Raw genomic sequence first — 144,179 nt, 5'->3', positions numbered from 1 at the left:
CTAAACCACACTCCTGGATTTCTTTATCCATCAAAAGAAATGCAACATCAGCATCCTCATCACTGCTGGTAGTGCTATCATTGTCCTCATCTGTCACCGTGGAAGAGTCTTCATCACTAGAATCATCCTCATCTTCATAAAGCTCCTCTAATCGTTTCCTTGTGTCCATATTATAAAGCTTCTTGGTACCTATCTTTCCATAGAGGCTAATTGTACCATGTCGCCAATCTTGAGCAGCTCCCACTGCACGTAACCATGGTCTGCCCAGTATAATAGGATATGCTCCCAACCCTGCTGGCATCACATGAAAATCAACCACTGCCTTTGCATCATATGTCTCCACTTCTAAGCTCTTTACAACACCCAAGCATTTTACTTTTTGATGGTTTGCCAATCTGATCCGAAAACCTGACACCCCAGCCACTGTGAGACCCATCTTCTCAACGCATGAGTGTGTTATGACGCATATTTGGGCTCCGCCATCCACATAACCTTGTCCCAAATTTTTCCTTTTATGCCACACATCTACTATTGGACAAATGTCTGGTAGCTCGTCCATTGCCAACACCTTCACTGAACCTCTCTCTGGCTCTTTCTCCATTGGGTTAACCATCCTCTTCCACTGTCGCTTTAGCTTAGGCACCATCTCTATAAGCTGCCCAAAAGTAACATCTGCCTTCCTGCTCGTCAGATCCTCCCTCAAGTCATAGCTTAATTGCCCATCCCCTAGTGGAAAATCTGAAACATGAAACTTTCGACGAGCTCTCCTTTTCCTCTTGGCCTTGACATCCTCGTCTTCATGGCTCTGTCCTTTCTTCTTACTAGGACCTGGGGCACTTCTTCCTTCCTTATCCTCTGTGGTCCTCTTCCCAATAGGCATCACTAATGTATCCTCTAGCTTTGATGGCTTCTCCAAGGTGACTACACTTAGTACTTTTGTCTTTCCCTTTTCCTCCTGGGTCAGTCCACTGGTTCCTTCGTCTCCCTTAATTTCGATGCCATAATCATTTGACCTAGTTAGCACCTGTCTTGGCAATGGATACATGTCTCCCCCCATCCTTAGTGGCTTATCACATTGCGGGCTGATGTGACCCAACTCTCCACAATTATAACATGTGGGCGTCTGCCTCCAAAACCTACCATTGCTTTGTCCAACACCATTCCTAGGCCTTTCTTCACCTCCTTACTGATTTGCAAACCTCCCTCGACCTCGATTATTTCCCACTTGACCTAGCATGTTTAGGATGAGATTCTTCATCAAATCTACCATTTGCCTCATGTCTTGCCTTAGCCCATCATCTTGCACTGCTGTAGTGACCACTGCTGGCATAACCTGAGTAGTAACAGGAACTACTGGTTCATGATGAACCCCTGACATGCACCCTTGTAAAGACTCTATAGGCTGAAATTCAGACCTCATTGACAAAGACTCCACCCCTAACTGGCTCATTTTCCTCAGCTTCCACTCTTTGTTCCTTGCTACCTCTAGTGCATCCTCATATGTCCTAGGCTTCTTTAGCTCCACTCTCCAACGTATATTCTCCCAAAGACCAGCCAAGAACCTGTCCTTCTTCATCATGTCAGGCGGGGGTACCTGTGGTGCTAAAGCCTTGCACATTCGCTCCCATGCCAATGAAAACTTACGTATGTACGCATCTACTGGCTCACCTTCCTTTTGCACCAAAGCCTGTACTTCTTGCCACACCTTGTCAGGATCTTCTATCTTCACAAACTCCACTTCCAACCCATGTCGTAGATTGTCCCAACTCAACCTTACAGGTGGATCAGCCACACGCAACTCCTCTTCAAATGCTTTAGACCAAACTCGTGCATCACTCTTCAAACAAATTTGGAGAAGGCGTAACATTTGCGTAGGGTCATGAATCTGGTTGCTAATGCAGGCAACCTCCATCTTTTTCAAAAATTCTTCCACATCTTCATCACTTCTTCCATGAAACTCGGGATAAGAGAAAGCCATGGCTACCCAAATTATGATGCTTTGAGAACCCCTTCAAACACACATGCAAGAACCCAAAACTTTTCACTACCCAATCCCCAGAAACTTCAATGGAGCTCAACTTTAGATAAGGACAAACACATGCACATCAAATGAGTTTTCATAGTTAATCATCGGAATGACAACAGGCAAAGGAAATTCCAGGATCTCTCTCAATCTTCTTGGCCCAAATATAAAGACTATGCGCTGCTGGAAAAAGATCTTCCTGGACACATGAACATTAATCTGAATTCTTTGAGTTAAATGAAAAGGAGTGAACTGAGGGCCATTTTGATCATCCATTAAAGCCAACCATGAAGCTCCCAAGAAGGCACACCTGACTCAACCTCTGATTTTGCCAAAATTTCAGCAGCATAACAGCATAAATAGCTCAAAATACCAAAAAACCAGCCATCATAACTTGGGAAAATTTCGACAGAGTTTCCCCAGAAGTAGAGCAGTAGGAACCCAAAATATAGACTGTCTATGTATGCATAAACTATCAACAATAGAACCCGAGCATCAAGTAGGACTCACTAGTACATAGCCTATGGCGAGGTCACAAAAAGGGTGCTCCAGCTACCTGTATCACCGAAAGGATCTCCATATTTGAGAATCCCCCAGCTCAATAAAAACCTCACGCTATCGACCCTCACACGAAGGCTAATGCAAATCGCATATAGTCAAGTCTTAGAAATGACTATCTTCTAGACCAAGTCTCAGAAATGGCTGGGACTGCCAAATACAACCAAGTATGGCTCCACAAATGCGTACAATGGCAGTTTCCACAAGTAACGTACAATCCAGCAGACAATGCGCTCAAATAGGCGCCAAGTGATGCATTCCCACAATAGCTGCAAGTGACATCACTGCTAGTATATCACTGTACTCCAACTACCTGTACCTGTGTGAATCACCTGTACCTATACCTATCCCTGTAACCTGTAACCTGTAACCGGTAATCTGCAACCTGCAACCTGTAATCCCGAAGCTCGAAGCTGAAGGTACTCGAAGAAGATCCTCCGTGGGGGTGCCAAAAGAATGTGAGCGGGATGAAAACACACACAGCGCCTCTATAACTACCCGACACACACTCTTGGAATGATACACACACACACTATGGGGCACCACTCGGCTTACACAACACACCTGGCCGAGACAGGGAACACACCTATGGAGTGAGAGGAGAGAGACGATCCGTGTACCCACTCCACACAGAGAGATACACACACACACACACCCAAAAAACTCAGTTCCAAAGGGGAGAATTTCTGATGTTTAGATACAATTGAGCTTGGGCCAACACCAATGGGGCAAATAGCTCACACAGTATGGGTAAAATAAGCCAGATATAATCACAAACTGGAGCAAAAACTTCGCTCATAGGAGAAACTTACACAGAAAAACAGCAGAAAAAGAGTGAGAAATTTGGCAAAATGGACAGCGCCATCGCGTCCGGAACGGCCCAAAACCCCAGTCTACAATGTCAAAGTGCTCAAATCCGACCTCGGATGAGCAGTTTACGGCCAAAACAGGCTCCAAAAACCCAAAAAACACACCTGCGGCTGTTCCTCCTCTCTTCTCCACGTTTTTTCTGGTCTTCTCTCTGTTTTTTCAGTTCCCACACTTAGCTTTATTACTTGGGCACCCTTGGCCTTTTAGATGACCTCAAACAGACCCCGAACAGGCCAAAAACTGACCTCGCAGTGCATAGTTGTCACCTTTTTGCATCATCCGCACACCTGGCACTCAGCTTTTTTCCAATAATGCATCTCGCCACCACGTGAAGTGGCCCCAAAAAGTGGTCCTAATGATGAACTTTCTGCGTAACTCTCACAAGAAAACACCCACGTTGTGTCCGTCCTCATCTGCGTGCAAACATTGACCTCGTTCGCCCTCCTGACGCCACTAGATGCCATCTGACGCACCTGCTGACCTCATGTCGTCGGCCCGCGGATAGCTTCCTCGAGAAGTTTTACGCGCTACCAACTCCTCATTATTGTAGAAAAAACACACTAGTACTGGTAATAGTGAAAAATGATGCAGTAGATACACCTTGTCCTACCTGTAGACATGTGGGCCCCACGTAACCACCTGGCTCTGGAAAATGGGCAATCCTTTTTTTGATGCACCATGCATGTGTATGTACATATGCGCAATCCCTTGCTCCAAAAAACTCCTGACAACGTTTTCCCGCGGTTGGAGGAAAAAAATGCAAGAGTGCTTAATAAGAAAAAAGGGTTGGAGATTAGATGTCATAAACAAAAGGGAATATTTTGTTTCAGGAATGAACGAGGAGGAGGGGAAGCTTTTCTCACTAGTTCTGGAAGGAAGAAGGTCTCTCTCTCTCTCTCTCTTTGTCGCTCTCGGAACTAGGCAAGAGAGGCTCGGTCGGGCTCGAACAAAAGCAAGAGAGGCTCGAGCTCTTTCTCTCTCGAGCTTGAACACGAGCAAAGCAAAGAGTATTCTCTCTCTCTCTCTCTCTCTCTCTCTCTCTCTCTCTCTCTCTCTCTCGTCTTCGGTTAGCAAATCAAGAAGATAATCAAGGGAGAAGGACTTAAGGGTTGCATAAGCAAGGAAGAAGGGCTCGCGTGCATGAGCAAGAAGAAGTCATGCCATCTCTTTGGCTATCGATCTCGGCCATAAACTAGAGAAGAGGGGAGCAAAGTGCTTGAGAAGGAGGGACCTCGGAGCTGTTTCATGAAGGTTGCATGAGCTCAGAAGAGGAAAACACAAGGCAAGCCAAGCAAGGGATAAAGCTTCAGATAGAAATAACAGATCAGGAGGAAGTTAAAACTAGAGAGTAGAAACTATGCCAGTGCAAAGCATAAAGAGTGGGAAGTTGCAGCACAATTGGTAATAATTGAAGCATGATGATCGACAGAGTGAACTTACATGAGGTTTGTAGAATCTTGAAGGCAGATGAAGCAGGTAAAGTGGCAGGCGAAAAATCTTATTCACCAATATCAGTCCGAAGGTCGATTACTCATCATCTTAGGCCCCGGTGTCGTTAATGGCCCGGTTCATTTTGTAAAAAGGAAGATCAAACTCCTTAATTTTTAGCTGATCCGAGTCACGATGTTGCTAATAGGCCGCCTTGGCTACCAATTACATCGTACTCAGAGCTTAAATTGATTAATTGAAGGTTACAATGATTGACAGAGCCTTTTTCATCTGTTGTTCTTGTTCTCTTTCACACCTCCCACAACTAGAGGCGCGACGCCTGCCCAGCTCACATTTCGAGCACATATCCCCCAACAACATGAGGTTACTGAAGGGAGATTTCACAAAAGTGAAGAAGGGTGGAAGCGTTCAATTGTATGGGTTGATGTCCGATGATTGGCACAAGATGCTTCAGGTAATGTCCCTCTTGCAATTCTATCTATAATCTGTGTGTATGACTTTCTCTCACTTTCCCTTCCCCTATTGTACATTGTATTCAATCTGCCGGTGAGTTTGTGTATATGCTGGGACAAGAAAGTCAGGGATGCTATTTTCAAACTTGGAGAGCTAGTAAGGTACACCATAAGACTCCACGCACCTACACCTTTCTTATGTACACAATAATTTCAAATAGCACTTAGTGTATCTTTTTGTGTTTTCTTGCAAATTTGTGAGCTCCAAGGAAATTAAAATAGATGCTATCTCTGCTGCTCAAACACTTGCAACAAAAACTGTATGTTGCATTGAGGATGCATTTCCTCAATCGGTCCTTCTTAGTCAAATTCACCTCTTGTTTCATATGGTGGAGGAGATCGCTATATGTGGAGTAGTGTACACACAATGGATGTCCTTCTTAGAGAGGTTTTAAAGACTCTCAAAGATTTTGTGCGTCTACGATCTCAACCAGAGATATGTATGACCGAAGGGTGGATTGTGCAAGAGGCATTTGTTTACATATCAGAGTATTTGGCACAAGTTGATCCTTCAATGCCTCGCATGTGGTCAGACAAGGAATATGCAAGGATGACTTCACACTTGCCAAGTGGAAAGGTAAAACTACTTAACATGGATAGGAATCTATCATGAGTGGTCAATAACTTTTATATTCTCAATGCAAAGATTATGACCAAGTGGGTGGACTTGTGGGACAGTGGCAAAGGCAAGGCATTTGCAAGAGAGAGAAGCATGGAAACAAGCACGTGGAGGAAGGAGGGCACACCCAGTGCCTAGACACCTTGCATATTTCCCATATCTCATTATTGTAGAGTGGATTCATGAGAGAATGACCAGAGCAAAAGCGCACGGAGAAGACATCAGCAAAACAAAGAATGGGAGTATGCATGAGGTTGCGTACCAAAGGTAAAGTACTCATTACCCTAAACCATATTGTAATTTTTTTTGGCGTTATCTTCAATTTGTATTTGATAAAATATATTTTCCTATTTTGTAGTGCCTTTCCTTTAACTCTATGTGGTCAAAGGGTCATCACTTTTGTACGTGCCACATTGACGAGCATAGAACCACCATGGATTATGACATCATGGGCAACTTTGACATAGACAGTGATGAAGCCAGGTAATGTAGAACTATTGGAAGGATACTAAAGGTTAATTTTAGAACCTTTCATACCTTCATCTTCGAGTACAAATGGTTTGTAAATGTGTCTAGACAACATGAGAATGGCCTCTACATGGTGGACTCTAGTGTGCATCACACAGGGAGGTATGACAATTTAGTTTTACCACGCAGTTGTGAGCAGGTGAGTGACATGTATCTTTTTTATTCTTATTTTCTTATATCATTAATTATACCAATGTTACTCACTTTGAGCTTCTCTTTTATAGGTCATCTGTATCCCAGCAATCCATCAACCAAACTCTAGTTTCTAATTCCCGTAAAACATCAAGGGAGAACCATTTTTTCACTAATGAATTTGTTAGCAGCAAGCTAACTCGGATAACTCAAATATCATCTTTTAGAGCTTTTATTATAAAAACATTTATTATTTTGATGAATCGGCAATGTTGTACCTCCTACTTTCTAGACAAACATTGTAATGGATGAGCCGAGGCTACAAGCTTCCAGATTCTATCAACCTGTCTTTAGTTAGAACTCCCAGATTATTAGTTTTGACCAGAAAAACCTTGAATAAGGTATAAAAGCCAACTTTTGTAAGTTTTTTATAAGTTTTGGATAATAGAAACACAGCGTGATCTAACAACGCTCACTTCTCTCCTTCTAGCACTTCCTACCTCCTTCCCAATTGTCACATTGCAGCGAAATATGTTGCATTGCAACTGCAGGTAAGTGTTGGGGTATAAAGCCCAATGTGGTCGCCCAGGTAAGTGGACGGGCCACCAGGTATGTACACATATTCTTTTGTAAAAACCTAATAAGAACTCACTATGCTCTACACATTACAGTAGAGCGAGTTCACCATATCGTCGTGCTCTTCTTCTCGCACTCTCTCTCACGTCGCACTTTCGCTCGTACTCCTTCAACTGGTATCAGAGATCAGATCGAGGCTCGGGGCAGCACTGTAGGAGGCTAGAGTCACCAACTCAGATTGGAGTGAAATTCGACAGGCGACGACACGGCCCCAAATCTCGTGGGCAAGCCCGAAGGGCTTGGTGTTGTTAGAATTTCATTCTGAGGTCATCTCGGCCACCGTTCGGCTTCGACAAAGGTCTGCGTAGGCCATTTTCGACTACGTGGTCTCAGCGGGTGCAGATCCGACTCTGAAAATTTGGGGTTTTCAACCTACGACTGCAGGTGCTGAGGATATCGACACTCCTAGAGTGTTGATTTGTGGCTGTCTACACATCGAAGGACGGCTCACAGTTCTTGGAGGCGTGTCACATACAACACGGGCGTATCTACACACAGACTGTAGGCAACATCCACTAGTTCATCAGGTAGCTTGTGTTTTCTGCTTGATATTCGAGATTTCATACTGACATTGCAGGTTCTTCCACATGGGATGTATTGTCAGAGATGATGTATGTCTGTTGAGTGTTTGCTAGCTGTGAGTCACGCAGCAAAAAACCACTGCAGCGGTTACAGCATACAGTGGGAAATTTGTGGATGTATGACTTTGTGGGAAGTCTATGTACTGTCAGATTTACTGCAGCCTTTGTTGAGGGTCGAGTGAGGTTTTATTGAGCTGGGGGATTCTCGAATGTTGAGATCCTTTCGGTGATACAGGTCTTGGAGCGATCCCTCGAGCACCCTTAGATAGGCAGCTAGGATGTATTGACTGTGAGTTAGACAGTTGGGATTGCATATTTGCTTTATTGCCGTTGAGGCATTGGCACAGTCTATGCTTACAGGACAGTGACAGGACAGTCAGAGACAGTACAGGTGTAGGACAGGTTTACCCACAGCTTATAGTGTTAGAGAGAAAGTGTTTTTTGAGCTGGTTTTGGTCTGTTTTTGAGTACACCAGAGCCATTTTACAAAGGAGACTCTGCTGAAATTTATGCAGAATCTGAAGCTTTCTTGGTTCATTTGACAGGTTGATATTGGTTCAGAGGTCAGTTTACAAGGGAAACTCTGCCGAATTTTTCCCAGGAAAGTAAACTATTGTGAAGCGTAGCTATGGCTGGATCACAGGACACTACTCTTTACAATATCAAGAAGCTGGATGGAACCAATTTCCCATTGTGGAAGCAGCAGATTTGGCATGTGTTGGTACAAAATAAGCAGATAAAACCTATAAAGGTCAAGGGGATAAAACCAGAAGATATGGACGAAGATGAATGGAGTGAAATGGATGAATTGGCACTTCCTACCATTATGCTGACTTTGGCAGAAAGCGTTACTTCAATGTAGCAGACGAGATGTCGGCTTATCAAGCATGGTTAAAGCTGAGTGATCTTTATGAGAAGCAGAGTGCAGCTTCACATGTATATTGTCTTAAGAAGCTTGTTGACTTGAAGATGAAAGAAGGGACACCTATGTCCAATCATCTGAATGAATTCAACACAATCTATAGTCAGTTGTCAGCTCAAGGTGTCAAGTTTGGTGAACCTGTTAGAGCTATGTTCCTGTTGATCACATTGCCGGAAAGTTGGGACACTTTTCGCACAGCTTTGAGTAATTTTACACCTCCAGATGGTTTGAACATAGCAAGTGTAGAAGGAAGTCTGCTTACTGAAGAAACCAATAGAAAGACAATGGAAAAAGGCAAAGGAACAACCTTAGTTGTCAGGGGAAGGACCAAAGAAAAGTACAAAGGTGGAAAGAGGAATCAGTCTTGTAGCAAGTCCCGCAGTGCTAAAGGCAAGAGTGACATAGAATGCTACCATTGTGGCAAGAAGGGTCACATGAAAAGAGACTGCAGAGAATGGAAAGCAGAAAAAGGCAAAGAGAAAGCTGAAGACCATGGTGAGAAGAACAAGTCCTCAGTGAAGATTCAAGAAACAAATGTGACAAACACTGTTGCAGAGGATGACAGTCTAGTGTCAAGAGACATCTACTTCTTGAAGAATACAATGCACTCAGCTCTTCTTACAGCATCTGATGGAAATGCACTGAGTGACTGGATTATAGACTCAGGGGCATCACTTCATGTGTCTCCAAACAAGGAGTGGTTTACCTCTTATGTGACCACTAAAGATCATGTTCGGCTAGGCAATGGGCAGACATGTGAGATCTTAGGTGTTGGAGATGTTCAATTGAAGTTTCAGAATGGCTCTTCTTTCACGCTGAAGAATGTGAGACATGTTCCCGCAATTACAAAGAGCTTGATCAGCACAGGTTTACTTGATGATGCTGGCTACATCACCACTTTTGGACAGAACATGTGGAAGATATCCAAGGGTTCTATGATAGTAGCACATGGAGTAAAGTCTGGAGGACTTTACATGATTTATGTATCAAATGTCTCTAAAAATGTAATCAATGTAACCGAGCAGCCGAACGTTTCTTTGTGGCATTGCCGGTTAGGACATATGTCCAAGAAGGGAATGGAAATCTTGTCTCATTCTGGTTATTTTCCTGGCTTTTCATTTAATGATTTTGAATTCTGTGAACATTGTCTGTATGGTAAGCAAACATAGCAGGCACGTAAGCATAGAAGTAGTAGAAGAGAAACACAGTTGGCACTTGTTCATAGTGATTTGTGTGGACCTATGCCTAACCTATCTCTAGGGGGAGCTTCTTACTTTATGACATTTATAGATGATTTCTCGAGGAAAGTATGGGTTTACTTTCTCAAGCACAAGGATGAAGCGTTTAGTGTTTTCAAAACGTTTGTGACACTTGTGGAGAATCAGAGTGGCAAGAAGCTTACATGCTTATGCACTGACAATGGTGGAGAGTATGTTTCAAAGGCCTTTCATGACTTTTGTGAGTCAAAAGGTATAAAGCGTGAACTTACTGCTCCTTACAATCCTCCTCAAAATGGTGTTGCTGAGAGGATGATTAGGACCATACAAGAGAAGGTCAGAAGTATGTTGTCTAATGCACAACTGCCAAATGGGTTTTGGGCTGAAGCTGTATCAACAGTTGTTCATCTTGTAAATAGATCTCCTAGCAAGGTTTTGCAGAAGGATTCAATGCCAGAGATGGTATGGTCAGGCAAAATGCCCTCATACAAGCATCTCAGAGTCTTTGGCTGTGAGGCATATACTCACGTTCCAAAGGAATTTAGGAACAAACTTGAGCCAAAGAGTAGAAAGTGCATCTTTCTAGGCTATGGTAATTCTGGTGAGATGGGGTACAGACTTTGGGATCCCGAATCCAGAAAGGTTGTCCGCAGCAATGATGTTCACTTTAATGAATCCAAATATCATTCTAAACCAGAGAGGGTTGAGGAGATTAGAAGAGTTGTCTTCCAAGAAGATGGACCTGCACGTGCCAGACAAAATGTCAGGGCTCAAGAGGAGCAATGACAGGATAGAGTGGAACCACGGGTTGTGGCTGAGCCTGAGCCACCTATTGTGCGTAGATCTGGACGTGTCACGCGAGCTCCTGATAGGTTTGTTCCATCTATGAACTATTTCATGTTGACTGATTGCAATGAGCCTTCATGTTACAAGGAAGCAGTGCAAATGAAGGACTCCGGGAATTGGAAATTGGCCATGCAGTCAGAAATGAAAGCTCTGCATAAAAACAAGACATGGAATCTAGTTAAATTACCACGGGGCAAAAAGACTCTACCCTGTAAATGGGTTTACATGTATAAGATCACCGCTCATGATAGTCAGCCAAAGTACAAAGCAAGGCTTGTTGCCAAGGGCTTTAAGCAAGAACAAGGCATTGACTTTGAGGAAGTCTTCTCTTCGGTGGTCAAGATGACTACATTGAGATGATTTCTTGCATTGGTTTCCATATTAGATTTGGTGTTGCACCAAATGGATGTCAAGACAGCGTTCTTGCATGGTGATTTAGATGTGGAGATTTACATGCAGCAGCCAGAAGGGTTTGTTGAGAAAGGCAAGGAAGATTGGGTATGCCAGTTGTTAAAGAGTCTTTATGGCTTAAAACAATCACCGAGGGCATGGTACCATAAATTCCACAAGTTTATGCTTTCTCAAGGCTACAAACGTAGTGAGTTCGATCACTGCCTATATACAAAGAAGGCTGAGGATGGTAGTTGGCTGATCCTTATTTTGTATGTGGATGACATGTTGATTGCTGGCAAGCACTTGCAAGAAATTTCAGCTTTGAAGTCAAAGATGGAAAAATCGTTTGACATGAAAGACATGGGTGAGGCAAGTCATATACTTGGTATGCGCATTGAGAGAGACAGATCAAAGAAGTTGATTTGGTTATCTCAAACAGAGTATATTGACAAGGTTTTGCAACGTTTCAATATGGAGAAGGGAAAGGCACTGAGTGTTCCATTGCCACCATATGTGAAACTTAGCAAACAAGATTGTCCTGTGTCTGAGGAAGAACAGGCTGAAATGGATAAGATTCCATATGCGTCTGCAGTGGGTAGTTTGATGTATGCAATGATTGCTACTCACCCAGACATTGCATTTGCGGTGGGAGTAGTAAGTCAGATACATGTCAAACCCAGGCAAGAAACATTGGGAGGCAGTGAAAGGAATATTGAGATACCTGAAAGCTACAAAGAGTATGCGTATATGCCATATCGTCGTGCTCTTCTTCTCGCACTCTCTCGCGTCGCACTTCCGCTCGTACTCCTTCAGTAAGAGCTCTACGCATTGACATAAACATTTCATTCTAATCCGTAGCTTTTGGCATCACCGACTTGCAGCCTAATTTCATCCATAAAGTAGTAATTTAATATTCAAAATCATAAACTAATTATAGGCGGGGTATTGGGGCATCATTGCTAAGCATTTAAATGCATCGTGGGTCAAAAACGACTAGGTCAAAAACTCATTGCTATTAATAATCATGATTTTTGCACTTGACCTAAAGTGAGGTTTGAGACCATAATCATATGTGCTTAGGTCTTATTGACATGTCCTAGAAGTTTTGTAACGTTTGGATGTCGTTTGATGCTGTAATGGATGTGATTTGTTTACCGATGAGCGATTAGCTTTTGATGATTTTAGTCATTTGAGTGTAGCATGAGTTAGATGCGAGTTGTTTGTTGTTTTTCAAGAGATTGACAACTTTTTGTAGCCTCTATGCACTACTTGAGTCAACTTTGTCCCATGGATTGACAATTATAATCGTGGTTCTTGTTATGTCTGCAATACAATAGGAGTGAGGTTAGACACCGGCCCGTCCCACATTTGGCGCCGATGACGGGGATCGAAGAGACCTAAACTAGGAAAAAACATGAGCATCTTGTGAAGTTATCCTTTAACTTCCTCTAGGATCATGTAGAATAAAAACTTTCTTTTTAGAACCACATAGCTTAAGAATGTCGTCTTTTGCTGTGTAGAGGTAGCTTGGAAGTAGGTTGTACTTGCTAAGTACCTTTTAGGATTGTAGGATTGTAGGATTAGATTAGGATTTTGGAAATGATTGATGGACGAGACAAGTAATAAGATTAAGCCTCAGAAAACCATAAAAAAACAAGAAAACGAGTGTTTGTAGATACTTTCCACAACCCCATTGCAGTAGAACATAGGAGTAGGGTAAGTAGAATCCGAGGTGGGATCTTAGAACATTGATCTCTCTAAAAGAATCAATTATGAGTTGTTTATGTGAAGTTACAGAATTTCAGGTCTACAACTAGAAATAGCACCAAAAGACTGTCAACCACTGAATCCGACTGGAGAGTACGCTTTAAAAGTTGTATGAACCAGTGGATAAGCTTAAGGACGCATTTGACGTAAAATTTCAAGAGTTTACAAAAACTCAAATTATTTACTTTTTCTTGACATTTTAGGGCAAATTAAGTTTTGACTTGACTCAAAGGCTTAAAATAGCTCATGAAAAGACTGTCCAATGAAAAATTTGACAAAAGTGCTCATTCTAGGCCTAAAGTAAATAATCACGATTATTTACTTTCAGATCAAAAGTGAGCAAGGTTGATACCAGAGACTCTATGCATGTGTACAAACATCTTTTGTAAAGGTCCATAGAATTTGGATCACCAAACTGAACAAAAACTTGGTAAAAACTGAATTTGTACTAACTATTGGAACTTGAGTGTAAATTGGAAAATTTTTGTTCAAGCTCAGTGAAACTTGACTCATAGGCTTATATTGATGTGATAAACAAGTGTACATGCTCAGTTGACCAAAAAGATGGAAAAATTTACCAAAAGTAGATAATCACAATTATTTATTTTTGTCCCATTTTCAACTTTTTTGAGCAAACCAACATACCACTAGTTTTAGCATGTTATATTAAGCCCACAAATCAAATTTGGTAAGGTTCGGATCATTGGATTGAAAGTTATGGCCAAATTTGCAAAGTCAGTCTTCTACAGACACAAAATTGTTGACCGTTTGCATTCGGGCCAAAAACGACTCAAAAAGGGCTGTGTAAGGAATTTTAGATAATTTGGGAAAATCCTATTTCCCAAATTCTAAATGTGTATGCTAGGATTGTGTTATTTAATGATTTCTAAGCTCTAGTTGCCTTTAATTTAGATAAATTATGATGATTGTATGAGTCTATTTTAATTTCTCTACTATAAAATTTAAGAATAAACCTCCAATATAGTTTTTGGAAAGAGGATTTGTATGACATCAGTGCTTTTCAAAATTCAGCAAATGCTTCTAGAAGTAGCTTCTCAAAAAATAAGGTGTCAAAAAAACCAATTGATATGATTTTAAAGCAGCATATAGATTGATTACAACAATTAAAAAAGATAATATGTAAAGGCAAATACTATTAAACACTCTTGTCATAATTTGGTGACCTTAATCCATGTATAACAAAATACTTGGTCATGATTTTGTAGCATGCTATCAAGTTTTAAATACACGATAATTTAAACAACATTCAAACTAATATTTCACATAAACTTAAAAAGTCAAAACAATACTATATAGTATCCTATGGCTATAAGACCATGAGATGCCATCTATTGCACCTATGGCCTTGAGGCCATATGGTGCTCTTTGTAGACATGTCTATGACTTTAATATGTCTCTTTATGACCTCAAGGTCATAGGGTTAGGATTGTTAGCTGGTCCCAACGTATAAAGAGATCCAGTTCTTCAAAGCCATATGGGACTTTATTTATGTGCCACCCTATGTCCCTAAGGATGTAAGTTGTCTTAGGGCCACAAGATGTTGTTTATGCCAATAAGAAACCCTTCTACGCTCTATGTTGGCACTCTATGTCCCCAGGCGCACAAGGTGTGCCTCGTATGCTAGTTAGAAACCCTTTATTCTATATGTTGTCACCATATGGCCTCAGACCATAGGGTGCCCTCTGTGCTAGTAAGAAATCCTCTATACTCTGTGTTTGCACCCTATGGACCTAGGTCCACAAGGTACCCTCTATGCTAGTAAGAAATCCTCTATGCTCAATATTGAGACCATGTGGCCCCAAAGCCATAGGATATCCTCTATGGTAGTAAGAAAAACCCTCTATGAACTATGTTCACAAACAATTAAAAAATCTAAACAATACTATAGAGTATCCTATGGCCCTAAGACCATAAGATGTCATCTATTGCACCTATAATTCTATTTGGTATTTTATTTAACTATACAAAGTTAGATGAGGCACTTACTTAGATAAACTATCATAATTCTAACTTTGAAATTATTTCTTAACATAAAACTACAATATAAAAACTCCTAATATAAGTTTGTGCCAAAGAATGAATGTTAAGATGAAGATTTTTTACATCAAGAACATGCTGCAAAACTTCACTCAAAGGTTTTAGAGATGGTGTCTCAAAAAAAGGAGGTGTTTAAAAACACCATTTGATGTGAATAATACGAAATGTATACATTGATTATGTCAAAATACTATAAAGTATAAACATAAAGATTACCACCGACTTGATAGTTTCATAAAAATGATGGTCTTCATCGCATGTACAATAAAGTAATAACTAGAAAGAGTATGATATCTCCAAGATTGAGGGTGTTCAAAAAACACCGTTTTGTAACATTGCCAAATGTCAAGAACATTCTGATTGTTTGGATCACTTAATAAAGACAACTAATAAGAAGAAAAAGTTAACAATACCACAGAAGCATCAAACAATGAAGCCAAAGAACTTGAATGAGAGAAGTCTCTTCACAATAGGATGCACTTCATTAAAAAAAAACAGTTTAAAGATGTTTCAAGATATCCCACAACATTCCATCAAGTTTCAATTTTGAAGAGTACACATTGCCAAATACTTGGTAGATGCTATTTCGAATACTTAACTAGTACACTTAAAATGGCCTCCTTCTCTTGAGATTTTGAGTCCTTTGAGACATATAACATTGCATTACATAGTGAGTCTCAAGATCAGGATGGACCATTAAAAATTTTCTTATGGTATAGTCTCTGTTGTCTTTAGCATACAACCATCCACATAACCATGGAACAATTTCATCTTTTTAAAATACTTTGAAGCAATTGAGTAGGTTGGTTCCAAAACTTTGGAAAAATCATATAAGTTCCTTGCATATTCCACATCACTCGATATGGACTATCATCAAATATTATAGTGTTGTCCCCATCTAAATAATCAAATAGCTTCCATATGGTCGAAAGATTTTTGTGATAGGCTCTTTTGTAATTGATCATGAAATTTGAATTTTGGCAGCACCGGTTATCCATAATCATGTTGAATTTGTGACTTTGTGTAGGAAAACAGGTCTTGATTATGTGTTGAGCTTTTTGTAAACGATGGCAGATCCAAATCCAAACCTCAAAGAACTCAAAGAAAAATCTTAAGAAATACTCTGCATCTGGACGCACCGCATACACCTCATTGTTATCTTCTAAAATGCACATGTACTTGGTCCAAGTTGGCCTTGATTGAAGCTCAAATGTTGCAAGAAGCACACCCTCTAATCCAAGATAAGCGTTCTTTTGTCCTGTTTGAAAGATGTTGGTAGATAATGAAAACATTGCTCTTGGTTTGAATGTGATATTTGATGTAATATGAAAGGGAGCTCCTCTATTTTGTGATAATCTAATAGCAAAACATTTTTTCTTAGAAGCCCTGAAATGATTAAACAAAAAAAGTTAATATAGAGATCTTAAGTGTGTTGAAGACCTTAGGGACATAGGGTCCTAATTTGTGGTTACACTTAGTAAGTCCTATGCAAGAACACATGCCAAACTATGACCCTATGGCCTTAGATTCATAGGGTGTTGAGACCATAAAGTGAAATTCCCCCAAGGTTATAGAGCAAGATTTGACCTTATGAGCATGTAGACTGTGCTTGATGGCACAGTGAACTCAAATTTCAAAGCAAACAACTATAAAAGCTTTTAAAAAAAAGAGAATTTGGCACATGAAACTCAGAAGTTACTTATAGTATTGAAAGACAATTTAAAAAACTATTAATCATTTACATCTTCATATATCTTGAAACCCTAAGCACTCTAACAAAGTCTCTGAGTACATAAAGATCTTTGTAAAAGAAAAAATGTTACAAAACATTGCTCCATCATTTCTTGATATAGGGCTATTTGAGATCATACTGAATTTTAAGATGCTTTATATAATTCCTGGCTTCATGTACTTTGATCACAGGCTCCTTGTATCCCAATTTTTGGGCAAGCATGATTGCTTCTGTACCTTTCAAGGTTGATAATGATTTGATATTCTTTAAGACCCTTACTTTTTCTCGATCACGTGCTGAAAGTTTCTTGTCTTGACTTTGAGTGGACATTCCACTAGTGCTAGATGTTGTAACTTTCTCATCATGAAGAGGACGAGAAACTTCTGGTAGCCTTCCAGTGGAGTAGGTTTTTCCTAGAAAAATTAGATTTCTCTCCTCCCACTCTTCAACAACCTTGTGTATACGGTTATAAAGCTCATGACCTTGAGCAATGGGTGCTTGTCCATATAACTGAGACCCTATAACTGTGCGAATATCATTAACATGATTGAGAGCTTTGATATATGGTAGCAGCTCCCCAAGGAGGATATTATCCTCCTCATAATCCACATTAAATGATGGTGGAAAAATACAATTCAATGCAGGATTCACACATCCCTTTAATGGTTCATCATCTACAAGAAGCAATCTTCTTGCATCAAGCCCAAATTTTGATGATGCAATAGCCAACGGTTTGAAAAGTGCTTCTACTCTTGGATTATCTAAGCGAGTGATCCTTGATTCTATGCATGGTTGACATTGGATTTGCCCCCAGATCATAAAGAATGGAAATTTTTCTTTAGCTTCCTCTTCTAAAATCTTGATGATGTCCACAACATGCATGTCCTTAGCATATACCTACATTGAAGTTGCTGACCATATACCTACATTGAAATTGCTAAATAGAGCCTTTAAAAACTCAATGCATCTTGGACGAAGAACAATATGCTCATGTCCAAACTTTAAGCTCTTCATTTTCTTGGAATTTTGTCAGCATCTCCTCAGGAACAATCCACACAAGCTCACTATTATAGTCAACATTCCTTTGTTGGTGGATGGAAGGTCTGACTCACCATGCACTTCCATTTCCAAATCCTGGGGTGCTAAAATATTTGTGTTGGATTCTCCTTCTAGCGTTGCACATGTTCTGGAACTTCCATTGCCTTCTACTTCCATTGTGGTGTCATGCAATCCAATTCCCAACTCTTGGGCTACTAGAATATTTTCATTGGAATCTTCTTGTTCCCTTGCACATGTTCTCGAACTTTCACTGTCTTCTTCCATTGGATCACTCTTTAAATTTATCTCTAGTCATTGCACCAATTGAACTTCAAAGACTTGTAGATTCTTGTCATCTTCGTCAGAAACTATTTGGTTGACATGGAGATTGATAGAATATTTCTCAGTAGGGTCAATGGCATTAGCATCCTCTATACCAACAATCTCGAGTAAAACTTTGTCAGCCACAATATCTTGTTGAAGGACTGCAATTTTAAGGAACACCTAATTTTAGATTCCAAAGTATCTACATTTTGATAACTCTTTTTTGTCACATTCTTAGAAAAAACTAATCGCAAATAGAAAATTTACTAACTGACAACACATCTACAATGAATTTATTTTTATGCTCCTTATTGTCTAGAGATTCATAATCTTTATCTAGCTACATTAGTTCTTTGTCCATGATGGTGGCGCCTAGAAGTATACTTGGAGAAACATTTATGCTTTTAAGCTCTAGAGCAGAAGTCTCATTTTCTATTGCCATGATCTTCTTGCATTGGATGATTTCGTTTGACTAAGTTTCTTATGGACTTCAGGCCATACGGTTCTCTTTGTAGATATCTCTATGACTTTAAGATAATCCAAAATATGTCTCTTTATGGCCTCAAGGAGATAGGATTAGGATTGTTGGGAGGTCTCAACATATAAATAGATATATGGCTTCAAAGCCATATGGTACTTTATTTATGTGTCACCCTATGGCCCTAAGGCCATGGGTTGTCATAGGGCCACAAGATGCCCTCTATGAGCACTAGTAAGAAACCATATATGCTTTATGTTGGCACCCTATGACCCGAGGGCCACAAGGTCTGCCTTGTATGCTAGTAAGAAACCCTTTATGCTACATGTTATCACTCTATGGCGTTTGGGCCATAGGGTGCCCTCTGTGCTAGTAACAAATCCTCTATGCTCTATCTTTGCACCCTATGGACCTAGGGCCACAAGGTACCCTCTATGATAGTAAGAAATCCTCTATTCTCTATGTTTGCACCCTATGGACCTAGGGCCACAAGGCAGCCTCTATGCTGGTAAGATATCCTCTATGCTCAATATTGAAACGCTATGGCCTCAAGGTCATAGGATGTCCTCTATGCTAGTAGGAAAAACCCTCTACACTCTATGTTGGCACCCTATGGAGACTTGAGGGCCACAGGGTACCCTTTATAATATTACTAAGAAACCTTGTATGCTCTAGGGGAGCACCAAATAGCTCTTGAAGATCGTAGCAGATATATTAACTTTACACAGGAGGAAGAGCAACCAATCTTTTATATCACATTCATAGTGATAGATGCAATGATGGACAACAATAAAATCTACAAGTTTCTTCAACCAAAATCAGTAAGTGATTCCATACCATACATCTCTCTTTGGGAAAGATATTTCAAGATCTTTGATCCTGGGGGGTGCTTATGGAAACTTTCTCAATGGAAGAGGTTTACTCAGTCACATCATCCTGCTATTGGCTCTGAGAACCTTTCATATCACACAAGGTTTTCTAATCATACAACAAAGGTTCTTCAAAGATGAGAGCAGACAAAGACAGACGTTACACAATCTACATGTTGTATGGTCGGATAAATGGTACATGAATGTACCATTATCTAAGGGGGGGGCTAATGATAGCCGTTTTTTGGCTTTCCATAATTGCCATAGTAAGCTACCTCACCCTATCAAATCACTCAAACATTTTGGTTATCCCTACCATTTCACTGTACATAGGCGTGTGTGAGTTAGGGGACTTTCTCCATATTTTCTTAAAAACCCTCAATTAGCTAGTCACTGGGCTAGTTGAGCCAAAAAAAAAAAAAAAAAGGTATATTATGACTTCTTTATGTGTAAATATTTCATTGTATATATGGCCTAAATATAAAGATTTTTCATAATTATTTTGGTATTTATTTAAATATTTATACTTAGGTGTGTGTTATTTATGCTATGTACATTGACTCACCATTACCACAATTTTTCTTACCATACTCTTTATTCCATAAAGAGATAATTTCATGCAAGCTTCTTTTATTTTTGGTGTAACTCCATCCCAACAAAAATCCAAAAAAACTAGTTTTATTTATGTGTATATTTTTTCACTATTGTGATTTTTTTTCCTTCCTACATCTATTCTCTATTACTCTCATAAATTAGAACACCAAAAATATTCATCTTTTTATGGTAGACTTATAATGAGAGAGATTTATTTTGACCCCTTTATATTTTTTCCACCTATATTATTTATATTTGACATGTACATATTTTTTTAGACCCCTCAATATTTGATTTTCTTAGTTCGACTATTCATTTATCATGATCTCAACAATATATTCAATTATAGACCTACGAAATAAGGTCAAGGTATGTGGCATGCATGCATGCACTATGGGGGGCTCACTCTTGTAGGTATTCAAAAGAATCATCCAAAGAAGAACCTCACAAGGACTTTGTGCAGTGGAAAAAAACTGTTGGTTTTGCTGAATTTTTAAAGATCACGTGCTCTCCGAATTTGGAAAGGGGATACAAACAAAAGTTGTAGCTCGGGGACTGAACATTTACCTCAAATTTGGTCATATTTTTTTGAGCTACGAGCTGTGAGCTATGATTTTATTGGTGGACCCCAGTTTGCCCATGCTATGTAACCACACTCCCTCTTCCACTTTATCATTTTCCTCTTTCACACACACTTCTCCACTCATCATCCCCACCTCTCTCACCACTCCTCTCTGCACCCTTCTCACCTTCTTCTCAACCTTGAAGAATAAGAGAAACCATGGTGAGCTCATGTTTCTTACACACACTTCCATTCCAAAATCGACCACCTAGTCTCATTTTTCCACCTCCATATTACCCATATCTATCAAGAAAACCACAAAATTCAGCCTCTTCTCTTGAAAGACGGCATCATGTTGACTGATTACTCATATTCAATCACCTTGGGTCTCAAGGAAGGTCAAGAGTGGAGAAAAAACGTACCGTCAAAGCTAGTGGACCGTCAACAAACGTCAAAATTGACCCTACTCAAAACTCTTGGAGCATCAACATTGTAAGAAATCCATAATTTCTTACCTATTAAGAGTTTTTTCTTCCTTATTTGTACTCTACATGGATACTCCCATTGTAAATATCCAATTCCATTTGTAAATCAATAAAAATACTAACTCTACTAGTTTACTAACACTAACCTACTATCAAAAGTCCTATCACCTCCACTTCTCTCCTCTCTCTTATTCATCTATCCCCACGAACTTCTTGATAATTCCAAGCAAAAGAAATTAGATAAGTGTTGAAAATCTAACCCAACCATGGTTAGAGGAGTAACCCTAGACCTCAAAATTGCTATAAAAAGAGGGTGTAGCTAGCACAAAAGAGGGGGATCCATAATCAAGAGCACTATGCTATAGCTTGAGAAGCCAAGCTCAACCTCTCTAGAAGAAGCTCTTGAGTGGAATCTCATTGTCTTATGCATATGCATGTATTGTATTAGGGGTGATTAGCAAGGGAGCTCTTTGACATTGTAAGAGAGTGTGGTCATTCAATTGAGAGTAGGAAATCTATCATTTCTCTTACTAGTGTAAGCCCAACATTTGCTGAATCAAGGAGGGTGGATTTGGACTAAACTTGGATACTTTGTCTCTCTTCCAACGTGAAGTAATGGACTACAATGATGTGTCAGTTTCTTGGTGTTTTTTTAAGTTCTTGATAGCGTGTCTGTGGGTGTTGTCATCAATTTAGCCATAAATTCCACATACTGTAAGAGGGCGACAGGGTGGAGAGGACTCCCCTAGCCTTAAGACAGTGATTGGGGTGTCTTTTCTTGTGATGTGTTGTGGTGTAATTTACTCAAGCTATGTTGAACAAATACTAATCTCACTTTGATTGGTCGTGACAGATTTGTAAGAAGGTATTAATGCAACAAGCATCCCCTCCCTCTTCTCTCTCTTTCTTACATATATAATTGTGTTTGATTGATCATGGCGGATACATTTCAAAGCAGCCCGAGCACTATCTCTCTGTCTCTCTCTATCTCTCTCTCTCTCTCTCTCTCTCTCTCTCTCTCTCTCTCTCTCTCTCTCTCTCTCTCTACGCGTCCTAGTTGGCATCCAAAACTAGGTGGTGCCCCAAATTTGTGTAGGGTTAGGTTGTGGATTTGTTGTTTTTTCCAACCCCAACCTAATTGAGCAGCACGGGAGCCTAGAACGGTGCTTAGAGACCACTCTTCTTGTTGCCCGCCCCGGACCCCCTCAGTAGGATACATTATATGGTCTAGGTTTCCACTCTATTGCGTACACTACAAGAGGTTGTGTGCTCTTGTGATGCTGTTAGCGACGGAAATACACTGGGTTTTTATAACCCCCGGCGTCGCTAAAACCGTTGCTACGAGCGTCGCTACGAGAGCGTCGCTATATGCGTCGCTATAAGCGTCACTATATGCGTCGCTATAAGCGTCTCTATATAGAGACGCTCATAGCGACGGTTATAGCGACATTTACACTGAAGACTATAGCGACGCTCATAGCGACACTACAGAGCCATAAATACTGACGGTTATGGCGACGCCCGAGAGAATTTTTTTTGGTGGCAGGGCATTGAATCCCCTGCCACCCATCAACCATATTGTACTTGATTCACTTTTTAAAAAAAGTGCAAGGGTAGATAATAGACCCAAAATAGTCACCCACAAGACGCATTGTTTGCAAAATTGACAATTGTACACATCATAGGCAAAATGAATTGATTGGCAAATGTAATAATGACAATTGTACAACATCATAGGCATAAATAATTGATTGGCAAAAGGAACTGCGGTGACAAATGTAATAATATACATGGTTCAAAAAGACGTATAAAATCCGTCTCATGATACATAAGCTATGAGAAACCCTAAACTAATGCTATCTAGCTACGGCTAAACTGACGTCGTCTAGTCAGACGTCTCATCGCGTCCAAGCGGCGTATCTGTCGGATTCTGCAAAAAAAGACAATAAGACAGCTTTCAGTAAGTATAAACATATAACGACATTTATAAAACAATACAAAAAATAAAAAAGAGTAAACCCTAATACTAACCATGCCGCCGCGAGAACTGAGAATGTCCATCAGGGCGTTTAAGCCCTTCCTGCCTGCGTACTCGCGCTCGTACGGTGTGGGATCACGTCCTGTCATCGACCACTGTCAAAACATACAAAGATTTCATTATGTTAGAATTAAAAAACTCATAAACCCTAAACTATCGAGCATAAAGAGCAATGTGAAAACACTTACAAAATCAGCCTCAAATGATGCCCATCCACCGCTCCCCAAGTGGTGCGAGCTCCCTGCCTCTACTCGCGCTCTGGCTGCATCCTTTTGTTGCTTCCACTTGTCGGGATTCTCGCGCGTTGCTTTCTTCGCATTCTTCCAATCTTCTTTGGCCAGCCAATCTGGCTTGTTCCACCCATTCTTGATTGCTTTTTGCACTTCGGAACGCTTGTGTTTGCAGTATTCGCGCATTCGAATCTTCATCAGGTCTTCATTGAAGCGCTGATCCCGTGTTGGAACGGGAAACTCATCATGAAGTATGCTGATGACTATGTTTTTTAAATCACTTGGTACTTCACTCCATTTGTTTAGTATGTAGTGTCTAAACAACTGAGAGCAAAGACCACGCATGCGCGAGATCACCTTCTTGCCGTCATCATCCATGATGATGCCGCCGCTGAAGTCGATGGAGTAAGACAAGCCCTCTGGCCGGTGATGCGTGAACCTGGGTGTCCCGGCAGGGGTCTCTAGCGGCGTGTCGATGGGGGTACGGACGTCAGGTGTCTCCACCAGCGTCTGGGCCCCGAACCGAGGAGTGTTGAGTTGGGTGGCTCTTGGCGGAGTAGGTAGAGGTGTGTAGCTTCTAGGAACAGTCAGCCGTGCAAAACCTGGCGTAGATGGCGATGTTGTGGCTGGTGTGGGGGCGGGCAAAGAAGGGGAGGGTAAAGAGCCTCGTCGAACACGAGGCGGTGTGGAGGCATCGGTGGCAGAATCCCCACAACAACCGCCACCGCCACCACTAGAGCGCCGGTGTCTAGACGAGTGTGAAGCTCGTCTTGTCGACGCCGAAGCTTCGGAGCGCGCCGAATGCTCCGAAAGAGAGGGAGATGCGGATGGATTAGGAACACGCGATGATGCGCCAGAGCGATGACGCTCCACGTACCACTGTCTCTGCTGCGGTGACAAAGAAGAAAGAAACTCCTCATCATCCATAGGTGCATTAAACACACGAATATTTAAACTTAATATTGAATGAATAGAGTAGACAATGACGCAAAGACCATTAAGGACAATGATGTAATGACGCATATAAATACAATGACGCAATGAATTGAGTGATAGAAGAGGCAAGTCGAAAACTCAGAATTTTCAATCAAAAGATGTGAGTGCGAGTAGAAAAGAGCGTTATACACCATGGAAGGTACTTAGAGAGCCAGAGATTTTACAACACGGAGCAAAATTGTTCAAATACAATATTTGTGGCTTTAAGAGATCTCTCTCTCATCCTCGCATAAATCAGCATAACTTCCTATATCTATATAGAGATCTCCGTTTAAACACATATCCTCTGTTTCATTTTGTAGCTCCTCTGCATGCACCCCATATAGAGTAGTAGCATCTTGATGCTCGTCTGGCACCACCGCAGCGGCTTCTGATTGAGCATCTTCTCTGATCTCCTCCATTGATGCCGTTGTGATTGGCACATGGTAGCCTTCATACGTCCTTGCACTACGAGGGGCTACCTCTATGACGTACCACCAGTTTGATGTAGACTTTGTAGGATGAAATATTACCTGCCAGAGCCACATAACTTACATGAGAGCTTTCAAGCACATAACTTGTAAAAGGGGGATGTTAACTATTTACATACTTACTTGTTCACAATGCTCGAGTAGTATGAAAGTGTCTCTTAGGTCATTCCATTTCTTAGTAGAATCCACCTCAAGAAAACCAGACTCTCCTCTACGCATAGTAGCGTTGCGACCCTCCATGATTATCTTGAACCATTGCACGTCGAACAAGTCGACAAAAAATCCTCTGTAATCGATCCTCAAAATCTCTTGCAGCGTGCCGAAGTAAGTGAGTTCCGTCACCACAGGATCTGCATCAGAGGAACGTCGTCGACTAGACTGTTCAAATTTTGCCATGATTCCACAATCTTGAGTAAAACGCTTTTTGTCGACTCGTTCCACCCTAAAATGTCGACCTTTACACCATGCTGCTGTGTATGACTTATACTACAACGAACAAAGATTATGAGTGGCCGTTCAAACGTTTATAAATAAAGTCACTTGCTAGTCGTACATTGCAAACTTACCTTGGTCGCGCAACCCCGAGAGTACTCCCACTCTTCCTCAGTCACTTCGTCACCGTATTGTTGTGCGCTTTTCAATTGGTTGTGCAACCATTTTAAGCTCATGAAGGTTGGTAGGCTCTCCAGAACCGCTGGATAGTGCATCGGTGGTCGTCTTCCCCATCTCCACTCGATTCGTGCCCTTTGTCGCTCTTGCTTTGCATCCTCATATTGTGAAATCCACTTTTGCATCACTGGATTGTGAAGCATGCAAAATCGGTTGATTTTAGCCTCTAGATCTTCCGTCATATTCTTCTCAACACCGAGATTGCACATGACAATCCCAGATATGCGCTCATCATCTATGGTTCGCCATAGCGTGTCCCGGGCTTTATCAAATCCGTCTATCCACTCTCCAATGTACACTAGGGACTCTGATACTAATAGCCGTTTTTTGGCTCTTTGTAATTGCCACAGTGAGTTACCTCACCCTACCAAAATCACCCAAACATTGTGGCTATCCCTACCATTTCACTGTATATAGGTGCGTGTGAGTTAGGAGACCTTTCCCATATCTCCTTACTAAAATAAAAAACCCTCAATTAGCTAGTCATTGGGCTAGTTGAGCCAAAAAAATAAAAAATATAAAAAATATAAGTATATTATGGCCCATGCGTATGTAAATATTTCTTTGTATATAGGGCCTAAATAAAATATTTTTTTCATAATTATTTTGGTATTTATTTAAATATTTCTACATAGGTGTGTGTTATTTATGCTCTGTACATTGCCTCACCATTACCACAATTTTTCTTACCATTTTTCATACTCTTTATTCCATATAGAAATATTTTAATGTAAGCTTCTCTTATATTTGGTGTAACTCCACCCCAACAAAAATCCAAAAAAACTAGTTTTATTTATGTGTATATTTTTTCACTATTGTGATTTTTCCCTTCCTACATCTATTTTGTATTTTTTCTAAAAAATTAGAACACCAAAAATATTTATCTTTTTATGATAGCCTCATAATGAGAGAGATTTCTTTTGACCCCTTTATATTTTTTCCACTTATATTATTTATATTTGACATGTACATATTTTTTAGACCCCTCAATATTTGATTTTCTTAGTTGTACTATTCACTCATATCATGATCTCAACAATATCTTCAATTATAGACCTACCAAATAAAGTCAAGGGTAGGTGGCATGCATACATGCACTATGGAGGGCTCACTCTTGGAGGTATTCAAAAGAATCATCCAAAGAAGGACCCCACAAGGACCTTGTGCAGTGGAAAAAAACGGTCGGTTTTGCTGAATTTTTAAAGTTCACTTGCTCTCCGAATTTGAAAAGGTGATACAAACAAAAGTTGTAGCTCGTGGGCTGAACTTTTGCCTCAAAGTTTTTCATATTTTTTTGAGCTAAGAGCTATGAGCTATGAGCTATGATTTTATTAGTGGACCCCAGTTTTCCCATGCTATGCAGCCACACTCTCTCTTCCACTTTATCATTTTCCTCTTTCACACACACTTCTCCACTCATCATCCCCACCTCTCTCACCACTCCTCTCTGCACCCTACTCACCTTCTCCTCAACCTTGAAGAATAAGAGAAACCATGGTGAACTCATACCTCCCACACACAATTGCATTCCAAACTTGACCACCTAGTCTCATTTTTCCTCCTCCAAATTACCCATATCTATCAAAAAAACCACAAAATTCAGCCTCTTCTCTTAAAAGACAGCATCATGCTGGTTGATTACTCAGCTTCAATTACCTTGTCTCTCAAGGAAGGTCAATAGTGGAGAAAAAATGTACCGTCAAAGCTAGTGGACCGTCAACAAGCGTCAAAATTGGCCCTACTCAAGAGACTTGGAGCATCAACCTTGTAAGAAATCCACCTTTTCTTACCTCTTAAGAGTTTTTCTTCCTTATTTGTATCCTACATGGATACTCCCATTGTAAATATCCAATTCCATTTGTAAATTAATACTAACTCTACTAACACTAACCCACTATGAAAAGTCCTATCACCTCCATTTCTCTCCTCTCTCTTTCCCCACCAGCTTCTTGATAATTCCAAGCAAAAGAAATTAGATAAATTGCTGAAAATCTAACCCAACCATGGTTAGAGGAGTAACCCTAGCCTTCAAAATTGCTATAAAAGGAGGGTGTAGCTAGCACAAAAAGGGGGGAGCCATAAGCAAGAGCACTATGTTATAGCTTGAGAAGCCAAGCTCAACCTCTCTAGAAGGAGCTCTTGAGTGGAAGCTCATTGTCTTATGCATGTGCATGTGTTGTAATAGGGGATTAGCAAGGGAACTCTATGCCATTGTAAGAGAGAGATTGATCATTCAATTGAGAGTAGGAAATCTATCATTTCTCCTACTAGTGTAAGCCCAACATTTGTTGAATCAAGGAGGGTGGATTTGGACTAAGCTTGGATACTTTGTCTCCCTTCCAACGTGAAGTAATGGACAACAATGATGCGTAAGTGTCTTGGTGTTTTTTGTTAAGTTCTTGATAGCTTGTCTCTGGTGTTGTCATCAATCTAGCCATAAATCCCACATATTGTAAGAGGGCGACAGGGTGGAGAGGACTCCCCTGGGTTTAAGACAGTGATTGGGGTGGCTTTTTTTGTGATGTGTTGTGCTGAAATTTACGCAAGCTATGTTGAACAAATACTAATCTCACTTTAATTTGTCATGACAGATTTGTAAGAAGGTATTAATGCAACAAGCACCCCCTCCCCCTTTCTCTCTCTTTCTTAAATATATAGTTGTGTTTGCTTGATCATTGCCGATACGTTTCAAAGCAGCCCGAGCACTATCTCTCTCTCTCTCTCTCTCTCTCTCTCTCTGTCTCTCTCTCTCTCTCGTGTTTTAGTGTGTGAGAGTGTTCCATTGGTGTTAGGGGTAGTGTAAATTCCTTGCTTGCTTGTGGGTTGCTCTAACGATTCTCCTCTTTTGCGTCCTAGTTCGCTCTTAAACTAGGTGGTGCCCCTTGTGTAGTTGGGATTTGGCTATGGGTTTGTTGTTTTGGTTTATGTTGTGTTGTGCCCCAGCCCCATTGAGCAGCACGAGAGCCTTGAAGGGTGTCTAGAGGTTGCTCTTCTTGTTGCCCGCCCCGGACCGCCTCAAATTGGTGCCCCCACTGAGGAACAGGCTTGTGTATGTTTTGTGAAGCCTCAACCTTTAGCATAATCAAGTAGCTTGCATGAATCACGAGAATTTGTATGATCCCTTCATTCCCATTGCAAGGCAAAAGGTACAAATAATTGTTAGTACTAAGTTGCAATTTCAGCGAGTAATTCGTAGAATTTTAGGTCCTCTTAGGTTAGCCGAGATAAACACTTCGGTAAATCCTTTTATTTTGCCTCTCATTAGGTACGATATTAGCTTGGACGTCTATTTTTTTGTGTTATTTTAAGCATTAGGACATGCATAGGCCATGGATAATGGTCCAGGAATAGAGGTTTTTCCCTTTCATTTCACTCCACACATTAGAGTAAACATTGCAATTAGTAGAAAAATCCATTTTCAACAACGTATGGTATTCATGTTTGGTGCCCAAAGAGTAGGAGAAATTCTCGCGTCACCAAACCCTGTCATTCTACCTCTTATTGATTATCATAGGTCATTTGATGTGAATATTTTTATTTTGTTGTAGAATAGATTGCAATTTAGAAAATATTGTTGTGTAAATCTTTTAAAGAAAGAAAAAACAAAAACGAGTCACTTTGAAATGAATTCAATGGAGAGCCAACGCCAAATGTCTGGATATCCTCTTTTCTTTGGAGATCCTGGAGAGGATGCAGAATTATTTCTAGCGAATTTCAAGATGTCTTGCCGTATCAAGAGGATAGTAACTGATCAAGAACGTGTAGAAATGTTTGAGGTGGTCCTTAGGAAAGATGCTAGCACTTGGTTTGACTCTTTGCCTAAGGAAGTTAAAGGGAATTACACGAAAGTTTTGAATCGTTTCAAGAAATACTTCTTTGATCCCCAAAACACTCAGAAATTATGGCAAGACATTGTTTCTCATAAGCAAAAAGACTTAGATGACTACTACTTGTATAAGCAAGAGTTCCTACGTCTTTGGGCTCTATGGATACGAAATGTTGCTAACCCTGGTGATGGTGCAGAATTTCTAAAGAAGGAGAGGTTCATAGCCGGACTCTTTCCTGACCTTAAGGTAAAAGTTGAGGCGGGTGCACCTGCTACTTTTGATGCAGCGAAAACTAGGGCTGCTGAGACGTATAGGAAACTCAAGTGCTTAAGGGGAGAGGTTCCAATAGAAGGTCTTAGACCCAAAAGTAAGTCACAAGCATCAACATCTAGGGAGCTTCCTGAGGTAACGACTGAAGTGATTGAGAAGTTAAATGAATCTTTAAGCAGCTTGTCAATTCACCTTGCACAAGCTGTAGGTCCAAAGGGACAAGCAAAGAAGTCTGAAGAGAGAGACCCACGACCTAGGAGAGTCTTGCAATGTTGGAATTGCGGTGAGTCTGGACATGGGATGTATAATTGTCCTTGGCCCCGTGGGGTGCCAGGGAGACCTAACTTGAATTACCCAGTGATGAATGCAGGTGAAGGAACTAGTCAGCAACCACAGCTTATACAAAGGCCAAATGGAGCAAGACCACCTCCACAAGGAGTGGAAGGAGTTCCACCTTTGCCAGACCCAAACGTGCATGTGGTAGAGGTGGAAAATTCAAGAGAGGTTGACATGGAAGCAAATGGCATTAAGCGTGGCCAAGGGAAAGGTAAGGAGAAAGAAGGAGTTACATCACAAAGTGACCATGGACGAGAAAAGAAGGCAAAGGAGACCAAGGAATCCAAGAGGACTCGACGTCGTATCAACCTCCAAGACTTTCCTCTTGGACATGGAATGGCTCCGTACAACTTGTTGGAAGACATGAGAGGTAAGGGTCCTGATATTTCATGGCCTCAATTTCTTGCATTATGTCCACAAGTAAGGAGGGATTTAACAAGGGCAGTTAGCACTAGGAGAAAGGTAAAAGAGAGTCTGCCTGTTGTAAAAATTGCACAAGCTGAAATGAATGAGGACATTACACCGGTGCTAGACTGTTACATCAAAGGAAGATTGGTTAGGAAAGGTCTAGTGGATGGGGGTGCACAAATTTGCATCATGACAGAGGGACTCATGCAAAGACTAGGCATGCACATCCATGAGACACCTGAAATCAAAGTCAAGATGGCAAACAATAGCAAGGCTAGGTGTGTAGGCATTTGTAAAAATGTCTTTGTAGAGGCCTTTGGCATTAAGAAAGCGGTGGATTTTTATGTTATGTCGACCAAGGGAAGTGGTTATCCATTTATCCTAGGAAGACCATGGCTAATGAAAATGCGAGCTTTGCAGGATTGGGAGAGTGGGAAATTAATTTGCAGGAATGAAAATCATAAGAAGGTTGTCTTTGACATGAAGGAGCAACGCCAAGAGGAGCTCCATGAAGAATCATCTCAAAGTGAGACGGAAGAAGGTTGGACCGATAACACTTCAGAAGAAGAAAGTAGCGGCAACATTACTGAAGAGGAGTCTTCCATCGAAGTCATGGGGGTAAGGTTTAAGACAAGCAACCAAGAGACCTCTTGTCAAGGCTTGGAGGAGGTAGGTCCTCAAGAGAACGAAGGTGTTCAAGATGAAGGGATGCTGGAAGGTATGCTATCAACAACACTTACAAAGGATGAAAGAGAGGAGTTCAAATATGTGCTAAGGAAGTTTCCTAGGCTTTTTGCTAAAGACTACTCCGATGTGCGTGGAGTAGAGGCCACACCTAAGGCTCAGAAGCTACGAAGGCTAAGAGTCATCAAGGAGCAGGATTTACTCAAGGAGGTAAGAAAGCTTCTAGCAGCAGGTTTCATTTATCCAGTGGAGAATTCAGAGTGGGTCTCTCCCGTTGTTGTCACTCCTAAGAAAAACGAAAAGTGGAGGGTGTGTGTGGATTACCGTCCACTCAATGAGGCAACAAAAAGAGATCACTTTCCCCTCCCATTTCAGGATGAGATTCTAAATGAGGTAGCTGGTCATGAGAAGTACACTGTGTGTGATGGCTACTCAGGCTACTTTCAAATAGGTATCGCATTGGAAGATCAATTGAAAACAACCTTTATCACTCCTTGGGGTTGTTATGCTTTTAGAGTCATGCCATTTGGTCTGACAAATGCTCCTGCAACATTCCAACGTTTCATGAACATGGTGTTTCAAGCATTCTTTGGAAAGTCAATTAGGGTGTTCATTGATGATTTCTGCATATATAGCTCAAAATCATTGCATCTACAAAGGGTAGAAGAAGGTTTAAAGAAGCTCTACGACATGGGAGGTCAGCTCAACCCCGACAAGTGCCACATAGGTGAGGATGAAGTGATCTTGCTCGGTCACAAGGTTTCCTATAAAGGCATTGAGGTGGATCCTTCAAAGGCAAAGGCTCTTATTGAGCTCCCATCACCAAAGAGTCTTAAGGAGGTCATATCTTTCATTCAGAAGGTGAAGTATATGTCACACTTCATTCACTTAGCCTCGGAGTTGCTTCATCCTTTGCAAAAGTTGACACAACAAGTAGAATTTGCATGGTCTGATGAGCTTGAAGAGTATTTTTGTAACATTAAAGTCATTTTGTCAGAGCTACCAACACTCATGCCTCCTTGTTGGGAGTACACATTCTTTGTTAGCTCTAGTGTTGGAAGGGAAACAATTGGTGTTGTGTTGCTACAACAAGATCCCCACAGTACAAGGATGCGACCCATCTACTTTGCTAGTAGGGTCATGAATGCTTTGGAGAGAGACTACACAGAAGCAGAACTTATGATGCTTTCTCTCATGTTTGCGGTGAGAAAGTTTAGATCCTACCTGCTACCAAAACCTTTTGTAATTCTCACTGCAGAAAATTTGTTCCCTTGGGTGTCAGCTCAAATGAATCTTAGTACTAGGATCTCAAAGTGGATTATGGAGTTGCAAGAGTTCCAATATTCTTTCAAGGTAGAAGATAGTGTGCGTGCACAATTGGCAGGGATTCTCACTTATAGGGTACATGAGAAGGAAATTAAGGTGCCTCAAGTAAAGACCCTACCATTGCCACCACCAAAACGTATTCCCAATGCTTTTACCTTGTTCTTTGATGGAGCTTTTCGACGAGCCACAGGGAAAGCAGGGGGAGGGCTAGTGTTGCTCAACCCAAGTGGAGAGGTGGTCATGAAAGAGAAGGTCAATCTACCAGGTTCAACTAGCAACAATGAAGCAGAATACAACACACTACTTCATGGTTTGAAGATGTGCATTGGCCAAGGGATACAACGCCTCATGGTAAAGGGAGATGCACTTCTCATTGTTAAACAGATTTTAGGCATTTGGGCATGCAAGAATGAAAGCTTACGGAAAAAAGTTCATGCCATTCGTAGATTGTTTAATCAATTTGAAGAAGTGCAACTATATCATATTCCTAGGAAACAGAATGAAGATGCCAATTTACTTGCACAGCAAGTAGTTACATGTGTTGAGAAAGAAGTGCAGGTCATCATGGTGGCAGCAACTGTCAAGCAACCGAGATACAAGGGATTGGAGTCATTGACTCCCATTATTAGCTACATTTTGGAGGGAGAGTTTCCACAAGACTTCACGAAGGCTCAGAAGAGGAGACTCATGAAGAAGGCAAGTTTCTATCTCTTCCTAGAAGGCTCCCTCTATCAAAGAGGGAAGGATCAAGTGTGCATAAGAGTACCAACTATCGAGGAAATTCCAGCCATTCTAAAAGGTTTGCATGAAGAGGCATGTGGTGGTCATTTTGCCCAAGAATCAACTGTGAAGAAGATTTTGCTTGCGGGGTATGTTTGGCCAAGCTTGCATGTAGATGTTCAACATTGGTGTAAAAGCTGTCACAATTGTCAGATAAATGGAAATAGAAGGTTGGTGCATGGCTCGAGGCAAATAGTGATTGCAAATGGACCCTTTGAAAAGTGGGGCATTGATGCCATGGGTCCTCTGCCTAGGACAAAAAATGGTAAACTCTACATTCTAGTGGATGTAGACTATATGACTAGGTGGGTGGAAGCTCAAAGTGTGGCAAGAGTGAATGAGAGGACAATTAGCAAGTTTGTGTACAATCACATTTGTTGCAGATTTGGCACACCTTTGGAGATTGTTTCTGATAATGGTCCATGGTTTAGAAAGGGATTGCTCACAGAAGTCTGTGAAGAACTTCGCATTCTACATCGTCACAGTACACCCTACTATCCCCAATCAAATGGTTTGGTAGAAAAAGCTAATGGTGTCATTGCAGGCATCATTAGAAAGATGGTGAGAAACAAGACAAAGTTGTGGGATGACTTCTTGGATGGTGCCTTGTGGGCGTATCAAACCACATATAGGGAAGCCACGGAGTTTAAACCATTTCACTTGGTCTATGGTCAAGAGGCTTTACAACCAATTGAGCTCAACATTCCAACAATGCGACTACATGGCAAAGCAGCACAAGATGATCAAGAACCATGGATGGATCGACTTCTTACCTTAGCTGAGCTTGAGTGGAAAAGAGAAGCAGCATACGAGCGCTACAAGAGGAAAGCTACGCAGGCGAAGGAGAAGCTTGACAAGAAACTAAAGGACAAAGGCATCAATGAAGGAGATCTGGTGCTAAGGTATGACAATCGACTCGATAATCGTTTTGATGCCAAGTTTGAAACTAGATGGCAAGGGCCATACATAGTCAAGAAGGCTTTCAATTCAAGTTACTATCAGCTTATGGACTTGAATGGTAAAGAGCACTCCAGGAAAGTAAACGGGTATCGCTTGAAGCCCTATTTGAGTCGCCTTCTACCAAAGGATCTACCAAAGATCTGTCAAAAGGCCACTGTCTCATGTAAGTATTGTTACATGAAGCATGAGTGTAACTCTAGCCAAAATTCCGAGGGGCCAAACAATGAAGATCTTGTCAAGGACTCTGAAGCACTCTCTTTGGAAAAGATGCTCTATGATGGTACATGAATATACCATCATCCAGAGGGAGGGCTAATGATAGCCGTTTTTTGGCTCTTTGTAATTTCCACAGTGAGTTACCTCACCCTACCAAAATCACCCAAACACTGTGGCTATCCCTACCATTTCACTGTATATAGGTGCGTGTGAGTTAGGAGACTTTTCCCATATCTCCTTACTAAAATAAAAACCCCTCAATTAGCTAGTCATTGGGCTAGTTGAGCCAAAAAAATAAAAAATATAAGTATATTATGGCCCATGCGTACGTAAATATTTCTTTGTATATAGGGCCTAAATAAAATATTTTTTTCATAATTATTTTGGTATTTATTTAAATATTTCTACCTAGGTGTGTGTTATTTATGCTCTAATTACCACAATTTTTCTTACCATTTTTCATACTCTTTATTCCATATAGAAATATTTTAATGTAAGCTTCTCTTATATTTGGTGTAACTCCACCCCAACAAAAATCCAAAAAAACTAGTTTTATTTATGTGTATATTTTTTCACTATTGTGATTTTTCCCTTCCTACATCTATTTTGTATTTTTTCTAAAAAATTAGAACACCAAAAATATTTATCTTTTTATGGTAGCCTCATAATGAGAGAGATTTCTTTTGACCCCTTTATATTTTTTCCACTTATATTATTTATATTTGACATGTACATATTTTTTAGACCCCTCAATATTTGATTTTCTTAGTTGTACTATTCACTTATATCATGATCTCAACAATATCTTCAATTATAGACCTACCAAATAAGGTCAAGGGTAGGTGGCATGCATACATGCACTATGGAGGGCTCACTCTTGGAGGCATTCAAAAGAATCCTCCAAAGAAGGACCCCACAAGGACCTTGTGCAGTGGAAAAAAACGGTCGGTTTTGCTGAATTTTTAACGTTCACTTGCTCTCCGAATTTGAAAAGGTGATACAAACAAAAGTTGTACCTCGTGGGCTGAAATTTTGCCTCAAATTTTTTAATATTTGTTTGAGCTAAGAGCTAAAAGCTATGAGCTATGATTTTATTAGTGGACCCCAGTTTTCCCATGCTATGCAGCCACACTCTCTCTTCCACTTTATCATTTTCCTCTTTCACACACACTTCTCCACTCATCATCCCCACCTCTCTCACCACTCCTCTCTGCACCCTACTCACCTTCTCCTCAACCTTGAAGAATAAGAGAAACCATGGTGAACTCATACCTCCCACACACAATTCCATTCCAAAATTGACCACCTAGTCTCATTTTTCCTCCTCCAAATTACCCATATCTATCAAAAAAACCACAAAATTCAGCCTCTTCTCTTAAAAGACAGCATCATGGTGGTTGATTACTCAGCTTCAATTACCTTGTCTCTCAACGAAGGTCAAGAGTGGAGAAAAAATGTACTGTCAAAGCTAGTGGACCGTCAACAAGCGTCAAAATTGGCCCTACTCAAGACACTTGGAGCATCAACCTTGTAAGAAATCCACCTTTTCTTACCTCTTAAGAGTTTTTCTTCCTTATTTGTATCCTACATGGATACTCCCATTGTAAATATCCAATTCCATTTGTAAATTAATACTAACTCTACTAACACTAACCCACTATGAAAAGTCCTATCACCTCCATTTCTCTCCTCTCTCTTTCCCCACCAACTTCTTGATAATTCCAAGCAAAAGAAATTAGATAAATTGCTGAAAATCTAACCCAACCATGGTTAGAGGAGTAACCCTAGCCTTCAAAATTGCTATAAAAGGAGGGTGTAGCTAGCACAAAAAGGGGGGAGCCATAAGCAAGAGCACTATGTTATAGCTTGAGAAGCCAAGCTCAACCTCTCTAGAAGGAGCTCTTGAGTGGAAGCTCATTGTCTTATGCATGTGCATGTGTTGTAATAGGGGATTAGCAAGGGAACTCTATGCCATTGTAAGAGAGAGAGTGATCATTCAATTGAGAGTAGGAAATCTATCATTTCTCCTACTAGTGTAAGCCCAACATTTGCTGAATCAAGGAGGGTGGATTTGGACTAAGCTTGGATACTTTGTCTCCCTTCCAAGGTGAAGTAATGGACAACAATGATGCGTAAGTGTCTTGGTGTTTTTTGTTAAGTTCTTGATAGCTTGTCTCTGGTGTTGTCATCAATCTAGCCATAAATCCCACATACTGTAAGAGGGCGACAGGGTGGAGACGACTCCCCTGGCTTTAAGACAGTGATTGGGGTGGCTTTTTTTGTGATGTGTTGTGGTGAAATTTACACAAGCTATGTTGAACAAATACTAATCTCACTTTGATTTGTCATGACAGATTTGTAAGAAGGTATTAATGCAACAAGCACCCCCTCCCCCTTTCTCTCTCTTTCTTAAATATATAGTTGTGTTTGCTTGATCATTGCCGATACGTTTCAAAGCAGCCCGAGCACTATCTCTCTCTCTCTCTCTCTCTCTCTCTCTCTCTCTCTCTCTCTCTCTCTCTCTCTCTCTCTCTCTCTCTCTCTCGTGTTTTAGTGTGTGAGAGTGTTCCATTGGTGTTAGGGGTAGTGTAAATTCCTTGCTTGCTTGTGGGTTGCTCTAACGATTCTCGTCTTTTGCGTCCTAGTTCGCTCTTAAACTAGGTGGTGCCCCTTGTGTAGTTGGGATTTGGCTGTGGGTTTGTTGTTTTGGTTTATGTTGTGTTGTGCCCCAGCCCCATTGAGCAGCACGGGAGCCTTGAAGGGTGTCTAGAGGTTGCTCTTCTTGTTGCCCGCCCCGGACCGCCTCAATACCAACCAACCTTCTGCCATGCTACCCTCCGGACGTGCCTTTTGACGCACATATCCCTTAAGCGTTTTCATGAAACGTTCTAAGAAGAACATCCATCTAGAATGACGAGTTATAATTGGCAACAACTCGATCTATAATAGATGGATCGAACTCACCAAATTCAGGAACGTGCTGCAAAGAAACACGTCTTGTCCGTCGCACAGCAAAGGACGGTCCCACATCCTCGTCAGTACTCATAATGAGGATAAAAAACTTATAACCTGGACAACAAATTTAATATTCTATTGGAATTCTTCGTCTTATCTCTCTCTCTCTCTCTCTCTCTCTCTCTCTCTGTCTCTCTCTCTCTCTCTCTGTCTCTCTCTCTCTCTCTCTCTCTCTCTCTCTCTCTCTCTCTCTCTCTCTCTCTCTTTACCTCACATTCTCTAGTCATGTCCAATCCCCGCACACCTCGGTCTAGAGGTGCATGGAGATCAGAACCACCGGGTTATAATCTCGTCTTTATTGGTCAATACCTATATTTGTGGGTACAAGAAATCTACACACCCACGTCTACATGATACTGCATGTAGTGGACAAAACCCCTTTGCCTCTTCTCTAGCTGTAGCACTTCAGAGCATCTTAACATCTTTTCACAGTAGATCTTTTCACTGTTCGTCTAACTCTAAACCCTAAACCGTAAGTAATTCTTGCGTGGACTCGATCTAACGTAAATAAGCGTAAATCTAAATAAACGTAAATCTAACTAAAAATAAACCTAAATCTAATTTAACGTAAGTCTACATCTAACCTAATCTTTAACGTCTTTTGGGATAGTTTCCTACGACGTTAAAACTCTCTTCTTCTTGTGTGTGTGTGTGTGTGTGTGGGTAAACCTAAATAAACCTAAGTCTAATCTAATATAACATAAATCTAAATCTAACGTAAATTATGTTACCATATATGCTTTATGTTGGCACCCTATGACCTGAGGGCCACAAGGTCTGCCTCTTATGCTAGTAAGAAACCCTTTATGCTACATGTTGTCACTCTATGGCCTTTGGGCCATAGGGTGCCCTCTGTGCTAGTAACAAATCCTCTATGCTCTATGTTTGCACCCTATGGACTTAGGGCCACCAGGTACCCTGTATGATAGTAAGAAATCCTCTATTCTCTATGTTTGCACCCTATGGACCTAGGGCCACAAGGTAGCCTCTATGCTCAATATTGAAACCCTATGTCCCCAAGGCCATAGGATGTCCTCTATGTTAGTAGGAAAAACCCTCTACGCTCTATGTTGGCACCCTATGGAGACTTGAGGGACACAAGGTACCCTTTCTAATGCTACTAAGAAAACTTGTCTACATTGGCAACCTACAGCCCTCGGGCCATAGGGTGCATCAAATGGCTCCTAGGCCACATGGTGCCCTCTATGCTAGAAAGGAAACCTCTGCTCTCTACATTGACACTTTATGGCCCCAAAGCCATAGGGTGCCCTTACGCATAGTATGAAACCATTGAAACTCTATATTAGAATCTAAAGACCGTAGACCACAAGGTGAGCTCTATGTTAGTAAGAAACCATCTAAACTCTATGTTGGTAGCCTATGGCCCAAAGGCCATAAGATAGCCAAGGAACCCTTTAGGAGAATTCCCCACAAAGACCATCTTATGGCCCCATGGTGATTTAGTGGCCTAGGTGCCCTTCTTAAGACTCTTTTATTTTTGTATCATATGGCCCCAGGGAAACAAGCTATCCTCTATGCTATCAAAAAACCGTTTATGCTCTTTGTTGGAATCATATGGCCCCAAGTCCATAGGGTGCTCTCTATGCTAACAAGAAACCCTCCATGCTATATGTTTTCACCCTATGGCACCAAGGACACAGGGTGTCCTCCATGATAGTAAGAAATCCTCTATGCTCTAAGTTTACACCCCATTTGACTATGTTGACACCCTATGGCCCTGGGGCCATAGGGTGCTCCCTAGGGCCACAAGGTGCCCTTCAACTTAGGAAGAGACCCTTTATGCCCTAAATTGGTACTCTTTGGCCTCAGGGTCATAGGGTGCCTTCTATGCTAGTAGGATACATTATATGGTCTAGGTTTCCACTCTATTGCGTAGGGCTAAAAGGTTTGCTCTATGAAAAAACCATTGAGACTATATGTTGGCAGTGTATGGCCCTAGGGATAGAAAGAAACCCTAGGGCTATAGGGTGTCCTCTATGCTACTATCATATGATCCAAGGGCCAGATAGTGACCAAGGTATCATCTGTGTGAGAATTATCTACTATATATACAAAAACCACTTTATGGCACTATGGCGTCCCAAGGGCAACAATGTGCTAATAAAAAGCCCTCTATGGTCTATGTTGGCACCCTATGGCCTTGGGGCCATAGGGTGGTCTTTATGCTAGTAAAATTCCCTCTATGCACTATGTTTACGTGTATACTTATAGGAAGCCATTTATGTACTATGTTGGCGTCTTATGACCCTAGATCCATAAGATGTCCTCTATGGTAAAAGAGAAATTGTACATGGGATATTATGGCATCCTATGGTCCTAGGGCCATAGGGTGTCCTCTATGCTAGCAAAATGTGTAAGTTAATACTGTGATAAATATGCAATCCAATATACAAAATTGAATCATTATGATACATCATACATTTGTTGCTTTGCCACACAGTTGAAGGTGTCTTTGCCTTCAAATATCATCATAACATTCAAACATTTAAATCAAATTTGCAAGTACTTCAATTCACAAATGCATTGATCTATTGGTGGATGGAAGGTCCGGCTCAACATGCACTTTGATTTACAAATCCTGAGGGGCAAAAGTATTTGTGTTGGATTCTCCTTATGGCATTGCACATGTTTTGGAACTTGCATTGCCTTCTACTTCCAATTTACAAACTTAAACAATGGTTATACATTATACAATCATTTCTTTGCAATAAACCTTAATACAATGTTCCGATTGCTACATGACAAGCTAAAAAATTCTACTAGTCCTTGCTTCCCTCTATTGAAAAAAATTCAAGATATAGATTCCAATTCTCTGCATCATCTAGAAGAGAAACAAAATCATAGTTTGGAACAAAATGCTCGCACTTTATATCTTTGAATAAAATCTTGTTACAATCAAAGAACTAGATCTTCACATAATCCAAAGGACAAATGCTTCAATAACCATTTATACTCGATGTTTACTATGTAAGCAAATAATTGGCATTTACAACAAATGTTGTATATATGTTTAATCTACTTAGTTGCAATACAAAGATAATTATTTCAAAGCGAATATGTTTAATCTAGTTAGTTGAAATACAAAGATAATTATTTCAAATGCTTACACCATCAATTCACAATAGAAGAACTTACACCCAACAAAAAATGATCATACATCAATAGGTCAAACTCTCATTTTTGAATTTTGAGGACTAAATACTTTTTAGTTTTTTCTAGCTTATTTCATTCTCAATAGAATATTAAACCTTAATCACAAGATAAGAAATATATGTCCCTAATGTATATGGACACAAGATATAAGGCCAAAGAAAAATGTTCTTGAAACACTTAAAGAGTCTTTAGGTGACCTAGAATAACCAACCTATGGTCTAAAGGCCATAGGGTGTCATGTGATGTTTTATAAGATGTGTCCATAAGAGCTAGGTGATTTGCATCCATTGGGTGATTTAAGTGCCCCTGTGGAGATTCTATGTCACCACCCTATGGACCTAAGGCCTTAGGGTATCCCAAATGCTCTTGGATAACTTATGTTTCCTTCTAGAATATCCCAAATACTCATGTGCTCGTTAAGAGACTTTATGTAATCTCTCTATATACATAAGATTGTAGGATAGCTGTGTTGACACCCTATGGCCTGAAGGCTGTAGACTAGCCCAAATGCTTATGTGTCCTTTTAAAGACTCTATGTAATCACCCTATATCTGTAAGATTGTAGGGTAGCCAAATGTTTTTGGGGGATTCTATGTTGACACCCTATGGGCCTAAGACTATAGAGTAACCCAGATGCTTATGTGCCCTTTCAGAGACTCGGTGTAATCACCCTACATCTGTAAGGTTGTAGGGTATCCCATTTTCTTTTGGGGGATTCTATGGCCCTAGGGCCATAGGGTGTCATATCTACAAAGAACTCTATGATCCTCAAGTCATAGTGTATTCTTCCCAAATCTCATATGATCAATTAACTTTAAAGTATTACATAATATATATCTTATGACCATATATAAATGTAGAATTCTATTTACCAAAACATGTCCATATAATATCATACACTTAAGTCTAATTCATTTATTGTGAAAAAACTCAAACTCACAAGTTCACATTTTTTCAAAGAAAATAAATTGAGAAAAATAACGAGCCAAACATCAATGTTTTTAACATCATGGGCAGATTTGAGATGGGACAAATAAAATAAAATGACAACAATAATAATCTAAATATCAGTAATGTAATATGATGGGTGGCTAGCTTAACCTATTTCCTATAGAATTTCTAGAATGGCCTCAACACTTGCATGCAATGGTTCTTCAATTTCTTCTTCCTTTGAATCCTTGGCATTGACTTTCTCTATGTTATCCACACATGCCCACCTTCTAAGATCAAGGTCTTCTTCCACTATGGAATGGCAAAGAGATTCCAATTGCGTCATTTGATCATTATCACCTTTCTCTGTTGTTGTAGTGCCTCTTTAGTCCCATAGCCTAATGAGAAGATGTCTATCACTTGATCATCTTATTTGAGACAGATGCATTTGATTGCATGACGTACAAAAAAGGATTTGGCCGTGGTCACAGCATTATACTCGTTGTCATTGATGCAGAGAGTATGCATTGGCTCCAACAATGACTCTTTAACACTAGAGTAGTTGGTGTACTGCTCTCCTTGACTGAAAAATGCCCAAACCCCAAAAATTACTTCTCGAAGAGCACATGTTTGGATGGTCTTTGATCCCATTAAGGAGCTCAAAGGTAGAACGTTCATTTCATACCATTTAGCTTTTTCAGAAATTGCCTTCTCTAGGGAAGCAGCATGCTAATACTTGATGGTTGATGTTAATTAAAAACTCTGATGGTTGATGCGCTACCCCACATACTCCATCAATTACTTTACCAAATTGGGCAGCACTCCAACCACTAGATGTAAGACTTTTGTGTGTTGTGTCTATGATGCAAACACCAACACGAATTTTAGAGGTATTCTCACTGCAGAGAAACTCAATGCCTTCCAAATTCTTTCCAACACACTTGATTGTCCATGGTAAAATGATCTGCAAACTAGAAGTGCCATTCTTTTGTGCAATGATCCACTGCACATATCTCCTAGTGATCTCAGGAATTGGCTCTTTCTCCTTTCCTTTTTGTAGTAGGAGATTTAGCCATTGCCTACAACTCGTGAAGAGAGATTTGTAAATCTCATCTGTAATGTTATAATGAGACTTACATTTATCCCATGAAGTAACTACTATTGCTGATGGATCTATCTCTTTAAATGCCATCAACATTTGAGGCTCAAAAATCTTGGTCTTCTTTAAGACCGTTGCACGTGCAGTGAGGTCGAGCATGCCCGCTTGACATGGTTGCTTCACATAGCAGATCTTCTCATTTGCCAGCTCTTGTTGTAGTAGCTTGACATCATTATCTTCTAAACCATTTAGGAATTTAAAGGTTGTTATGCTTGGTTGTCACCCACAAGCAGTTGATGTCTGATGCTTCTCCAAGATGTGTATCCACTGATCATAGATTTCATCATCGTACATGACCATGTGTGCTTCTTTGTTGGCAAATGATTTATGGTTGCACACGATGTTCGCCACATTTACAAAGGCCTTCAAAATAAAGAAAAGAAAATTAACTTTATTTCAAGACATATTTGTAACAAAAACAAGCATAGGGAAGTGGAACTTACATCCCAAGTTGCTCGACTCGGATGACCGACAGGAACACCTGCCTTGAGTTTTGTTGGTTTAGAATATGCAATCCATTGACTACGGTCATGCTTCAAGACCTCCACATAAGGTTGGTGTTTCATTGCTGTTATTCTCTCCATGTTCTCCATTTTGGAAATTCAAACAACAACCTCTTTCGGAGCGTCTACCACTATCCTTGCAGTTCTAAACTTGTAGAACTCTTTTCTCAAAGCATACTTAGTGCTGTTGTTACGCAAAAAATCTCTAGCTGCTATGATGGAATGTTGACCAGCTAGAATCCAGTAGTGGTATGTTGATAGCTTGTCTCCATGCACTTCAGCTATTTGTAAAGGCATTTTTGTAATTGGGTTATACGGCATCAAGTCTGCTGCACTGGAGACTGGCCTAGAGTGCCTTGCAAATTGCTTCAAGAGATATTTCACATATACATCTGACAATGGTCTGCATCTATAGCCATCTGGTGCACGTTTGCATTTCTCAACTAGGATCAATTGGGTAAACTATACACCAAATTTAAAATAGTGATCAATTTCGACGTATCCATCTAGACCACTCTTAGAAGTTTTGGCAACTTCTTTATCAAGATCTTTTTCTTTGGGCTGTATAATAGAGTCCAACACAGCTAAGGATGCTGAGTCCACAACCACTTCCACTGAGGGGGTTCCAACTGTTAGGGTTGCAAGTTCACTAGAATCTCCTGCTTCTTGAGTCTGTAAGGGTATAATTGAAAAATTTTCTTCGGCCACATTTCCACTATTTTCTCCAAGTGAGGGAGTCTGACTCTCCTTGAGCGTCTTAGATTGATTTGATGTACCTGTGTCTTCATTCTTTCGCTTCTTATTCTTCTTTGTGCTGCTTAATTTACCTAAATATTGATTGACTTTCTTAAAGCCCTCAATATATAAGTCTATAAAGTTCTCACTTGGAGTGTCGTCTTGAAGCTCCACCCACCCTGATTTTGTCATTGTCACTCCTTCATAATCAACCTTCACCAATTTTTGAGCAAAGGTCACAGGCTTCAACAAGTAGGAGTCACCATTGAGTAGTTTTACTCCAAGGCATGGAGACATTTCAAGATCTGAACAATATTTCTTTATGTCCTTGACAATACCACAGTCCTTGAAGGGAAATTGCTCTTTATCTTGAAAGAACAAGTGGACTTTCTCATCACTTCCACCATTTGGTAAGTGAAAATCTAGATACCAAGAACTTGGTGTTGATCCTGTTGCATCAACTGACTTTGACTTTCTCTTCTGAGACATTTTCTGTAAAAAGAATGACATATATTTAGACAAGATGGATATTATTACATCCATATGGACCTAGGGCCATAGAGTCACCTCTATGTTAAACCATGTGTTCCTAGGTCCAAATGGTGCCAATAAAATGGTTCTACAAGTGTACCTAGGCCACTCTATGGTAGTGTGATCACATGTTCCCTTATGACATTAGAGGACCCTCAAAGAAGTATCCCTTGAATGGCCTAAATACCCCTTTAGAGCCTCTACACCAACACCATATGGCATCATGTGGTTTGAGGCCATACGATCCACTGCATGCTAGTAAGAACCTCTCTATGCTCTACATTGGCATCCTATGGCCACAAGGTGGCTACAATGTTTTAAAGAAACGCTTCATAAGGGTTTTCTCGTAACCTATGACCCCAGGGCCATATGGTTCTCTCCATGCAAGTAAAAACCACTATTTGCTCTATATTGAGGAGACCTTGTGGGATGAAGTCCATAGGGTCCCCTCTATGCTAGTAAGAACCTCTGTTTAATCTATAATGGCACCCTATGGCCTGAAGGTCATAGGGTTCCCTCTATGCTACTAAGAATCTCTTTGTGCTCTATGCTCTATGATCTATATTGACTTCCTATGGCCCCACGACCACAAGGTGCCCTCATCGTTTCCAAAAACAACTCATTGTTTTGCTATAGCCCTAGGGCCATAGCTCTCTATGCCGATATAAAGCACCATGCTCTATATTAGCTCCCTAAGTCCTGAAGGCCATAGGGTTGGCCTCAAGGGCCCCAAGGGTGCTTTGTATGCCAATGAAAATACTATTCGCTCTATATTGAGAAGACCTTGTGGGCTGAAGGCCATAGGAACCCTTCTATGATGGATTTTTGACAACCAATCCCCCTAGGTTAGGATGTTCTATATGCTAGTAAAAACACTATTTTCTCTATATTGGCACCATGTGACTTGAAAGCCATATGGTCCCCTATATTCTAGTAAGAGCATCTCCATGCTCTATATTGGCACCCTTTGGCGTGAAGGCCATAGGGTCTGATCTTTGCTAGTAAGAACCGATCTATGCTCTATATTGACACCCTATGGCCTTCAGGCCATAGGGTCCCCTGTATGCTAGTAAGAAACTCTCTATGCTCTACACATCCGATGACACCAAGGCCACAAGTTGCCCTCTATGTTTTGAAGAAACCCTTCAGGAGGGTTTTCTGGCAACCTATGGACCCAGGGCCATAGGGTGCTCTCTATGCCATTGAACAACCCTCATTGTTTTGGTACCCTATGGCCCCATGTATAAAGCACTATTTGGTCTCTCTATGCTAGTAAGAACTGATCTTTGTTCTATATTGGCACCCTTTGGCCTAAATGCCATAGGGTCCGCTTTGTGCTAGTAAGAACCGATCTATTCTCTATATTGGCATAGGGTCCCCTATATGTTAGTAAGAACCTCTCTATGCTCTACACATATTATGACCCCAAGGGCACAAGGTGCCCTCTATGTTTTGAAGAAACCCTTCATGATGGTTTTTTGCCAACCTATGGACCCAGGGCCATAGGGTGCTCTCTATGCTAGTAAAAACACTATTTTCTCTATATTGAGGAGACTTTGTGGGCTGAAGGCCATAGGTTCCCCTCTATGCTAGTGAGAACCTCTGTTTTCTCTACGTTGACACCCTGTGGCCTGAAGGCCATAGGGTTCCTTGTATGCTAGTAAGAAGCTCTCTATGCTCTATGCTCTATATTGACATTCTATGGCCCCAAGGCCACAAGGTGCCCTCATTGTTTCGAAAAAATCCTCAATGTTGTTTTGGCACCCTATGGCCACATGTATAAAGCACTATTTGGTCTCTCTATGTTAGTAAGAACCGTTCTATGCTCTATATTGGCACCCTATGGCCTGAAGGCCATAGGGTCCCCCCTATGCTAGTAAGTAACTCTCTATGTTCTACACATCCTATATGTTTTGAAGAAACCCTTCATGAGGGTTTTTTGGCAACCTATGGACCCAGGGCCATAGGATTCTCTCTATGCCATTGAGGAGACCTTGTGGGCTAAAGGCCATAGGTTCCCCTCTATGATAGTAAGAACCTCTGTTTTCTCTACATTGACACCCTGTGGCTTGAAGGCCATAGGGTTCCCTCTATGATAGTAAGAAGCTCTCTATGCTCTATGCTCTATATTGACATCCTATGGCCCCAAGGCCACAAGGTGCCCTCATAGTTTTGTAAAAACCCTCATTGTTTTGGCACATTATGCTCCCAGGTATAAAGCACTACTTGGTCTCTCTATGCTAGTAAGAACAGATCTATGCTCTATATTGGGACCCTATGGCATTCAGGCCATCGGATCCTATGTATGCTAGTAAGAACCTCTCTATGCTCTACACATCTTATGACCCTAAGGGCACAAGGTGCCTTGTATGTTTTAAAGAAACCCTTCATGAGGGTTATTTTGGCAACCTATGGACCCAGGGCCATAGGGTTCTCTCTATGCCAGTAAACACTATTGCTCTATATTGAGGAGACCCTGTGGGCTGAAGGCCATAAGGTCCCCTCTATGCTAAAACCTCTATTTTCTCTATATTGACACCCTGTGGCTTGAAGGCCATAGGGTTCCCTCTATGGTAGTAAGAAGCTCGCTATGCTCTATGCTCTGTATTGACATCCTATGGCCCCAAGGCTACAAGGTGCCCTCATTGTTTTGAAAACACCCTCATTGTTTTGACACCTTATGGCCCCATGTATAAAGCACTAGTTGGTCTCTCTATGCTAGTAAGAACCGATCTATGCTCCATATTGGGACCTTGTGGCCTTCAGGCCATAGAGTCCCCTGTATGCTAGAAAGAACCCCTCTATGCTCTACACATCTTATGACCCTAAGGGCACAAGGTGCCCTGTATGTTTTAAAGAAACCATTCATGATAGTTTTTTGGCAACCTATGGACCTAGATCCATAGGGTGCTCTCTATGCTAGTAAAAAACACTATTTTCTCTATATTGAGGAGACCTTGTGGGTTGAAGGCCATAGGGTCCCCTCTATGCTAGTAAGAACCTGTGTTATCTCTATATTGACACCCTGTGGCCTGAAGGCCATAGGGTTCCCTCTAGGGTAGTAAGAAGCTCTCTATGCTCTTTGCTCTTTGCTCTATGCTCTACATAGAGATCCTATGGCCCGAAGGCCACAAGGTGCCCTCATTGTTTCAGATGGAATGTAGGGCACCTTGTGACCCTAGGGAACATAGGGAATCCTATGGCCCTTGAGATTGTAGATTGTCACCCTATGGCCCTTGGACCACAAGGTCTTTAGATGGGACAGAGGGAATCCAAGGGCTCCAGGGTGGCCTACGTACATAGGGTACACCATGGTGTATATTAACGGGCACCATGGTAGCCCCATGCACCTAGGACTCTAGGGCCATAGGATCTCCAAAAGGAACATAGGGAATCATATGGCCCTTGAGATTGTACATTGCCACCCTATGGCACTTGGGTCATAGGGTCTTCAAATGGAACGTAGGGCACCTTGTGACCCTAGGGAACATAGGGAATCCTATGGCCCTTCAGATTGTATATTGTCACCCTATGACCCTTGGGCAACAAGGTCTCTAGATGGGACGTAGGGCACCCTCTGATCCTATGGATATAGGGCCATAGGATCTCCAAAAAAAACATATGGAACCCTATGGACCTTGACATTGTACAAATACACCCTATGGCCCTTGGGCCACAGTTCTCAAGATGGAACATAGGGCACCTTTTGATCCTATGGCCATAGGTTCCTTATGTTCCTTTTGGAGATTCTATGGCGCTACGGCCATAGGATCTTCAAAAGGAACATAGGGAGCCATATGGCCCTTGAGATTGTACATTGCCATCCTATGGCCCTTGGACCACAGTGTCTCTTGATGGGACATAGGGCACCCTGTGATCCTATGTCCGTAGGGCCATATGTTCATTTTGGAGATCCTATGGCCCGAGGACCATAGGATCTCCAAAAGGAACATAGGGAACCCTGTGATCCTATGTCTATAGGGCCATATGTTCATTTTGGAGATCCTATGGCAAGAGGACCATAGGATCTCCAAAAGGAACATAGGGAAACCTATGGCCCTTGAGATTGTACATTCCCACACTAGCGACATCGTGAAAAAAATTGTGGTAGAGAGAGATAAGGTTAGTTAGATTAGGTTAGAAATTCAAAATTCGAATTTTAAATGTAGGGGCTGTTCTCACGGGTTAGCAGTCGAGATTACTAGAGTTCTAGGCTTTGTGCGAAAATGAGACATAGCTCGTTGGCTCCGAAATTGAAAGAGCTTTTAAGAAAAAAAAAATGAGTATGGAAAAAAAAAAGTTGGTGCAAGGCTTGTCAATGTACATATCTTTGTAGTACGAGTGGAACGACACCCATGAAGCAAAATTTGACTCCAGAATCAAAATCTGCATAGTAAAAAACACACTAAAAATAGCTAAATTTTAAAAAAATTATCCTAAAAATTGTGCGCTATATTTTTGTCCGATATCAATAAGTGTATTTGAAAACCCATTATGACAAAGTTTGTCGTAGCGTAATTTTTTTTAAAATTATTTTTTAAATTTATGCCACTTGCGGATATCCCTTGAATGGATGAAATTATTATGAAGACACCTCAGCCACCCCTGGGCTCACACCATAGGACGGCAATGTTGGAGGTCAAGGATCAAAGTGTGCACTCAGTTCCATTTGAAAATCCTATGTCCTAGAGTTTTCTTCTTCTATCTTGTGAGATCGTTGTGGCCCTACGGTGGCAATGTGAAAGCTTGTGGACCTAGGGCCATAGGGTTGCAATGTATAAGCTCAAGAGCCATAAGTTGCTCTATATTCCATTTGGAAATCCTATGGCCCTAGGGTTTAGGGGCGACAATGGATAAGCTCCAATACATAGCCCTATGTTCCAGTTGGAGATCCTATTACCCCAAAGATGTGCTCTTATAGATACTCTTAGTGCTATAGATAGAAAAGGAGATCCGCTCAATTTGGATTCATAATCACAATTGGATCTTTTCTAGACCTGAAGGTCCATAATCTTGGGTTTTTTTGTGAATAGTCGTGCTTTCTAAAATTCTTGCTTCATCTATACATATTGATATAGATAAGCCTTTACAAGTTTAAGACTTTTAGAAACTCAAATTGATCTTTGAGCGAAGGATGTAGTGGTAAAGAGACATCCAAAAAAATCACTAATGGGGCAAAACTCTTGCTTGTCCATTAAAATCCATGGGTACTTAACAGGGTAGATATGGTCTATCTTGATAGAAATCATTGATGGATTATAAACATATGACTCTTTGCCATTCAATAATAGATGGTTGGTAGCCCTTCTAAAACATATATGGCTCTTAGATCTTGGTTTTACCATACCAACTTAGGAATATTTTAATAAAATATGCCTAATTTTACAGAAATAGTTAGAAAAGAAAAAAAAAAGAGAATGATAGGCTGAGGAAAATCTCTTATTCTAATATGGTGTGCACCCTCTATGTATACTTCTCTGCATACAATGTCTATCTTGTAGCTTATCCTATCAGCATACAACAGTTTACTGGTACAATGCTCTCTTGTAGAGATGCAGTAAAAAACATAACTCACAGATTGACCCACTTAGCTTAGATGTGATCGTGACTGTATCAGATTGACTTACATCTGGCACTTCACTCATGAATGAAGTTCTTCTCTTTAAATAAATTTAAACATTCAACATCTGACAATGGCTGGTGTTATAGCAGAGGCATAAACCATGATAAGGTGAAATTAAGTCCACCGTACTGGCACATCGTGCATGCAAAGCAAAAAAGAAAATGATAAGCCCTTGACTAGATTGACAATCTCAACATAGTGAGCCGATACCATAAGTGTGGTGCGCAATCAAGATTGCCATGGATACATCACAATTCAATGTTTTCGAACATAAAATGTGATTTTATATCCCTATATTTCCAAATCCTTGAACGTGTGTGTCAATGCTCTTGATCCCAAGACAATGGGCAATATCTAGGCATGGATTATAAGCCTTACTTCTCATGAATTCAATCAAAGAATGTTGCTCTAATTGACATGCAATCCTTTCCAAATTAAAGGCTTAAACATATAAAAACAAGAAAAAAATAATATTATTTGATATTGTTACCCTGTTGTGGCCAATTGCCTCGTAAAATGTCGATGGAAAGTATCTCTTTGAAAGTGAATTTTAGCGTGATTTTTTGGATTTCTGTGCTAGAATCTAGCTCATATCCATATCTTCTGCTAGAGTGAGAGTTGGCATGCACAATATGTATGCGCTCTTGGTTTGTGTCGTACTAACACCTAGTAAATTAATCTGTAGACACATTGCAAAGTCCCCCAAGTTTGTATGCGGATAGCATATTCCAATATAAGACCATGGGGGACCAGACCATGAAACTTTCCACCCAATCATGCCATATATGTCTCTTAGCCATCTAGATATATATCCCCTTGACGACATGTCCATCGTTGGCCTTGGCCCAGCATCTTTCGTCTTTGAATTGCTAAAAAAAGGCCTTGGACATGGAATTGTATATTGGTTATCGTATTGGTGGGTAGTTGAACTAGCACGTCTCGGAAACCCCTCTCAATGTTTGCGGGACAAATAGTCTGGATAGTGATCTCTAAGAATTAGCTTGCTCTCAAAAGCCTAAATGTGTACTTGAGGGCTGCCTTTTGAGCTATTTTTTGAATACTAGAGAATCTAGTAGTCCTATGGGTGCATCTTGTTGCATCTTTGCTTGTGGTTCAATGTTCTTCTCCCTTTATTCGTTCAGAGTGATCATCTTGATCAAATGTTAGCTTATCCAATTCTCCAATTTTTGCCTCTTTCCTTGATCTACCTAAAATTTCATCTTCTATTGTGCCTTACTTTGACCCTCCTTCTTATATGTGTTGTCCTCCATAGTTGATCCCCATCATGATCACCAGATGTGTGACTTGGGTGTACGAAGTCACTAACTACTAGTAAGGTACGTGGTTAGTCATCCCTAGCTATAGGCCATGACTATGCCTACATTAGGCAAAGAGATGATAAAACATTCATGTAAGGATGCACAATTGGTGCAGGCATATTCCATGACTATGCATGCACCACTCAAAGAGATGATAAAACATTTTATACATAAGGATCCACAATTGGATATAAATATATAATGCCTTCTCATTCATATTCATATAGGAATGAATGTGTACAAGATACACGCTTAAACCAAATTATGGACTACAAATTCTCTGCTAATTACAATGGCACTAAAAGCAACCACATAGCCACACCCCCATACATCCCCCCTCCACATGTTAGGGTATTTGATTCCTTTTATCCTCTCCCACAATACCCATTGTGCTTCTTGATTCTATTTTTTTGTAAATTTTTTATTACCTTTTTTGGATTCTCACCTCTTGTAGCCAACAATCTTGAAAATGACCGAGGTGGCTTGGAGCTATTCCACCTTGACCATCAAGCTCGCTTGCTCTTGTAGAAAAAGAGCAAGTCAAAGGATCAACTCCACAATGTCAAATGATGGGGCTTCACTACAACCCCTCTTGAATGGAGCAAGGATCAACATTTTGTTTCTCCTATTGTAAATAAAAGTACGGAGGCATTGATGTAGGCCACTAATAGGCTGAAATAGCCCACAAGTAGCTTGTGAGGGTGAAACGGGGGGGGGCAATGTGAAGCACAATGGGGTGTCCAATGGGTAGCATGAAAGGGAGGGGAGAGCAACACAAGGGAGGTGAGATCACTATGTCTAAATTGTGTACATCACATGAGTTCAAGAATTATTTCTAAAACTCCTTGTCAATGAACTTTGTTCAAATAAAATGCGCCATTTTCCTATTGAATCTGTAACTTTTTATACCCATTCCATTTTATAATACCCTTATATGTGTGAAAATGTGAGAAAAAATAAAATTCATTAACCTCTTCTGTTGCACTCACGTGATAGTCACATAATTATTATGCGACCCCCGAAGGAGGGAGGATAGCATGCTACAACACAAGGGCAAGGGGTAGCAGGGGTAGTGCAAGAGGGGGAAGGTGAAAGATAGTGAGAAGCGAGCTTCACTTACTTGATACCTTTGGCTATAGCCAAAGTTACAAACAAAATCTATAGCAATATACACTTCTCTGGTAAGTGAATCCACTTTGGCTTTTCTCCCATCATGTGGATAGAGAACTATCAAATTTTACTCACACCTTCCCTCTCTACCTCTCCTTAAAATTGGTTGAAGTCCACTCTTTTCACTAACATGTGGGAGAGAAGAAATGTTCTATGTTCACACCCTTTTCCCACAATTGGAGAAAGAGTTCCTAAACCCCCGGTTTTTCCTATAAAAGGAGGCTGCCTTCTTGCACTTGGGGAATGTTGAGAGTTTCCAATCTTGATGAGAGTCCTCCTCCACCCCTCCAACCCCCTTGCTACCTCAATTGGGAAGCATTGTGCTACCTTTGGTCACCACTTCTAGCCACTCTCTCTTTGGCTAATCATGCCTTGGTATCAAGGCTCCTCAAACACTTTCTCTCTCTCTTCTACTTAAACTCCTCTCATTCCTAAACCCTTATTATGCTATGATTAGCCTACACAAGTTAATATTCTCTACATATTTTGTCATTGTTGTCATGCTCTAGAATCCTTGTTTCCTTTGTGGTCAAGGGCCACAAAACTCCTCAAATGCCCTCCTTCCCTATCCAGAAGCTTACAATGCGATGTGTATAAGGTCGTGGGCAAGTCTCAAGGATGAAGTGGGCAAGCTGCACCAATTGTGAAGTCCAACATAAAAAAAATGAGAGTGCTCCTCTTGAACCCCCAAACATCAATGTATTTGCTAGCCCTCATCTTGTAGTAGTGGCTTACTCATTGCCTCTTCATCATAATGAAGTCTGTAATTAAAGATGCATGCCACATAAATATTATTTTTCCATTTTAATTAGAGTTTTATTTTGATTCTACATGGATTAATTTTTTGAAGATGCTAAAATGATTTTTACAACTTTTGTTCAAAGTAAGATGCTAAAATATTGGATTGCTAAAACATTAATAAATAGTTGTTTTCATAATTTGGCAAGCCAAGGGTAACCTTTTTGGTAGGGGCCCAAAAAGGGGTAACCAATGATGTTGGGTTAGTGCATTGAGGTAATTGTGGACAAATCCTCATCCTGCACAATAATCCATGATGATCAATGGATCATATTGGGACCACCACCCATGGATTGGACCTAGATTCTAGGTAAGGATTTGGTTCCTATCTAAAAATCCATGGTAGAGTTAGGGGCTCACAAGTAGACCACGTTGGAGTGTGAGACAAATCCTCCCCATGCCATGAGTTTCCGAAGCAAGGATGGTGTATATCTTGAGAGCATATAGCTCGACGTGTCGAGGGTAATGCAATTGGACCCCTTGATTGAGGATATGCAAAATTGGACCTAGTCAATTGAGGACTGTGATTGTTCATGTTGTCACTGCTACACTATGAGGCTCTCTTGGAAGATGATTGAAAATTATGAGTATTGGAATTTTTTTATAAGAATGACCTTAACTCAATTGTACCATCCAATTGAGAGGTTTTCTCTATTTCTCAATTTGTAAACGTGTGAAATGATTGCTTCATTGTGGTAAGATATTCTATAGTTTTGCATTGCAGAATGGTCAAGGAACACGTGTTAAGGCACTGAAAAATTAATCCACTTCAAGGATCTATGTGTTCTCTATTATAGCAATGAAAATATGTGCTAGTATAGGAAAATCAACATTATACTTTCCTCATTGAAAAGTGGATGGCTAAGTGGACCTGAGTATTGGATTATTTCCTTTAATGATTTATATAGGTTTTTTGGTGTAGAATGCTCATACATGAGGACTGGCAGCTCCTATTCCCTCAGGTCTAGGATAGACCGGAAGATGGACAACCCCTTCAATGTCTGGGGATGAACTACCAAGTGGGGTACTTTCTTAGCCATATCTTGTGGGGTATAGGGAGGAATCAAAGCCTTGTAAAGGCATTGTCTTTAGTTCGGCCATTTTAGTTTAGTTTCTTAGGGTTGGCTATGTTTGACCGCTTAGGGCTAGCTTCTAGGGTTTTAGTTCTTTTACTTTGTTTGTTTTAGATTGCCTAGGCTACCAACTTAGAACTAGCCGCTCAAGATTAGTGGATTTTGAATAAAAGAGGGAAATAGATTGGAACAAGTGCTGGTAAAAGAGGAAGAGAAAACTCAAGTGACATTACAGTGCATCCTCCTTTCCTTTGGGAGAAGGGAAACCAAATTATAGTTGAAGGCCTGATTTGGTGAGTATAAAGGCTGATGATACCTTTGGGAAACTCATGGAGATGTGTCCTAAGTTAAAGAGGCAATTAAAGTATGTCGTCAACCTCATGAAGAAGAAGACTGCTAGGGGGCTCGTGAGAGTCCTGTCTTTGAATGGCATACCTAATATATGCCCTACTATGGATGCATGGTGTAAGAGTAAGTGTATTGAAAAGGCTTATGCTGATGGAGGTGCACAGGTATGCATTATTACTCAAGATTTTTTTATAAAAGAGTTGGGACTCAACATGGTGAATAATTCAGGTTTTTGTATAAAACTTACCGACCAATCAAGGGTGAAGTACTTGGGAGTTGTAAAGGACTTGGAGGTGGGTGTATTTGATGTTAAAGTTATATTCAATTTTATGTTATGTGTGCTCACTTTGCTTTATATATCACTTTGCATAAAACCTTGCAGGAAGGGTACAGGTGGCCAAGTACTCAACATGATATTCATCATTGGTTTAAGTCTTGTAAGATTGACAAAGCATGGAAAATAGGGTTCTAAAAGAAAAAGTTAGAGGCACCATCGGGGCTTATGATGTTTTTGAGAAGTGGGTTATTGATGAAATGGGTCCTCTACCTATGATAGCTAAAGGCAAATGTTACATACTTACTGTTGTTGACTATCTATCCAAGTGGTGGGCCGAGGCCAACGCTGTTAAGAAAATGTTTTCCAATTTGTATATAATATATTTGCTACAAATTTGACATGCCATTAGAGTTACTTTTTGAAAAGGGTCCACAATTCAGAGTAGAGCTGGACTTGGATTATCTATGTGAGAAGCTTCATGTGCATCACATGTTTACTACTCCATATAATCACCAATGCAATGGAATAAACGAGAGGTTTAATGGAGGATTCATAAGGATGCTTACAAATATGACAAGAAATAATGTGAAGACTTAAGAATTAGAGCTACCTTGTGCTCTATGGGCTTACAGGACTGCCAGCAAATCAGGTATAGGTTTCTCTCCCTTCCATCTAGTTTTTGGCAAAGAGGCTTTACTTCCTTATTAAAGAGGAGATACCAACTTTGAAGGTGATGATAGATCTTGTAGTGAGCCTAATGATACACTCAATGAGAGGCTTCTAAATTTGAAATATGTACAATTAGACAGGTTGCTAGCAGTGTATTTTTTTTGGCTAAAAATTGCCAACTTGGCGAATCTTGAAAACTTTTAAGCTTTTTTTTGGCTCTCATTGGTGTAGACCTTAAGATGTTTTTCACCAGACTTTGCTATAAGTTTTTATATTTTGGGGTAGCTAGTCACCAAAGATATGCCCACTGAAGAGCTTGGTGGTAGGGGAGATTGAGGGCCAAGTAGGTTTGATTGACTAGATTTTATGTAGGAGGTCTGAGATCTTCACACTTCCTCATTTAGTTTTCATTTAGATTTCAAAGACCTTACCCTACTCAACAAGATCTTGTCTCCTAGCAAAACCCTAGTACATATAAGGTGTGTTGTGACATTGATACTTATTTGAAAAGTCTAGGTGGCACTACTTAAATCACTTCTCTCTATTATATAAAAAGTTGTAAGAGATGTTCCTTTTATCCTTACATGTGAGATTGAAAAAAATGACCAATTAAGGTCTAAATTAAAAAATTTGTTCAAAACATTATAAATTTAATTTTAGAATATTTTACTCGCCAAATTCATAAATTTAGATTCATTTTCTCGCCAAAAACTTGAGTAATATTTCAAGGTCGGTGTCCAAAAAAAATACATTGGCTGCTAGATTTTGAGCATCATAACTAGGTCTTGAAGAAAAATCAAGCAAATGCCAATGAGAAGGTGAAGGAAAAATACATCAAGAAGGGTGACATGGTGCTTTGTTACAATAGTTAGCTTGATAGAACTTTTCAAAAGAAGTTCAAATCGAGTGGCAAGGTCCTTTCTTGGTCTTAAACAAGTTTCCAAATGGCACATATTAGCTTGCTGACTTGGATGGTACCCCACATAAAGCATGTGTGAATGGCTACAAATCGAAGAAGTATGTTGCAAGATTGATGCCTGTGATTGAGGATGAGCCTTCTTTTGAGAATTTTTTTAATCATGTACCTTCAAGGAAGGACACCCGTGCAACATCTATTTGTTTTTCCCTATGAAAGGTTTGCAAACAGGTGAGGAGCATTTTTGTAATCTTTTCTAGCATAATGCATGCCAAATTTGAGATACCCCAAAATAACTGTATGATTGAAGAGTGTCTCCACCATGTATGACTCTGTTGATTGGTTATTTTGAGGTGGTGGAAAACGGGGGTAGTTAAGCTAGGGTGGTCTTTTTAATTGGAGGAGAAGGTGCTGCTACCAATTTTTGACTCTCGGTACCAAGCACTACACATGATCTTGTTTGATTAGTAATGGTGCATTTGTGAACAAAATTAGATGCTTGGGATGTCTGCGAAGCTGGATCTCTCGTCATTCTGGGTGCTGTAGTGCATGATTGGCATGGAGATCCTCGAGGAGTCTTTCTTTGATTTGGAGGAATTTGAATTTAATGAGAGGGTAAGGGAGAGCTTGTTGATGCCACGTTGCATTGATTGTGGAGGGATTGAGTAGATTGACATTGATTGAGTGTATAATTCGTCCTTCCCATTTCATTTCCTCCTTCCAAATTGTCTATGTTTCCTCTTGTATCTTCCTCCTCCTCAACTGTCAGGATTTTTGGAGTAGTGGAAGGTTCCACTTCTACTTGAGAAATTCCAAGCTCAAGAAGATTGGCCTCTTCAGCGGTTCGGATTTCAAGATCCATGAACTGAAGGGTATCCTTATCTTGCATTGTGGCAGTGACTTGCTCATCCCCCAATGTGGTTGCATGTGTCACGGCAGCTTCTTTAATCTTGCTTAACTCCTTATTAAACTGAGCAATCTACTTTTGGTATTTCCTTCTTGCTACATGAAGCTAATGGACAATTCTCTTCTTTGCATATGCTCCAGAATTAGCTCCATCTCTAAGTATTTAACCTTCTGCTCCATTGTTTGATAGACAGTATCTGTGCCATGTAGTGTGTCTACTGTTGAGTTATCCTTTAGCTGATTTAGAAGTGCATTTTTTTCTTGACACCTTGCTTTGGCCTGGGCTAACAGTGTATTTTCAATGCTAAGCTAAATTTGTAGGCATTGCATCGTAGACTTTGATTCTTGTAGAGCTATAGTGGCCTTTGTGACTTGTTGTTCATGTTGTTTATTTGTTGTGTGGAGAGTTTCCAAATCCATTTTTGTCTTTGTTGTGAGTTTAGCCAATTCTTGTTCTTTGAATTCTATGGATTCTTTGTATTACTCGACACATATATTGTCCAAGTCTAGTCTTTCCTAACTTAGCATAGACACATGTATACACTATGTAGATGTGGGTGGCGATCATAGATTTAATCCTTCATTTTGTCTACTACATTCATCTATGTCCTCTAAATTCTCTAGTGGTCTTGTGCTGGTGGCGAGCATAGATTTCATCCTTCATTTTGTCTACTATGTATATTCATCTATGTCCTCCAAATTCTCCAATGTTCTTGTGTTGCTCACATCCGGCTGATCCATTTGTGTGTCTTGAGTCTTAGCCATTAGCTCATTTGGTTGGCTGGATTGAGGAGTTGGTGTGGTTGTGGGACTAGTTGGTTTAGTATCTTGTTCCTTAACAATTTTGTTGACATTAGAAAGAGCATGGGGTCTAGGAGGGCCTCTTTATTTGGCAGTTTCAAGGAGTCAAAGCTCTAGTATTAAGAAAGTAATCAAAGGATACCTTTTGAATTCAAACAGGTAGAACGACTAGTTTATTTGAGCTCAAATCCCCCCCCCCCCCGAAATGAAATTTAAAATTTAGCGGGTAAAACCATATCATATAATATCTCTATGAAAAAAGCTCGATTGACGTGTATATTCTAGATCTATAGTCTTCGCTCAAACCAAAGATCGTATGTAGGAGTTATGGAAGGCAAAAAATCATTAAGTTGTCCACCCCCTTTTTGGGGGGAAAGTGCATCCTTTGACCACTCTTACACCTCTCTTACACACCCACCATTCTTGCACACATGTAACTATTTGACAAAATGTTAATCACCTCCATAATCTCATGGAAAATAAAGATGCCCTCCTAGACCCCATCCTCTTCCTAATGAGTGGTTCAAAGTCAAGTTCCAGATTGGTAGCAATGGGAATGGTTTCCTTTGATGTAGTCTCCTGCTGTGGTGGTGTATTTGTGGGAGAGAAGAGTGGAACTTCAGTAGTAGAGTTTTCTGGTGGTTTGGGTGAATTCTCTTGAGGATGGTATTGGCTTCTTCTTGTGCCTGGGAAAGTTCTCGTTGCTGTTTCCTTTAGTGTAGTCTCTTGCTATGGTGGTTTATTCGTGGGAGAGAAGTGTGGAACTTCAGTAGTAGAGTTTTCTAGTGGTTTGGGTGAATTCTCCTGAGGATGGACATTGGCTTCTTCTTGTGTCTGGGCATATTCTTGTTGTTGTTTCTCTTTATGATAAAAATGCTCTAGGAAAGCTGGAGGGTCATCCTTTTTATTAAACATTGGGTGTTTAGTTCAAATTTTGACTCTTCTTGGAGATGGTTTTCACGTTTCCTCAAAATCTGCTTTGACCCCTCTTTCTAGCTCAAAAGCCACCTTTTCTCTTTTGAGTCTTGGTTCTTCGATAACTACTGTTGAACTTTTTCTCTTGGTCTAATTTACTTCATCCACTTTAGCTTTCCCTTTCTCTTTCCTTCCTCTTTCAAGAGGAGTGTCTTCCTCTTCTTGCACTTCCTCCTCTTTGTTACCTTATTCTTTTGTTGCTCCGGATGATGTGGGTTCTTGACTTGGTACACCAACTAATCGAGTCTGTAGTCTTTTTGCCACTAGTGGAGCCAGTCTTTGCACTTTTGAATCCTCGTTGGTCTTGTTGAGAAACCATAAATTTTGCTCTGGGGCAGGTGATAAATGCTCTACTTGGCCTATAACATGATAGGCAATTTTGGTGAGCACTTCTGGAGCTCCAAAAAATGTGATGTTCTCTGGCTTCTTCACACCAGTGAGGGTAGTGTAGATGTATTGCGTGTGGTTCACTTCTGTTATCCCCTCTTTATTTGATGCTTGAGTGAAGGTGGAAGCCATGGCAAGATTGGGAATTGTATACCTTCGCGGTCTCTTGGCAGTGAAGTGAAAATGTTGGTGATAGAGCCGCAACGCCGACTCTATTTCCCTTTTCTTCAACTCCAAAAAGGAGGATGATTGGTTGATGAAGATACCAGTGGTTGGTAACTTTCTATTCCTCATAAGTTTTCCTCCTTTCTAAATCTTGAGTGCTTCTATCACTTGGTCCTCTGTTATGTGAACTTTAATAGGAGAGTCACTGAGATCAGATATGGTGGATCTTTCTTCCTCTATGATATTGTGCAAGAATTCATATTCTCTTTTTAAATCGACACCGTAAGAGTGCATTTCTATGTAGTCCTCAAGGCTAATCTTTTCCCAAAGTGGTCAAATTGCGTGTTCTTTGATGAGGCCTTGAGCTTCCCTTGGTAGCATCTACACTTCACCTTTGTTTCCACGTGCACTCTTGAATGATCTGTGGTAGATAGTGACATGTTGTCTATTCAATTGATCTCTTGCCAACTAGGTGACATTTGCCTCTTTCAAGGAGTCTTCCTCTAGCTGATATGGTGGGAGTTTAGCAAATTTCAACTTCATGGTCTTTTTATTTGGAGATCCCAAGGTAGATGAGAGATAAAGTGACAGTGTATGAGCACATCCAAAGATTAGCCAATTTTGGCAAGTTACAACCAAGTAGCATAACTAAATAAGCAAAATGAGCCCTAAAAATTACAATTTTGACAAATTCTATCTTCCGCGCGCCTAAGATGAAGATGGGTGTAGGTACATACAAAATGATGTCATATGGATTGTATAGAAAATATAAGTGTTGGTGGTGATCTTAAAGAATCTTGAGAGCTTTTGCACTTTTATGATGGTAGATGTGAACAATCATATGTCCACTAGATCGCATTCAGTACTTTTGGTAATTGACTAAGTGAGGATTTGTCAAACTTGATGGAGCTTGGGCAAGTGTTTAATGGGACTATTGTGAACATATCTCTGTATCATAGATGCAAGTTAGGCTCTTCCATTTTGATTTCTATCTTAGGTACGCCTAAGATAAAAAGAGGGTTATTTATGCCCATTTCTTATTTTTGGTGCTCTAATGGGTCTTATAACAAATATCATTTGGAAAGCTAAAAGTGAGATTTGGGCACAAATGACTATGGGATGTGGCATAGTGCATTTTATGAGTATTTTGCATGAAAAATATGTTACAAGGTGATGTAGTGCTTGTGATGGGGAAGGAAAACATGCTATTGTAGAAGTGGGTGCCAAAAAATGGTGCCATGCTAGTGATTCATATTCGGTGCACCGAAGTTAGAAGTTACCCTTTATTGCATTTTAGGCCTTGCTTTTGCCCTATCTAGCTTCTAATAGGTCATTGACAACTTTTGGAACCCTTGGTTTGTTTCCTAGTAGCTGATGTTGTTCCTAATGAGGTTATGTTCTAAAGAGTGCCCCCCTTGATTTTGAGGTGAGCTGGGTCAAGATTTTGCATTGTGGTGCAAAATGTCACTTTGCGGAGTGAATATGGTCTTATTGTCCTATACTGATGACTGAGCCTTAGTTGCAACCCTAAATCTCCACAGTTCCTTAACATGACGGTCTCAAAACATTTGTAAAATTAAGTCCCCATCTAACTCCTTTTTCTTCGGCACACCAAAGATGCTAGGTCATTTTTTTGAATCTTTTTGCACTTTGGAGCTTAGCAATGTGTTTTTCCCCTAGTGATGATCCTCTGGTCTAATTTTGGTGAGATTTGGGTGTCAGGTGTAGCTGGTCTTAGCATTTTTCCCCTAACCATTCCCAGATTTCCATGTGTTGATGTGCTCCTTGTAGCTCCTGTGGTTTACAATGTGGTGATCAAAACACTTCTAGATGTAGTTAGAAACTTACCCCTCATGAATGGGTGAGTAAGAGTCAGCACATACTCCATAGGAGAGCATAGAAGGTTGACAAAATCCACAACTCAAAGCTACTTCTCTAAGGTCTAGAATGAAAACAAGAAAAAGCCTACGAGGCTATACATACTTGGACTTTCCCGATGCCTCCTTTCAGTTACCTAACCAATGAGCTCATCGAGTCTAATTGCATACTCTTGAATTGAAAATTTCTCAAAACTAAGACCCCTCAATCATTCAGTCTTGTTTGCCTAGCTGACTAGTTGGTGAAAAATACCGTTGAACTTTTTGATCCGATTCGCTTCAACTTTTTTGGTTTTGATTAGCTTTATAATACCATTTGGATAGGGACTATGTCATAGCCTTCTGCATCACAAAATTGTGTAGGTGTTGATTCATTAATGCATACATCCCTTGTGGCCAGGATCTGAGTCCATTTAAAGGGTTTGAACAAATGTTCAAGGAACGGTCCTGATATATATTCCACATTATTCACCTCTCTATCTAGATTGCAGTCTTCCCTTTGAAAACTTCCTAATTGAGAATCCCTACACATCCAAATTGGAGCGTCTTTATGTATCCCTAAAGGTAGTAACTTAGTCTCTACAATGGTCTCAAAGTCTAGTTATTGTATTGCTATCCTCAAGACATCCCTGTAGGAATGATCTTTCAAGTTTACCTCGGTGATTTCCCTTACTTGTTTCAGATAGAGATAATGGTTGCCCCAATATTGAACTAGTTGTATCTGTCTCATAAATGGTCTTCCCAAGATGATTTCATAGTTTTCTTTGCAAAATCTACAGTGGAAAAAGTGTGTTGGTAGCCAATTTCGCATGAAGTGACTATCACATTCTCAAGTAAGCCCATTGGTTTCTCTATATGTCCATATAGCTTTGGTTGCTATGGCAATGCCTGCACCATTTTCTAAAATAGCTATGGTAGTTATATCATTCTATTGTACTGGAAGGGTAGTATTTCTCCCATTTCCTTTGCAATAGTCCCCTTCTTTGTTTATAGGTAGTGACCTGACAATTTTAGTTTGTATATCTTTGCTTTGAAATTTTTCCAAGTCCATTTGAGATAATTCTTCTAGCCCCATCTTCTCCTTGGTGGTTTGTATATCTCCCCACCACTGTGGTTTTAATCTCAGCAGTTCTCCCAAGGTGATTGTGCACTAAACTGGTGTTGACATAATGGATTGTAGATTAGCCACATCCAAGGTTTTTCTTGGCCTTTCTAGTTTGGTTGTTTTCTACACCATTGATTTATCTTCATTATCTCCTAAGTAGGATGGTAGCGTCTGTAGAGTTCCAGCTTTGAAAAATCCTGGCTACTTAGATCCCCAATCTCCATATAGTGATTGCTATCTAGCTCCATGGGGAACCTTTTAGTTTTCTTCCCTATCTCCTTTTGATACTCCACATGGAAAAGCCCTTTCAAAAGCTCTCTCTCTCTCTCTCTCTCTCTCTCTCTCTCTCTCTCTCTCTCTCTCTCTCTCTCTCTCTCTCTCTCTCTCTCTCTCTCTCTCTCTCTCTCTCTCTCTCTCTCTCTCTCTCTCTCTCTCTCTCTCTCTCTCTCTCTCTCTCTCTCTCTCTTCTCTCTATGGCAGCAAGAGTAGCACGCTATCTCTCCTCAACTACTACACAGGGAGAATCTCTCTCTCTCTCTCTCTCTCTCTCTCTCTCTCTCTCTCTCTCTCTCTCTCTCTCTCTCTCTCTCTCTCTCTCTCTCTATCTATCTATCTCTATCTATCTATCTATCTTTCTCTAATCTTCGACTATGGCAGCAAGAGTAGCACCCTATCTCTCCTCGACTACCACACAGGGAGAATCTCTCTCTCTCTCTCTCTCTCTCTCTCTCTCTCTCTCTCTCTCTCTCTCTCTCTCTCTCTCTCTCTCTCTCTCTCTCTCTCTCTCTCTCTCTCTCTCTCTCTCTCTCTCTCTCTCTCTCTCTCTCTGTGGTTTCAATTCAAATCATAAGAGCTTGTCTTTCACCCCCTCTCATCTATGGAGAGCATACACACAAAATTTAGACATCAACGCTAAAAATGCAACAAAAATCTCACAGCATACTCTCCATCAGTAGTCGGACTTTGGAAATGTCGGACTTTGGCCCCTTGCACCTCTTCTCCTTCACGAGCAGACACCAACTCAATGAACCCTTTCATTTCTTTTAAATCATGCTACTTCTAAACAAAACTCAACCTTAGGCTTCTACAAATTGAGTGAGCATCTAAAAATTAATCAAAATGCAAACATAAAAACGGTTTGGCACTTCATGTCAGTCCATGTCATGATGACCTCGCTCATTCACAATCCCACTGCAAAACTCCTATTTCTTGGGCACTGCAAAACAACAAACTTCTCTTGACTAAGATCAAGTGCGATGGTTTTAGGCAATCATGGCATACGCGGTGACCAAATGAATGCAAAAAAATACAGCACAACAAAAATAAACATGTATATGCAGATAAATTGCATGCAATGATACAAACATAAACAATAGCATTCGCTCCCAATTTGTTTTTGGAAAAGTGGCGTCCTACGGGGAAAACTAGCCTGCTAGTGTGAACCCAAAGTTTCCATTGGGCTATAGAACCATAAGCAAACGGAAAGGGTCAATAGTGAGGAAATTTATATCAAAAAGGTGAATAAGTCTGCGAGTCATGGATAAAATGAGGGAATCAAAAGTGGTAGGGTGGGTGGTTTGCAAACTCGTAAGATGATTACGTAACCTCTCTAGTCCCAATTATTAAACATTCTAGAACATATCCCAAGGGTCATCATGGATGGACGAGGCTGTCAGCAAGGAGCTATCAAAATTTTGGGTGAAAGATCCAAACAGGGCATCAAAGCAAGGGAATCTGCAACCCCGTTCTCTTGATAAGGCAAAAAGGTAACGGCGGAAGAGGTAAAATGGGTGAAGAGGTCACGTGATAAAAGGCTATAGTAGTGCATCAAAGGGTGAAGGGTGTGGGCGTTGCTATGAAATTGGTGTCACCACAAGTTGTGAATCTCCATAAATATGAACATCGACTGCTCCTAGAAGAAGTAGTGCTCTCAAACCAATCAAAAGTGCTTCATAATCTGCAAATTATTACTCAAATGATCGCTCAAAAGAACCCCCAATAAAATAACATCCCCCTTGGGTGGGTATATGAGAATACCACAACTTCCAAGTTTCTCTTTGCCGCTACAAGCTCCATCAAAGTAGAGAGATCAAAGAGAAGACTCACCACCATCATGTGGAACAAGGAACAAGACCACATCCAATAAGGTTTAATTTTATCAAAGTTGGTTTTTGTGCAAAATCACGTCCCATTGACGTGCATCATACAATAAAACTAATTGCCCATTCTCAAAGTCATAGATTTTAGCCTTCTTTGCTCTTTGTTTTGTTTGATGCTTCTTTGCTACCTCTTGGTGTAAATAGTCTCTCAACCCCCACTCATCTAGGTGCTCTAATTTCCCCAACCTCTCTTCCAAAGGCAAAAATCCATGCATAAACCCAAAATGGCAAGCTCGTGCTCAATTTTGGTAGCACACGGTCTTGACCATAGACCAAAGAGAAAGGAGTGAAACCCATGGCCACCTTAAAAGTAGTGTTATACGCCCACACATCTGTTGGTAGTTTCTAGTCCCAATCCCTCTTATTCATATCCACTGTTTTCCTCAAAATGGTAACTAAAGTCTTATTGGTGCTCTCAACTTGCTCGTTGCTAGTAGGCTTATAAGTTTTATTATTTCTAATGTACAAATAAGAAGTGAGATCCTCAAAAACATCATTAGGAAAGTGTGTCCCCCTATCGGATACAATTTTTGTTGGTGCCCCAAAACAACAAATAACATGATCATTCAAGAATGAAGCAGTCGTTGGAATTAGGGTCGCAGAGAAATGCACACAGCTTGGAGAAGACAAAGAAAGCTCAAGGCACACAATAGAGAATGTATTACTTAGTGTGCAATGGAAAGATAGATAGCCCTAGAGTGATGGGCGTATATACAATGCATGAGGGAAAAATATCCTAAAGAGGGAAAAAATGCCCCGGCGGTCCTAGTGTGTTCACACACATCACTACCACATGTATATGGTAACAAATCCCCTTGGAGTGATATGGTGAAAGAGAGCTGGCACATGAGTAAAGGGAAGTTCCATTCCCTAAGGACATGATCAGTCCACAAAGGGGAGTAAGCCCAAAGCTTTGCGAAAAGCTTCAAGCTTCTCATGAGACAATGCCTTTGTGAAAATATCTGTAAGGTTTTCCTGTGTTGGTACATAAGCCAAGCTGATCTCTTCTGCTGAGAGCCTCTCCCTGACATAGTGGTAATGCACCTCAATGTTCTTTGTGTGAGCATGCAAAACTGGGTTCCTTCTAGCTGTCAATACGCTCTGACTGTCAGTGTAGATAGTACTGGTAGTTTCCTGTCCAACACCCAAATCAGCTATAAGACGTTTGAGCCATACACACTCAACTCCCCTGTACTCAGTCTCACAACCAGAAGTTTCCATAGTAGGTTGCTTCTTGCTCAACCATGATATACATGAACTTCCAAGAATGAAACAAAAACCACTTGTGGACACTCTCGTGTCAAAACAACCAGCCCAATCTGAGTCCGAAAAAGCATGTAAGTCTGGCAGCAATGATCCTGTCTTGGGATAAAACAATCCAAGATGTAAAGTGCCACTAAGGTAGCAAAAAATACTCTTGACAATCTGCCAATTCTTATACCCTGGGCTATGATAAATCTGCTGACCTGTGAGACTGCGAACTGAATATCCGGCCTCGTGTTGCATACATAAATGAGGCAGTCAACATCAGTTTGGTAAAGAGTGACATTAGCATAATCACCAGCATCATGTAGACTCAACTTCAAACCTGTTTCCATGGGAGTGGCAATAGTTTGCAATCCTTAAGTCCAAACTTACACAGTAATGTCTGTATGTAACTTTTATGACACAAGGCAATACCACGATCACACTACTTAAACTGTATACCCAAGTAATGATGCAATAGCCCCAAATATTTTATCTTGAAAGTAGCATTCAAATCAGCCTTAAATTGAGCAATATTTCTCTCATTTGGTCCAGTGATCAACAAATCATCGCCATAAAGAACCACAATGAGAAGTACTGCTACAAACGGATGCGCATACGCGAACAGAGAGAGACATAGAGCGAGAGAGAGTAGAAGAGCACGTGCAGACGCACCTCCTAGAGCGGAGTGCTACGTCAGCACGGCGAGAGAGAAGAGAGGAGAGAAGAGAAGATTGAGACGGACACTGGGTGCAATCTCCCCCCGTGCAAGAGTGACCATTTTCCTCTTGCACGTATTTGTTTTATAGATTTCTTGAATGGTCAAATTGGTTACAAATTGGCCGGCCGGTCATATATGGCCAAAGCTCATAAAAGAGCACTTGAATAAATATACATAAAATGTAATATCCTTTTGCAATAGCTTAGCTCGGTCAAGCCTTTTCCACCTGTCAGCTACAATAAAGAATAACATATCAATTCCATAACATACCTCTCCGTTGGAAAGCAACTGTCCTCAGTTGCAAAAATAAAAAAAATCTGCAAACAATACTTGTCAAAAACAGTGATTAGAATCTGTGTCAAAACTAACATATAGTAAAAACAATGAAACTAATCAGCATTGCTTATGCCTGCTGTCATCCACATACTACCTATTCTAGTGTCCCATACCACTAGAATAAGTAGTATATGTCATACCCTGATGAACCAGGATATCATTGGTCACACTCATCATTGTATAAATCAAATCTCATCAATCTCAAGTTCACTTTCATAAATACTGTCGCGACAGAAAATCATCATATACCAATTCCAAATCCAAATTCAACCATCTGCCAACATATACCCATTGCGGGTAACAAAATCACACTAGTTACAGTGGTGGCCAGCCACTGCAGCATGATTTTGTGATCAGTGTTGCCTCATCCGGCGAGTCTACACCAATAAAACGTGCTGCATAAATCGGCGAATATGCACTAATGCTGTCTAAATCGGCGGATCTGCATTGGATATTGTTTAAAAATCATAAATCTGAAGGTTATTAATGTGCTTCCTAAATCGACGAATCTGCACCAAGATGAGTATCTACACACTGCCTAGATCGGCGAATCTGTGTGTGTGTGACCAATGGACTAGGCAAGACATAAAAGGGGGGGGGGGGGGGGGGGGGGGAATACTTATTATGTTGTTGACATCACAATGCAGTATATCAAAAGCACTTACAAATTGTTGTGCCTTATCCCAGAGCATTGTAGCTCACCTGAGTAGCTGCATAGCTTATAGACAAATCTTCTTTCAATAGGGTTATACAAATTGGCGAGCGAGTATTTTCGAGCCACGAAATAATCGAGCAAATTCCCTTCAAACATTCTTTATTCCTAAGAGCAAATTGCTGAAGTACAAGAGCAGTGTTAGAAAAAACCCAAGATCCATTGTATTTTAATCGACTAAAAATTGTAAAATCCCAATTAGATTTTGAGCTTGCCTTAAAAAAATCGAGAAATTTACATGTTTTAGTGTAGTTATCGGCAAAATCTTCAAATTTTAATTGACCTAAAACTTGGGAGACTTTCAAGTTTTCCCTTATTTTCACTAGTTAGGAAAAATGTATTTTTCTAGCCCTGTGCCTCCTAAGCATTAATGAGCAAAACATAATCAATTAGTAGTTGATAGTACCTCGCATTCAAGAGATTTCCTTGTCATTTGTGGACAAGCTAGATTAAATAACTTTATAAACTATATCACTACAACAAAAACAGGTGTTATCGACGTTGCTCGTCGCTATACACGTCGCTGTGAAACCAGTCGCTATTAGCGACGCGGATAGCAACGCTCATAGCGACGGGCATAGCGACGACCATAGCAGAAAATGTTTTCTTGGACAGAGGGCAGGTAGCTTGGCCTGTGCCCAGTTAAAAGATGGACACAGTCACAGCCAGACTTCCTGCCCTCTGCCCAAGAAAGCGAGCAGCACCTAAATATCAACCATGCTACCGCGCGCAAAAATTTCGGCAGAGTTCCCTTTGTTTTTACATAAACTTTTCAAAAAAAACCATATCATGTATACGCCTCCTACATGCTATCCATGTAGGATCTCACATGAGATTTAAGGCCAATGAAAGACAACCGTACCAACTGAAAATCATAGCCATAACTTAAAAGCATCACCATAACTTAAAAGCATAACCATAACGAACCATAACCATAACTTAAAAGCATAAACATAACTTAAAACCATAACCGGCTATAAACACTTTGATCAAAATCATAATACAGATAACCATAACCATAAACAAAATTAACAATAACCATAAGCATAACCAGAAAGAGAAACAATAACTGTCTATACAATGACAATGACAATAATCATAACCATAAGGGAAACAATAATTGTCTGAACACTAATTGTTTGTACAAAAAAGAGACACAGAAGCGTGTCTGTGTCTCACAAAGCATATAGATGAAATCTGGTCCACTAATGACTAGGCATCGCAACCTGCACATAGGACAACTCACAAAATTAGTATTGATATTACTTCACATATACTAACTTAATTAAATCGACTCACACATATTCACGTCTCACCTCAAGCAATCAGCGAGACTGTAAGGCCTCCTAGTCTACAGGCTCTCCTGAAGCTTCAAGATGATTCAGTACTTCATAGATACCTCTGCGATATCCATCTGACTCCTCCTCGTGTGATGGAGCTCGATGCATCGCAAGATTCTGTGTTTATACAAAAATCAAAGAAATAAGAATACATGATTCATCGCATTTTAAAAACGCCATAGTTAAGATTGGATTAGAAACTCACAAACTCATAGCGAAAGGTGTCGAAGCCTCCGTTGCCAAGATGAGATGTCCCCCTAGTCATCTGTCATACCTGCGCGGCCTCACGCTGTTGTCTGAACCGCGTGGCCGCTTTTCGATCATCCTCCCTGATCTGCAGCCACGTCTCGTGTGGGATGCCCGAAGGCTTTGACGAGCCGTTCGTGAAAGCCTTCCGAGCTGCATCTCGTCGATGTTTGATGGTGTCACATGCAACACCCTTGATCCACCGCGCCGAAAAAACGGAAGAACCCGGAGCAGGCTGGTACTCTCTCAGGATGGTCTCCACTATGTAAGTGACTTTTTCCTTGTCTTGCTGATCCCAAGACGTCAGAATGCTCGTCGAAAACTGTAGCTCCACGAGCTGGCGAATCCGCTGTCGCATCTCAATCCCGACTCTATCCATGTCAACAGAACCATCTCCCCATACAATATAGAGCTTGGAGGCACTAGGATCGTGTGCCCCCCAAGGTGTCCGAGGTGTGCCAAGAGGTGTGTCGAGAGGTGTGCCTGGGTAAGACGGGGGTCGTGAGCGAGGAGGGGTCGAAGCATCTGTGGACCCTCCTCCACAGCAACCACCACCTCCACCTGACAATCGCCGAGATCGGCGAGTGCGCCTGTGCTACAGAGATGAGGACGTACCCGCCTCCGCCCCACCCCTAGGTGTCAAAGCGGCCGTGATGGAAGAAGAAGGCGTCTAACCCATAGGCGTCCTAAACTCCGTAGGCGTCCCCTACCTAGGCGTCGGTCCCTCGGGTGTGAAGCCTGGAGGCATAGTACCCGTGCCTCTGGCTACCCAGTATTGAGAAGCCTCTGCCATCTGAGCAGGCGTCATCCGTGTAACGAAGCCCATGAATGCATCTGCACTCATGGAAGCGGGATCAGGAATCTCGTCTGCCATACTAAAGTCCTGCACAAAGAAAGTAAAATAAAGCGTAATAACACAGTTGTTTAAATTAACTTTAAGCTTAATTTTAAATCAAAGTCTTCACACAAACACTTACAGGCCGAGGCCTTGACGGGTGAGGCATCATCAATAAGATCTTGCACGTATCATCGTTTATCTCTAATTGCAAACATAACTCTGCCCCAACTCGTTCTGGCAGATTGTCTTCATCCATTGCATCTTCATCTACAAGTGTCAATTCTGGCTCATCTGCGTCATCCCTCGTATATCTGTCAGCTTCCTCTGCCATACCTTCGTCCATCTCATCTAATGTCACAGTAGTATGGACGTCGTCTGACTGACTTTCCTCTAGGAGATCTTGCCCTTCAAATACTTGTTTATTTCTTGGAGCAACCTGAACCACAAACCACCATTGTCGCTCTCGAGGGTCCGGTACAAAGACCACTTGCTCGCAATGTTCAGGGAGAGCAAATGTGTCGCTCGCATCCGTCCAAGTCTTTGTAGAATCTATTTGCACAAGCTTGTTTCCATCTCTGCGTACCGTTGCATTGCGACCAGAAGTAATCACCTTGAACCACTTCATATCCAACAAAAACATCTCAAACCGCCTGAAGCTTACTTTCAGGATATCTGACACCAGACCACTGTAATCCAGGTTGCTAGTGCTCTCATTCCTGTCTCTAGCATTGGCCCTACTCTTTTGCATGAAACTAACCATTACCCCACTATCAAACTTGTTTCTTCTGCTGTCAATTTGTTGTGTTCTGAAATGCTTTCCATGCGACCACAATGTCATGTATGTATGATACTTCCAGTCACATCCAATAGCCAACTCTTCCTCTTCTAGAGATATGGGTTCTCCGATCTGTCGAGCTGCTCTCACTGTCTTCTCCAACCATGCCATTGTAGGGAATTCAGGTAGAGGAGCGAGATATTCTGGCAAGGGTAATCCTCTAGTCGTTCGACTTCGCCTGAAATCATGTTGCTCTAGATTGCGTCTCTCTTTCTCTTCTTCGTACCTTTCAAGCCTTTTTTTCATCGGCGCTGAATTTAGTATCCAGAACTTCATGATCTTTTCTCGCATGGCCAGGTTCATTTTCTTCGGCACCCCTTGCCCTTGCGGCTCCTCTCCCACCAGTCTTGCATCCTCTTCATCGCTCCACAGTCGAGGCATTTCTGGGTCAGAAAGGGATAGAAACTCGGTTGTCAATACAAGAGACTCTTGCACCAGCCATCCTTCTGCCATGCTCCCCTCTGGACGCTCTTTTTGGCGAACAAAACCCTTAAGTGTTTTCATGAACCGCTCTAGAAAGAACATCCAACGGTTGTGGACTATACCTGCCACTGCAACCTCATCTACTACATGGACGAGCAAGTGCATTTGGATAGTTAGGCAGCTCGTGGGTAGATACTTCTCAATCATGCAAACTGCCTCAATGGAGTTAGCCCTTGCGACTACAATAGATTCCTCCAGTATCTCCTTGGAAGAGATCCACCGCACTAGCTCTGAAATCTTGTATATGCAGGTCCGCACTTCCTCCGTTAAACACCCCTTGATCGCAATTGGAAGAATGAATTGCAAGAACTTATGCCAGTCGTGGGATTTCAACCTTGACAGTTGATCGTCACGGGTGAATGCTATCTTGAGACATTGCATATATCCTGTTGGCGTCCTGAACTCTGAAATCACCCTTTTCACTTGTCTCTCTTCGTTTTTTAGCAATACCCATGGCACTCTTGGAAGTTTTGTTTGACCAGCTACATTGGTGAAAGGCCACAGCTCTGGCATCTTTCCAACCGACTGCAAATCATCTCATGAATCTTGATTGTCTTTCATTCCCATGATTGTCTTCCAGAGGAGCTCTCCCACATTCTTGAATATATGCATTGGATCCAGCAAATGGTTAATTAGTAGATCACCCCAGTACGACAACGTATGGAGAATGGACAAACGTTTCATTCTTGGAATAGGTTGCCCCTCATGTTTCTCCCATCGGCGACGCAACTCTTGTACATGCATAGGACGACATTCGACGCGACCAAGCTGAACTTCGTGCAAGTGATGGCCATCTGGAAGATAACGGTGGTGGCCTTGATAAATTGTCTTTCGAAGACAGGTAGAATAGCGCATTGTATCCCGAGGTTGTTAGTCCTCTATATATCAAAGCATGAATCAGGCCAAGGCAAAGGGCTTGCGAATAGCGATTATTTTGTAAATCAATAACCATTACCAGAAGCTTCTCCGTATCCTGGCCAATAATGCATAGTCCACATAAGAAGTCCATGGATCCTTGCATGCTGTTGTCCTACTGGTTGAACCGCATCTACTATGTCGATCCTATGCCATAACTCCTGGAGCTCGTCAACTAGTGGAGCTAGATAAACATCCATGTTTTTTACCTTGAACTTACCAGGTACAATCAAGCTTAAAATCAAATGACCCTTCTTGATAGCAAGCCACGGCGGGAGGTTGTAATTGATAAGACACACAGGCCAAGTGCTCCATGACGAGCTTCTCAAGCCAAATGGATTGACTCCATCCATTGCCATGCCCAAACGCAAATTGCGTGGTTCACTCTTAAAATGTGGCCAGGTATCTTCAATGTGCCTCCAAGCCTTCAAATCACTGGGCACCCTAAATGTTGCGTCAAAGGATCTATTCGTAGAATGCCACCGCATCAACTTTGCAATGGAACCACTACCAAACATGCTTTTTATCCTAGGAATAATAGGGAAATGCCGCAACACTTTAGCTGGCATTGTCTCGCCAACTGCATCTTGTTTGTAGCGCATTGCTCTACACTTAGGACACGACAAATAATCTGCGAATTCATTGAGAAAAAGAATGCAATCACTTGAACATGCATGAATCTTGTTGTAGTCCAAGCCAACTCAGGTCAGAAGTTGCTTTGCGTCTGGCCTGGAGGAGGGCATTTCATTGCCAACCGGGAGAAGTTTCTCCCGCAATAACTTGTTTAAGCCACATTAAATTAAAAAGCTCTCCGAGCACATCACCGTTGCAATCGGAAAATCTCTTTTGTAAATTACGTACCTAAACAAAGCAGTGACGCTTGCATCTGACCACCCGTACACTGACTGAAGATTCAAAAATGTCAGACAAGTACAAAGCACATATATTTTGGCGCCTTCATAGATTGGTTGACATGCCAACTTCCTCAACATGTCTTCAGGAGATAGGCGCACGGCTTCTGGTGCTGCTTCATTCGCGTTCTCCTCGCTTGTCTAGAAGAAGGCATCTAACATCTCCTCCATGCCGTCGTCTTCTGTCTATAAGCCCTTTTCTGCTTCCATCCGTGGCTCTATATTGGTCAGACCTTCACGCATAATCGTTTTTCTCTCTCTCGCAGATGTAGGTGCTATGTCACGGAAATCTATGGCCGTTCCGTAGGAGTCATATCGCAGATTCTGTACGATTTCTCTAGCAAACTCTCGGTACTTGTGCACATGCTCATTACATATCCTACGCTTGCGCAGGATTTGATACTTGCAGAGCGTGCACGAGCATGCAATCTTTTCCTCCATGTTAGTTGATGACGTTGCCATCTATAATGATTATGAATGTTGTTTTAATATATATATATATATATATATATACTCCTCACAATGTAAACTACCTCGCATTCTCTAGTCTTGCCGAATCTCCGTACACCTCGGTCCAGAGGTGTACGGAGATCAGGACCACCGGGGTCAAAATCTCGTCTTTATTGGTCAAATCCTATGTGGGTAGACACATACGTGCACTCCCACGTGTACATGGAAATGCATGTAGCAGACAAAACCCCTTTGCCTCTTTTAGTTCCATAGTTTCTTCTCTGTCTACGAACCCACCTGCCTCCATTCCGAGGTAGCGTGTCAGAGAAAGCTTTCCAATGCCGCACTTGATGAAAGCACAAGCCATGGAAGTTCTCATCCCAATGAAAGTTTTCTACCTGATTGTAAATCGGACGGGGCCTCCATGTCCAAGCCAGAAGATAATGTGGAGATGGATGAGCAACTTGAGAAAGACTCAGAAGCCTTGCATGGTTCTTGCTCAAAAAAGCGATCTCGATCTCACTCTCGCTATCTCTCTTTCTCTCTCTCTCTCTCAATCTCGCTCTCGCTATCTCTCTTTCTCTCTCTATTTCCTTATTTTCCTATCTCTCTCTCTGTCTCGCTCTTCACTTCCCCACCTCTCTCTCTTCCTATCTATCTATCTCTCTCTCTCTCTCTCTCTCTCTCTCTCTCTCTCTCTATACTTCCCTATCTCTCTACTGATCGAACGAGCGACTGAGCTAGGGAGATCTAGACGTCCACGACTGCGGAGGACTACACAACATCGACAAAGGCTGCATCAGAGGATCTAGCTAGGTCACTTTGGCTCGACATGCATAACGCCCGGTCAGACTACTGACCATGGAGGAGATTGATGAGATCCGCCAGCGACATCTGCTGGATCTCCTATGATCTACCTATCCCAGGTAGCTGGTTTAACTGTTTAGTCCATACCCAGCAGTTTAGGATTCCATAATATTTTATTTTGTCATCTTCTTACTCTGACTTTGTATCAGATCCATCACATTGTAACTTTCTTGTCTCATGTTTCATAGGTCACTTTGGCCTTTCAAAGACGTTAATATAACATTTCATTTCATTTCTCTCTTTAATTATTTTTCTTATATTTTAATTTCGTAAGCATACATTAATTCTCTATCTCTCTCTCTCTCTCTCTCTCTCCTACACACACACACACACACTTCTCTCTCTCTCTCTCTCTTTCTCTCTCTCTCTCTCTCTCTCTCTCTTTCCTACACACACACACACACCGCTCTCTCTCTCTCTCTCTCTCTCTCTCTCTCTCTCTCTCTCTCTCTCTCTCCCTCCCCTACACACACACACACACACACACGATGTAGAGAGAGAGAGAGGGGTTGGGGGGGGCATAATACCTGCGCAGCAGGTGGAGGTCAAGATTTGAGCAGAGCGCAGACGAAAATGACCTCTGCTGCTTGCGGGTTTCATTTTTTTCCCCCAATTTTTTTTGCGTCGCTATAGGCATCGATATACGCGTTGGAAGTAAAGCCTTGCCACGCGTATATTGACGTACATTGAGACGCATATATCGACGCGTATAGCGACGCCCGTTAATTTCGTCGATATACGCACGTCGATATGTCTATGTTGTGTTGTAGTGTATGGTTCCTTGAGCTTGAAGACCAAATTAATCTAGCCAAATTCACAACACGTGGCGGCGGTGCATATCTTAAAAACAATCTATCCTCATGGCTCGACTTCACACACTCCTGACATATGATTAATGCCAAACTCTCATAACAACTCGGGCAATCACATGAGGTGCTATAGAAGTGTAACTATGCAAATATAAAACCTTGCATCTCTTCTCGCATAATTCAAGACTATCACTTGCTTGATGCACGGTGCCACGACCCCTTGCCTTTGCGTATTCCATCCTCGTCCCCCGCCTCACCTAATACTCCTTGTCTGTGTCGACGACTGGTCTTCTCCTTCACACTTTAATTTTCTCGATAAATGAATGGTGTTGTACCGTTGGTATCTCAATCTCATTCGATTCAGTTTTTATTTTAGTAATTGAAAATGCCAAAATTTTTGCAGAGGTCTTCATAATTCTCATGGATGCCTTCTTCAATCCAAAATAAAACATAAGCCGATGGTAGGTTCGAACTGCAAATGTACTGATTCTACACTCCTCACTATCCATCACACTCCAGCTCCTTGCTGGCGCTCCTTCGATGAGTTGTGCAAGATAAAAATATAATTTTACTGTGTGCTATAGGGCATGCACAGGAGCTAGACGTAGGTGGATGCGGGCTTCTGTCGACACCAGGCCCTCGCGCCCGTTCTCCCTGCTAATATCGCACCCCTTTGCCCTGCTAGCGACAACGCTGTCTGCACTTGCTTCATTTCTCACTTTTTTCCAGCTTCAATTCCATGCCGACGTAGCATTTTTTGAAATCGTTAGCACATACCTGGCTATACAACTCGCCTTCCCCCCTTCCACTCCCCTTGTCAGTGCGCTCCCTGGCCTGCATGTGCTCCCCCCCCCTTCTCATGATGCTATGCTTCCCTCCCCACCACACCATCTGCTCGCTTCAGCCCCAGCAGAGAGAGAGAGAGAGAGAGAGAGAGAGGGAGAGAGAGAGATGTATGGAACCTGGGGATCGTGGCTACAATCCAATCTTTCCAATCACTGTGGTCCGTCGTCAAACACCTCAACCTCCGCTTCATTTGCCTGTGGCATTGCACGCTCCACAACCAGTCCGCTCCAGAGCAAGCCCTTGGTTTGCTGCTGCAACCATTCCGCGCCGGCGCGGACTGGTTGCAGTAGCAAACCAGTAAGGGGCACCAATTGGCGTAAAATCATTAAAAAAACGCATCTGATTCGATACCTCTGCCAGCAAACACAATTGGCGCAAGCACTAAAGGAGGCCATGATGACGGTTGTATGCGCGACAGCTGATTCCATGCGCACAAGGAAAAGGGAGCAGCAGTGCACCTTGTCGAATCTGCGCATGGAGAAGACGAAAGGAAGCTAGGAAGGGGCGGGCTGTTAATGAGTATGTTCAAAAACAAAAAGGTCGCAAGGCAAGCATCATGAGCCTTTGTCTGCATGGTGTAGCGCAGCAACTCTAAGTGCAAAATCTTTGGCGGGAGTTAAAATTTCAGACTATCTCTTTTGACTTGCTGCCAAACTTCTCTTGTTGCTAGTTGATTAACTTAGGAATAAACGTCAAGAAGGGGGATCTCTTGGAGATTCCTCGTGATATCTAGAGGTCGAGCCAGGTTTATTTAAAAAAATAACAATTGCCAAAAATGAGTTGGATTCGAAGATTTTTTTAATGATTTATCTTTTGCTCTTGTTTGTCTTACTCACATGGTCACAGCTACAATTGCTGCGTTTTCTCCATTTGCTACTTCCTGCCCATAGAACCATGCCCACGCAATCCGGCTCATGCTTGATATAAGACTCTCAAGGATGGGATCCTTGAGAGCCTGCCATGTGGCCGCAGGGACTCCATTCCACGAAAAGTGTTTGAACAAAGGCTACAATTGAGCACAAACTCTGTTCAACAGGGCTCAGGATCCGAACCAGGGTGGGTTATGAATAAGCACGAACTTTGCTCAACACAAGTCAGGATTCGACCCAACAAGCTTGATGCATTCCAACATGGTATACCCCATAGTGTTGATGACGTCTGATATTTATCCTAAGTCACTGACAATACTACTGTGACAGATTGGAGGGACATTGGATTGTAGCCACAGAGGTCAGCATGGAGAAGAAACAATTCTATTATACCTTTGCTCCTATGATGGTTGCCCTTGTTTACCTGTTGCTGCAAAAGATCTCGCACGCTTTGGAAGCTATAAATTACCATTCTGTGAGCTAAAACTAAAACATTCTTTCAATCTTTTTCACACAAACACTTACAGGCCTAAGCCTCGACGAGTGAGGCATCATCGATAAGATCTTGCACCGTATCATCGTCTATCTCTAATTGCAAACATAACTCTGTCTCAACTCGTTCTGGCAGATTGTCTTCATCCATTGCATCTTCATCTACAAGTGTCAATTCTGGCTCGTTTGCGTCATCCCTCGTATATCTGTCAGCTTCCTCTGTCATATCTTCGTCCATCTCATCTAATGTCACAGTAGTATGGACGTCGTCTGACTGAATTTCCTCCAGGAGATCTTGCCCTTCAAATACTTGTTTATTTCTTGGAGCAACCTGAACCACAAACCACCATTGTCGCTCTCGAGGGTCCGGTACAAAGACCACTTGCTCGCAATGTTCGGGGAGAGAAAATGTGTCGCTCGCATCTGTCCAAGTCTTTGTAGAATCTATTTGCACAAGCTTGTTTCCATCTCTGCGTACCGTTGCATTGCGACCAGAAGTAATCACCTTGAACCACTTCACATCCAACAAAAACATCTCAAACTGCCTGAAGCTTACTTTCAGGATATCTGACACCAAACCACAGTAATCCAGGTTGCTAGTGCTCTCATTCGTGTCTCTAGCACTGGCCTTGCTATTTTGCATGAAACTAACCATTACCCCACTTTCAAACGTGTTTCTTCTGCTGTCAATTTGTTGTGTTCTGAAATTCTTTCCATGCGACCACAGTGCATGTATGTATGATACTTCCAGTCACATCCAATAGCCAGCTCTTCCTCTTCTAGAGATATGGGTTCTCCGATCTGTCGAGCTGCTCTCACTGTCTTCTCCAACCATGCCATTGTAGGGAATTCAGGTAAAGGAGCGAGATAGTCTGGCAAGGGTAAGCCTCCAGTCGTTCGACTTAGCTTGAAATCCTGTCGCTCTAGATTGCGTCTCTCTTTCTCTTCTTCGTACCTTTCAAGCCATTTTTGCATCGGCGCTAAATTTAGTATATATAACTTCATGATCTTTTCTCGCATGGCCAGGTTCATTTTCTTCGGCACCCCTTGCCCTTGCGGCTCCTCTCCCACCAGTCTTGCATCCTCCACATCGCTCCACAGTCGAGGCATTTCTGGGTCAGAAACGGATAGAAATTCGGTCATCAATACAAGAGACTCTTGCACCAACAATCCTTCTGCCATGCTCCCCTCTGGACACGCTTTTTAGCGAACAAAACCATTAAGTGTTTTCATGAACCGCTCTAGAAAGAACATCCAACGGCTGTGGACTGTACCTACCACTGCAACCTCATCTACTACATGGACGAGCAAGTGCATTTGGATAGTTAGGCAGCTCGTGGGTAGATACTTCTCAATCATGCAAACTGCCTCAATGGAGTTAGCCCTTGCGACTGCAATAGATTCCTCCTGTATCTCCTTGGAAGAGATCCACCGCACTAGCTCTGAAATCTTGTATATGCAGGTCCGCACTTCCTCCGTTAAACACCCCTTGATCGCAATTGGAGGAATGAATTGCAAGAACTTATGCGAGTCGTGCGATTTCAACCCTGCAGTTGATCGTCACGGGTGAATGCTGTCTTGAGACATCGCATATATCCTGTTGAAGTCCTAAACTTTGAAATCACCCTTTTCACTTCTCGCTCTTCGTTTTTTCGCAATACCCATGGTGCTCTTGAAAGTTTTGTTTGACCAGCTGCTTGGTGAAAGGACACAGCTCTGGCATCTTTCCAACCAATTGCAAATCATCTCGTGAAGATCGATTGTCTTTCATTCCCATGATTGTCTTCCAGAGGAGCTCTCCCACATTCTTGAATATATGCATTGGATCCAGCAAATGGTTAATTAGTAGATCACCCCAGTACGGCAACGTATGGAGAATGGACAAACGTTTCATTTCTGGAACAGGTTTCCCCTCATGTTGCTCCCATCGGCGACGCCACTCTTGTACATGCATAGGACGACATTCGACGCGACCAAGCTGGCCTTCGCGCAAGTGATCGCCATCTGGAAGATAACGGTGGTGGCCTTGATAAATTTTCTTTTGAAGAGAGGTAGATTAGCGCACATCCAAAGACTGCCCGCAAATTGGACATGCATTGTATCCCGAAGTTGTTAGCCCTGCATATATCAAAGCATTAATCAGGCCAACGCAAAGGGCTTGCGAATAGCGAGAAATTTGTAAATCAATAACCATTACATGAAGCTTCTCCGTATCCTGGCCAATCATGCATAGTCCACATAAGAAGTCCATACATCCTAGCATGCTGTTGTCCTACTGGTTCAACCGCATCTGCTATGTCGATCCCATGCCATAACTCCTGGAGCTTGTCAACTAGTGGAGCTAGATAAACATCCATGTTTTTTACCTTGAACTTACCAGGTACAATCAAGCTTAAAATCAAATGACCCTTCTTGATAGCAAGCCACTACGGAAGGTTGTAATTGATAAGGCACACAGGCCAAGTGCTCCATGATGAGCTTCTCAAGCCAACTGGATTGACTCCATCCATTGCCATGCCCAAACGTAGATTGCGTGGTTCACTCTTAAAATGTGGCCAGGTATCTTCAATGTGCCTCCAAGCCTTCGAATCAGCGGGCACCCTAAATGTTGCGTCAGTGGATCTATTCGTAGAATGCCACCGCATCAACTTTGCAATAGAACCACAAGGAAACATGCTTTTTATCCTAGGAATAATAGGGAAATGCCGCAACACTTTAGCTGGCATTGTCTCGCCAACTGCATCTTGTTTGTAGCGCATTGCTCCGCACTTAGGACACGACAGACAATCTGCAAATTCATTGCGAAAAAGAATGCAATCATTTGGACATGCATGAATCTTGTTGTAGTCCAAGCCAACTCAGGTCAGAAGTTGCTTTGCATCTGGCCTGGAGGGGGGCATTTCATTACCAGCCGGGAGAAGTTGCTCCCGCAATAACCTGTTTAAGCCACATTAAATTAAAAAGCTCTCCGAGCACATCACCGTTGCAATCGGAAAATCTCTTTTGTAAATTACGTACCTAAACAAAGTAGTGACTCTTGCATCTGACCACCCGTACACTCACTGAAGATTCAAAAACGCCAGACAAGTACGAAGCACAGATATTTTGGTGCCTTCATAGATTGGTTAACGTGCCAACTTCCTCAACATGTCTTCAGGAGATAGGCGCACGGCTTCTGGTGCTTCTTCATTCGCGTTCTCCTCGCTTGTCTAGAAGAAGGCATCCAGCATCTCCTCCATGCCGTCGTCTTCTGTCTGTAAGCCCTTTTCTGCTTCCATCCGTGGCTCTATATTGGTCGGACCTTCACGCATAATCTTTTTTCTGTCTCTCTCAGATGTAGGTGCTATGTTGCGGAAATCAATGGCCGTTCCGTAGGAGTCATATCGTAGATTCTGTACGGTTTCTCTAGCAAACTCTCGGTACTTGTGCACATGCTCATTACATATCCTACGCTTGCGCAAGATTTGATACTTGCAGAGCGTGCACGAGCATGTAATCTTTTCCTCCATGTTAGTTGATGACGTTGCCATCTACAATGATTATGAATGTTGTTTTAATATATATATATATATATACTCCTCACAATGTAAACTACCTCTCATTCTCTAGTCTTGCCCAATCTCCGTACACCTCGGTCCAGAGGTGTACGGAGATCAGGACCACCGGGTCAAAATCTCGTCTTTATTGGTCAAATCCTATATGGGTAGACACATACGTGCACTCCCAGGTGTACATGGCAATGCATGTAGCAGGCAAAACCCCTTTGACTCTTTTAGTTCCATAGTTTCTTCTCTGTCTACAAACCCACCTGCCTCCATTCCGAGGTAGCCTGTCAAAGAAAGCTTTCCAATGCCGCACTTGATGAATCATATATTAAAGCATGACCATTTTTGTCATTTTTGTAATGTTCCGTCTGTTTTCAATTTTTTGCACAGGTTTTTCCAAGGATATTATGCCAGTCCTGGTGTTTTTTTCACCACATACACAAGCCATGGAAGTTCTCAGCCCAATGAAAGTTTTCTACCTGATTGTAAACCGGACGGGGCCTCCATGTCCAAGCGAGAAGATAATGCGGAGATGGATGAGCAACTTGAGAAAGATTCGGAATCCTTGCATGGTTCTTGCTCAAAAAAGCAATCTTGATCTCTCTTTCTCTCTCGATCTCACTCTCGCTATCTCTCTTTCTCTCTCTCTCTCGATCTTGCTCTCGCTATCTCTCTTTCTCTCTCTATTTCCTTATTTTCCTATCTCTCTCTCTGTCTCGCTCTTCACTTCCCTACCTCTCTCTCTCTCTCTCTCTCTCTCTCTCTCTCTCTCTCTCTCTCTCTCTCTCTCTCTACTTCCCTATCTCTCTACTGATCGAACGAGCGACTGAGCTAGGGAGATCTAGACGTCCACGACTGCGGAGGACTACACAACATCGACAGAGGTTGCATCACAGGATCTAGCTAGGTCACTTTGGCTCAACATGCGCGCATAACGCCCGGTCAGACTACTGACCATGGAGGAGATTGATGAGATCCGCCAGCAACAACTACTGGATCTCCTATGATCTACCTATCCCAGCTAGCTGGTTTAGCCGTTTAGTCCATAGCTAGTAGTTTAGGATTCCATAATATTTTGTTTTGTCATCTTTTTACTCTGACTTTGTATCAGATCCATCACATTGCAACTTTCTTGTCTCATGTCTCATAGGTCACTTTGGCCTTTCGAAGACGTTAATATAACATTTCATTTCATTTCTCTCTTTAATTACTTTTCTTTAATTTTAATTTCCTAAGCATACATTAATTCTCTATCTCTCTCTCTCTATCTATCTCTCTCTCTCTCTCTTTGATTACCTACACACACACATTTCTCTCTCTCTCTCTCTCTCTCTCTCTCTCTCTCTCTCTCTCTTTCCTACACACACACACACACCTCTCTCTCTCTCTCTCTCCCTCCTACACACACACACACACACCTCTCTCTCTCTCTCTCTCTCTCTCTCTCTCTCTATTTCCTACACACACACTCACACACACCTCTCTCTCTCTCTCTCTCTCTCTCTCTCTCTCTCTCTCTCTCTCTCTCTCTCTCTTTCGTACACACACACACACACACACACGCGATGTAGAGAGAGAGAGAGAGGTTTCCTACACACACACACCGCTCTCTTTCTCTCTCTCTCTCTCTCTCCTACACACACACACATGATGTAGAGAGAGAGAGAGAGGGGTTGGGGGGGGGCATAATACATGCGCAGCAGGTGGAGGCCAAGATTTGAGCAGAGCGCAAGCGAAAATGGCCCTTGCTGCTCGCGGGTTTCGCTTTTTTCCCCCAAATTTTTTTGCGTCGCTATACGCGTCGATATCTCCGTGGGAAATAAAGCCTTTCCACGTGTACATCGACGCACATTGCGACGCGTATATCGACGCCCGCTAATTTCGTCGATATACGCGCGTCGATATCTCCATGTAGTGTTGTAGTGTTTTTGCAACTTCATCTAATTCCAGCTATGCTATACTGCATGCTCTTTCTGCAATTCCTTTGTAATAGGACTTATTCTGCAAAGTTTTGATGAATATTTTTGTTTAGAGTACATTTTGTTCATTCCAGTGTTTTTCCACAGTATGGGATTTCATTTTAATCGTTCTCGTGAAGTTTCAAATTTTGACCCGGGACAGCCCTCGGGAGCCGGTTTTGAGGGTACTATGGTCAAAATTTGGGGAAGTTTTGTATGTAGCACTTGCAGCCCTCGACACGAGGAAAAATAATGCTTCTTTGTGTTTTTGCTGGTTCCTGCATTTTGATGCCCGTTTTAGCCCGTAGATTAAAGAAAAAGTGAAAAGATGTTGTTTTAGACTTTTTTTGTGAAAAGTGTTGACTTGCAGGTAAATTTTTGGGCAAACTGAGCAGGATATGGATTTTTCGCATCTCACAACTTTCAAAGAGCTCAATAAGACGAACAAATTCATGTGAGACTGTGCGCTCCTTGCCGCACTGTCGAAGCAAGGGACTTGCCAATACACCGTATGCGAGCCACAAACGGCTCCAAGCACACAACAAGCCTAAACTAGCAAGCTCAAGAAAACAAAGGGTGTGTCACTCACCGCTCTACGCTCGCCTTCGTGGTGGATTCCTCGCCGCGATGAAGAAGAAGCTGCAGTCGTGCCGCGTTCAATCGCTTCGCCGCCGTCGTGCCTTCGTAATGCTCGATCGCACACACACTCTCCCTCTCTCTCTCTCTCTCACACACACACACAAGGAGGTGAAGAAGAAGAAGATGGAGATGGAGCAAGAGCACTCTTCAATTGCACAAATGAGAGAATGAGTAAAAATTAGGTTTAGTTGGCTTTATAGGAGCTCACCCCATTCACACTTGGGCGCCCATGCTTAACCAACTAATCCCTTGAATGTCCAAGTTAAAGTGCGCCTCTCATCGGCGATCACTCTACCTTTCCCTATTGGTCCGACAAGCCCGGTACCTGACTCTATCAAATACATAATACGCGTCCATCGTAGGTGATGGGTGTCCGTGTGCCATGAGGGTTAACATGCCCCCCTTCCTGATGTAGATTCCGTCCTCGGAAGCTATTGAGTTGAAGCTGGGTCGTCGAGGTGGAAGAGCATTTGAGATGAATGTCCTTAGCCTTCTTCAGTCACTGCAAAATCAAACAACATAATTTGGCATAGTAATTGCATTCTCTTAAAAAGCATATGCAGTTTTAGGTAGACACATTGATTGGTCAAACAATTTCAAACAATTTGTTAGCAATGAACATTAAATTGCAATGTAATCAAATGCATAAACAGATGTAAAGGTAAAAAATTAAACAAGTCTGGGGTCGCTAATTTGACGGTCGAAAAGCACTAGAGATCAAGTATTAATACCATGGGTAAGCTTCTTAAATTTCTGTGGTCAATTAAGTTGTTTAATCGCGAGAGCCAAGTATTCATGTTCGAGGGCTGACTAGAGGCTATATCTAGAAAACCTTGTAGTTAAGCTACCATAAAAGGAATTTCTCATGAAATCATCGCCTGACTGATTACTTTGTCTTTGACCCCCCAAAGTCTTTTCACAGTGATTCAATTATGATGTGTGTGCTTATTTTGTATGCCTTGGGTTTTTTGCTTCTCAAGGAAAAGCGCCCACGCTGGGAACCTCTAGGGCTCTAGTACCATAGGCGATACATGTGAGTGAAGTACCAAATCAAGCTGAGATTTCTCTTCCAGCTTAAAATTTTACATTGTGGCACTTTGATTTTTTGTTTGTTCATTTTCATCATTTTAATTTTGTAACTTTGGGGGGTCATATAACACTGATACACTCCCTAGGCTCATCACATTAGTAAACTCCCTTTATAATACTTAAGCTAAAGGTCGATAGGGTTAAGCCCACTAGAAAGCCCTAGTACATTTCATACAATGCTGCCTAAATCGGATTAAGAACCTAAGTAACCATTGCTTATTAGGAAGGCATTCCCCATGGTATTAAGAGAAGATTTCTAATACCTAGCTTGGTCAAACTAGCTTAGTCGGACTGCTTGATTTTTAAACCTAGACAAGTGATTATGACAAAACATTACATTGAATTAAATGTTTGATACTAAGCAAATGCACTGAATAGTATGCTACCAATCACAATCAAAGCAGACAAACATGGATGCAAAAAAGATAAGGGCAATGCTAATGGACAAGAAACACCTGTTTGTGTTGATGGTCGTGCTTGATTTGAAGGTTCCATGAAGATCCAAATCCTATCAATAGCAACACGCTCCTGTACACACTAGGAAACAAAAGGAATACCTCCAGGAGGCACATTAGTGGGAAAAGAGAACTTTGCTAATCACTCAACTCTAAAACAGAAACACTCCTATCGTACTAATCTTACCTACCCTCCATCACTCAAGTGATGAGGATCAAAGGTGTTTCATGGCATAGGTTTCTGTTTCACTGTACCAGATGTGACATGTGTAGGTCTGAGTCAATGTTTTGACTTTTAATGTGCATACTCGTTTGCTAATTGCTCTTGCTCTTTTTTTTTTTTTTTTTTGGTGAATATAAAGCTTTATATGTACATTCCCTAAGATCGGAGATTGAGAGGTCAGGGAAAAAGGATGAGAGGGAAACAAATGAATGACGATTGTCAGCAAACACTCCCCCCTTCCTTGGGTAGATCATACCATTTGAAATGAGCTTGTCACCCTTTGAAACCAATTGTTCCAGTTGGTAAGAGGTGAGGATTTTTGCCAGTAGTTTTCTATTACCCTAGGTTCCTTGTCAAGCTGCAACGGTGGTAAGGTACTCTCCCAGGATCGAACTTGAAGTGGTTCATCAGGTGATTCTTGAACACTGGGAGGTGTGGATTCTTTGGTAGCTTCATGGAGGTCCACTACTATAGATGGAGGCTGTGTAGAAGCTTTTACCTCTATGGATGTATTACATGAGGAGCTAGAATCTTCATGGGACTCCCCCCTTCCTGAGCTAGGTGGAACAAATCGTTCTTTCTTTGGTACCCAAACTAGCTCGGGAGCGGGTGTGTAGCATTCTGTGATTTTTTCCTTTCCGCGATTTTCAATTTGTTTTGGAGCCACAGGATTGGGTTCACTTGGGTCAGGTGATAGGTAAGAGCACAATCTACGTTTTGGCACCCAGATTTGATCATTTCCTTGATAGTAGCCTTGGGCTTCCAATAGTCGTTTAGGGATCCATCGCAACATTTTCTTACTTTTCTTGGAGCGAGTGGTACGTTTCTTACAAGGATTCTGTTTTTTAGCACTAGCTATGGTCACTAAGGAAGCTTTAGGGACCCACTTGTATGTTTTCTTCGTGACATTAGGATGAGTCTTGTCAGAAGCGATATGCATAGCTTGTAGCATATTTAAGGGTACAGGAATTTCATCCCCCTCAGGTGTTACCCAGGTCGTCCCCCTGTTTCCCTAAGTGTCTATGGTTGATGCTAGGTGGACCCAATCCACATTGTCTGATTCCGTCATACCCGGTAACACATCCATGTAAGGAGAATCTTGGCCAATGTCTGTATCCTTCTTACAAGTGTAACAATATTGTAGTGGGGCCGAGTGAACTGTGGTGTCAGAGCGATGATCAATAATGGTTTTACTCCCTAAGGGGTGTACCTTACCAGTCACCAAATCCACTCTAAGGACAGAGTCTTGGAATTGCAAATAGACATGATTTTTAGACCAATCGTGAACCATTTGTGATTCCCTCATGAATGGTCGTCCTAAAATCATTTCATATGACATAAGGTGTTTAGAGAAATCCATTACAATGAACGTATGTCGTACCTTGTGTCCTAGAACTTTGATCTTAAGATCCTTGAGCATCCCCATAGGTTTGGCTATGGTACCATTTGCCATCTTTACCACAATGTTAGTAACACTGAGGCGGGGTTTTCCCATGGATTCCCAACAATCTTTTGTAACGATGCTAACTCCCGCACCACCATCAAGAATTCCCTTTATAGTTAATCCCTTGGTAGTGATGGGTAGGGTCGCATTAGACTCGTCGCCTTCAAAATACTGGCCTAATTCGTTAATGGGTACCTCGATCACAGACTTGTGTCCATCTAAGTCAAGTGATTGCACATGATTTTCCTCATCAATCATAATCGAGTCAGGCCTATTTGGTTGCGCAAACTGCGGTAATCCCGTTCGTAGCTCTCCGTTAAGGAATGCTCGAAGTGCAAGGAATAACTCAGGATCTCCATACAGCTTTGCTATGATCGTGGTTCGGACCTCAGAAGACATGAAGTCCACTAGTTTGGCAACATTCATTGGTGTTTTGCAGGGTGTAGGTCCTTGACTAGGAACTGGTGAGGATGGAATCTCATATTCCTCAATGGGATCAGGTATTCCTTCGTTAAACATCCTTTCCAACAAGAAGGGTGTATGCTCACTTTCTGATGTCCTGTCCTCACTCCCTTCTTGGATGATACTAGATATGGCTAACGGTCTATGGTTCATGTGGGGTGGATGAACTTGCGTGGGAAACACTGTGTCATGAATTTTGACCTGCATGGGTTCTGGTTCTAGTTTCCTTTGAGTCTCCTCCACTAAACCTCTTAGATGTTTCACCTGCTCAATCTCGTCTACTGGGTTTGGATACGTCCCAATCTTCTTTTTACGATTTTTCCCTTTTTGCCCCTGCGATTTATCTTGGGGGTCGTGGATTGGATTTGGAAACACTTGTGGTGTTTTCAGAGGCTCTTTATGGTTTTCTCTTATTCGGTTTTCATTTGGTTCCATGTTACGGTTTTCTTTGTCGGTCTTTCCCTTTGTGGTATTGGTTCTAGTCTCCATTGTCTCGACTGAATCTGAATCATCCTCGAGGTCATTCATATACACGGGGTCATCTCCTATTCCTATGTTTGTTTTGGAACTTGGCTTTGAATTTTCCGTATTCTGCGACTTCTTCCTTCGTGTCTTCTTTTTCTTTGCTTGGATAACTGACGCGGTATCTCTCTCTTCGAGGATATGTCCTGGCCCTTGAAGCATGGACCGTGTAATCGCATAAGCGGGTGCGACGGGTGGCATTGGCGATGTCACACTAGCAATTTTGACCAAATTCAGGGGTGTGATTTTAGGCGCATTTGGGTTATAGGGGCATTGGGCAATCAAGTGATCTATGCCACAACGATTACATGTGAGTATTGGCATTGCAGACGTGCTCCCTTGATTCACTTGCATCTGTGCAGCATTCTTTTGTAGCCTAATAGGGCACTCCGCTACTCGATGTGGTCCACCACACTCGTAGCATTGAAGAGGTGGCCTCCTAGCCTGGGTGTTGATATTTTGACCTCTGGATGCGAGAGCAACAGCTTGATAAACCGGCTTGACTTGTCCCCAACAATCTTCCATGTAGTATATAGGACACTCTTCCAATGTATCAAGTCCGTAGGCAATACTAGTGTCTATTTCCTCCTCACAGCCATCTGGATAAGCATTTGATGGCTCGCAACCCACTTGGTTCATAGGGGCGACTCTTGGATGCGGGGGCTGCGGTCCTAGCACAGGAGGTGGTAACGGTGTAGCTTGTACAACATTTTGAGATCTAGGGACCATGTGTTGCGGTAGTTGCTCAACAGGTGGAGTAGGCATCAATACAGGAGCTCGAGGCGCATCCGTCCAGGCTACAGGTGGTCTATTTGCCATCATACGTTTGATCATTAAACAATCCTTAGCTTGGTGACCATACCTACCACATGCGTTGCAAGTTCCATTAAATTTTACTCTAAACGTAGGGCACTCACTAGTGCTATGTGGACCTAAGCAAATGGAACACCATTGTTGCTCCCTTCTTGGATACATGTGACTATTTTGAGGGGGTCGATTATCCTTAAGAGACTCTTGGATTGCCTTGGTGAGGTCTGTCAAGAATGTCTCAAATACCTTTGGCTCATTGGCAATGGGCTTTGCAGTCATGGGTTCATACTCAATGGCTTGTGAGCTAGTGGATCTCGTGTCAGTAGACACCCTCATGCCTGCTATCATCAAGTTGTCCTCTAATTGGATTGCATTGGCAGTGACATCTTCCCAGGTTGTGATACCTCTAATCACTAGTCCATTATAGATTCCTTCATTCCTCAACCCTCGAATGAATCGATCAAGCAGTTGGTTATTGTTGAAGCGCTCATTTACAGGGCAACGAGAGTTTAAGTGCTTTAGACGACTAATGAAGTCCCTTACTGACTCTCCTTCCTTACGTTCGGCCTTCTGTAGCTGAGATGCTACACCCCAAAGCACACCTTCTCGTATGTACTCCTTTAGAAACAACCTTCGAAGGGTAGGGTAGATTGTTTTCTCGTCCACCCTTAGGGTCCTATACCAATCTCCAGCCTTCCCACTTAATGTCAAGCTTAAGGCATTGCACTTATGTAGTTCGTTGCGTTCCCCTAAGGAATCACATACTTGTTCAAACACTTCAATGTGTTTCCTAGCATCTTCGTCCCCATTGAATTTTTGCGTGAGTTTGGCAATTTGTACTGCCTTACTTCTAGGCTCTCTATCAGATGCATGACGCATATTTTCCGCGATAGATCGACCTATGGTTTGAGCAAACGCTGCCAAGTCACCTATGTGAGGAGGTAGGGCCGGTGGAGGTACTCTTGGAATCATATGTGGGAGAGGAACGGGTACCGGTCTTGGCATATGTGTAGATGATGCAGGATATGGAACATAACCGGGCATAGGTCCACTCGGATAAGGGCTAGGGAGCGGCACTCGAGGAGCATAAGCAAGTGGTACTATTGGAGGTGTGGGGGCCATGTGTGCATAAGGGGCTAGAGGCACATATGGTCGAGGCCCCATATTAGGTACTACGACACTAGGTAGTGGCACTGCGCTAACCGTAGATGTCATCGGTACATTCTCTGTCAGGCTTATCCCTGGAGTGAGCACTGTGTTTTCCTTAATAGAGGGTTGAGCCAAGTTAGGGAAGCTAAAGTTTTCGCTCGGAGGCTCAGATTGCATAGAGACCCCAGGTGAAATGACGTAAGATGGGTCTATGGGGCTCATTAGAGGAGTCTCCATTTGTGATAGAGTAGGCTGTTGAGCCTTGCTCGTATCCAAAAATCTCATGGGGCCAGTTGAGAGTATATTTACCCCTCGGTTTTGCCTTTCTGATTGAATAATGCCATGGATAACATTACAGATCATTTTTTGTTGATCTTCGATGCTCGTGGCACTAGAGGTGGATTGTACAATCTCTATCCATCCTACATGGTAGGCATGGCCAGAGTGTAGATCCGTCAACACCTCAGTGTGGAGGTCGTATGTCCAATGATCATTAATGAACCATCCTTCTAGAGTCGACGTGTTAACGGTTTCTTGTGAGGTAGAAGCAATGTTGCTCCCCGTGGTTTTACTTGCCACCAACGGTACTCTAGAGGGAACTTCTGAAGGAGGCAGCTCAACAGGGCCTTCTTGGTAAGAAGTTGGCAGGATATCCACATGGACACTCTTTGGGGGTGTGGGGTCCACGTGCGATGTGAAAGGAGATTCCACTTCCCCACCCCCTTCGCGTGCTTCATCTGCATCAGGTTCCGAGCGAGTAGCTCTACCTAATGTTTCCATGAAACGGCTAAACATACTAGTACTAGGCTGTGGAGCTTCGGGAGGTGCATGGCCTTCTCTCTCAGTGTTTTGGGTAGGGTATGCTTCCATGATTTCTGAGTCGGAGGAGGAATCACTAGCGGCTATTTTAGGGTCTTGGGTGGTGCTACCTTGTGTCCCCGCTGAGGGTCTAGAGCTTATTGTGGATGGGTAATGGGTGTCCGTATGAACAGAGGCACCCTCAATATGCTCGTGTTCTAGCACCCGCCCAGAGCGTAAGTGCATGTGCTTTTGATACCCTAAGGTGTCAAAAAGCTGCTCTAGGAGGCCTTGTGACTAGTTTTTAGCGTGTTTTTTGTTTGTTTTTTTTGCTAGATTTTTTAGAGCGTGTCGTGGAATGGGCCGTGTGATAGCTCGAAACGAGCGTATCGGTCAGAGGGTCGTGCCGTGCTTTACAGCCCTTCGTTTGGTCACTCTATGCCCTCGGAATCCCTAAAACTGTCAATTTCCAGTAGGAAACTAGGCCCAAACTAGAAAGTCTAAGGGTGCAAGTGGGAAGAGAAAGGAGGAGAGTGGAGGACTTGTCCCACATGCTCTCATTCTCTCTTGAGGGAGTAGGGTATATATATAAGAGTGAGTCTAGTATATATCATAAGACTGGAGACTGAGGCCTGGGCCTGGGCTTGGGCTTGGGCTTGGGCTTGGGCTTGGGCTTGGGAAAATGATCCCGATCCCGATCTATCTTTTATACAAACCAACCCGTACGTTTTAAGAGTCATGTTTTTTATTTTCGAAAAATATCGCCACCCACTCGCTCGCGTTTTTAATTTCCGAAATTTTTTTCCTTTTTTTTTTTTGTTTTGATGCAGATAATACGAAACTAAAAAAACGCAGAAATGCAGAAAACGCAGAAATTGTAGAGATTGCAGAAATTGCAGAAAAAACGCAGAAATTGTAGAAAATGCAGAAAAAACGCAAAAATTGCAGAAAATGCAGAGAAAACGCAGAAATTGCAGAAAAAAACGCAGAGATTGCAGAAAACGCAGAAAAAACGCAGAAATTGCAGCAAATTGACAGAAATGCAAAAAATTGCAGAAATTAAAAACGCCGAACTTGAAAATGCAGAAATTGCAGAAATTGAAAAAACGCAGACAATATCAGAAATTGAAACTTGACAGCAATTGCAGAAAACGCAAAAAACAGAAATCTTCCACACACTCCTTCCCTGCCTTTCCTATGATAGAAATTGCACCACAAGGAAGCGTAAAGTGCTAACCGAGCTTAGTGTAGGGCATATCCCCGGCAGCGGCGCCAAAAATGTGCGCTCCTTGCCGCACTGTCGAAGCAAGGGACTTGCCAATACACCGTATGCGAGCCACAAACGGCTCCAAGCACACAACAAGCCTAAACTAGCAAGCTCAAGAAAACAAAGGGTGTGTCACTCACCGCTCTACGCTCGCCTTCGTGGTGGATTCCTCGCCGCGATGAAGAAGAAGCTGCAGTCGTGCCGCGCTCAACCGCTTCGCCGCCGTCGTGCCTTCGTAATGCTCGATCGCACACACACTCTCCCTCTCTCTCTCTCTCACACACACACACACACAAGGAGGTGAAGAAGAAGAAGATGGAGATGGAGCAAGAGCACTCTTCAATTGCACAAATGAGAGAATGAGTAAAAATTAGGTTTAGTTGGCTTTTATAGGAGCTCACCCCATTCACACTTGGGCGCCCATGCTTAACCAACTAATCCCTTGAATGTCCAAGTTAAAGTGCGCCTCTCATCGGCGATCACTCTACCTTTCCCTATTGGTCCGACAAGCCCGGTACCTGACTCTATCAAATACATAATACGCGTCCATCGTAGGTGATGGGTGTCCGTGTGCCATGAGGGTTAACAGAGACAAACCCGATCAAATTCTGAACCGTTTGGGAGTTATGGCTCGCTGCAATTGGACAGAAATTGTTAACATGCGAGTGTGGGTTGCGTTTTGTGGTTCTTATGCGTTTGAATGCAGGACATCTCTTTTCGGAACCTATTTTTGGACCGCTTTTGCTAAAGACTAACAGAAGGATGAAAATAGCCACTTTTGGGCCTCACGTGAAGAAGACAGTATGTGGAGAAGGAGGCTATTCTACAGTGAAGGCGCCTTGTGATTGAGATTGAGAGTGAGAGTAAGAGTGGGATTGAGAACTGTGCACAGATTGAGAGTGAGATTGAGATTGAGAGTGAGATAGCTCGGGGGTGGTCGGGAGGTTGATACGAGCTACGCTCTTCTTGTACTCGGGAATTGATTTCAATATACATCTCTGATTTCCTGGGTCTACTCTGTGTACTTGCAAATTTCTGTTATTCAGTTGTTGTATTCCTGTGTCTTGTCACATCCTTGTATCGATCAACGTTATCAAATGTTATGCATTCTTAATTGGTGACTTACAATTGGTTGCACTTTTTAGATTTTGAAGATTTTCTAGGTTCCCTCCTCTTCAAATGGCACATTGTTATATTTTACTAGTTGTTGTACAGTAGCACTGCTCAACACCATTATCTTTATTTGGTTTACCACGGCTCTCTTGGCAAGCATACTCGAGGACACCCATTCCAACCCCTCTTGGTATGTAACTCGCATACATCACTCCTCTTTTCATAGCTCATTTCTCTACATTATGTTCTAAGCAGAATACTCAAACACTGCTAAGGTCATGCCCTCTAATTGTATTGAAAGGGGGGTTTCTAATTACCGAGCAAAAAGAATCGAGCAAAGACAAATTCGAGCAAATTGATACAATAGCAAAAATGGTGAAAGAAAAAATTATACCATGCACATTACTTTCACTACCACAAATCTAACACTCAATCGACAAAAAATGAGATTTTAGAACCATTATGAAAATTGCATACCCGAGACACAAGAAATCTCTTCATCATACTTGAAACATATATAATTCAATTCCATGTGGAATACCTCCCCTAAAAAGTAGCTGACAAAAAAGTTGGCAAGCTCATGTTTATTAATTACCAAAAGTTCAAGCTCCAATTTACTAAATAATTACCAAAAGTTTAAGTCAAGACTACTCGTCTCGCTTAAGTTCGTTGGAAGCTAGTGCAGGATTGGATTCTAAGCTGCCTCTTAATTCTCCAAGCCCTCCTAATTGCAAATTTAAGCATAAAATAAAGCTTGAAGAGGTGCCTTGCAAGGACCTCCAAAAGGTTGCTTTATCTGGTCATTTTGGTTTTGGAACCATTTTCCTTGAGGACACTTTCTTACCTAACTATGAGTCTATTGTGAGATCAATAGATAGAATTGAACGACCCAGAGCCAAATGCAAGTTCTTCTGCACAAGAAAGGCCCAAGTATTAGGTGCATTTTCATGTTGGATGCAGAGATAAAGTCATGAAACAACAATATCTTAAAACCTTCTATAGTGTGAGTGCTCTCACTGTGAAAAACACCCAAAGTCATGGCACAGCTAGAGAAGACTTTGATTTAAAATTAAGCTTAAAGTTAATTTAAACAACTGTGTTCTGACGCTTTATTTTACTTTCTTTGTGCAGGACTTTAGTATGGCAGACGAGATTCCAGATCCCACTTCCATGAGTGCAGATGCATTCATGGGCTTCGTTACACGGATGACGCCTGCTCAGATGGCAGAGGCTTCTCAGTACTGGGTAGCCAGAGGCATGGGTACTACCCCTCCGGGCTTCACACCCGAGGGACCGACTCCTAGGGGGGGACACCTATGGGTACGACGCCTTCTTCTCCCATCATGGCCGCTTCGACACCTAGGGGTGGGGCAGAGGCGGGTACGTCCTCATCTCCGCAGCACAGGCGCACTCGTCGATCTCGGCGATCGTCGAGTGGAGGTGGTGGTTGCTGTGGAGGAGGGTCCATAGATGATTCGACCCCTCCTCACTCACGACCCCCGTCTTACCCAGGCACACCTCTCAACACACCTCTTGGCACACCTCAGACACCTTGGGGGGCACACGATCCTAGTGCCTCCAAGCTCTATACTGTACGGGGAGATGTTTCTGTAGACATGGATAGAGTCGGCATTGAGATGCGATAGCGGATTCTCCAGCTCGTGGAGCTGCAGCTTTCGACCAACATTTTGACGTCTTGGGATCAACAAGAAAAGGAAAAAGTCACTTACATAGTGGAGACCATCCTGAGAGAGTACCAGCCTGCTCCAGGTTCTTTCGTTGTTTCGGCACGGTGGATCAAGGGTGTTGCACGGGACACCATCAAACATCGACGAGATGTAGCTCGGAAGGCTTTCAGGACCGGCTTGCCGAAGCCTTCAGGCATCCCACACGAGACGTGGCTGCAGATCAGGGAGGATGAGCGGACAGCGGCCACGCGGTTCAGACAGCAGCGTGAGGGCGCGCAGGTACGACAGATGACTAGGGGGATATCTCATCTTGGCAGCGGAGGCTTCGACACCTTTCGCTATGAGTTTGTGAGTTTCTAATCCAATCTTAACTATGGCGTTTTTTAAAACGCGATGAATCATGTATTCTTATTACTTTGATTTTTGTATAAACGCAGAATCGTGCGATGCATCGAGCTCCATCACGCGACGAGGAGTCAGATGGATATCGTAGAGGTATCTATGAAGTACTAAATGATCTTGAAGCTTCAGGAGAGCCTGTAGACTGGGAGGCCTTACAGTCTCGCTGATCGCTTGAGGTGAGACGTTAATATGTGTGAGTTGATTTAATTAAGTCAGTATATGTGAAGTAATATCAATACTAATTTTGTGAGTTGTCCTATGTGCAGGTTGCGACGCCTAGTCATTAGTGGACCAGATTTCATCTATATGCTTTGTGAGACACAGACACGCTTCTGTGTCTCTTTTTTGTACAAACAGTTAGTGTTCAGACAGTTATTGTTTCCCTTATGGTTATGATTATTGTCATTGTCATTGTATAGACAGTTATTGTTTCTCTTTCTGGTTATGTTTATGGTTATTGTTAATTTTGTTTATGGTTATGGTTATCTGCATTATGGTTTTGATCAAAGTGATTATAGCCGGTTATGGTTTTAAGTTATGGTTATGGTTCGTTATGGTTATGCTTATGGTTCGTTATGGTTATGCTTTTAAGTTATGGCTATGCTTTTCAGTTGGTACGGTTGTCTTTCATTGGCCTTAAATCTCATGTGAGATCCTACATGGATAGCATGTAGGAGGCGTATACATGATATGGTTTTTTTTGAAAAGTTTATGTAAAAACAAAGGGAACTCTGCCGAAATTTCTGCGCGCGGGAGCATGGTTGATATTTTGGTGTTGCTCGCTTTCTTGGGCAGAAAGTCTGGCTGTGGCTGTGTCCATCTTTTAACTGGGCACATGCTAGGCTACTTGTCCTCTGCCCAATAAATTTTTTTCTGCTATGGTCGTCCCTATGCGCGTCGCTATGCACGTCGCTATCAGCGTCGCTAATAGCGACTGGTTTCACAGCGACGCATATAGCGACGGGCAGCGTTGATATATGCGTCGATAACACCTTCTTTTGTTGTAGTGAAAGTGGTCACCGAGCAAGCTGGCAGGAGGAGTATGAGCATAGAACATTTTGTACCAGCTTGTGCTAATTAAAAACATTAACCAACTGAAAATAAAATGCTAACAGCATTGCTAGGTATCGCAAAGGATTTAAAATATTGTGCTACGTACTGAAAAAGATCATGCAAATCATGCCCTAAAAATCCACAGATTATTAGTAAAATAAAATCTCTGCAAATAGTGTGATGGAATCTATTGAAGATATTAGAGCTATATAAACCTCAGTCTTATGATCATTTTATGAAGCTTGATTGTGGTCGTTTCTAGCATATAATTTCGTAGTTGTGTTTCGAAAACTTTCTGCCTTAATTAGTGCTGCTACCCACTGCAAATTTGTACCATATTTCATCAATATCCCTCAGTATGCTTCTAGTCGAATTTGTGCATTCATTATCATCTAGTCACATTGTAATCGTTGATGGGGCATAATATCGTCAGTGTAATTTGAGGGGGGGGATATACGAGTAGAGGCTAGGGTATAGAGACAAAGATAAAGCTACATCACATATGTCATCGTCCAGTATACTATGAGATATGAAGCCACTTTCATTGTTCATTTAGTCAGGATCAAAGATTCCTCGGGTTGTTTTCGCTAGAGTTGGACAGACACTAGGAGAGTCTCTTGAGGAGATGAGACAATGAGAGAAATTTACAGAGGGAGATCATTTATTTCTTTAGAGCAAAGACTCGGCATTTAGATAAACAAGATTCACAGACGACTTCAGAGTCCAGTAATACCAAAGGTATATTGATTATCGATAGAGTCATTAAGCTTGGAAGAGCTAGATGGCAATGTTTTATATGAGGGCCATCATGACATTGATGGAGGCGGTTATTGATCCGTTATTTACAACATTCTTCATGAACCAATGCACCGTAATTTTACGTCAATTTTATTTTGTGTCCAAACATTGTATTAGATCTATGAAGATTGTATCGCTTGGATCTCATAGGTCGTTAGCAAGTGATGCTACAAAGAAATTATGTGATTGCTGCTGTGATCACTAAAGCAACAACGAAGAAGACGAACAAGATAGCCATGAGAGACTACCCCAATTACAACCAATTAATTAATGATTTACATAAAGGTGTGAGTGTGAGGCCACGGTTAGAGAACTAGGGGCGTGCATTACCATAAGTGATGATGGTTGGAAGATGTTGAGAGCATAATCCATCGATTGTAGCCAGCAAATGATAGGAATACCATCACTCGGACTGCAAGAAACATAGGTAGTCCCTACAGCTGATGAGGCATTTGGTGAACCTCCACCACCGTGGCCGCATAAATTTACATGAAACATTGCAGCAGTGCAACTTCTAGAAGCCTCCAAGAAGTGTGTGTGTGTGTGTGTGTGTGTGTGTGGGTGAGAGAGAGTAGTTGGTTATGCAGCACCAACTTTGAGAGAGAGAAATGAATTGAAATGGTAGATTATTCGTTTTTCAAAAGGGGTATGGGATGAAACTCTGACAATCCTTATGATTTAATACAATGCTTGGGTTAAAAAAAATTTAAATGAAGTAAAAAAAAATCATCATCAGTGTCGTCGTCAGTGCCTGATGATGCTCTATAGCAGATGGCGTTGTTTCAAAAAGTATGGCATCAATTACGGAGGGTCTTGTTCAATGCCCGTCGCTGTAAGTAGTTGTTCGGGGGGTTGGTATATGGATAGTGTCCGCCTTATGGTGGAGAGAGAGTGTTTCCAAGGCCAAGGGGCCCGCCCCGCTAATGCTTCTGGCAAAGACGTGCCTGACTCACCAAGCTCCTTTCTAGCTTCCCTGATCAGTCACGATAGGGTCAGGAGAGGGAGATGAGGTTGAGCAGAGCCCCGACCACGATTGATAGGAGGTAGTAGTGGTATTGTGGTAAGCGGATCCATACGATCCGGTTGACTGGTTGAGAGAAGGAGTGTTGGGTGGTTGCATCAAGTGGGGGAGAGAAGCGGGACGATGAGGGTGGGTTGGCAGATGATCACAGCCACAGTGGAGTGGTTGGAGATTGCATGCGGCCACCGAGTGATGATAAGTGGGGCGGGGGATGGGAGAACCACAGCATGGGAGTGGTTGGCGACCAGAGAGAGAGGCAGATGTATGGTGGTGAACCAGCGACAGAGAGAGATATTGAGACGGGGTGTGTGTGTGTGTCAGTTTGGTGGTTGGCAAAGAAAAAAGGGTGGCGGTGTCAGGAGTTTTTTGGAGCAAGGAATTGCGCATATTTACATATCCATGCATGGTGCATCGAATAAAGCATTGCCCATTTTCCAGAGCCAGGTCGTTACGTGGGGCCCACATGTGTACAGGTAGGACAATGTGTACATAGTGCATCGATTTTCATCGTTACTAGTACGAGTGTGTTTTTCTACAATAATGAGGAGTTGGTGGCGCGTAAAAATTCTCGAGGAAGCTATCCACGGGACGACAACATGAGGTAAGCAGGTGCGTCAGATGGCATCTAGTGGCGTCAGGAGGGCGAATGGGGTCAATACTTGCACGTGGAGAAGTATGGACACAACGTGGGTGTTTCCTTGTGATAATTATGCAAAAAGGTCATCATGAGGACCATATTTTGGGGCCACTTCACGTGGTGGCGAGACGCATTATTGAAAAATGTTGAGTGCCAGGTGTGCGGACGATGCAGAAAGGTGACAACTATGCACTGCGAGGTCAGTTTTTGGCCTGTTCAAGGTCCGTTTGAGGTCAACTAAAAGGCCAAGGGTGCCCAAGTAATAAAAATAAGTGTGGGAACTGAAAACAAAAAGAGAAGAACAGAAAAAAAGTGGAGAAGAGAGGAGAAACAGCCGCAGGTGTGTTTTTGGGGTTTTTGGAGCTTGTTTTGGCCGTAAACTGCTCATCCGAGGTCGGATTTGAGCACTTTGACATTGTATACTGGGGTTTTGGGCCGTTCCAAAGGCGATGGCGCTGTCCATTTTTTCAAATTCCTCACTCTTTTTTTGTTGTTTTGGCTATGTAAGTTTCTCCTATGAGTGAAGCTTCTGCTCCAATTTGTGATTGTATCTGGTATCTTTTACCCATATTGTGTGAGCTATTTGCCCCATTGGTGTTGGCCCAAGCTTTATTGTATCTAAGCATAAAAAATTATCCTCTTTTGAGCTGAGTTTTGTGTGTGTGTGTGTGTGTGTGTGTCTGTGCGGAGTGGGCAAGTGGATAGTCTCTCTCCTCTCACTCCATTGGTGCGTGTCCTGTCTCGGCCAGGTGTGTTGTGTAAGCCGAGTGGTGCCCCCTAGTGTGTGTGTGTGTGTATCTTCCCAAGTGTGTGTGTGTGTGTGTTTGTCGGGTTGTGATAGAGGCGTTCTGTGTGTTTCCATCCTGCTCACATTATTTTGGCGCCCCCACGGAGGATCTTCTTTGAGTACCTTCTGCTTCGAGATTCGGGATTACAGGTTGCAGACTACAGGTTATAGGTTAGAGGGACAGGTACAGGTGATTCACACAGGTACAGTTAGCTGGAGTACAGTGATATACTAGGAGTGGTGTCACTTGCGTTCTGTGTGTTTCCATCCTGCTCACATTCTTTTGGCGCCCCCACGGAGGATCTTCTTCGAGTACCTTCTGCTTCGAGCTTCAAGCTTCGAGATTCGGGATTACAGGTTGCAGACTACAGGTTACAGGTTATAGGTTACAGGGACAGGTACAGGTGATTCATACAGGTACAGTTAGCTGGAGTACAGTGATATACTAGGAGTGGTGTCACTTGCAGTTGTTGTGGGTATGCATCCATTGCCGCTTGTTTGAGCGCATTCTCTACTGGATTGTACGTTACTTGTGGAAACTGCCATTGTACGCCTTTGTGGAGCCATATTTGGTTTGTTTTGGCAGTCCCAACCATTTCTAAGACTTGGTCTGGAAGATAGTCATTTCTGAGACTATACGCGATTTGCATTAGCCTTCGTGTGAGGGTCGATAGCGTGAGGTTTTATTGAGTTGGGGAATTCTCAAATGTGGAGATCCTTTCGGTGATATAGGTAGCTGGAGCACACTTTTCATGACCTCGCCATAGGCTATGTACTAGTGAGTCCTACTTGATGCTCGGGTTCTATTGTTGACAGTTTATGCATACATATACTGCTATATTTTGGGTTCCTACTACTCTACTTCTGGGGAAACTCTGTCAAAATTTTTCCAAGTTATGTTGGCTGGTTTTTTGGTCTTTTGAGCCATTTATGATGTTATGCTACTGAAATTTTGGCAAAATCAGAAAATAAGTCAGATGTGCCTTCTTAGGAGCTGCATGGTTGACTTTAATGGATGATCAAAATGGCCCTCAATTCACTCCTTTTCATTTAACTCAGAGAATCCAGATAAAAGTTCATGTGTCCAGGAAGATTTTTTTCCAACAGCGCATAGTCTTTATGTTCGGGCCAAGAAGATTAAGAGAGATCCTGGAATGTCCTTTGCATGTTGTGATTCCGATGATCAACTATGAAAACTCATTTGATGTGCATGTGTTTGTCCTTATCTGAAGTTGAGCTCCATTGAAGTTTCTGGGAATCGAGTAAGTCAAAAGTATTGGGTTCTTGCACGTGTGTTCGAAGAGGTTCTCAAAGCATTAAACTTGGGTAGCCATGGCTTTCTCTTATCCGGAGTTTCATGGAAGAAGTGATGAAGATGTGGAAGACAGATGGAGGTTGCCTGCATTAACAACCAGATTCATGACCCGGCGCAGATGTTACGTCTTCTCCAAATCTGTTTGAAGAGTGATGCATGAGTTTGGTCCAAAGCATTTGAAGAGGAGTTGCGTGCAGCGGATCCACCTGTAAGATTGAGTTGGGACAATCTAAGGCATGGATTAGAAGTGGAGTTTTGTGAAGATAGAAGATCCTAACAAAGTGTGGCAAGAAGTACAAGGTTTGGTGCAAAAGGAGGGTGAGCCAGCAGATGCGTACATACGTAAGTTTTCATTGGCATGGGAGAGAATGTGCAAGACCTTAGCACCACAGGTACCCCCGCTTGACATGATGAAGAAGGACAGGTTCTTGGCTGGGGTCTTTGGGAGAATATGCGTTGGAGAGTGGAGCTAAGGAATCCTAGGACATATGAAGATGCACTAGAGGTAGCAAGGAACAAAGAGTGGAAGCTGAGGAAAATGAGCCAGTTAGGGGTGGAGTCTTTACAAGGTCGCATGCCAGGGGTTCATCACGAACCAGTGGTTCCTGTTACTACTCAGGTTATGCCAGTAGTGGTCACCACAGCAGTGCAAGATGATGGGTTAAGGCAAGACATGGAAGTGGTAGATTTAATGAAGAATCTCAGCCTAAACATTCTAGGTCATGTGGGAAATAATCGAGGTCGAGGGAGGTTTGCAAATCAGCTAGGAGGTGAAGAAAGACCTAGGAATGGTGTTGGGCAAAGCAATGGTAGGTTCTGGAGGCAGACACCCACATGTTATAATTGTGGAGAGTTGGGACACATCAGCCCACACTGTGATAAGCCACCAAGGATGGGGGGAGACATGTATCGATTGCCAAGACAGGTGCTAACTAGGTCAAATGATTATGGCATTGAAATTAAGGGAGACGAACGAACCAGTGAACTAACCCAGGAGGAAAAGGGAAAGACAAAAGTGCTAAGTGTAGTCACCTTGGAGAAGGCATCAAATCTAGAGGATACATTAGTGATGCCTATTGGGAAGAGGACCACAGAGGATAAGGAAGGAAGAAGTGCCCCAGGTCCTAGTAAGAAGAAGGGAAAAATCCATGAAGGCGAGGATGTCAAGGCCAAGAGCAAAAGAAGGGCTCGTCGCAAGTTTCATGTGTCAGATTTTCCACTAGGGGATGGGCAATTAAGCTATGACTTGAAGGAGGATCTGACAAGTAGGAAGGCATATGTTACTTTTGGGCAGGTTATAGAGATGCTGCCTAAGCTAAAGCGATAGTGGAAGAGGATGGTCAACCCAATGGAGAAAGAGCCAGAGAGAGGTTCAGTGAAGGTGTTGGCGATGGATGAGCTACCAGACATTTGCCCAATAGTAGATGTGTGGCACAAAAGAAAAAATATGAGACAAGTTTATGTGGATGGTGGAGCCCAAATATGTGTCATAACACACACACTCATGCATTGAGAAGATGGATCTTACAGTGATTTGGGTGTCAGGCTTTCGGATTAGATTGGCAAACCATCAAAAAGTAAAATATTTGGGTGTTGTAAAGAGCTTAGAAGTAGAGGCATATGATGCAAAGGCAGTGGTTGATTTCCATGTGATGCCAGCAGGGTTGGGAGCATATCCTATTATACTGGGTAGACCATGGTTACGTGAAGTGGGAGCTGTTCAAGATGGGCGACATGGTACGATTAGCCTCTATAGAAAGACAGGTGCCAAGAAGCTTTATAATATGGACACAAGGAAACGATTAGAGGAGCTTTATGAAGATGAGGATGAGTCTAGTGATGAAGACTATTCCACGGTGAAAGATGAGGACAGTGATAGCACTACCAGCAGTGATGAGGATGCTGATGTTGCATTTTTTTTAATGGAAAAAGGAATCCAGGAGTCTGGTTTAGTTGCATTTGCGAATGAAGTTGAAGATGAGAGTGAAGGGCCTTATGAAGTGATTGAAGGTCTCATGCAGACCAAGGTTGAGTTGTCAAAGAAGCAGGAATTGATGACACAAATGATCAGTGGAGACCTCTCAACTATGGAGAAGGAGATATATTTGCACATGCTAGCTAGTTTTCCTGATTTGTTCATTACTTCATATGAAGAGATCAGAGGGTTCAAGGGCGAAGAGATGCATATAGAGCTCAAATAAGGTGCTAAGACAGTGCGACAAAGGCTAAGAAGGATGGGTCAAGAGCAGATGGAAGCCTTGCAAGAAGAGGTGGACAAGTTATTGAAGGCAAGGTTCATAGTCCCTGTGGAGACTACAGAATGGGTGAGTCCAGTAGTAGTCAGTCCAAAGAAGGATGGCAAGTGGAGGATTTGTGTAGATTTTAAACCCTTAAATGCAGCCACTAAGAATAACCCATATCCTCTTCCATTCATTGATCAAATCTTGGATTCAGTGGCAGGTTATGAGAGGTACAGTGTGTGTTATGGTTTTTCAAGCTATTTTCAATTGAAGATTGCTCTTAAAGACCGCACAAAGACAACTTTTATTACGCCATGGGGCTGCTATTGCTACACAGTATTGCCGTTTGGGTTGTCAAATGGACCATCTTTCTATCAAGAGAGAGCAAATTGGGTATTGGAACCATTCATTGGTAGTTGTGTTAAAGCTTTCATGGATGACTTCTGTGTCTACAGCAGTAGGATTGAACACCATGAGAAGTTGCAGATGGTATTGGCTCGATATGATGAATGTGGAGGACAACTTAATCCAAAGAAATTTCATCTAGCACAGCCAAGGGTGAAACTATTGGGCCATATGGTGTCAGAAAATGGCATTGAGACTGATCCAGACAAGGTGAAGTCTATTATTCTTCTCCCATCACCTACGAGTACTAAGCAATTGGCAACCTTTACACACAAAGTGAAGTACATGGCACGATTTATTCCATTGTCTTCACAACTCCTTTATTCATTACAGCAGGTGGCAAAGCATGATCCATTACAATGGGATGACAAGTGTGAAGAAGTGTTTCAAGAGGTGAAAGAGGTGTTAGGGGGGTTGTCAACCATGTAGGCTCCTGATTGGGAGCAAGTGTTTTATGTAAATCCATCAGTAGGGGATGATGCCATTGGATCCATGCTATTGCAAAAGGGGAAGGGCAGCCATTATATGAGGCCAGTGTATTGTGCAAGTCAAGTGAAGTTGGTAGCAGAGAGAAAGTTCTCGGAAATAGAGGCAACGATGGCCAGTGTAATATTTGCTTGTCGACGATTTCATCATTACTTGCTACCACGACCTTTTGTTTTCTTGACGAGTTATGCCTTTTTGCCACAGTTAATTAATGGTACTAACATGTCAAATGTGGTGAAGAAATGGGTAATTGAGCTGCAAGAGTTTGAGTTCTCTTTTCTAGTGGAAGATAGTACAAGGGCTACCCTAGCTGATTTTTTGACCTACAAGGAGAATCCCCTTATTGTTAAGGAAGAGGTGGTGAGAAAGGTAGTTGAATAAGTTCCACAGATCAGCAATGCACATGTGTTGTTCTTTGATGGCTCATACAGAAAGAGCCATGATGCAGCTTCAGGGGGTATAGCACTCAAATTATGATCCAGAGGGGAAGCTAGTATGCAAGAGAGGGTTCAAATTGGATGCTCTGGAAGCCGGATTATACATTTGTTTGAAGCATGGGGTTCAAAGGTTGAGCATAAAAGGTGGTGCCTTGTTAGTGGTGAAGCAAGTGCTGGGTGTGTGGAAGAGCAAGAACAGCTCATTGAAGGAAATGTGTTTTAGAATTAAAGGCCTGTTAAAAAAGTTTGAAGCATGGAGCATCAGACACATTGAATGTTCTCTAAATGGAGAAGCACATGAAGCAGCTCAAAGCATGATTGGGGAGCTATTTGTGTTGAGGACCACTTTACCTCTTTATCATGGCCGGGAAAGTTTGGCTCAAGAAGAGGAGTTTTTGCTAACAGGAATCATTCGAAAGGAGATTCAGAAGTTTAAGAAGTATGGCTTTGTGCGTAGAGCATACAGGTACAAATTGATTGGTGATGTCTTATACAGAAAGGGGCTGATCTCGTGTTGAGGACGTGTACCTTGGCGAGAGGAGCTTTATAGAGTGTTGGAAGAGAATCATGAAGGCACATGTGGTGGCCATTTTGCTCTAAAGATCACCTTGCATAAGATCTTGCAAGAGGGGTATGTCTGGCCTAGTTTTCACAAGGATGTTCACCATTGGTGTAGGTCTTGCAATAGGTGTCAAGCATTTGGGAAGAAAGTGTTGAAGCCAGAGCTACAAAAAACCATTATGGCATTTGATGTGTTTAAAAAGTGGGGTATTGATGCAATAGGCCCGCTACCTATCACAAGCAGGGGCAAAAGCTATATTTTGATTGCATTGGACTATCTCTCTAGATGGGCAGAGGCTATGGCAGTAAAACAGATCACTGCAAAGGATGTGGAAAAATTTTTGTACGATGAAATATGTTGCAAGTTTGGGGTGCCATTGGAGCTACTTTCAGATAAGGGGCCTGGCTTTAGGGCTAAACTGCTAGATTTTTTATGTGCAAAGATGATGATTAGGCACCAACATACCACTCCTTATTATCCATAGTGTAATGGCTTGAATGAAAGATTCAATGTTGAGTTGGTAAAAATTCTTTCAAAAGTGACAGAGCACCAAGGAAAGAATTGGGATTTGGAATTGTCTAGTGCACTATGGGTTTACCGTACGTCGGTGAAGACAGGTACAGGGTTTACTCCATTTCATTTGGTGTATGGAAAGAAAGCACTATTGCCTCTAGAAGTAGAGTTGCCTGCAGTCAAGATGTTAGAGAAGTTGCTTGGGCGGCCTAGTGATGCATTCGAAGAGAGGCTCTTACAGCTACAAGAGGTTCAGCTGGATAGGATGAGTGCATTGGAACATTATGGGCAGATGCAAAATAGGGCTTTGGCAAAGATAAATGAAAAGGTCAAAAGTAAGGGTATCAAGAAGCATGACTTGGTTTTACACTAGAACAGTAATCTGGACAACACCTTCCAAAAGAAGTTTCCAATTAAGTGGGAAGGCCCTTTCAAGGTAGTGGAGTGTTTCCCGAATGGTACATATCAGTTGGCTAACCTGGATAGGTTTCTACATAAGTCAAGGGTAAATGTATTGCGTCTTAAATTGTATCATGCCAGGTTAATGATGGTCGAGCAAGATGAGCTGTCTGTGGATCAAGGAGTGTTGGTGAAGGATGAGGAGACTTGTGACGCTGCGAGTCTCATATCGCTTTTTGCTGCTGCTGATCATGAATGATCTAGCAGGCTAGGGGGTGGGCAAATTATGTCAGGAGTTTTTTGGAGCAAGGAATTGCGCATATGTACATATCCATGCATGGTGCATCGAATAAAGGATTGCCCATTTTCCAGAGCCAGGTGGTTATGTGGGGCCCACATGTGTACAGGTAGGACAGTGTGTACATAGTGCATCGATTTTCATCGTTATTAGTACCTGTGTGTTTTTTCTACAATAATGAGGTGTTGGTGGCGCGTAAAACTTCTTGAGGAAGCTATCGCGGGCCGATGACATGAGGTAAGAAGGTGCGTCAGATGGCATCTAGTGGCGTCAGGAGGGCGAATGGGGTCAATACTTGCACGTGGAGAAGTACGGACACAACGTGGGTGTTTCCTTGTGATAATTATGCAGAAAGGTCATCATGAGGACCATATTTTGGGGCCACTTCACGTGGTGGCGAGACGCATTATTGAAAAATGTTGAGTGCCAGGTGTGCGGATGATGCAAAAAGGTGACAACTATGCACTGCGAGGTCAGTTTTTGGCCTGTTCATGCTCCGTTTGAGGTCAACTAAAAGGCCAAGGGTGCCCAAGTAATAAAGCTAAGTGTGGGAACTGAAACAACAGATAGAAGACCAGAAAAAACATGGAGAAGAGAGGAGGAACAGCCGTAGGTGTACTTTTGGGGTTTTTGGAGCCTGTTTTGGACGTAAACTGCTCATCCAAGGTTGGATCTGAGCACTTTGACATTGAAGACTGGGGTTTTGGGCCGTTCTGGACGCGATGGCGCTGTCCATTTTTCCAAATTCCTCACTCTTTTTTTGTTGTTTTGGCTGTGTAAGTTTCTCCTATGAGTGAAGCTTCTGCTCCAATTTGTGATTGTATCTAGTATCTTTTACCCATATTGTGTGAGCTATTTGCCCCATTGGTGTTGGCCCAAGCTCTATTGTATCTAAACATCAAGTATTCTCCTCTTTTGAGCTGAGTTTTGTGTGTGTGTGTGTGTGTGTGTGTGTGTGTGTGTGTGTGTGTGTGTGTGTCTTTGTGCGGAATGGGAAAGTGGATAGTCTCTCTCCTCTCACTCCATCGGTGTGTGTCGTGTCTCGGATAGGTGTGTTGTGTAAGTCTAGTGGTTCCCCCTAGTGTGTGTCGGGTTTTTATAGAGGCGTTTTGTGTGTTTCCATCCCGCTCACAGCGGCTGGAGAGGCAGGAATAGGGTGTGAGAGAGAGAAGGTTCAGTTGTCGCAGGAGTAATGGGTGGTACGGAGAGAGTGAGAGAGAGTTCGAGTTTGCATGGCGGCTGAGTGGTGTGTAGCCCAGTGCCTGGAATCCAGCAACTGAGGAGGGAGAGAGTAACGTGGGGTGCGGGTGTGTCCAACGACCGAGACAGAGAGAGAATGCAATGGTTACCGGCTGAGGACGCGACAGAGAGAGAGAGAGAGAGAGAGAGAGAGAGAGAGAGAGAGAGAGAGAGAGAGAGAGAGAGAGAGAGAGAGAGAGAGAGAGAGAGAGAGAGAGAGAGAGAGAGAGAGAGAGAGAGAGAGAGAGAGAGAGAGAGAGAGAGAGAGAGAGAGAGAGAGAGAGAGAGAGAGAGAGAGAGAGAGAGAGAGAGAGAGAGAGAGAGAGAGAGAGTTATAATGCGCCTATGTGTGGATGTGAGAGTGCTTGTTAATGGAGCACAGCTGCATGCTGCATGGTAACTAGCCGAGGAGAGGGAAAGAGAGAGTGGTCGCTAGTTGACCAAAGAGAGAGAGAGAGCTATAACTGTCCACGCTAAGTGTACAGAGAGAGAGAAATGGAAAGCATTTCCGTGCCCACGCACTTTGACGGATGGAGTTCACTCGGTGTTGCCATGCAAAAAAAACTGCTACGCGCACAAGGGAGCGGCTGCCGCTTCTGCTGCTTTACAGATCATACAATTTGGCATGATTGAAAAGTGCCAAAATTGAAAGGGGACTGCGGTGGATTTTACTTGCCAACTGTGACGGTTGGTTGCTCAATGGGCCAGGATGAAGCACTGCTGCAAATGCAGACGCTGTTGGGTCAAGGGTAGAGATGTGTGCTCTATGTTATGCTTCTCGCACCTGGTGCTACTCGCCTTGGTGATGTGTGGAGGATGCAGAGAGTCTTGCGAGGTTCAATAGCCTGATGTGAGGATTATTTTAGAGACTAAATTGGGGGTGATTCCTAATTTCCTACTATGCAATGAGTCCTTGAGATTGCTCCTTATGACGGGAAAAATAAATAAATAAAAATCCGTTACATCTTCATCTTCCTCGTTGGGTCTTCTCCTTCTTCTTCTACTTCTTGCTCATCGAAACTCAGGCTACCTTCCTCTTCATAAATCTATTCTTCTTCCTTTTTCCCCTTTGTCAAATTCTCTTGTGGATTTCTTATCAGCTCTAACAGGCAATTGAAATCTAACATTCCTCACCTGTTATCCTATACTGTGAGTCGTAGACGAACCTTGATATCATGAAAGAGATTCTATTCCTCTCTTGTTATTGCATATTGCCATAAGATTCCGAGCCTAATATTATGTTTAATCTATTCTATCAATATGTTCAATTAACATAATTATACTAATAATTACTATATCATGATAACAAACAAAGGATTCTCTTCAATTTCTAAAAATCACTATCTATCTCATATAATCGACATTAATTAGTATAAATTGAAGCAATTAACAAAAGCTACAAGCATAAGGAAACAAAACACTTAGTTGTTACGTGTCAAAATTCTTTAGTCTTGGAGCGTAGCCTACACTCTGATACCACTGCTACAAACGGATGCGCGATGGCCCTGCAAAATACTCATGATAACACAATACATACCATAAAATGATAAATCGGTATACTTGAATCGTCGCAGATGCACATAATCAACGACGTACGTGAAGCGAGAGAGACATAGAGCGAGAGAGAGTAGAAGAGCACGTGCAGACGCACCTCCTAGAGCGGAGCGCTACGTCGGCACAACAAGAGAGAAGAGAGGAGAGGAGAGAAGATTGAGATGGACACTGGGTGCAATCTCCCCCCGTGCAAGAGTGACCATTTTCCTCTTGCACGTATTTGTTTTATAGATTTCTTTAATTGCCAAATTGGTTACAAACTGGCCGACCGGTCATAAATGGCCAAAGCTCATAAAAGAGCACTTGAATAAATATACATAAAATGTAATATCCTTTTGCAATAACGTAGCTCGGTCAAGCCTTTTCCACCTGTCAGTTGTAATAAAAAATAACATATCAATTCCATAACAAGTACATCATCCTCAGGCTTTACATACAATGTGCTTTCTGTTGGCCTGTTATACGAAAGCCTTGTTTGACCAAATGAGTGTCAACTTTCTCATACCAAGCACGAGGAGATTGCTTCAACCCATACAAAGCCTTCTTACATCTGCACACTTTGTCCTCTTGTCCTTTCTTGACAAAATCGTGAGGCTGCATTACATAAACTTCCTCAAATATGTCACCATTCAAGAAAGCAGTAACAATTTCTGATTGATGTACATCTCAACCAAAATGAGTTGTCAATGTACAGAGAAAACGCACAGTAGTCATACGACAAGTGGGAGGAAAAGTCTCTTCATAATCTATGGATTTTTGTTGTGCATAACCCTTTGCAACAAGTTGAGCCTTATGGCAATCGATCTCACCATCCGGCTTGTGTTTCAACTTCTAAACCCACTTCGTACCAATGGCCTTTTTTCTAGGAGGAAATCACATAAAGTCCCTGTGTCATTTTTTATAAGTGCATTATATTCTGATTGCATGGCAGCCATCCAATTTTTTGAATTTTTGTGCTTGATCAAAACACAGAGGTTCCTCAACATTATGTAGGCTAGATAGAGCCAAAGCATAACAATCTCATGCATAAGATGCATGGCAAGAGCCTGAATGAGTACGACTAGACAAAGATGCATCCAATTTACTCTCATGTGTATGCACCATCCATTTTGGCATACCTCTAGCCTGCTCATTTCCAACCCTTTCCACATCAAGTACATCATGTACATCTACATCAATAATAGACTGATCTGTAACATTTTTTGAAATCCCCATAGGCTGTACATTTGCCTCATTGGAATTTACATTCGAAATTCCACCACTGAAAATATGCGACAAAGTGTCATAACCATCCGGTGAGCTTACATTTATGTCTCTAGTACATATAGCAAGGGCTAAAAAGAATCTTCCACAAACACTACATCTCTTGAAACCATAATACACTTTGTTTGTGGATGATATAACCTGTAACCTTTGCTTTCAGCACTATACCCAACAAAAATACATTTGACAGCCTTATCATCCAATTTTATGCGTTGTGTTTGTGGCACCAAAGCATATGCCAAACAACCAAAAACATGCATGTGCTCAATAGGAGGCTTTCTATCATGCCATGCTTCATATGGATTAATAGACTGCAAAGATTTTGTAGGAAACCTGTTTAGTACACAAGTGGCACACATGGCCTCAAGCCAAAAATAATGCGGATAAGTTTGACTTTTGATCATACATCGTGCCATTTCTGTAAGTGCTCTATTTTTCCTCTTAGCAACACTATTTTACTCAGGTGTATAAGGTAGTGTACATTGTTGTTTTATCCCACGACTAGCTAGAAATGCATTAAATTCATGAGACATATACTCCCCCCCTCGATCGGAATGGAGGGTCCCCATAGTACATTTCGATACATTTTCAGCCATAGCCAGAAATTGTTTGAAGCACATAAAAACTTTGGACTTCTCTTTAAGCGGAAATACCCATGCATGCTTGGAGTAATCATCAATGAAAGTCATGAAGTAAAGGTAATTTCCCAAGGACGGAGTTTGCATGGGCCCACAAACATCACTATGCAGAAGCTGCAATCTGCATGTGGCCCTAACTGAACCATCCTTTGGAAACTTCGAATTCTGCATCTTACCCAAAATACAGCCTTCACAAACAAGTTTGACAGGTGCTTCAAGATGCGGCAAAGAAGAAACCATATTAGATATTTTCAAACACACCAAACTAGAAAAATTTAGATGACCAAAACGTGCATGTCAAAGTTTTGCATCTGAAATGGCACTGAATCTGCAACTCCGTTTGTAGAATTTTGTCCACACTTGTCATACAAAGTGAGCTTATACAGCCCACGACACAAAATCCCAGATGCAACAATTTTATCACCAAAACTGAGATCATGAATTGTACATCTGTCATCCACACTGAAATGCATGCGTCATGGACACCAAGATTGTAAGTACACTCTACACTAAAATCCCATTCTCCATCAACATCAGCAACACCGTCTCCTTTCATAGAAGAATCAACGATGGCTGCATTTGTAGTGGAACCAGCATTTGCATTGGAACCACCCTCTTTCTTCTTAGTCTCTTTGGCCTTCAATGCTTAGCAGGCCCAAGAAAGCCTCTAACCTGACGAACGGTAGTAGGTACAGGAAAGGCGAGGATGGCCTCAACCTATGTGGGATCCATAGCTATCCCATGTTCACTAATAAGATGTCCCAATAGAATATAATAGGAGACGCCAAACACACATTTGTGAGAATTCAATGCAATGGACTTCTCTCACCACTTCTGAAACACGTAATGGAGGGATTTAAGAAAATTCACTCGAGTGGTCCCCACGCATATGTCGTCCATAAATATTTTGAGAAAGTCAATCAAATCATCATGAAAACTCTCATGCTTATATTTTTTATAAGATGCCCCATCATTGCATAACCCAAATGGCATGACTTAATATGAAAATGTCCCAAAAATGGTGGTAAAAGTGGTTTTAACCGTATCTTCATCAACTATGGCCATCTGGTTATATCCTAAGAATCCATTCATAAATCCATAAATCTCCCTCCCAGCTAAAGCATCTAGAATATGATCAATAAAAGGCAAAGGATAGTAGTCTTTGATTGTAGCCTTATAAAGTTGTTAAAAATCAACACATATACAAATCTGCTTATTTGTCTTGGGTACAATAGGGGAAACCTACTCAGTGTTATCTACGGGAAAATTTAGCCCAACCTCCTAAAGTTTTTTTATCTCCATATAAACCCCCTCTTTATAATGCTATGGAAATCTACACTGACGTTGTTAGACCGCTTTCGGCGTGTACAAAGTAGCATGTACATGGTCATATGTACAAAAAGATGTAAATACATGAATTTGGGATATTTTCAAAGTGGTTTCAATTTTTTAAAAAGAAACAACATGTACACATTCTGAATAGTCAGGTTCGCGTGACAGTAGTCGGGCACATGTACATGCCTGGATAGGGTATCGGGGCCTTAAGTATGGTCCTTGGTGGCCTATTTTTTCTCTAGAGAATTTTTTTGAGCTTTCTAGAATGTAAATAATTCAAGAAAAAAGTGTGGGAACTCTCATCCCACCAGAGAAGTTTGGCACGTGCAGTAATTGTTTACTTACTATGCATGATCTACGATGATGCGTGCACCGCCCTAGAAGTTGTCAAAAATGGAATGTGGGGACGTGAAAAATGACTTTGGGTATCAAGGATCTATTTTACAAAATCTGGTGAATTTTGGAGTTTGTTTGGGGTTTTTCCAGGGCAAAATGCCCGTCAGGGGTCCAAACTGGCCAAAACTGGGCCCAAAAAGGTCAAAAGTGACCAGAAATGGTGTGAAAATGCTTCAAAAGCCACATCACTCATGGTGCCCTGATGATACTACTTGAGGGAGAATTTTTGAAGAGAAATATCAACACTTTCACCTCTCTGTGTGTGGGAGGAAGTTTCTACAGGTGGTCTAGTGCAATCCCGTCACGTTCGCATCCTATTTTCGAGAGTAATTGGAGGAGTGAATGAGAGCTTTCTCTCTTCAAATTTTCACTTGGGAGAGTCTAAAAGTGATGATATTTCCATGGATGTGTGTGTGAGAGTATTTGAGGAAAGAAGGTGCGGATTCCTGCAAGACTATGTGACCCTGTATCGATGCCATTAGGGTTGGCGCTACTCCAAAGAGTCCAACAAAGTGGAGTTTGGTGAAGGCTTTGCAATGGTTTGAGAGAGGAATTTTGTGGCTGGAATTTTTGAGTTTTTGATGGTGTTTCTTGTATATTTTTGTCACCATCAAGTGTGCTTTCAAGTGTTGATCAACTCGACTCACCTTGTAGTGTCTACGGGCAGGCAAGGGCTTGAAGGTCGAGGCGTTTGGAGTTTGAATTGAGCTTGTGGGTAGTATTTTTATTGAGCTCTTGAGTGGTGGTGTGTGTGGGTTTAAATTTAAGTAAATTCCTTGTGTGGTGTTGAGTTGTATGGGTGTGTCAGTGTGCGCACAACATCTTTTGCTCCATCATCTTTGGCGATCCCGCTCGGGAGCGGAAATGTATCGGTTGTTTACCCAAGAGAAGCGGTTTTTCTCTGTGAATTTTGAGCTTCATTGAAGAAAAGTGGTGGTTTGTTTGGGGTGCAAGAGTTCAGCTTTTGTGGAGTCACTCATGCAAGTGAGAAGCGGCTTCGAAGGGATGACGTATAGTCAGCGAGTGTTCATTCACAGGGAGGAAGGAGGATATGAAGGATTTGATTGCGTAATTTGAGTGGCATATGCTTGGTATGCATATTGTGAATGGTGAAGCAAAGCTTCATGTATCTCCTTTTGCACTCAAAGAATAATCTTGTGAGTGGTTTGAAGGTTTAGAGGAAGACAAAAAGCAAACATGGGAGTAGGTGAAGCAGACAATTTTTGATAGGCTTGGAGAGAAGCTAACCGCAATAGAAACAATGACGCAATTGAGAGGTTTGTAGAAAGATGTTCATGCTAAATTTAAAGAGTTTTTTCAATACTAAAGGAATTTGGGTGCAATTAGAGGCATCATCCCAAGTACCTCCAGGAGATTTCTTTTAAGTACGTTAGTTTATGGATTGTAAGGGAGAAGGTCGATCAAGAGGAGCTTGATACATTTGAAAGAGCTGTGGAGATTGCCAAGGCCAGAGTAAGAAAAACAAGAGAAGGTGGGAGCAAGGCATGACACATGCTAAGTGTTAGTGGGTTGAGCGATAGACATCTGAAGCATAGCTTTCTGGCACTAATATATTGTCAATACTCAGGGAAAGTGACTCGGATGGTCACGGAGGCTCTATGAGATCGTCAATCTCATGAAGTGAACCTTAACAAGAAAACACAACAGCTCTACAAGCAAACCAACACTCAATGATCAGAGAAATGTGCTTATGTCCTTTCTCACAGCTCTAGGTCATCATGCCATTGCGGCACTCGAACATACTCGAAATGCAACGAAACTTTGGGAGGAGGTCTAGGACACCTAGGGGCACTATCCTAGCAAGTCTGGTCGCAATCCGAGAAGGTACCAAAATCACAATCCATCATGAAAAAGGTCCTAAAAATTGCAACATAACTATCCAAAAAGGTTGCCCTATGGTTTAGGAACACTCTCCTATGGTCAAAACGACAAAAAACAATGACTTTAACACTAAAATCTGCAATTAGGCTCACAGACACGTAGTCACAAACCACAACAAAACTGGCAATGCTTACACTTAACTTAAAGAGCAAAGATAGAGGAACACAATGCAAGTTTTGGATTGGAAAACTGATTACCCATTCATTAACTGCGATGATTACAAGGTGGAGCAGCTCATAGCTTGAGCATACATTTTTTGAGCTCCCTTCTTCCTCTAAAGATAAGCCTTCCTTTCACACTAGGGTTATTGACATTTATACCTAGGGCATTCTAAATGGCCAGTTTCTGGTTCACATGGACCTTTACAATTATCATGACAGAATTACAACTCATGGAATTGACCTGCTACTTTGGAATTAAGATTTATAGAGAGTATCACTACACTAGCTCGGCAAAATAATAGACTACAAATGTGGTGTCCGGCTACGTGTCCGGCCAGGTGGGCACCTGTTTGATTTGTCCTCAAACACTGAGCCAATTTTGGTGCAACTAATGGTCCTTGTAGTAGTGGATGATAGAGTGGAGCGAGTGGTTAAATGTACGGATCCCTTTACAGCCCGGGTTTTGCATGATCTTGCTTGTCAGCTGCAAGAATTAAGAATTAACCTAATGAATAGGAACCAAAGAGAAGAGCGGCCGGCTAGGAGAGGTTGGGGATGAAGGCTACAAGGAAGATGCTACAATTGTGATGAAGAGGGTCACTACACCCTTGAATGTTTTAAACCACCAAGAGAGAGAGAAGGGATATACCCCTTATATGGGCATGGTTAAGGGACATTAGAAGGGAGTCATCAAGAGTGGACACTAGAAGCACCACCTCCATAATAGTAACCACAACCATTGCCTGCAAATGGAGAAGGTAGGGCTATCAACATCATTACCCTTGAGAATCAAGATGTGGATGTTTTGGCCAATAAGAGAGCTAGTCATGATAGGGGTAAAGAGACAGAAGAAGAGAAGGAAACAAGAGCAAGGAAAGGAAAGTCTAAGGTAGAAGAAAAACTAGAGAGTAGCAAGAGGTGACGAAGAAGGAAAATAAGTTCAAAGAGCTACCCCCTTGGCCAAGGTGTTGAAGACTATGATATTGTTGACGACATACAAAATCAAAAGGTCAATTGGTGGCTTTGAACGTTGAATAGAGGAGGCAGTGGACCTAGTGTGTGAGTACGCGGCTTCCTCTCAGAAAGAAAAAGCATCAAGGCATGGTGTCTTCCTTGAGGATTGGTCACCCAATGGATATGGTGCCAATAGTTGAAGCTATGTTGGAAAAGAATACGGACGTGCAAGCATATGTGGATGGTGGTGCCTAGGTGTGTGTCATGACCGAGGCTATCATGAAGGAAGCAGGAGTCAAGATGTCAGTGAATCCTTCGATCCATATGAGGATTGCCAACCACAAAAAGGCAAGGTGTCTTGGAATAGTTGGAGATGTGAAGATAAAAGTCTTGGGAATTGAGTGCTTGGTTGATTGCTACGTGATGCAAGTGGGTGAGAATGCTTATCCGATCATTTTAGGGAGGCCTTGGCTTATAACCCTTAGTTCTAAGCAAGATTAGGGCACGGGCTTGATCACCATCCCCAACCAAGAGAAAGGACGGACCATTGTCTACAACATGAAGACACACGAGAGCCGTATAGAGCCCCTATCGAAGATGCAAGATATGGATTTGACAGAAACTACATCATACGATAGTGATGCTTCGTCTACATCATCAGATGAAAGTATAGAGGAAGACTTGATGCAATTATGTCCTAATCTATTTGGGATAAGTGTTGAAAAGGAAGCATTGATGCATGATGTGAAGTTCAGGGAGGAGAATAATAACACAAAAGCAATTGTAGAGCCTGCCAAAGTGAATCCAAGAAGGATGCTAGGAGAGGACTTGACAGAGAAAGAAAAGAAGGAGTATGAAGACATGTTTACGGAGTTTCCAAAGCTATTCTCCACTAAATATACATAGTTACAAGGAGAGAAGGGATCGAGTATAGAATCAATCTAAAAGAAGGTGCCAAGTCAAAGGTTCAAAAGCTTAGGAGGCTGGGGGTCATTCGTATGAGGGCACTGTAGAGTGCGCAAGTGAAAGAGAAGGTAGGAAAGAAGACTACACACACACACACACACACACTAACACACAATGAAACACACACACACAATCGTTACCTTGCAACATCCATTCAACATGCTGCTATCACTCTTCTTCACTTTGAACTATTATTCAAAGTATATTTACAACCTAGTATAGTCAGTGTCCGGCTGCCCATAGCACAACGGACATATTCTTTAACATCATATTCTTTAACACTCCCTCTCAAGCTCAGAATGAGCTTGCATATGATGGATTCCCAATGCTTTACAAAATTAGCAAAACTTCTCCTCTCCAAGAGCTTTTGTAAATATATCCGCAACTTGATCATTTGTCTTCACATACACCAAATCAATCTTACCTGCCAAAACTTTTTCTCTAATGAAGTGATAATGTACTTCAATGTGTTTAGTGCGAGCATGGTAAACTGGATTCTTTGCCAACATGATGCCGCTAATATTGTCGCAATATATAATGACACTATCAGGATAGTCAAAACCAAAGTCTACCATAAGTACTCTCAACCATGACTCTTCACATGCTGCCAAAGATGCTCCATGATATTCAGCTTCTGTACTTGATAATGCTATAGTTAATTGCTTCTTGCTACTCCAACTTATCATACCATTTCCAATGGAAAATTCATAACCACTTGTAGGTCTTCTATCCATAAAATCTCCTGTCCAATCTACGTCTGTGTAACCATAAAGACAAAGCTTCCCATTCTTTTCATAAAACATTCCATAGCTGACAGTGGCTTTCACATATCTCATAATCTGTCTCACTGCATCAAGATGACTTTTACATGGCTTTTGCATGAATTGACTCACAACACCCACTGCATAACTCAAGTCTAGCCTTGTTATTGTCAAGTAAATAAGACTTCCAACCATCTTGCGATACATAGTGATATCCTCAATGTAATGTCCATCATCAATCAACCTCACATTTTGATCAAGAGGTGTATCAACCAGTTTGCACGCTGTCATTCCATACTTCTCAAGAATATGCAATGCGTATTGTCTTTGTATCATCCAAATTCCTAATTTAAAGTTTCGACAATTTCAATTCCCAAAAAAAATATCTTAACTCACCAAGGTCCTTCATGTTGAATTCTCTCAACAAACTCTTCTTGACATGCAAAATTTTCTCAGCATGACTTCCAGTGAGAATCAAGTCATCAACATAGATAACAATAACAACGATCTCTCCATCAAAATGCTTCAAAAACAATGAGTGATTAGTAGTAGACTGTTTAAATCCAATCTTCTTCAAGAACCTGGTTATCTTTTCACACCAAGCTCTAGATGCTTTCTTCAAACCATACAATGCTTTCTTCAACTTACACACATAATATGGAAACTCTGGATGTTGATAACCCTCTAGTTGTATCATATAAACTTCTTCTTCCAAGTCACCATTCAAGAATGCATTATCGACATCCATTTGCCGTAACTTCCAACGGAACATACTTGCCATTTCTATCACCAATCTGACTTTTGTCATCTTTGAAACTCGACTAAATGTCTCATCATAATCAAGACCTTTTGTTTATGCATAACCTTTAGCAACAAGCCTCTCTTTGTATCTTTCCACACTACCATCTGACTTGAACTTGACTTTGTATACCCATTTTGAACCAATTGCTTTCTTTCCACTTGGCAAGCAAACCAAATCCCAAGTGTCATTCTTCACACGAGCATCCATCTCACCATCCATAGCTGACTCCCATTCTAATTTTCCAATTGCCTCTTGAAAATATGTAGGCTCTTTATGTTGTACACATGAAACCATGTATGCATAATATGTACGCATGTAACCGTTGTATGTCAATATATCAATTGGATAACGCACCCTCTCTGATCTTCTCAACTGTGGTGCACTCTTCTCTTCAACTCTTGCATATGGGGATACATATTTCTCAGCATGATTACTGCCAAGTGTCCTCAAATGTGGTAAACCATTCTCTTCATCGAGGCTTTCATCTCCAGAACTCTCCTCAACCACTTTCTTCTTGCCTTTCTCGTCTTGCTTCTTATCTTTCAAACGACCGCTCCATGGGTTGACACTTCCTATACTCTCCTCTGCCATATGTGGTCCTGAAATAGTTCTTGTTGATGGTCATGTCTTATCAACAACATGCGCACATTCTCTTGCCCTTCATCCTCATCTTCTATCATCACTGGCTTTGTTTTATACTATGGTTCATGCTCACAAAATCTGACATCTCTAATGACATTTAAACTTGTCTTATCATAGGATCATAGCACTTGTAACCTTTATTTTCAACTGGATAGCCCAAGAATATACACTTCACTGCCTTTGGCTCCATCTTTTTTCTTGCTTCATTTGGCACATGAACATAGCAAACACATCCAAAACCTTTCATGTAGGAAACTGTTGGTTTGATCCCATAAAGTCTCTCATAAGGTGAAATTTCATGAATGGTAGCTGTTGGTGTTTGATTCATAACGTGTACTGCTGTATGAACTGCTTCATCCCAATATGTTAATGGCATATTCATCTCATTCATCATGGCTCTTGAAATCTCTGCTATGACTCTATTCTTTCTCTCAGCAACTCCATTTTTTTGTGGTGTGTATCTGCAAGTAATCTGTCTTCTTATGCCTTGTTCACATAAGTAATCATCAAAACTATGTGACATGTACTCTCCCCCTCCATCTGTACGTAGGCATTTAATTTGACAACCATTCTCTTTCTCAACCATAACTTTGAGCTCCAAGAATACCTCAAATGCCTCTGACTTTGCCTTTAGAAAGTAAACCCATGTCATTCTACTGTAATCATTTGTGAATGTGATAAAATATCGACAACCATTTGGCATAGCATGATCACAAGGTCCCCAAATATCTGAATGAACAATTTCCAAAGGACTTTGGCTAATTCTCCCCCTCTTTGGAAATGGTAAACAAGATTGCTTTCCAAATTGACAAGCTTCACAAACATGATCAAAATTCAATCTGCCAAACTTTGGTAATCCACGTACAATTTGATTTGATTGCATATGCTTTAGTCTTCTAAAATTGACATGACCAATTCTCTTATGCCATAACTCTGCCCAATCATCTTGAGTGGCTGATTTGTTTGCATACATACCACTGTGTAAACATGGATCTCCAACTTCCAATGAGAACAAGCGATCTCTCTTTCTTCCACGTGCCAATATCTTGCCTGGTCTACCTTTGTGAAACTCCTCTATGAAGTAGTCATAACGATTAAAATGGACTTGCAACCCTTGATCTGTCATTTGTCCAACTGACGCTAAATTCTTTGTGATTGAAGGCACATATAGAACATCTCCCAATGTTTGTATCTCTCGTCTTTTTCTAGCAATGGAACTGAACCAACATGCATAATCCAATGCATAGTATCATCACCTATAGCAACAAACTCATCCTTTTCTAACTTCTCTTTTCTATCAAACCATTCACCATGATATGTCATATGATTTGTGGCACCACTATCTAAATACCAATCATCTGTATGATGTGGCTCCACCATGCTTCCAACAACATGATCCATAGGAAATAAATGTCCACTTGATCTATTGTCATATATATTTTGATCATGAAGATTGGAAATAAATGTCCACTTGATCTATTGTCATATATATTTTGATCATGAAGATTGTATCCAACAAAGTTTCCTCCATGTCTGCCATAACCTCGGCCTCTTCCACCACGATCACGATTTTGATTTAGCCTCATGTAACATTCTCTTTCAAAGTGACCATAAATGCCACATCTGTTACAATATCCATCTCTTTGAGGATGTACAAATCGTCCACCTCCACGTCCACGAGGTCGCGCTCTCCCCCTGCCTATTTGGCTGTAATCATTGTAACTTTGACTTTGTTGGTTTTGCCATTGACCTCTTCCAACATTGTTTCCACGACCATAGTTTCCTCTTCTACCTCTATTGTTTCCACGACCTCTAGAGTTAAAAACCTGATCTCTGGAATTGTTATTTGATGTAGAAGGACCTGACTTACCTGACTTCACCTCTTCTTGCAAACAAAGGTTTACTAAATCTTCAAAATCAGGCATGCGTCCTCGAACAGATATAGATGTATCCAATGACTTATATTCCGGTCCCAAACCATTCAATGTCATTGAAACTAAGTCATCATCTTGAACTTCAACATTAATGCTCGCAAGATCTTCGTGTATTTGCTTTATCTCTGTCACATAATCTGATATGAATCTATTTCCTCGCCATACACAATGTAATCTTTGCTTCAAGTGAACTTTTCGTGGTTCTGTATTGGAGCTGTTCATCCTTGCTAGTATCTCCCATGCTTCCTTTGGAGATTGAGCCTTCTTCACATGTGGTATAAAGAAGTCAGTAATGCATAGTGAGATCCAATGCATCACTTTCCTTGAATTCTCAATCCACTTCTTGTAAGATTCTACTCTAGCTTGCCATGTTTTATGTGCTTCAACATTCTCTCTATTTGGTTCCAAACCAACCTCGGGACACTCTTGCTCACCTGTAATGTAGTCCCATAACCCTTTGCCCATGACAAATTTCTCCATCCTGTAAGACCATATGCTGTACTTCTCTCTGGTCAGCTTCTCTCCAACAATCTGTGTGACTTGAGTTGAACTTTCTGCCATCTTCACTCTCTCAATTTCTTCCAAAGGATTTTGAAAAATTTCGGCAGAGTTCCGTTCGTATTTGGACACTATCTCAAGTGATAATCTCAACCAAAGTGCTCATAAACACTGACAGAAAATATCTCAATGCCAAGGGAAAATCCACTGACTCACTTTGCCACAGACTGACTCAATACTATACATAAATACTCTAAAACAATGTCCACATGGACCTGTATGCAAATGCAATCCATACGCTGTCTTGTACCACATATCCATACATCCACCTTCATCCCATAGTCGTAAATGAAATATGAGGTCTTTAGTGGGGCCAGTCGGGGGTTCGCTCCAGTACCTAATCCACCTTGCCAAGGTACCTGTTAAGTATGGAGCCTGATTTACCCTTGTAATTTTCTGTGGTAAAAGCGCACATTTGTATGGCCCCCATTATGAGGAGAAGCTATCGTGGGTGAAGGAAAATCACTCGCCGGAAACCAAAATTTTCATAGCCAAATTTTTTTCCCTCGTCAGAATATTATGGCCGGACGACGTCCGGAAAGTGGTCGGAAAACAACCGTCGGTTGGCCGATGGCCGGTGGTCCGAAGTCAATGGCTGGTGGGGCCGGTGGCCAAATTCAAAAGTAGTCTTGTCTTCTCAAGGGCGGCCACACATGGGCGGATTGCAGGGTCCAATTTGGACTTATCTACACAAGGGCGGGTACACATGGCTGTCTCTCATGAGAGAAGGCAGCCCTTTTGGCCTATAAAAGGAGGCCATTTCTACACACATTTCATAGTGTGAAATTGATGCAACAAGGTGAGTGTGAGGTGGTGAGAGTGAAGCAAGGCGGGAGCTCCATTAAGGGTATAATCCCTTTGTAAACTACTTCTTGTTTTGAAGTACTAAATCCATTGAGTGGCTGCTTTCCCGTGGATGTAGGCCACATTGGGTGAACCACGTATATCGTGTGTACTCTCTCTCTCTCTCTACTCTATAATCTCGTGTATGTAAATCTGTCTCTCTCCATTAAGTAATCTACTCAATTATCTATTTATCTACGTCTTATTTCCTAACAACTGGTATCAGAGCAAGGTTTGCTCGTAGCTAAATTATCTCAAGGAAAGGATTCCTTGAATTGAGTGGGAGTTATGGCGGAGGAAGGGAAGCTCAAGATTGAGATTTTCAACGGAAAAAACTACCAACATTGGAAGATGCAGATTGAAGACTATCTCTACCAGAAGGACCTCTATTTGCCACTAGGTGGTCTTGCAAAGAAGCCCGCAACGATGGCAGATGAAGCATGGATTGTCCTTAATCGAAAGGCACTGGGAACAATCCAGTTAAGCTTGGCATTGATGGGGGCTTTTCACAAGCCAAGCTCCCATACCCCTCTTCTCTCGTCCCCACCCCATGAAAACCCCCTCTTAGGGAGGGAGTGATAAAAGGCATTGGAAAAAGTAAGAAAAAAATAAAGTATGATTATGTAAATATATAAGAAAGGTAAAATAGGCCACCTCATGCCTGCGGGGTAGCCCATCCCCACCTTGCCTCCTTTTTCTTCACTGTTGCCTCGCCGTGTGTCCCTTTTCCTCTCCTCCACTCAAAAGGTCAACCCCCTCTCTCTTCCCCTTGTCCTTTCTCCTTTCTCTCTCCCCTCAAGCTACCCCACCCCCTGTCCTTACCAATAATGCACCCTAACTCATAGGCCACCTCTCTTATCTTCCAAAACAATATACCCCACCCCCCTTTTCTCTCTCCTACACTCTCCCATGATCCAAATACCCCCCTCTCTCTCTCTAAAATTCGAAATCTCTCTTGTCTTGTAGCTAAATAACCTCCCCCACACTCACACACACTCAGTTTCACTGAAAAAGGTGCCCACAGACCCATCCCCACCCGGTGGTTACCTGGTTTTTCTTGTGTTCACACACATCTGCACACAGATTCACCTCTGAACACACTGCCCTCTCTCCCCTCTTGTAATTACTTTATTCTCCATGTCACCTCTCACTTTTTTTCATCAACCCATCTCTCTCTCTTAGTCTCTCTCTCACGAGACTGCTGTTCTGGCACATATACACACAGCCAGACAAGTGGGGCCCACAGTCACATGGCCTATGTAGATAATGATTTCTTCATTTCTAAATTCTAGAATTTCTCCCCCCTCCTCCCCTATATAAAGAGGGGTCACCATCACACTAAAAACACACACAACATCACCAAAGAACACACTATGCACTGTGTGTGCCTAGTGCACACACACACACCCACACCATCACCATCACCGCAATCACCATGCTAGTCTTGAGCATAACCTCTACACCCTTGGCTATGGAAGATGAAGGGCAACTAAATGAAGATGATGGCCATAACCCTCGTGCGAGTTTTCGCCATCAACTCCCACCTATCCGCCATGTGCTCTACCACGCTCTCCCTTCTCATTCCCCTACCCTATGCTCCCCATTTCATCGCCTTTTTCTCTAAATAAAGCTTGAGGTTTTGTGAGTATGTTTTCTTGCAATGTTTTGCCCATGTGAGGTGTGCGGAATCGCCACCTAGTCTTGTGTTTGGAGTGATCTTGTGTATGTGTGAAGGGTGTAAGGATTCGCCATCCTTTTGTGGTGCCTAAGTACTAAGCCGCTATACCCCCTCCCTCACTCACTCTCTCTCTCTCTCTCTCTCTCTCTCTCTCACTTGATCTCATTCCCTTTCCTTTTCATCATTACTCCCAAGCATCCATCTCTCTTGGATGAAAACTTTGTTATGGTGGTGTGTTGTTTGTGTCCTAGCCGCTGAAGCTAGGTGGTGCCCCCTGTTTGCTTTACCATGACAGGCTCGAGGCGCGCCATTCGGTCCCCAGTGTTTTAGAGGCCATCGGGGTTCGGGTTTAGCTTTGCTCCCGTCATTTGGTGCCCCCACTGAGGAATCTTTTCATGAAACCCTTCAGTTTACAAGACTGAAACCCCTAAACTGTTGTGAATGGATGAATGGCTAGCAGGATTTGCTAATTGGACGACAGAAGAAGAAGAGATCCAAGCACAACTAGACGAACTCCGCATCTCCATCGAAGCTCGAGTGCCAGGCGTAACGGTAATCGATTTGCAATGGGAGAGTCAACCAACACGCCAAACCCAGTGGATATACATAGGCCAAGTGCCAAGAAGAAGAAGGAGAAGGTCGAAACCATGTTCGCAACCTACAACCAACCCACAACAACAAAATGGAAGGAGCTCTACACAATAGAGAATCAACACTATTCTACTTTGAGAATCGGGTAACTCAAGTCACCGAGGTAATTATCACAATCAGTTTTCAAGTCGCACCTGATGTTGCAGCATAGATAACGGAAGCATTGGCTCACACTCTCACTAGAGAAACTAGGGATCTACTGAGTTTGTTTCAGGAAAGAACACCACCCTCTCGCACAAGCTTGGAAAGTGACTAAGCACCTCTAAGCTTCACATGAATCAGTACAACCTACCTCAAGACAGATCACACATACCAACACGTGTACGCTCAATCAAGGTAATACTGGACTTGAAGGCTCACTACCAGAACGTCATTGACACCATGCCAGGTGGGGAGCGGTTTTTTGAGGTTCTGGCATCAGATCAGCCATTTGTCTTACCTTTGGTACAAGGCAATGTACCGTTTGAAGTTTTAATCTATGTCCTAGTATAAGAGGGTATACACGCCTCCTTGTAAAGAAGAAGAAAAAAATTTGTAAGCTAAGGAGTGTGTCTTTCTAGCTCTCTCTCAGTAATCATGGCAAGTGTAGCATTTCCAACATTTAAAGGAAAGAAGGGGGAGGATTTGGTAACAGACTTCCTAGATGACTTTGAAGTAGCATGTGTAGTGAGCAACAAAGATACGGATGAATCCCGAGTTAGAATCTTTCAGCATCTCATGAAGCTAGAAGATAGATCATGGTACAATGCACTTCCACAAGCAACCAAGGATGACTGGGAACCCTTAAAAACCGCTTTTAAGAGGCGCTTTGGGGGAGGTACCACTTCAGAAAAGTTGTGGGACAAGTTGACAGACTTGAAGCAGGAGGGTCTTTTAGAATATGCCACCTATGAGTCCAAATTTGTGGATTTGTGGGAACGGTGGATTGAGTCACTGGCAAGGGGGGAAGCTGCACCCGATTTCCTAAAACAAGATCGTTTCACGCATGGCTTATGGCCGCTTCTCAAGGAGAAGGTGAAAGGTAGATTCTCGGCTACATACGAGTTATCCGTTGAGATTGCTCGCCTTAAGGACAAGAAGTTGCGAATGAAAGCCAAAGAAACCGAGTCAACAGAAGCAGGAACATCGCGTCAACCAGTAACTACGACAACCACCATTCCACCACCACCACTGGCTCTTGGGGTAAGAGATGACCAACAAGATATGTTGGCCCATATTACTGACCTATTGCAGAATTTGTTTGTCCACTTAATACAACAAGGGAGGAGTCAAGAAAGAGATCAAGACCCTGGAAGAGCACGACGACAAAACAGGGAGTATCATTGCTACAACTGTGGAGAAGACGGTCACGGTATGTACTACTGTCCCAAACCACAACAAAACTATAATAGAGGAGGTAGGAGGAACCAATTTTCACCCCCTAGAGAAAGAACACCCCCACCCCGAGCACCAGCCCCACCAACACAAATTCTACGTCCGCCACAATCACCTCTTACAATCATCCTACGCCCACCACCAATTGGTACCCGCACACCAAGTATCATTGGTCTTGCAGAAGAGGTCAAGATGAGTGTAACGGAAGAAGGATCAAGTAAGAAGACTATTCAAAGAATTGAAGCAGTGGAACAAGAGGTTAAAGAATCAAAAGATGCTACCCAGGTGGGGGAGGTAAGCCAAGAAAATTGTGTTACAAATGTGAGTACATCTTTAACCTTGAATGAAATAGGCACCAAAGAGATCAATCGACAACATTGGGCAGTAAGGGTAAGAATGTGTAAAGTGTTGATTAGGCCTCGTCAGAGTAAGAGGAATGCAAAGGGCATGAAAGATACAAGAGAAGAGGAAGACCAGCTTGCTAGCAAGGCTTTGCAGAAGGTGGGCAACATATCAAGAAAAGGGGAGGGCTTTGAAAACGGAAGCCTGTGCACCAGCATGGACCCAGGACAGTGTAGCAAGCTAAAGGAATCTTGCATCAAGGCAGTTTCACTAGAGGACCATAACGAAGAGGTAAGTATGACTGAAGGTTTGGAGTTGGATATTTCTCCAGAGGCTTGGCAGCCGAGCAAGACTTTATTGTGTAGTGTTATAGACTTAGAGATGGGTAATGCCTCTAGTCTACTGAAAGATGTTATAAACTTGGAGATGGGTAATGCCTCTCCTTTTAAGGATGTTCCAAACTCCTCCACAGCACAGCATTGTGTTTGCATGGGATGCATCAGACCTATGGCTATGGCGAGCTGCTATAACATATAGAGAGAAGATCAGCATGGAGATAAGAGCAAAGGAGCCATGGATAGACAAAAGCCTGATAGAATGCAAGAATGAAGACCTCCTTCGCAATTTGGTACAATTTTTTACAAATAGTGCATCCTCTCTTTGGAGAAAGGTAAGTGGATTACGCTTGTATTTAAGCCGCAAGGTAGGTGGCTTGCTATTAGCAGCAGTAAAGGAAGCTGACATGTTTGAGCACACCCAAAAGAAGCATGATATGCTTGCAGTTTTTTCTAATTGCAGTAAGCAGGACTCTGAAGACAACTTGAGCTCACCACACCAACAAGGCGGCCATATATGGTGGATTCTTGGTACACTCTTGGGAATCATAATTTTCAGTTCCGTCTTTGCAGGAGCCAAGATGCTCATTTCCCCTCTCGCTACTGGTGGTTACAAATTTGGTCCAATTTGGCATGCAAATTTTATTGTTCGGACACTGCAAACAATGATCCTATTTTTCACTTGGGATCGAGGAGGACATTGGCACAAAGTTTTGGAAGCCATGGGCTTCCCCTTTAATCAACCGACACTATTCCAAGGAACAAGCTATCACCCGGACCTATTACAGATACATGAATATCCCAGAAATCTCACCAATGGTCAAATGGAATGGCTAGTTCAAAAGGCAACTCGATATCGGCTCCTACAGCTAAGCGGAAGAAGAATCATAGTCAGAGCTAGAAGCATGAATGCCTCTAGCCAAAAGGGGAGGGCTAATGATGGGGGCTTTTCACAAGCCAAGCTCCCATACCCCTCTTCTCTAGTCCCCACCCCATGAAAACCCCCTCTTAGGGAGGGAGTGATAAAAGGCATTGGAAAAAGTAAGAAAAAAATAAATTATGATTATGTAAATATATAAGAAAGGTAAAATAGGCCACCTCATGCCTGCGGGGTAGCCCATCCCCACCTTGCCTCCTTTTTCTTCACTGTTTCCCCGCCGTGTGTCCCTTTTCCTCTCCTCCACTCAAAAGGTCAACCCCCTCTCTCTTCCCCTTGTCCTTTCTCCTTTCTCTCTCCCCTCAAGCTACCCCACCCCCTGTCCTTACCAATAATGCACCCTAACTCACATGCCACCTCTCTTATCTTCCAAAACAATATACCCCACCCCCCTTTTCTCTCTCCTACACTCTCCCATGATCCAAATACCCCCCTCTCTCTCTAAAATTTGAAATCTCTCTTGTCTTGTAGCTAAATAACCTCCCCCACACTCACACACACTCGGTTTCACTGAAAAAGGTGCCCACAGACCCATCCCCACCCGGTGGTTACCTGGTTTTTCTTGTGTTCACACACATCTGCACACAGATTCACCTCTGAACACACTCCCCTCTCTCCCCTCTTGTAATTACTTTATTCTCCATGTCACCTCTCACTTTTTTTCATCAACCCATCTCTCTCTCTTAGTCTCTCTCTCATGAGACTGCTGTTCTGACACATATACACACATCCAGACAAGTGGGGCCCACAGTCACATGGCCTATGTAGATAATGATTTCTTCATTTCTAAATTCTAGAATTTCTCCCCCCTCCTCCCCTATATAAAGAGGGGTCACCATCACACTAAAAACACACACAACATCACCAAAGAACACACTATGCACTGTGTGTGCCTAGTGCACACACACACACCCACACCATCACCATCACCGCAATCACCATGCTGGTCTTGAGCATAACCTCTACACCCTTGGCTATGGAAGATGAAGGGCAACTAAATGAAGGATGATGGCCATAACCCTCGTGCGAGTCTTCGCCATGAACTCCCACCTATCCGCCATGTGCTCTACCACGCTCTCCCTTCTCATTTCCCTACCCTATGCTCCCCATTTCATCGCCTTATTCTCTAAATAAAACTTGAGGTTTTGTGAGTATGTTTTCTTGCAATGTTTTGCCCATGTGAGGTGTGCGGAATCGCCACCTAGTCTTGTGTTTGGAGTGAGCTTGTGTATGTGTGAAGGGTGTGCGGATTCGCCATCCTTTTGTGGTGCCTAAGTACTAAGCCGCTATACCCCCTCCCTCACTCTCTCTCTCTCTCTCTCTCTCTCTCTCACTTGATCTCATTCCCTTTCCTGTTCATCATTACTCCCAAGAATCCATCTCTCTTGGATGAAAACTTTATTATGGTGGTGTGTTGTTTGCGTCCTAGCCGCTGAAGCTAGGTGGTGCCCCCTGTTTGCTTTACCATGACAGGCTCGAGGCGCGCCATTCGGTCCCTGGTGTTTTAGAGGCCGTCGGTGTTCGGGGTTCGCTTTGCTCCCGTCACTATCAACGGTGACCTTCAATGTTTTTGAGATGAAGACCACGGAGGACTTGATGAAGTCACTTGACGTCTTCTACGAGAAACCATCGGCATCCAATAAGGTATTTCTTATGGAGCGCTTGTTCAATCCAAAGATGGCAGAAAATGGTTCAGTTGCAGAACACCTAAATGACTTTAACACAAACATAAGTCAACTTCGATCAGTGAAAATCAATTTCAATGACGAAGTGCGAGCTCTCCTTATACTATCATCTCTACCGAATAGTTGGGACAACCTTGTGATGGCTGTAAGTAATTCTATCTCTGGTAAAAATACTCTTAAGTTTGATGATGTTGTGGGTGTTCTCCTAAGCGAGGAAATGCGAAGGAGAAGTACAGGAGAATCATCAAGTGTTGAACTATCAGTGGAAACAAGAGGAAGGCCTAAGGAGAGGTTCAAAAACCAAAAGGGCCGTGATCGCTCAAGGCGGAGCAAGTCACGCACAAAGTCAGTTCTTGAATGTTGGAACTGCAGCAAGAAGGGCCATGTCAAGAAGGATTGCTGGTCCAAGAAGAAAAAGGAGGCACAGTCTCAAGACAACAAGCCAACATCGGAGGCCAATGTGGCAGGTAAAGTAGAGCAAGATGCTCTAATTCCCTCATTAGACAATTTGTCTATTTCCTAAATAGTAGATTCCGGGGCTTCATTCCATGCGACACCACACAAGCAACATTTCCAAGACAACACCAAAGGTAATTTTGGGTATGTATACTTGGGAGATGATGAAGCTTGTGAGATTGTCCACAAAGGTATAATTTCTGTCAAAACTGCTAACGGAAATGAATGGAAGCTTAAAGATGTTAGGCATGTTCCTTCTCTTCGCAAAAATTTGATCTCTACACGACAATTGGACAATGAAGGTCACAACATTGCATTCGGAAACAAACAGTGGAAGATCTCAAAGGGATCTTTTGTGGTTTCCAAGGGAGAAAAGGTCGGTACACTTTACTTGTGTACTATCAGCATGCAACCTTCAGCTTGTGCAGCAACTACAGAAGTTGATAGTGCGGTGTGGCACTACCGACTTGGGCATATGAGTGCCAAAGGAATGCAAATCCTTCAAACAAAGAAGCTTCTACATGGTTTGAAAGAAGTGGACTTAGAGTTCTGTGAAGATTGTGTTTATGGTAAACAAAAGAGGGTAAAATTTCAAAAATCAAGAAATGAAAGAAAAAATAAAAAACTTGAGTTGGTTCATTCTGATGTTTGGGGTCCTGCAAGTACACCATCACTTGGTGGCTCATTGTACTATGTAACATTCATAGACGATGCGACTAGAAAAACATGGCTTTATGTCATGAAGAATAAATCCGATGTATTTTCCATATTTCAAAGGTGGAAAGCCTTTGTGGAGAATGAAATAGGTACCAAGGTTAAATGCCTCAGATCCGACAATGGAGGCAAATATTGCAGCCAATCTTTGAAAGCTTTTGTGTTAGCAATGGAATTCAAAGGCAAAGGACAACCCCAAGGACACCTCAACAAAATGGGATTTCGGAAAGGATGAACAGGACAATCATGGAGTGAGCACGAAGCATGCGGCTACATGCAGGCCTACCGCTTGAGCTTTGGGCAGAAGCTGTAAGTACGTCTGTGTACTTAATCAATCGGTCACCCTCAATGGCATTGGATAGGGGAGTTCCAGAAGAGGTATGGACAGGTAAACCGGTGAATTATGCATTTCTCAAAGTGTTTGGGTGTGAGGCTTTCATGCACATAGATAGAAGCCTAAGATCAAAGCTAGATGCAAATTAGTCCAAAAAGTGTTTCTTCATTGGCTATGGAGAAGGTGACTTTGGGTATCGCCTATGGAATCCTGAAGATGATAAAATCTTAAGGAGTAGGGATGTAATTTTTAACGAACAAAATATGTACAAAGATTACTTGGAAAGAAAACTAACAAAAGAAACAGGTGATGAGTACATGGAGCTTGAGGACGGTGAGGGAAGACTCAAGGACTGCAGACGGTGACAATGTGCAACAACGTCAACCAAATGAGGAGCCTCAACCTATTCCCCAAAGATCTACAAGAGCAAGTAGACCTCCAAAAAGGTTTTTTCCTTCCTTCAACCATCTCTTGATCTCAGATTCTTGAGAGCCCGAATCATACGAAGAAGCTATGCAACATGAATCCAAAGAAGAATGGACGAAGAGCATGCAAGTGGAGATGGACTCACTACATCGCAACCAGACATGGGATTTGGTTGAGTTGCCTAAAGGTAAGCGGGCACTTCAAAACAAATGGGTGTACAAGCTGAAGGTAGAAGAAGGTGGGAAGAAAAGGTACAAGTTTAGGCTTGTGGTAAAAGGGTTTTCTCAAAAGAAAGGTATTGACTTCAATGAAATATTTTCTCCTGTTGTAAAAATGAACTCAATTAGTCTTGTCGTAAGCCTTGTGTCTGCTCATGATCTAAATCTCGAGCAAATGGATGTAAATACGGCATTCCCTCACGGTGACTTAGAGGAGGAAATCTACATGCTTCAACCAAAGGGGTATGAAGTAAACGGTAAGGAGAAAATGGTTTGCAGATTAAAGAAGAGCTTGTATGGTTTAAAGCAAGCATCAAGACAATGGTACTTGAAGTTTGATTGATGGATGTTGGATCATGGATTCACAAGATGCAACTCGGATCCAAGGATTTCAAAATGACGTGATCACACTATAATTTCAGGTTAATAACAATAGAAATGCAAAATAACAAATATAATGTTAATTGAAATTCATCTTATTTGACCTCTAGGGAGACTGGAGACTGGCTCGTAGCCCGCCGGGCTAATTAGTTTGCCCGTCGGGCCCACCGTGGCTATATAAAGGCGATGCCGGTGCTTGTCTTTTGCACAAACGAGGTACATTGAAAAGTCTTCACCAAACTTTCTGGCAGCTTTCCACATTCTCAAAGCAGTGTAGCAGTAATTTTTTAAACCCTTCCTTATTTTATTGATGTTTTTTTAGTTTTTTGCGTTAAAACTTAAAGGTATAAAATTTCTTTTATCAAATCATCGTACATGGATGCACTGGCACATGGTTGCAATTGCGGCTAGGTGTGTCATTGCAAAAGCGTAGGGTGATTATATTTTATGTTGCTCCCAATCATTCATGCTTCGGCACATGGTTGCAATTGTGACTAGGTGTGTTGCTACTAGAATGACAGGAGCATCTGTTTGAAATAAGTCAATGTGCGTGGATGCACTGGCACATGGTTGCAATTGCGGCTAGGTTTGTCATTGCAAAAACGCAAGATGACTATGTTTTATGAGGCTTCCCGTCATTCATGCTTCGGCACATGGTTGCAATTGCGACTAGGTGTGTTGCTGCTAGATTGACGGTAGCATCTAATGCATGAATGTGTGCTCAAATAATTTCATAATGCTTCATATGCTTGAATCTTGAAAGAAGACATCATGTGTGGATGCACTGGCACATGGTTGCAATTGCGACTAGGTGTATCATTGCAAAAGCGTAGGATGACTATGTTTTATGTTGCTCCCAGTCATTCATGCTTCGGCACATGGTTGCAATTGCGACTAGGTGTGTTGCTGCTAGAATGACAGGAGCATCTATTTGAAAGAAGTCACCGTGCGTGGATGCACTGGCACATGGTTGCAATTGCGGCTAGGTGTGTCATTGCAAAAGCGTAGGGTGACTATGTTTTATGTTGCTCCCAATCATTCATGCTTCGGCACATGGTTGCAATTGCGACTAGGTGTGTTGCTGCTAGAATGACAGGAGCATCTATTTGAAAGAAGTCATCGTGCGTGGATGCACTGGCACATGGTTGCAATTTCGGCTAGGTGTGTCATTGCAAAAGCGTAGGGTGACTATGTTTTATGTTGCTCCCAATCATTCATACTTCGGCACATGGTTGCAATTGCGACTAGGTGTGTTGCTGCTAGAATGACGAGAGCATCTGTTTGAAATAAGTCACAGTGCGTGGATGCATGGTTGCAATTGCGGCTAGGTGTGTCATTGAAAAAGCGTAGGGTGACTATGTTTTATGTTGCTCCCAGTCATTCATGCTTCGGCACATGGTTGCAATTGCGACTAGGTGTGTTGCTGCTAGAATGACAGGAGCATCTGTTTGAAATAAGTCACCGTGCGTGGATGCACTGGCACATGGTTGCAATTGCGGCTAGGTGTGTCATTGCAAAATCATAGGGTGACTATGTTTTATGTTGCTCCCAGTCATTCATGCTTCGGCACATGGTTGCAATTGCGACTAGGTGTGTTGCTGCTAGAATGACAGGAGCATCTGTTTGAAAGAAGTCACCGTGCGTGGATGCACTGGCACATGGTTGCAATTGCGGCTAGGTGTGTCATTGCAAAATCATAGGGTGACTATGTTTTATGTTGATCCCAGTCATTCATGCTTCGGCACATGGTTGCAATTGCGACTAGGTGTGTTGCTGCTAGAATGACAGGAGCATCTATTTGTAAGTTGTCGTACGGTGAGGCATTGGCACATGGCTGCAATTGCGATTAGGTGTGACACTGCAAAAGCGTACGAGATCTATGGTCTATACTACACTTTTTCTTTCATGTAGAAAAGATCCAAATGCAGTGGCACATAGTTATATTTCACAATGTGTTGTTTGCAATAATACCATTGCAGGCAAAATGGATCCTTCTGCTACTTCGATGATAGAGTTCATAAAGAAAATTAGACAATTGTTGATTACGATCGTCAGTGCCCTAGATCCCGACGATATAGCGCAGATTGTTGCAGATGAGTCTAGATTGCAATCATTATACAGTGAGATTGCCTGCAAAATGTTGTTGTTATATCCAGACAAAACAAACGAATCAATAATCTCATTACTGAGCAGTTGGGTGGGAATTTTCCCAAGGTGGCCTCTGATTTGGAAGAGGAATGCCCTCAAGAAGTAGACAAGGGTAAGCTAGAGCATTGGAACACTAGATGGAGAGCTGAAAAGGAGAGGTCAAGGCAAGCATCCCACATAGACACACGGTTTGGCCTAAGCAAGAAAATTCGAATGGCTATCACCAGAGTTATGGGGAGCATCCAAGTTGGAGAACCTTTTATTGAGGAGGCTACCATTTAGGGAACATCGGATTCTACTACTTTTGCCAGTCACCTGGAGAGCAGTATATACAATTCTGAATGTAGTATGACTCTGGGCATTCCAAATAAGTCCATTAAAAAGATCAAGAAACTTGGGTCAGGGGCTTATGGAACAGGGTGGCAAGGTCAAATCAAAGGGATCAGTTTCCTTCCTGCAACGAATACTTATTGTGCCAAGGAGTTCAAAGGACAGGCCAAGCATGAGTGGAAAATCTTTGCATCAGAAAGTGGGGTAGATCTCAACCATAGAGGGATTGTGAGGAGTATTTTCCACTCTGTAACGTTGCCATGGTTTCTGATATTCCCCTACTTCAATGGGGGAACTTTAGGTGATCTTATGGAGATAGTGCCCCTTCCACATGGCTCTTTCACGACTCTTGTAGCGCATCAAGAGGGGAAAGGAAAGATCCCTGAAGACTTTAAATGGGATCAGCCCTCTGAAGACAAGAAAACACGTATCAAGAGCCTGTGTAATCATGCTCCCTCATTGATCCATGCCTTGGTGAAGGCATTGCGATTCGCACATGACGAGGGAGTGATCCACAATGATCTCCATCCATGGAACATCATGTTGGAATTTACTAGGGATCTCACTCCCCAGATTGGAATAATTTATTGGGGATTGGCTCTGCGTGTTGGCTTAGAGACACAAAAGACAACAATACCGATGAAAACTGGCAAAAGCTTCATCCTTGGCGAGCTCCTGAGTTACTAGATGGCAATCACCCATTCCCATGGACCAAGGCCACATATGTGTACGCCATAGGATGGGTGATATGGCAATTTTGTAAGTTTTGTGGAGAGTTCTCTGACTACTACAACACAGATTGGTTCAAACATAAGGTTTCAGTGGAGGTACAAGCCATATCTAGGATTGTTGTGGAAGGTTGGGTGAGGAAGAAATCCACAGACAGAAAGACCTTGGCACTTTTGGACGAAGAATTAGAAAGATTTGAAGCCCAGACAGAACGATGCTTAAGCCCTCCCTCTGAAATGAGTGTAGCCTTTTTTTGATGCTTCTCTTACGTTTCAAGCAATAAGCCACGTGGAATCACTGATTGTCATTCATTGATTTAAAAAATGGTGGTTACTCTTATATCAATTGATTGTCGTAAGATGGTGGTTATTCTAATATCAATTGATTGTCATAAAATGGTGGTTAAAATTATAGCAATTGATTGTCGTAAAATGGTGGTTACTCTTATAGCAATTGATTATCATTAAGTTTGTATGCCGTAGCTGAAGTATAGTGTTTAATCAGGATATGGATAATGATAATCAAAGGGCTAAGCGCGCTTTTGAGCGTCTCAGATCCATGTGTCACGGCGGTGGAGTGAACGACACCGCTCGAATTGCAGCTCGTTGCTCCCAGTGGGTACACAATGGAAAGAGGTGAACACTAGAATTGACCGAGAAATGGTCAAATCCATATGGCCAGGCGTTGCAGATGACAACTTCAAGAAAGGCCGACTCAAGCTATCACAATGCATTAATGCAGACATACGAGACAATGGAGAGAACATATATCTCGATGTTATGGGTCATCCTATGCATCATATGGATTGTCCATTGTGGTTTTCCAAGATGTTATACATGCATTATGTCTTGGGTGAAGCAGTGGACTTCAGCTCAAGGACACCTCACATGACGGTTGAGGACATTCGCAGTAGTGCAATCACCGTCACACGGCAAGAGATGTCATTGGCACTAGAAGGTGCATCAATGGAAGTGCACCAAGTTAAGGAGGATCTTCAAACTCAACTGAAGCAAGCATCACAAGCTACACAAGGCTCTCATGTAGAAGCAACCCTTAATAGAGACTTGCAAAGGGAGGTGAAGGTGCTATCTTTGAGTTTAAACTTTGTAAAATCAGTAACAGTTGATGCATGCTCATCAGGATCATCATCAAACCTGCCTATCACATCATAAAAGTCTTCGAGCACCTCGTCATCAAGTTTGTGTATTTCCATTGCCCAATACTCTGGATCCAATAAGAAAGCTACGCTGTGTAGTGGACTATGTGCTCCAACCCATCGACCATGCACATACTTTCTCAAAATTTCTCTCCTCTTTTGAGTGAATGGTGTCTTCCAAGGCTTCACAATTGGCTCCTGAGGCTCCTCTGGATTTGCAAGGCTTTCTTGAACAATCCACCAAGCCATCCACACCTTACCTATGTTAGGCAAGGTAGAATCCAGTGGGCGTAATGTGAGCATAATTGGCATCATGACATTGTGCACATCCACCACATCATCCTAGAAGGGCGATCAGCTAGTAGATCTCTGATCACCCCTATTTTTCTTTTTATCTTCTCCCTTTGACCGGCCTCCCATTCTGAAAAAGTGGCACAAACAAATGTCTCCATCACAGCATTCTTATTTTTTATTAGTGATTCTACCGTATAGTAGTTGGTGCAAAATCTAGTTTCGCACGGTAGTTTTAACATAGTAGACATCCTCTGACGGTACATGTCAAGAACCCTCTGACGCTTCAAAACAAACTTGACTATTAAGCGAGCATTGTCTACTATCCATTTGAACCACTCTGTGTCCTCCCTCTTGTACCAATCTTGCAATACCAAGTTCAAGCTGTGTGTACTGCAACCAACACTATATAGGTGAGAGAAGCGACTTTCAAGTATCCTACCTGCAGCCCTGCAATTTGTGGCATTGTCCATGATTACTTGGACAACATTTTCTTTTCCAAGTTCCTCAACTGCGTCGCCAATGATGTCAGCTATAAAAATGCCAGACTTTATTTGACCAGAGCTATCCACACCTTTGATAAAACATTCACCACGAGGACATACAAGCATGATATTGATCGATGGCCGCCTTTGAACGTTGGACCAACCATCACTAACTATGGTGTATCCAAATTATTCTGTTGCATTTAATATTACCCTTTGAATATCCTGTTGTGTGCTTGTGTAACATTTATCCAGCAGTTGGTTTCTCATATGGTGATATGTTGGAGGGGTAAATCTAGCACCATACTCCCCAATGCATTTCCAAGATTACTTCCATGCATCATGGGTGACAATGGCCAATGATCCCCCAATGAAATAGACGTTTTAGCTAGAGCAAGTTGTGCTTCTTCTAAGGCAAGCGTTTTGAAGCTCTTTCATAAGCTAACCTGTCTACTTTTTGACAATCCTACCTGAAATTCAGGAGAACCATGGTTTGGAGGTGTAGTTCCATTGATATGAGAAGTTGGTTACCTGATTTGAGTGCTTCCATTGGTGGGCGTTACACCCAATGATTCCTCATACGGGTTTGATCTTATCGATACCGGGATGTGATGGTCCAAAATAGAGAGTTTTGATCTTTTGCTCGTGGAAATTAGCTTACCAATTAAAGCTTTTAAGCGCATAGCTGCTTCTTTTGCACCTAAGCCCTTGCACTTTCCTCCTTTGATTCTGGTATTGCCACCTAGAAAATGATCCCTTACTTGGTGCTCCTCCACATTTCTCTTTGCCACAAAAGTTACATTTCCAATCTTGATACTTATTTAAATTTGTGGCAAAATTCCACTCGGGTCCTGGAATTTTTCTACCTGCCTTTCGCTTGCCCTGCGAAGTGGTGTCTTGCGAAGCAGGACCTGGCATCGAGGTAGGAGGTCTCCTCAAGGAAGCCAGGCTTGAGACACCAACATCACCGCTCACATTCGCAGTGGAAGACATACTTATTGGATGCCTGCAATACCAATAAACATAGCTCAATATGCTATCTCTTCTTTCAAGTATTATTCAAACCAAACATTAGTGTTATAATCAATATCACACACATTAGGGAATAAACCTCAATCTACTCAAACATGAGCAAGCAAATACAACGGTGAATCAAATATGTTATCAGTCCATCCCAAAAGTAGAGATATCGACCCAAAGATTCACCTTTCTACCTCCTTTCATGAATCAGTCCAGTCCAAAAAAGAACTAATGACCCATGATTGGAGCTCTAATCGGAATAGCAAGCAAATACAACAGTGAATCAAACATGTGATCAATCCATCCCAAAAGTAGAGATATCGACCCAAAGATTCACCTTTCTATCTCTTTTCAAGAATCAGTTCAGTCCAAAAAAGAACTAATGACCCATGATAGAAGTTCTAATCAATATAGCAATCAATTTAGCAAATATAACGGTGAACCAAACATGAGATTAGTCCATTCCAAATGTAGAGATACCAACCCAAAGATTCACCTTTCTACCTCCTTTCAAAAATCAGTTCAGTCCAAAAAAGAACTAATGATCCATGATCAGAGTTACATTAAGTTTTAATTTTTTTTAAAGACTACTCATTTTTTTACCTTTAGTTTTTCTTCTAAATTTTAAAGGATGACCAAATTTAGAGGAAGAGGTGATGTCATGTGATGTCTACTACAGGGTTATATAGAGCCGCCAAGTATGGAGGGGGTACATGACGGGTCCGGCGGGATTCTTGCTTGTCCCGCCGGGTTTCATGATAAACCCGCCGGGTCTGCCGGGATTGTTGGTTGTCCCGCCGGTTCTACGTTTTCTACCAGTTTTCGTAGGTCATGACATTAGATATGTTATTAACATGAAAAAAACAGTGATAATAACAACAATAATAAACATTTAACAAAATGCATCATCATGTAATTAAAATCCCTGCTCGGATCACTGCGTCTACACGAAGAATTTGGGAGATGAGAACTTCATCATCCTAATGTTGTATGTTGATGACATTGATCCGAGCCTATCACAAATTTTTGTTTACTATATTTTGTTGGTTTTAATTGCTTCTAGAGGTTTACAATGAAAAGAAAGAGTGAGAACAACCTCTTGAAAAAATTCCAAAAAATGATTTGATGGGAATTTTTCCTTGACTAGTTTACAGGAGGTGAAAGGTAGAACCTAATGGTAAAGGGAAGGGAAAATATGTAAATGTGAAAAGAAAAGATATGATGTGTTTGTGGAGCCATGCACCCATGATTTAAGGGTCATGAGGGGCTCATATCATCATGGCTTTGGAGCCATATGATGATTCAAACAGATGGGACCCAGGTGGAAGACTTGGTAAAGGAAAGAAACAGACACATGACTTTGCTGGATCTTTAAAAAATACTTCCACTCCGATCCAAAAAAAGTTGTTTTCATCAAAGTTGTAGCTGATGAGCTGGAGATTCTGACCATATTTTTTAAATAATTTTTGCATCTACGGTCTAGGAGATATGGCCAAAATGGTGGACGCCAGTTTTTTCAACTGTGGTGGAGACCACCCCCTCTATCTTTACACACACACCCTTCCTTTTCCACATTGAGTCCTTCTATAAAAATCAGCCATTAGTCTTATCACCCTCCCCTCCTTCCTCCTCTCTCTCAAGCTCATAAAACCATCACAAATTCCTCTTCTAATCATGCTTAATCTTGTTGTAATTCATAAGTTTTCATTGAACCCCTTTCTATTATTACTAGATATGCCTTGATTTTATGTAGATTCTTTACATTTTAAAATAAGGAAGCTCTTGGACTCAAGCTATGGAGGAAGGAGTGAAGACAACACAAGTGATAATGGAGCCAATTAGTTGCAAATAGGTCAACAAATCACTTGGAAGGATCTTCTTCATTGGTGGAATGTCCCTAATCAAGCTTCATTTGTACAAATTGCACTTGGATCTTAACCTCACTCCTAATCACTCTCTTGCCTATATAAAGAGCCCCGTCCCTTTGTAATTTCAAGTCTCCCTCAGCCTCATTGAGTCTTTGTATCACTCATCATGAGCCCATAAAGCTCATTCATTCACTCTATTCTTTGCACATTCTAGAGTGCAAATTGTTTATGCTAGTAACCTCACCTCCTCTTACTTATGTTAATTAAGAGAGATCTTTTATGTGTGTGTGAGAGTGCTTGATGTGATTTTGGCTAAATCTTGAGTTGTTGTTTAGTAATCTATATGCTATTTGTGTTGGGAGTGCTTGAAGTTATCCATTCCTTGTACACACATTGAGGTTAATTCTTCATTCATAGTGATAGCTCTCTCTCTCTCTCTCTCTCTCTCTCTCTCTCTCTCTCTCTCTCTCTCTCTCTCTCTCTCCTTCCCTCTTTGCATAGCGGTCCACGCTTCCACATTAGGAAAAAAATGGACTCTCCATGGGCCTTGTAAGAATCCCTAATTTAAAGGAAGCCTGCTAAGATTAAGGGGGACAAAGGCTTTGAATGGGGCTATTTTGGTACGGTCTTCTCCACCTTTGACCCCTAGAAGGGGGGGGGGTAAACATTTAAAAAGTAGGGAAGGGGGGGGTAAACCATTTGAAAAGTAGGGGGTAGGGGGTCTTCTCTCTCTACCTTTTTGGCCAACTTGTAAGTGGCCTCTTAACTCTCCCATGCCACCTAAGCAAATCCGTGGGTCAAAGAGGTCAAAAAAATGACTTTTTTCAAAAACTTTCAACAAAACTCTATTCCCCCCTAAAAAGTACCCCCAACATATACACATAATAAAAAAAATATTTTTTAAGTTAAATTACTCAAAATTCAACATTTTTTGACTCCCTCCAAACTTTTAGAAAATTCCCCCCAAAATTGAAAACTCTCTCTCCTAATCTAAGCTCCTCTCCTACGCCCATCCCCCTTGCACCTGCACCTGCTACTGCACCTACGCACCCATCTCTCCATCCTTCAAGCTCCATCTCTCCATCCTACAATGCCTCTTGACGACGTGACCAATGTCCCAACAACCTCTTCACGTGGTAGGTCTCCAGGGCTTTTCCTACGCCTACCTCAAGAGTATGTTCCGACAAAGAAAACATGCTTGGGTACATTACCTTCAGCCAACGAACGCCGCGCTCAAGGGGAGAAGAATGTGGATCTCTGGACAGATGGATGCTTGTATCCAAAGGATCCTTCTCTCAATGTTCATCCGTCTTCTACAAACATTCCATCACTGTTGCAATACGTTGGAAATGGAGAGCAAGGTTTGTTGGGCTACTGCAAGAGACTCAACAAACACGAGATTGCGCGGTCCGAGATCTACTTGCGTCATTGGCAGTTGCTCAATGGGAGTTTCCACAATCTTCAAGCTCAGGTGCAAACAACTACTAGTGCGCTTGAGGAGGCAAAGAGCACCATCACAACCAAGGAAAATGTAATTAAAAAGCTTGAGGATACTCTTTCACACATGAAGAGTACTGCCATGGGAGGTAGAGTGAGGAAACGAGAGTTGTCCAAAATTCAGACTCTTGCACCACGTGGAGGTTCAAGAAAACGAAGGGTGACAGCTATGAGGTAACATGTTTAAGTTTAATACGGCTCATCATTGTTGTTTTGGGCAATAGGAACTTCGTCCAAGAAACGTGCGGCGGCGAGAATGCCTCAGCTAGGGCTACTTTACTTCGTTCTTGTTTCAACAAAGAGGATTTTATTGGGATGATTGATGCTCCAGAGGCAAAACACTTGAAAGACGCAATCACTAAGAGAGTTCTTAGAGATTTTTCTAATATTGTCATTGATCTAGATGTTCAGGATATTTGTGATGCTGTTGGGATTAGTACCAAGGGCTATCAAGCAATACATCAAGTGTTAAAAGATGCATTAAGAAGTCGAGGAGTCACGGAAAACCTATTCCCACTTCCTCACAGAGTGCAGATTGCCAAGAAGGTGTCAAATGAAGATGTTATTCACTGGTTAGGGGACTACTTGTATATTGAAGACACGATGCCTCTTCAACCGCTGCGTAGAAAATCACAAGGAAGGAAGGGCCGCGGGAAGGGAAGTGGTGTTGTTTCTAACAGTGTGTTGCGGATCGAAGGGTTTGTTTACACCAAATTCAACAATATCTTTGTGGACTTGATACGATTGCAGCAGTCCATGGCTATTTTCTACAATTTGAGTGATGCAGGTTATTTTAGAGTTAGCTACATGCTCTATGATGTGTCATAACATGCATTCTGAGGCTTTATGTTGTTGGCAGTTCTTGAAGGCAAGCTTGTGTTCGTGCTGAAGTTGGATGAGTGTGTAATTGTTAAAGGGAGAAAGTTGGAGAGAATGAGCATCACGCTTATGAATGAAGCCCTATCTTATGCCAAGAAATCTTGTAGTTCGAGTGAAGCAACAAAGCCCTCTTTTAGTGTGCAATCAGAGAAGGATATATGGTGGCTTGGTGCAATTGAAGTTCCGAAAGAGACACATGAAGTCCTTGCATGGATTATTAGTAGAATCCCATGGGTCACAGAGGTCATTAAAGCTCAAATAAACGGTGAGAAGCTCATGGTTCCAGGACGTGGGGAGTTTGATGTTGAATGGCATTTAGGTGGTGATCTAAAGACCATAAAGTGCATGCTTGGATGCAAACAAGGTGCAAATTCTTTACTTCCCTGTCCATTCTGTATGAAAGGGCACAAGACAAGTCGAGCAACTCAAGTGGAAGGTCAGGATGATGATAATGATGACCATATAAATAGGGAGTGGAAAAGTTCGGTTCTTTCATGTGATATGCTGCAGGTGCCCAATAGGGATAGCAAAGATCCTGGGTGGAACCCCATAATTCCCTTCTCCCTCAACAATGTTCACTTTTGCACATTGCATGCATTTATGCGAATATATGATAGGATCTTAAAGCATCACATTGATTATGCTTTCACAACGAAGGCCCTTCAACGGTCAAAAGACTCCTTGCAGGGGGTGGAGACGCTCCTTAATGAGATTGGATGTCACCGATCAAGGGTGAACATTGTAGCAGAGACTTGTAGGGAGAAGACATATGAGGTGGCACAGAAGGTTTCCATGAATGGAGCCAAAGCACGTCGATTTTTCAAGAATATTTCAAAGTCTTCAATGCAGGTATCCAAGGCAAGTGTCGATCTAGCAAGTGATAAGCGGTGGGAGTTGTGGAAAGATTTGTGTTCATGCACGACGGACAAAGATCCCGATGTGGAGGTTGCTAACCAACGCAAGCTGGTATGGTCATCCTTTCAAAAGGCTATGCAATTGATGAATCTTTCAAGCACCACCGTTGAGCAGCAAGAGGAGTTCAAGAAGGTGCTTTATGAATTCACAAAGGCCGCTAAGGACGGATGGTCTGAAAGCAAGATTACACACTACATGGTTTGTTTTAACGGACTTAATACATATGCAATGTTTGAAAATGTAACTTTTCTATTCGCTTATCTCCTTTTTGGTTGTTTTAGCACATTCTCTATGCGCATGGTGCATACTTCATGGACCACTATGGTTCGCTTGATATATGGAGTACACAAGGCATGGAGAAGTTCCACTATCGAGAAAAAGGAGTCTACTTCAAGAATACTCGGCATGGTGGTGGTAGTTCACACTCCAACTACCTCCAAGAGATGTTTAATTGGTTTTTTAGGCACACCTTTGCGAGAACTCGTACTATTGAGAAAGCAAGAGAATTGATGTTAGCAAAGCAGTTACGCAACGCTTCCCGTACTGCAGCATCCGAGAAGTGGAAATGCTCGCCAGCGTCCCTCGGCCACGAAGCTTGGCGTGCAACTAAATATTGAAAAGGCAGCGTTTGGGCGTCGCGCCAGCCGTCCGCATGATCCAGGTTTAGTTGTTCAATTCAATTGCTTTATTTGAGTTTCACTCAATTGGCCACATAGTGTGAAAGGGCCCAAATCTCAAAAAAACCTATTTAAAGGTTGAAGGGGCTCATTTTGTCATCTTCCCTACTAGGTGCAACCATGGCACGAACAAAACAAATGGCTAGGATTGCATATCCAAAGGGGCCGGATGGCCAACGACTCAAAGGTACAGCAACAGAAGCTGGAACTTCACAAGCTCAAGGTGAAGTCCACACAGAAGAAGCTGGAGCTTCAAA

The 144,179-nt window shown here is 42.0% G+C and overlaps 2 protein-coding genes across 3 annotated transcripts; both read right to left on the bottom strand.

Moving 5' to 3' along the window:
- Nucleotides 1-69,051: 69,051 nt before the first annotated feature.
- Nucleotides 69,052-77,048, bottom strand: LOC147451262 (uncharacterized). 2 transcript variants are annotated; one of them, XM_086520892.1, is made up of 5 exons: nt 76,924-77,048; nt 76,689-76,766; nt 69,432-69,489; nt 69,349-69,383; nt 69,052-69,258 (listed from the first exon to the last, which is right to left on the bottom strand). In XM_086520892.1, the coding sequence occupies exons 1-5, from the start codon at nt 77,046-77,048 to the stop codon at nt 69,129-69,131; spliced, it is 426 nt and encodes a 141-aa protein (XP_086377018.1). In that variant the 3' UTR covers nt 69,052-69,128. The 2 variants fall into 2 exon arrangements, 1 of the variants encoding a protein (XP_086377018.1); XR_015189321.1 differs by lacking the exons at nt 69,349-69,383; nt 69,432-69,489; nt 76,924-77,048 and having other exon boundaries at nt 69,123-69,258; nt 76,689-76,850.
- Nucleotides 77,049-77,404: 356 nt separating this feature from the next.
- LOC147451261 (uncharacterized) lies at nt 77,405-121,556 on the bottom strand. Its single transcript, XM_086520592.1, has 4 exons — nt 121,188-121,556; nt 120,932-121,112; nt 77,866-77,927; nt 77,405-77,578 (listed from the first exon to the last, which is right to left on the bottom strand). Exons 1-4 carry the CDS (start codon nt 121,554-121,556, stop codon nt 77,405-77,407), a joined length of 786 nt encoding a protein of 261 aa, XP_086376718.1.
- Between the last annotated feature and the right edge of the window lie 22,623 nt (nt 121,557-144,179).

Source organism: Adiantum capillus-veneris, chromosome 9 (genome assembly GCF_014529385.1).
Source record: "Adiantum capillus-veneris isolate H3 chromosome 9, ASM1452938v2, whole genome shotgun sequence".
NCBI classification, from domain to species: Eukaryota; Viridiplantae; Streptophyta; class Polypodiopsida; order Polypodiales; family Pteridaceae; genus Adiantum; species Adiantum capillus-veneris.
This window is presented reverse-complemented; position numbering and strand designations above follow the sequence as displayed.

Excerpts from the sequence above, each read along its gene's own strand:
- LOC147451262 (XM_086520892.1), bottom strand. The coding sequence starts at position 77,048 with ATGCGCAGATTCGACAAGGTGCACTGCTGCTCCCTTTTCCTTGTGCGC. Across the intron at positions 76,767-76,923 it reads AATTGTGTTTGCTGGCAGAG|GCAAATGAAGCGGAGGTTGA; the intron begins GTATCGAATCAG and ends GCAATGCCACAG. Across the intron at positions 69,490-76,688 it reads ATTGTAGCCACGATCCCCAG|AATCTTGCGATGCATCGAGC; the intron begins GTTCCATACATC and ends GTATAAACACAG.
- LOC147451261 (XM_086520592.1), bottom strand. The coding sequence starts at position 121,556 with ATGGCAGAAAGTTCAACTCAAGTCACACAGATTGTTGGAGAGAAGCTG. Across the intron at positions 121,113-121,187 it reads CCAATACAGAACCACGAAAA|CAAATACACGAAGATCTTGC; the intron begins GTTCACTTGAAG and ends ACAGAGATAAAG. Across the intron at positions 77,579-77,865 it reads GAGATCTTTTGCAGCAACAG|CCTTTGTTCAAACACTTTTC; the intron begins GTAAACAAGGGC and ends GCTCAATTGTAG.